Source organism: Lygodium microphyllum, chromosome 10 (genome assembly GCF_053477565.2).
Source record: "Lygodium microphyllum isolate KBCC chromosome 10, Lygodium_microphyllum_v1.1.10, whole genome shotgun sequence".
Lineage (NCBI taxonomy): Eukaryota > Viridiplantae > Streptophyta > Polypodiopsida > Schizaeales > Lygodiaceae > Lygodium > Lygodium microphyllum.
Window position 1 is genome coordinate 153,074,564 of NC_141144.1, and position 144,179 is coordinate 153,218,742.

The window sequence follows — 144,179 nt, forward strand, 5'->3', positions numbered from 1 at the left end:
GCTTTTGGTCTAAAGTGTTTGGGTTTGAGCTATCATCTTAGAAGTGTTCTTTGGCTTAAGCTATCATCTCTATCACAAGGTTGTAAGTCTAAAAGTGGTAGTAAGTTTGCATGCAAAGGGGAAAGACCGTCACAACCTTCGTGGAAATGGGTAAAGGGTGCCCAACTTAAGTGGGGAGCCCTAAAGTTAAACCCTATGTACAAAAAGTGGAAATTTTAATGGAAAGTTCATTCTAGTGTATACCAATTTATGCTCAAGCTATATCTTCCTCTTGGTTATTGTATTAAAATATGAGAATCCTAAAATATAAGCTCCAATTCTACATTTTTGTTTTACCAATTACTTTAAGTACCTAGATAATTCATTTCAAATTGCTTACTTGAGTTTTCACTTGTTTTACAGGTATTAGTTTACGGCGATGACCTTTATTTACATCGTCTTGGTAGCAAATGGATAAGTTTGGGCCAAATTCTACACTTGGCCATGAGTTACCCAAGCTTAATCTAGAATTTTTGAAATTTAATTATACAAAGTATTCAATGGGCTAACCTTATACTACATGTGTATTTAGGCTTTTTCCACATGCCTCTAAATAGGGACAAAGTTATGATGGTCAAAAAGCATGTTGCAAAGACGATTTTTGGCTATGCTCTAGGATGCAAAGGTTCAAGGTGGATACTTTTTATGCAATACGTGCTTATGCCTTAGTTGTTAATCCAAAGAAGAAATCCTATTGTAAGGCTACAAGAGGCAAAGATATCTTATGCACAATAGATGGAATGCTCGTTGGCTTGAAGGGAAAATGAAAGATAAGGAAGCAAAGAGAACAAAAATAGAAGGCTATGTTATTGACTTCTCACAATAATAATTTAAATAAAAACATGTGTATTGTAAAAAGTTATCATACTCAAATAGAGAAGGTCAGCTGATTGACTTCTCTACAAAGTAATGTAATTAAAATCACATGTATTGGATAAACTCCCACTATACAAATTGAGAATCTTCACATCAAATATTAAGATATTTTGTGTTTTCTTCAATTTGTTATGGATTGTTTTGACGATGTTATATGCCAAAGTTGTCTTTTGTAGAAAGTGTTGAACATCTTGTAAAGAGTGTTGCTTTTGTTAGCCCGCCATCATATCTTGTGAAAGTAAAGTATTATTGCTTGGTAGTGGGATTTGCCCATGCCTTGAGTGTTCCATATTGACAATAGTCTATTATTCTGAACAAAGTAGGTTCCTTTGCTTAATTAAAATGCTACATAAAAAATCAAGGCTATAAGAAAACATAAAACTTATAAGCTCAAGGAGAAAGGTAAATTACTTATTAAATAAATGTGGTATTTTTTAACCCAAGCTTTTACCATTGTTTTTGTTCAACTTTTTATTCCCCCATTATAGTCTAAAGATTAGCTTATATTGTTCTTTGTCTACCTCAAGAGTTATATAAATCGATCAAGTTCTGTACAAACCATACATTCATTTGCTACCATGGGATCACTAGCCACATTGGTTGTATATTCACAACATTCTTTTCAACATTTCCAAATCGCATTAGGTTGAACATTATCGAAGTTGGAGAAAAATTCTTAGTCCCTTGCCCCTCCCATCAATATAGTGCTTAAGAAGTCACCTAATTTTTCAAATAATTGTATATCCTCCTAAAGTTGCACAAGGTCCCCATCAAATTCCACTTTTTAAAGCTCTTTGCATTTCCTAATACATATATTTGAAAGTGATACAGGCTTGATAGAGCAACATAATCCAAATGTAAATATATGAATTTATCAACACTTGGTATCTCTTCATGCAATGATAAATTTGCACTCTTTCCCTCGGAATTAGCAAGATGGACTTCCAATTTGGATCAGGTAATCCTTAGGATGTATCTCTTTGCATTTGCTTTCCTCCACTAGTTCCGTTTGTTGTCCTACTTATCAACACTTGGTATCTCTTCATGCAATGATAAATTTGCACTCTTTCCCTCGGAATTAGCAAGATGGACTTCCAATTTGGATCAGGTAATCCTTAGGATGTATCTCTTTGCATTTGCTTTCCTCCACTAGTTCCGTTTGTTGTCCTACATCAATTTGTTCCTTGATGGAAACTGCACCTACGCTTCTTGTGTCAAACCAACCTAAGGAGGTCATGCCACCCATACAATACAAGCATGCATTTGCCATTCTTGCTCCCCCATTATTTAGGGCATCAAGTTAGCACTCGAATGCCATTCTACTTCGAATGACCCAATGCAATCTTATACTTACCTCCCATAATTTGGTTACTTGTTGTCCATAGTTTACATCACAAGCAAATTGGTTTTGATCAGCATTTGCCTTGTGGGATAGACGAGAGTTTAATTTAGTATGTCTCAAGAGGCACTATGATATCTAGAGGATCATATACACCCAATAAGGTAGCCTAAGGTCTAAATGCCCACTCAATATGCAAGGAAAAGCTTCATTTAAGGTTCAAAATCTTATTTCTTGATAGGCAAGATGGTGATGCAATTAGTAAATGCAAGCTTTTCTCATCACCCATGCATCCATATGGAATTTACCCAAGGAGTATGAACTTATATTGAGCTTTTTGCGTGTTTCTATTTGGGATGAAAATCTACTCTAACGTAAGGCATATGCTTTTTTTAAAACACCTCTAGTTACCAATATATTTTGAAATTGTGGCCTAGTTCCTCTAGGGTTTATAAAATTACTATCAAACAGGTTGGGAAGAAAGGGAGGTCTTACTATCATGATTCTAACCGTGTTTGCAAGCATTTATTATGAGACACTGCTCTAGTAAAATTAACGGATAACCCCAAGTTCTAATCCAAATGGCCTAACCCAATCCTCCATGTTGATGTGGAGCCAAGTCTTGAAGACTACTACTGGCATCCAGAGGCATCTAAAGAGGGTGTTGTAACCTTGGAGACTACATTGTTGCCTGTGTAAGTTTTGACATATAGTTTGCATGTTACTCAACCACATGCACTCACACTCGGCTCTTCCAGCCTTTCTTGCAAAAGAAAGCCATGAATCCAACGTTGTGCCTTCCACTGAAAAGAGATGCACGAGTGCCTCAGAAGAGCGCCACTCTCTCTGGACTCTAGAGCACACCCTTGTAACTTACGCTCACTGCTTCTACCATTTCGTATAAAAGGGTGGGTGGGTCATGATATAAGGAAGGGAGATACTTTTTTGTAAAATGGATGCAACGTCAGACATTCGATGCTCTTATGGAGGTTTCTTTTCATGTTTTTGTGCAAATCACCTTGTTTGGGTGCTTTAGGACGTCCCCGGAGCTAGAGTTTCCACAAATGAACTTCAGTCTGCACTCTGCTTTGTTCCTTAACAGACAATCAACCAGCCTATCTATTCTTATTATGCTGCATATATCAGGCAGCCTTAACAACATTAACAGAATGTAGCGCTATTTTTATTCATTCCATTGTAAACTTTCCATTGTCAAGATAGCTTATATAGTTGATATCCAACTTTGGCAAACATATTGATGTCTCCAGTTGTTTCATGATCAGCAGACTAGTCCTTTGACATGTTCCGTATGTCCCATGTATATTAGTCGCTTTCATGTCATTCTGTTTCCAACTTCGGCAAACATATTGATGTTTCCACTTGTTTCATAATCGGCAACATACTTCTCTTAACATGTTCCATAATGTCACATGTGTACGGTTCGATTAGTGTGGTTTGCATCCCAAGCTCGAATCATATGCAGCATAATAGTTTTATGTAATTTCAAATGGTAGGGATAAAGTCTTGGCTGCACCAATTATAGCTCAGATTTTGGGGCTACAAAACTCTTGTAACAAAAATCCAAGTCCCATCTTCTTTTAATTAAACATTTTTCTCCCCAAAAACAACAAGCTCTCAGATCTAAATTTCACCAAGTCTGATTGCCCCATATAACGTGCTCATGACATGCAAAGTATCATCCAATAAATGATGCGAATACGATACCAATTATGATCAAAAGTAAATGTTTACATTGGAATCTGGTGAGCTCGCTAGTCCGATGGTCCTAAAACCTGCATAATACATGGCATTGGAAACTGCTGCAGCTGTAAAGAATCAACTGCTTCAACAAACCAACTGCGTTTGAGAATACAATATAGTTCAATATTTATTTCTTCCTAGGGTGGGAAACAAAAGCTATACAGCAATAAAACAATTTTTGAGCGCCCAATGCACGAGACTACAAAAACCCAGCAGCATTCAGCTCACATATTCCGGTACAGGCTCAGCATCGACAGTTGTGCTGCTGGTTAGTTTATATAACACCTCTGGAGTTCCTGACTCATCCCTGGCAACCTGCAAGGATAGTTGAGCTTTCAAAAAAAATTCAATAGGATGGTTTGAAATGATATCATAACAGAAAGTGCTTGAGCCTTACCAGAATTTCATCATCAAGATAAGAAATCAGAATCTGCCTCTCAAAGCTTCCAGCTGTTTATCAAAACATAAAGGAAATCAACCATCAGACTTCAAAATCAGTCATATAAGCTTCATAACAGTTTTCACTCAAAACTAAAAATGTTCAAGCAGTGGAAATTTGCTCTTGATTTTTTGTAAATGTTGATGGGTTGACGAATAATCAGATATGCAAGAGGCGAGGCGCCCCCCCCCCCCCCCCATCCTTTGAAGCTTGTTCCCAGTAGGCAAGATGAGGCTCATCCTCAGGCCTGCCATCATGCAAATCCTTATTCCCATTTCACCTAATAGGCACACCAGGAGATACGTATCACTGCTGAGACAAAAGCTTGAGGCTCATGCACTTGCTATGCATTTCAACCTCGGGATTTACACAATGCTGTGATACCTCAAGATTGTGATGACATTCAGATTTGAAGTGGACCAGCTGACCACATCTAAAGCAGTGCCTGGCAAACATCCCCTATTTCAACTCGTAAACCAAGGCATGCAAGCCAAAAGCTTCAAAACGTATTTTAATGGGATGAGGTTTGCTTGTATCCCACAGCAAACAAGCTCTATTTCTATTACCCAGTAGGGTTGCACAGGGAAGTTTACAACTTCCACCCAAATGGGGCATGCCCGCCTTAGAGCATCTTGAAATTCCTCCATGGGCTGCCATAGGACAACATGAACTAACTGATCATGAGACATACACGGGCCAAAACCCATGGTGTGCATAAGCTCTACAATAAAAGACCGGTCCGAGTAGTCAAAGGCCTTTTCCAGATCCAACTGAACTAGTAGGTTGGAAAATGCAGCAGCTATGGAGGAGAGAGAGAAAAAAGAGTGAGAGTAGACACTGGAATAGACACTGTGAGCTGAAATGATAGTGTACTTCCTGAACTAAAAGTGACAGAATGAAAGTACAACCCTTAGGTCTAAGGTAGACCAAACCGCTAACTCAACTGAAGTCAATTAACTCTAAATGTGGTGACACAACTTATTAACTTTGTTGTGTTCACACTCCAAACTAATTGACTAAAACATTGGGAACTGCCCATAGAATTGGCAAATTCTAACAGTATCACCTCCTCATTAGAGTGCTTTGCACTATCAATACCTTTTTTTCCCAAGAAAAGAGAATTCTATTAATAACACCTCAGAGAAAGCCCCCTAAGGTAAATACAAAGTACAAGACACTCTGTGAAGAGTAACTAAGTACATCAAAGATACAATGGTTGTGTAAACAACCAATCTGGTGCGCTAAAGTGCCAGACCATCTAAGGGGTAGTATGAAAGGTGTCTGAATCCCAAATCCGCAAGAAAGCCTCTCTTTTCTTTCTCATCGTCTCAGAGCTGCCCTGCAACCTCTCCCATCTCCCATGGAGAGTGTGGACTATCTCTGTCCAAATCCTCGATAAAGACTCCCCAGTGGGTATAACCTAAAGATCAATGACTTGGCTACATCTCGCAGTCCATACGTACCAAGCTATAATCCTGGAAATCAGCTCCCATCTGTGACAATGTCCTTGGGTCCACTGTGTCTGTGAGTAGTCTGGGGTAGGGATCTTGCTCAAATGTTGTCCAGTGATGGGAAAAGAAATGCTCCCCTGAGTGTCCTCATAGCCGCATGCTTGGATCTCTGTCAGTGACCCAAGCTACATCCCCCAATGTCGCTACCATGGACTCTGTTGTACCATGGAATACTATCCTAAGAGCTCTCCTCCAAATCTCTTGGACTCTCGGATAGTCCCATAGGCAATGTCTCTATGTCTCACCACATCACGTGCATGCCACTGGGTCCCTGCCATATCCAAGCCAAGTGCCAACTGCCAACTGCTAAATTCCTATGGGCTAGAAGCCATAGAGAGAGATATCTTCTTTGGCTTGAAGCTGTCATGTAGCCGCCTCCAAAAGTCATATAAGAACTCATTTGAGACTCCCTCTCTATGCCAATGAGGGGTGGCTGTAGGCTGTGCTCTAATCTTGCTCATTTGTATCCTCTGTCCCAATCTAGTAGTGTAGCCAAAGAAGGGGATGTCGAATGGCCTATCAAGGAAGGGATCCCTCTACACGCACTCTCCTGGATCCCATTGAAGTCTCTCTAGGGGCCTCCTCTGGTATGCCCAATATCTCCATCCATCTATAAGACAAGCAGTTGGGTTTGGGTCTGTGCCATTTCCTTTCAAAGTGTGCCACTACTCTGATTCTCTGCCTGGAGCAGCCATCGAGTCCTGTAAGGTCAAGGTCCTCTCGCTGGAGGTGGCCATCCTCATCAACTGTGAAAGTGAATGTCCTGTCTCTGCTGGATGCAATGATTGCTAGAAGGATATCCCCTTTAGAGAAAAGACCAATCCAAGTCTAAGAGGAAGTTGTTTCAGTTTGCCAATCTGGAGCCCCTTCCATCACGGCCTCAATCATAGCCTTGGCTCCCCTAAGACCATGTAATCTCTGCCTTTGGGTCTCGTGCAGTAACTCCTAAAATGCAAACCATTCCCCCACTGGTGTAGCGACCTATAAAGAGAATCTCCCGCATGATAGGTGTGTCAGCTGCCCAATGGTGTGGCCTAATTCTCATCTCAGATAATGATTAAAGAGAAGAGGTTGTCTCCTCTTCTCTTCAATAGTAGTCGGAGGGAGTTGGTGAGGCCTAGAGATACACATCTCCAAGCTCTAATAATGGCCGCCGCAAATATGACCTCGAAGCTCCTCCCTAAATCTCTAGTATTGATCTCCTGAAAAATCCAGTGAATGTTGGGTTGCCATGGCCCTCCATGTATAGGTATCAAGTCCTCTAGCCTCCCCATCAGAAGTTTCTTCTAGGGCTCCTCACTTGGAAGCTGACCCCTAACAATGAGCTTGACCAATAAGGCTTTGCTCTGACTATCTAGGTCTATGATCCCCAATCCTCCTCTGGATCTAGGCTGTATAATGACATCCCAAGCCACCCTTGCTCTGGCTGGACTCCCATCTCTTCCTAACCAAATGAAGTTCATGATAAGGCGTTTCACCTGGCCGATACATGACCTAGAGAATGCCCAACAAGAAGTGATGTACCACATGGCCACTAAAAGAACTTGGTTGGCAACCGCTACTCTTCCTACCAATGAGAGTCGCTGAGCTCCAATACAAAAGCTTTTGTCTGATGCTCAAAAGGAGGGATACCTATCTACACATTCAATACATTACGTAGAATGTTTCTGCCCTATACAAATCCATACTAAAGGGGATGCACAATGCAAGGGAGATGCTTGTGGAGATGATTAGCCATCACTTTCGAGAAAGATTTATACATCGCCCCCATCAAAGAGATTGGTCTCCAATATTTCAACATTGAGGGAGAGGCTACTTTTGGAATCAATTTGATAACTCCTACCTTCCATAATGTAGCCATAATCCTCATCTCCCAAACCTGTTGACACAAGGATGTCAAAGGGTTTTATCAAACAAGTAGCATAAGCCTCAAAGAATTCATTAGTGAGGCCATCCCAACCAACACTTATATCCATGGGCAAGTGCAACAAGACATCCATGACCTCATCCTCACAAATGTTAGCCTCCAAGGCAACATAAATGTCAGGTGAAACTTGATCCTTGACCAAGGCATAAAAAGCTGAACAGGCATGGGAAATCTACTCAAAAGAAGGCTCTATAGAACCAAGAAGTTCCAGAAAATAACTTCTGCACATATGCACAATGGTATGTGCATTTGTAACCATTCGACCCGCTACATGCTGAAGTCTAACCATGTTCTCTCGAGCAAGAGATACATGCAAACCCCGAAAGAATTTATGATTCTAGTAGAAAATGCCTTTAACAATTCTCAATCAAAGTTTTCAGTTTAGCCTGCTGATAAGATCTGAATTGAAACTGTTGAATAAGATCAACCAACCTCACAACCAATGGAAGCAAAAATCCATCATCCGGGGATTCAAGCAAGAAGGAATGAACCACAGCCAACACTTTATCTGCAGCATGCCAACCCTGCCTGCAAAGGGAGGCATAATGAATGCCGAGCAACCCTCTACACATTATAGGTCAATTGCTCAAAAGAGTGACTGCTCTCAGATGGCAAGAATCTATCAAGCAACTACCCCATATAACCATTAAAAAGTGGATGTTTCAAGTAGATGAATTGAACCATAAGGGGAGCCTACTCAGAAATTGTGATACTCTATGTACCTTAGTTACAAGCACTTTTGATGGTGTTTTGACCTTGAGTTAGTGGAAGTGCTCAAATGATCAAACGCATGAAAGAGAACTCAATATGGAAGTGCTCAAATGATGAAACTCAATATGAATGGATAATGTAATCCATTAGATGGAGGATGACACATGCAACACAATACTAGTAGGGCATCCAAAACCACAATGACGACAAACAGTAGTGCCTCTAAACTCTCTCTTCCAAGGATGAAAGATGATGTGATACAACAACTAAGAGAAGAGTGGAGTATATATAGAAGCCTCAAGATGAGACACGAGACTAGTGAAGAATGAGGTTCAGTCAACAACATATCATCCACATAAAGAATGAGAATCAAAAGGTTATCCCCATCTTTGTGCACATAAAGTGTGCTTTCGATGTGTTAATTACTAAGGCCAAGAGCAATCATATATGCATGTATCTTATTATGTCACGCCCTATTTGCCTGCTTTAAACCATAGAGAGCCTTATATAACCAACACAATTTGCTTTTTGAACCTTTCTGAACAAAAGCCACGAGCTTGTGTGACGTAAACCTCCTCATGAGGATCCCCATTCAGAAACACAATCTTCACATCCAACTAATGCACATGCCAAATAAAACGAGCAGCCAAAGCAATGACATTGCAAATGGTGGTCACATATGAAGTGGGTGCAAACATCTCATAATAGTCAATACCATGTTGTTGAACATATCCTTTGGCAACAAGACGTGCCTTGTAGCGATCAACCATCAGATATGCATTTTAATTTGAAAGCCCACTTTGTATCTATAATATACTTGCCAACAAACAAGCCCTATAACTCCCATGTGCCATTTTTGTGAATAGAGTCCATTTCTGATTGCATAGCTACCATCCAATGCTCATCCTGTAAAGCATCATGTAAAGAGGTAGCGTTCTCATTGCATGCAATAGCTATGAGTGCTTGTGCAACTAAGTTACCCTAATGTATGGTGAGTGGCTGCTATAGTTCTACCAGGAAGAGGAATAGACTATTTACTGTCTCACAATGTATCTAACAATGATCTAAGAACTCTTTTAGCTTCCTGAATAGTAACCCTCTAATTGGCCACTTTATCATCAGCAGTGCCATGATCAACGGGCTGCAAATCAGGCTACTATTCAACATGAGTTTGCTATTGATTTTGCTACTGTAAACCCTCATTAGGTTGCTGAAATGGAACAAAATCAGATGCACTTTCCTAAAACAATGGCAATAAACAGTCAAACATGTCTATACCTCACATTGGGCTGATTTTTGTAGTCCATAAAGGGCTAATCAGCATGTTCAGCGAATACCACATCTCTACTAACAAAAATCTTGCTCATGGAGGGTTGGTACAAGCAGTAACCCTTACTTTCTAAAATTGTAACCAATAAAATGCATTTCACAGCCTTGTCTTGCAATTTATGTCTTCGTGCCTATGGCACCAAACCATATGCCAAATAACCAAAGACACAAATGTGTGACACCATTGGTTTCCAGCCATTCCAAGCCTCATAAAGCATACATTCAGCCATTGCTTTAGTGGGGCTATGATTCAGCACATACGCTACACATGTAGTGGACTATGATTCAGCACATACACTACATATGTAACGGCATCAAGCCAAAACTTTTGAGGGCAGCTCATTGTGTGAAAGCATACAACATGCTATCTCCATCAAAGTGCAATTCTTCCTTTCAGCCACACCATTTTGTTGAAGTGTGTAAGGCTTAGTACATTGATGTGTAAATTGTAATGCCCCCTTCAACCAAAAAAGCGATCAATGCTACCATCAAATCTGCATTTTAATTTGTAAACCCACTTTGTATCTATAACATGCTTGCCAACAGACAAGCCACATAACTCCCATATGTCATTTTTATGAATAGAGTCCATTTCTGATTCCATAGCTACCATCCAATGCTCATCGTGTAAAGCATCATGTAAACAGGTAGCTTTCTCATTGCATGCAATAGCTATGAGTGCTTGTGCAACCAAGTTACCCTAATGTATGGTGAGTGGCTGCTCTAGTTCTACAAGGAAGAGGAACAGACTAATTACTGTCTCGCAATGTATCTAACAGGATCTAACGACTGTTTTAGCTTCCTAAATAGTAATCCTTCCATTGGCTACTTCATCCTCACCAATGGCTTGATCAATGGGCTGCAAATCAGGCTACTATTCAACATGAGTTTGCTACTTATTTTGCTGCTGTAAACCCTCATTAGGTTCCCGAAATTGACCAAAATCAGATGCGCTTTCCTGAAACAGTGGCAATAAACTCTCAAACATGTCTATACCTTACATTGGGTTGATTTTTGCAGTCCATGAGGGGCTAACCAGCATGTTCAGCGAATAACACAGAACTCTCAAACATGTCTATACCTTACATTGGGTTGATTTTTGCAGTCCATGAGGGGCTAACCAGCATGTTCAGCGAATAACACGTGTTATTCGCTGAACATGCTGGTTAGCCCCTCATGGACTGCAAAAATCAACCCAATGTAAGGTATAGACATGTTTGAGAGTTTATTGCCATTGTTCCAGGAAAGCGCATCTGATTTAGACTTGTTATTCGCTGAACATGCTGGTTAGCCCCTCATGGACTGCAAAAATCAACCCAATGTGAGGTATAGACATCTTTGAGAGTTTATTGCCACTGTTTCAGGAAAGCGCATCTGATTTTGGTCAATTTCGGGAAACTAATGAGGGTTTACAGCAGCAAAATCAGTAGCAAACTCATGTTGAATAGTAGCCTGATTTGCAGCCCATTGATCAAGGCATTGGTGATGATCAAGTGGCCAATGAAAGGGTTACTATTCAGGAAGCTAAAACAGTCCTTAGATCGCTATTAGATACATTGCGAGACATTAAATAGTTTGTTCCTCTTCCTGGTAGAACTACAGCAGCCACTCAACATACATTAGGGTAACTTGGTTGCACAAGCACTCATAGCTATTGCATGCAATGAGAAAGCTACCTCTTTACATGATGCTTTACAGGATGAGCATTGGATGGTAACTATGCAATCAGAAATGGACTGTATTCATAAAAATGGCACATGGGAGTTCTGTGGCTATTGCATAAAAATCAGCCCAATGTGAGGTATAGACATGTTTGACAGTTTACTGCCATTGTTTCAGGAAAGTGCATCTAATTTTGAATTTTGGCAACCTAATGAGGGTTTACAGCATCAAAATCAGTAGCAAACTCATGTTGAATAGTAGCTTGATTTGCAGCCAATTGGTCAAGGCATTGCTAATGATGAAGTGGCCAATGAGAGGGATACTATTCAAGAAGCTAAAACAGTCCTTAGATCACTGTTAGATACATTGCGAGACAGTAAATAGTTGGTTCCTCTTCCCGGTAGAACTAGAGCAGCCACTCACCATACATTAGGGTAACTTTGTTGCACAAGCGCTCATAGCTATGGCGTGCAATGAGAAAGCTACCGATTTACATGATGCTTTACAGGATGAGCATTGGATTGCACGCCATAGCTATGAGTGCTTATGCAACAAAGTTACCCTAATGTATGGTGAGTGGCTGCTCTAGTTCTACCGGGAAGAGGAACAAACTATTTACTGTCTCGCAATGTATCTAACAGTGATCTAAGGACTGTTTTAGCTTCCTGAATAGTATCCCTCTCATTGGCCACTTCATCATCGGCAATGCCTTGACCAATGGGGTGCAAATCAAGCTACTATTCAACATGAGTTTGCTACTGATTTTGATGTTGTAAACCCTCATTAGGATGCCGAAATTCATCAAAATCAGATGCACTTTCCTGAAACAATGGCAATAAACTGTCAAACATGTCTATACCTCACATCGGGCTGATTTCTGCAGTCCATGAAGGGTTAAGCAGCATGTTCAGCGAATACCACATCTCTACTAACAAAAATCTTCCTCATGGAGGGTTGGTACAAGCAGTACCCCTTACTTTCCACATTGTAACCAATAAAATGCATTTGATAGCCTGATCTTGGAATTTCTGTCTTCTTGCCTATGGCACCAAAGCATATGCCAAATAACCAAAGACACAAATTTCTGAAACCATTGCTTTTTGGCCATTCCAAGCCTCATAAGGCATACATTCAGCCATTGCTTTAGTGGGGCTATGATTCAGCACATACACTACACATGTAATGGGCTATGATTCAGCACATACACTACATATCTAATGGCATCAAGCCAAAAATTTCGAGGGCAGCTCATTGTGTGAAAGCATACAACATGCCATCTCCATCAAACTGCAATTCTTTCTTTCACCCACACCGTTTTGTTGATGTATGTAAGGCGTAGTACATTGATGTGTAAATTGTAATGCCATTTTCAACCAAAAATGCCATCAATGCTACCATCAGATCTGCATTTTAATAGGTAAACCCACTTTGTATCTATAACATGCTTGCCAACAGACAAGCCACATAACTCCCATGTTGCAATTTTTATGAATAGAGTCCATTTCTGATTGTATAACTACCATCCAATGCTCATCCTGTAAAGCATCATGTAAAGAGGTAGCTTTCTCATTGCATGCAATAGCTATGAGTGCTTGTGCAACCAAGTTACCCTAATGTATGTTGAGTGGCTGCTCTAGTTCTACCAGGAAGAGGAACAAACTATTTAGTGTCTCGCAATGTATCTAATAGCGATCTAAGGACTGTTTTAGCTTCCTGAATAGTAACCCTTTCATTGGCCACTTGATCATTACCAATGCCTTGATCAATGGGCTTCAAATCAGGCTACTATTCAACACGAGTTTGCTACTGATTTTGATGCTGTAAACCCTCATTAGGTTCCCGACATTGACCAAAATCAAATGCACTTTCCTGAAACAATGGCAATAAACGGTCAAACATGTCTATACGTCACATTGGGTTGATTTTTGCAGTCCATGAGAGGCTAACCAGCATGTTCAGCGAATACCAAGTCTCTACTAACAAAAATATTGCTCATGGAGGGTTGGTACAAGTAGTAACCCTTACTTTCTACATTGTAACCAATAAAATGCATTTGACAACCTTGTCTTGCAATTTATGTCTTCGTGGCTACGGTACCAAAGCATATGTGAAATAACCAAAGACACAAATGTACGACACCATTGGTTTCGGGCCATTCCAAGCCTCATAAGGGATACATTCAGCCATTGCTTTAGTGGGGCTATGATTCAACACATACACTACAAATATAACTGGCTATGATTCTGCACATACACTACATATGTAATGGCATCAAGCCAAATCTTTGGAGGGCAGGTCATTGTGTGAAAGCATACAACATGCCATCTCTATCAAAGTGCAATTCTCTCTTTCAGCCACACCGTTTTGTTGAGGTGTGTAAGGAGTAGTACATTGATGTGTAAATTGTAATGCCCCTTTCAACCAAAAAAGCGATCAATGCTTCCTGAATAGTAACCCTTTCATTGGCCACTTCATCATCAGTAATGCCTTGATCAATGGGCTGCAAATCAGGCTACTATTCAACATGAGTTTGCTACTGATTTTGCAGCTGTAAACTCTCATTAGGTTGCTGAAACTGAACAAAATCAAATGCACTTTCCTGAAGCAATAGCAATAAACAGTCAAACATGTCTATACCTTAGATTGGGCTGATTTTTGTAGTCCATTAAGGGCTAACCAGCATGGTCAGCGAAATCCACATCTCTACTAACAAAAATCTTGCTCATGGAGGGTTGGTACAAGCAGTAACCCTTACTTTCTACATTGTAACCAATAAAATCCATTTGACAGCCTTGTCTTGCAACTTCTGTCTTCGTGCCTATGGCACCAAAGCATCAGGCATACATTCAGCCATTGCTTTAGTGGGGCTATGATTCAGAACATAAACTACACATGTAATGTGCTATGATTCAGCACATACACTACATATGTAATGGCATCTAGCCAAAACTTTCGAGGTCAACTCATTGTGTGAAAGCATACAACATGCCATCCCTATCAAAGTGCAATTCTTTATTTCAGCCACACCATTTTGCTGAGGTGTGTAAGGCATAGTACATTGATGTGTAAATTGTAATGCCCCTTTCAACCAAAAAAGCGATCAATGCTACCATCAGATCTACATTTTAATTTGTAAACCCACTTTGTATCTATAACATGCTTGCCAAATTTGGGTGCCCCAAAGTTTCTATAAATAGGCATGCAATCCAACACTCTCCCTTAATCTCATTTTTGCAAGTTTAAGGAGCCGTATCTCTGCTGCCCACACCCCATTCGCGAGAATATCGCAGTTAGAGCTACCACCAACCACTTGCTACCATCTCACGCCTGATTCTAGCCTTCCTCGCATGTTTACAATTGTCACTAGGTTCTAGGAGCTATCACCTACAGTTGGGCGCTGTCACCATCACCTAGCAACTATCGCCATGATCTTCTCTCACCACTGTCTGCTGTGTTTGCACCTAACAGCTGTCGTACAAATTTTCTATCATCAAGTACCTACGTTTTAAGTCTTTCTCTCTCCTATCAAAGCATTTGCCATCTACTCCTGCTCGTTGCGTCGCCTACTACCCCACCCCCGACCGTTTCCTCACGACCGCCCCTGCTCGTCGCCATTGCCTGTGGTCCCCCCTCCCCTGCATGTGGCCCGTCGCCCCCGCCCCCTGCCCATCACCCCCCGCTTGCAGCCTAATGGCGCCAACCCTACCTGTCGCTCCCACCCCCTGGCCATCGCCCCCACCGTTGCCCCCATCTAGTGACACCTGCCCTGTGCGTTGCCCTGCTTGCGGCCCAGTGGCACGTCCACCCTACCAACTCCCCCCCCTTTGGCGTGCCGCTCTGCTATTTCCCCCCCCCTCCCCCCTCCAATTGCTCCCTCCCCCTGCAGCAACTCCCCCCCTCCAATAGCACAACAGCATGATAGGTAGATTCTTAGCAAGGACGCACAATAGAAACCTCTAGTCAGACGCTGGCACATTCTGCGAGTGCCCCCCAGTCAAGCACCTTGCGCATCATCCTCTTTGAGGAACGGCTCTTAGCCGTCCCTGCCACAGAGCTGGAGTTGAAAGAAACATCGATCTTTGGTTAGGTCGTTGGACATTCCCCATCGAGGGCCGAGCTGCGAGATTGGCTCCACTCCACACTGCGCATTGGCACAACGCAGATCACGGAGGTAGTCCTCATGGGCCAAGGGATCTTCATGGTTCGACTCACCTGTGCGGACGCAGCTCATGAGTTAGTGGAGAGCGCACCCACGAAGGGGGTCATTTACATGGTTCGCTGGTATAGCAGCTTCACAGTGGAGACATTTGTGCTCCATAACAGATTTCTCAGACATCCAATCACCTTACTTTTTCCCGGACTGGTGGTAGAGTACCACCAGTTAGTGGAGGACTTTGGACGACTCTTTGGCACATTTCTCCCTGCCTCCTTCGCGGATGCAGTGACAGCTGCAGGAGTCCCAAAGATACGTGTGGCCATGAAAGACACAGAGTATACCAAAGTTCCTGGAGATTGAGGCAAGAGGTCACTCCTTTAGGCAGCAAGTCATTGTGATTGGGCAACCAAGGCAGTGCCTGCACTGCCACGACTTTGGGTATCACGCAACAAATTGCACATGTTTTGGAGCCAAGGCAGCTCCGCCGACAGGCTCGCAGGTGGATGCTGACGGCTTCACATGGGTCCAGAGATGACAGAGAGGGAGACGGCAGGGAGGGCCACAGCCAGCTCCTCTCAGACACAGCCTCGACAACAAGGAGCAAGAGTATAAGTGACGCCCGCTCGGCAAAGAACTCCGCAACCCCCCCTCCCTTGCCAGCTCCACTCCACAGGACCACAATCCCCCACATCCATCACCTGCGCCACAGACTACCTCGCCTAAGATCCCATGGCCCCCACACCCACCCCCCACCTCCCATGGCCCCCCCACTGACCCTAGCCCACAGCCCCCCCCCTTCCAGGGCCACCACCCCCCCACACACCTGCCACGTACCTCCGACCATCCCTCGATCCTCTTCCCCCCCCCACCACCTCCTCTGCGGAGCATACCCCCTGATCCGCACCCGGTTCAAGTGATCCCCCCCCAGACCACCCCCCCTCCTCCCACAGGAGGTGATGAGCCATAACGCCTACATTCTCCTCGCACCAACAATCTTCCCCCTCCCACACAGCCACCAGCTCATCTACCCCTCCCGCCCGTCACACTTTCCGGAGACAACGATAGTTGTTACCACAAGAGTTCTTCCGCAATGACACGTGGTCCTACCTAAGAGTTGCGGAGCGCGGAGAGTTCCCACTACCTCTAGAGGTGGGAATCTTCGTGGTTCGTAAGTCAAAAAGGAGCAAGGTTCATCTACTAGCACCACCTGATGGACCAAACTACACTTTTTTCCTTCAGTCCTCTCACTCAAGGGATTGGACGACGACACAGATAGAGAAGGAGGTGAAGAGTCAGGTGGCGGACCACATCTCCCAGTGGATGGGAGAAGAAGGACTAGCACTGTTTACACAACAGTGGCCTGGTTGCATGATGTGGATATTAACTGGTGGGCTGGTGCCGAGATCCCACGCTTGAGCATTATCTTTCGAGCCCCTCCACAGTGGAGAGCTCCGAGGGATGTGATCGAGTGGCCCTTGGCACAGGCGGCCCTTTTCTACCAGTGTACCTCAGCGTGGCTGATAGATGCATTGGTAGTACCATCTAGAGCATCTATCATCCCTATGGTCCACCCGAGAGGCACCATGGGGGACTGGAGTTCGCCGTCCAAGCTTGCAGCAAAGCGTACTTACATGCCCCATAGGTTTTCCTCCTCATCAGCAACTTCCACACCAAACAGATGCCTATTCAAACAGTCACAGGTTTTCCCATGAGTTTACACCTTGCATCCTGGAATGTGAATAGTCTCCACTATAGTGGGACACATGGTTCCACGAAGTTGATTGTTCAGAAGGAGTTACAGCCGGCCCTTACGGGACGGTTAGACATCCTACTTCTGCAAGAGCACAAGCTCACCCCCGCCCAGGCCCATTGGGTAGGGAAGGTTCTCCCAAGCAGGTCACACACCTACTAGGAGTACGCCATCAGTGCCCATGGCAGGAGTGGAGGCGTAAGCACCTCTATTGGCCCAAGTTGTACCACCTGCATATGGAATCATGGGGCGATTGTGGCAGGGAGAGTTCTATGGGTCAAGTGTGATATTGGGGACTCGTGCCTCGAAGTCCTCAATGTCTATGCCCCCACTGAGGTCAAGGCACGCAGCAGGTTCTAGGTGGAGATTGTAGCAAGACTCCCAGACGTAGACTCCTGGATTGTTGGAGAAGACTTCAACAACCTAGCGGCCTTAGAAGACCAGCAAGGTAGAGGCAGAAACTACCAAGGCATGGCTGGGGAGGAGCAAGAGGCATGGGAGATCTTCCTACTGGCAATAGGAGCTCGCGATGCTTGGAGAGACCCAACTTTTCACAGGAGGGAAAGGTCATTGGACTTCTCGTGGGAATACACGCGGCTAGGCGGAGTCTTGCTACAGTGGTTGGACAAGTTCCATGAATGAGAGTGGGGATGCTCTCGCAGAGGCCAGATAGGGCACTTGGCTAGCACCAGTCTATCCGATCACTGCCCGGTCCTCCTGACACTTGATCCCCCTACATCTTCCCTAGGTACACGATCATGTCAGATCCCTGACTTGATCTACAAGAGAGAGGAGGTGAAGAGACTGAGCAGATTTGGACTAGGGAGTGGAGCAAGAGGGACCGGATGGCAGAGGACGTTGCAAAGGTCCTAGCCAAGTCGAGCAGTATCTGCCAAGAGGCAACCCTACAGACTGGGCAACAGTGCTAGGAGGAGGAGAGAGTACTTCGGCGGGACCTAGCAGCCACGCAAATATTATTACAAGAGACACCAGGGGATCCCATCCTCCACGCACAGGAGGTGCGTACACGAGCAGCCATCGCCGGCCTAGAGGACAGGCACTCGGAGTTCGCATTCCGCACCTCACCAACCTTTTGGGCGTGAAAGGGAGACACAATGTGCAAGGTGTTCTTTCAGGCACACCAGCCCCGCACCTCAGGAGAGCAGATATACAGCCTTCGGGATCAATATGGGAGGATTCGCTCTAGCCCAGACGAGGTGATGGAGATTGCCACTAACTACTACAAACGCCTTTTCCAACAAGAGACAGCCTCAGCCAGAGGACAGCGTTGCATACAGCAGGTCTGGGATCACATCCCATCCCTCATCACAGAGGAGATGGGACGCTCTCTCCTAGCCCCCTTCACAAAGAAGGAATTAGAGGAGGCTTTCCACACACAGGACGGGGAAGAAATGCCCGAGAGAGAATGGCCTCTCTAAGGCCGCCTTCATCAGCTTCTAGGAGGTAGTGAAGGACCCCTTATTGCTAGCTTCCCACAAGATTTTCAGTTCAAGTCAGATGCCAGGGAGTTTATCAGCAGGTCTTATCAATCTCCTCCCCAAAGGGGGAGACCGGTTGGAGCTATCCCAGTGGAGACCGATCACCCTGTTGCTAGTTGCCTATAAGACACTGGCAAAGATGATTGGTAGGTGACTCCGCCCTGTGCTTCCAAACATCATTCATGACACACAGACAAGCTTTGTTTAGAATAGGAGCATCCCTGACAATGTCTTAATATTACTCCTGGATTTTGAGAAAGCCTATGACAGGGTAGACCGGGACTTCTTGGAGGGCACCATGGAGAGGTTGGGCTTCCCCCAGGCATGGATCTATGGGGTCTCTACACTCTACAGATCGGCCACGAGCATGGTTCTCATAGGTGGCAAGAGAGGGCAGGAGTTTTTGCTAAAGAGATCCATACGGCAAGGCTGCCCACTGGCCCCATATTTGTTCCTACTCTTTGCAGAGACAATGTCTCACTTCCTCAAATCATGTGTGAGTGGGTTACACGGCCTTTGACTTCCAATGAGAGAGAAGAAGGAGCCGTCAGACTTAGAATATGCAGATGATACAGCACTTTACATAGAGAACGATGAGTTGATGTCAGAGAGGGTGAGACTAGCTCTCGACGTGTTCTGTACTGCAACAGGAGCGAAAATCAACTGGCACAAGTCGGTTGGTTTCCTTATAGACCCGGACTCCAATACAGAGTGGGGCGTCCACTTGGGATTTAGATGGGTGTGCAGAGGGGAGACTGTCCACTACCTAGGGTTCCAGATGGGACTTGACATCACCCCCACCCAGTAATTTCTCCCAATCCTTGGCTCTATTCGGAGGAAGCTAACATACTGAAGTACTGCTTGCCTCTCCCTTGCAGACCGAGCTCTGGTGGTCAACCAAGTCCTCCTAGCGACGGCTTGGTACATCGCCTCATGTTGGTGCTTCTCCTCGTCCTTTGTTGCTCAACTTCACTGCCTAGTGCGGAATTTCCTCAGGGTCGGGTCAACGGTTCCAGGGACTCTCCGGCCATGGTGGCGTGGGCGACCATCATCCGACATCGGTCAGAGGGAGGGCTTGGGATCATTGACCCAGAGTATCAAAGTATGGCCCTTTCGGGCAAGCTTATAGTCCGCGGTCTCACACCAGGAGGGCAGACCTGGAAGGTCCTACTGCAAGAGGGCCTCCAAGAGTGCAGACCGAGGCTTAGCACGGATTGGAGACCGTCCTTGAGATGGATCTTCACGACGGCCCAGATCACCCCCCTAGATCCCCCTTCCTGCGTAGCTTACTTCGTGTGTAGCAGGGCCTTCATAAGGCCCTAATTCAAAGCCCCCCAGGTTGCCAGGACGAGATAGACTGTCAACCGGTAATCTGGAACCCCCAGGTCAAAGATCAGGAGGGGGTACAGATCGACGAGCGCCCTCACGTCCAGTGGGCTGGTTGGGAGACCGGCCCAGCTCGCACCATCAGGACCTGGCGCGAGATGTACAAGTTGGTGGACGAGGAGTTGTTGCAGCAGGCATCAGGTTGCTAGAGAGGAGTCGAGTTGAGGAGAAGGGAGATTAACGCAGCAATACCTCAGGAGTGGCTTGGCCCCCTGACACGAGAGCCAGTAGAGCTCGGGGAGATATGGGCTACTAAGTTTTCACTGACAGGTATCCCCCTACAGGTGGCAGGCAGAGTGGGCGACGCCCCGTAGTGGACTTTCTTCACCGTTCAAGAGGAGGGGGCGTCTGGCCCTTGATAGAGAGCGATAGGATGAGGGGATAGCTGCCCTTTCGTGGAGGAGGATTCGGGTGGTGGGCCTTCAGGGGAAGTCATGGCAACTAGACCCCTATGTTTTCTAGAAGAAGCTCAGGGAGTCACGCCTTTGGATCTGGGAGGGCAGACCACTTGATGAGCTGGAGTGGGATCCAAGAGAGTAGCTATGGCCGGCCGTTGCGGTCGCCAAGAAGCCACCGAGGTTCCTAAAGTACAGAGCCAGCATTGATAGATACGTGCTGATGTAGGACATGGACTAGGCGCCGTCATGTAGCAAATACTAGGCGGAGCACAGCATCACAAATGCTTTCCAACTGGACTTTCTGGCGCCACCTATGGGAGAGCTGGAGGCCGAGGAGGGTATCGTATTTCGTATGGCTGGTGGCACATGGAGGCCTGACGGTAGGGAGTTGGTTAGCCCAGATACAGAAGGATGAAGGATGTAAACACTACACACAGCAACTTCCGGAAACTCCAAAGCATAGCCTCTAGTCGTGTGAGACGACGTAGCTAGTGTAGAGAGGAGCATGCCGCATCCTCTGCCACATAGCACCCAGTCTTGGATGTATCTCATGGGAAGCTTTCTGCTGGCAGGCAGTCAGTCAGGGTCGTCACCTTCTTTATGAGGCTGGGATATAGGACACGATCTTCCTTATTGAGGCTGGGTCGTGCCCAGTAGCCGGCTTAGAGGCTCTACCCATCTGCCAGGTACTAGAGCCCATAGCAGACCACTCTGCGGTATGAAAGATCGTAGGGAGTCTCACTGGATGGCATATCTGGAAGGCGCGGTGTCAGGAGTTTTTTTGGAGGAGAGAGACTTTCTGTACACGCAACTTTAGCAAAGCTCTGGACCTCCATAATCCACTCCCTTTGTGGCTGATGGGACTTCGGGCTGTCTTGACTTGTTTTTGGTGATGCAGGCAAGCAACCCCAAATGATGATACACCCCCCTCCCCCCATGGCTTCTTGCCCCCATTCCCCCTAGACGACCCTAAGAGGCCTATATATTTGATATTTCTGTGACTTTGTATCAGCTCTAACTAGACTGTTGAGCAGGAGCACTTCTTTGTATTCAGGGTTTTTCTGAATTAATATAATTAGCCACACTTTATTTGCAAAAAAAAAAAAGTATTTCTCTCTCCTATACTGTGGTTTGTATGTGATCCAGCCTTCCTTAATTGCATTTTCTGGTTTTCGATTCTCAGAGGCTGCCTTTGTTGTGATTCGGGATCCGTGTAGAGTAGGACATACTCTACAACTCATAACCTTAGCCTTGATCCCAAAGATACGAGAGGTTCAATATTCACTGCATAGTGTGTTTGCTGCATGAGCACTATATATTCATTATTCATTCACTTTAATATTCATTGTGTTCACTCTCTCTGTGTTACCCTATGAGTTTATCAATCTGTGTGCTTTGTGGTACGATTGGATTTATGTTTTTTGCATTTAGAGCATTTCTTCACATGGTATTAGAGCTAGGTATTCTCTGAGAAACCTTGACCTTTGATCGAAAAGCTCATTCGTGAAAGCAAGAACAAAAGGGTCAAATACCTTCGAACATATTCACGACACTGCTCTAATCTCCACAACCAAACATGGAAAAAAACGATCAGGAGTAGGCCTCTCAACTTGCTACTGCTCGATCTGACATGGGCGGAGAACCATCGGACTACCATGGAGTCCATAGACCATATCAAATTTCTGCCCCTAAGTATAATCTCATCTTTATGCATAGGGCTAAGCAAGAGGTTGAAGTTAAGCTTGAGTTTTCTCCTTTAGATTCGGTGCATAGAACTGATGATCTTGCAGAACCTTCGGAATCTCCACTACAGACCAGCCATCTGCAAACCTGGCTCAGATTACATATCACTTCCACACTACTACTCTCCAATGCCAGGTACGAACCCTATAATTTCAGATTCTATGCCAATTGATTCTGTACTTTCTGTTGGATTAGGAGATGCTCATCAAGAAGAAACTCTTCAAAAGAAGCTTTGGTTTGTGAGTAATGAGGAACACAAAAATTTCTTCATGAACTCAAAACTAGGTAAGAAGCTAAAAGAAGAACTTGTAAGTATTCCTACTCTTCCTTTTCCTTCAAATGATTTTATTTTTTATGGTCAATATGGAGTAGGTGCATCTTCATTTAATGCATTTAATAAACAAAAGGAACCTACAATATTTCCCACAACAACATCCATTACAAATCCTTTCCACCCATCCCTCCCTCATCTTCTGTTGCACCTTCCTTTCTGGTTCCATTAAGTGCACCATCTTATCCACCACACACCACACCAAGGGGTTCTGCACATTTAGGCATAGCGGTAAGGACCACTACATACCCGTTTCCAGGTGGCGTACCTGTGACGGAGGCTCGGCCTCCCACACACACACTTTCGAGCTATCCCTCTGGGAGTGTATCCCAAACATACTCAAGTATGGATCATTTGGTATCGCAATTTGTCTCTATGGCATTACCTATTGGACCATCCAATCATTCTCTAGTGCCCTAGCTGACATTTGGACAAGACTATCGTAACCCAATGCCTCCATCTACACCTACAGTATCACTTTATTATTCATTGTGTTCACTGTCTCTGTGTTACCCTAACGCTAACCCTAATTGTGTTCTGAGTTTATCAGTCTGTGCTTTGTCGTACGATTAGTTTTATGTTTTTTGTGTTAAGATCATTTATTCACAAGTGAAATGGAAAGAAGAGGAGGTAAACGAAGAGGAAATAGAAATACAACTACACATAGGGGATCAGACATGAGGAAGAGAAGGATGTAGAGATAGAGAGAAGTGGATCGAGGAGATCCAAGAGAGAAGAGTAGAGGAGCTTGTAAGAGAAAGGTAGAAGAAGAGGAGGTGGTAAATGAGGTACAGGTAGAGGTCATTGAGGATAAAGAGAAAAAGATTAAAGCAAAAAACCACTTTTCTTTTAACATCAACTTTTCCATTTTATTTATTTTATTTTCAGAGAGGACAAAAAGTGGACGAATCGTACACGTCCAACTAAACTGACCGGATCGTACTATGTGGATCAGTCCATAGATGAAATGCAACCATGGTGAACACCTTATGCATCACCCAAGATTTGGTAAATGTCATAGGTTTGGGTGTATACGTAGGCCTATATACTGAGACCCTAGCCTTGATACTTTCACATCAATCTATTCAATAGATTCTTCTATTTAGGTTTGCCTCATATTCTCTCTCTCTCTCTCTCTCTCTCTCTCTCTCTCTCTCTCTCTCTCTCTCTCGGCAGACACCTCTCTGGCGCGAGGCAAACCTGTTGTTTTGATGCAGGCATACTATATGCAGTAATGTACTGACACAGCAATGTACTGACACAGACCCAGATGCCAATGTACTGAGATTGCAGATGTAATAAGATTGATATGACACGAATGTACTCAGAATGACATGAATGTAGACCTAGGTGAATGTATTGATGCACTCGTTTGTGGACTAGGCAATGATGCATTGACTTTGATTTTCATTGTGTCCTGGAGTATGCAGTAATGCATTGACTGGGGCTGCAATTTGTATTTCTGCAGTGAGTGTAAACAGTGTGAAGGCATTTGGGCTCGTAAAAGATTACTCAGCTTGCAAAAATTTAGTGAGGGATTAGGGAAACCTTGGAAATTTGCATGAATCACAGAAATTGCTCTGATTTGATAGTACAAAGTACAAGCTGAGTGGCTTTACACAGTGTGTGAGAGATGGATAATGTAGATAAATGCAAGCATCAAACCGTGAAAAATGAATATCTGGGAGACGAATCTAATCAAGAACTAACACAACCGTCTATGGAAGCAATGTTCAACACCCCTTCTAAAAACACACGGTACAAGACGTATGGCCGTAGGGTCCGTGATTGGACCATCTCCCTAGCATTTGACAGGCATGGAAAGACCTCAAGCACCATGAATGAGAAGAAATACGAAGAAATTAATCTCATGATTCGCTCTGAACTACGAATTATGAGACAAGAATTGGAAAAAGAAATACGAGAGCAAGTCAAAGCCGAACTCAGAGGGCAGAAATGCAAGACATGCAGATAAAGATTAAGAATGACTTACAGGCACAAATGCTGTCCAAAATGCACATGCTGAAAACTGAAATGCTGAAAGTGGTAGATGCCTACAAATCTGAAATCTTAGAACTGAGGGAAGAATTGAATACATTTAAGAAAAAAGAAATGAACGTGCAAGAAGAACTACAAAAAGAGAAAGAAGCTTTGAAGGCATGTGAAAGGGAGGTTCACTCATGGGGAGAAGTGGCAAAGACAACACAAAAGCAGATAGAATAAGCCAGCCCATGGATTGAGGTAGTAAAAAAGAATAAGGGAACATGAGTGAACAAGACTGAAATAATGAATGCTACCTTGGAAGAAGAGGCTAGGAGACGGACTAGAGCTTTACATGTATGGGTAGTAGGATGGGAGGAGAAGAGTAGCCCACAGGAAGATGCTAAGACACTTGCTGACAAAATTGGGGCTTCAGACGTACCTATCGTCAGTGCTTGGAGAGTGGGGAAAGAAGACTCTAAGTCCAAGGGTCTAATTCTTTGCTTTGGGGACATAGAGAAAAAAAAGGCCTTCCTCTCCAAGAGGAGAGCCCTCAAGGGTAAGAAGATTTATTTGGATGAGGACCTTACCGGAGCACAAATAACGCATCACAAAGAACACATGCCCAAGGTATTGGAGGCTCGCAAAGAGGGAAAGTGAGCTGTTTATAGGGATGGACAAGTCATCATCACTGACAAAAGGACTTCATGATGGTACGAGGCCTATGAGACACTTCGGATGTCAATATGGAATTGTAATAGAGCCCTATGCTTGGATATTGGTTACTTTGAAGATAGCTTCCGAAACATAGATATAGCAATGTACACGGAAACACATCAATGTAAAGATAGCCGACTACCAGATGTACAAGGAATTCTACCTATGCCGCATCAGATGGACCTCGCTTTGATATACTTTATGAGGATTTCATGAGATATGCTAGCATTGGGGACATATTATTAGTAGGAGATTTCAATCCACGCACTAGAGATAGACAGAGTAACTTTTATATGCATGATAATGCCATGTTCAAAGAGATCAACATAGATGAAATAGGCCTACGCAGGAGAGCCCAGGATAAAGAAGTGAGTACCTATGGGACACAGCTATTGACTTTGAGAAGTGCACATAGACTAGCCATCTTTAATGGTCTGCCACAATGGCCACGATCTGACAATTTGACATGTTGGAATCACAAAGGAGGGGCAAGTACTATGGACTACTTGATAGACTCACCAGCATTGATACCAGACATCCAAAACTTTAAGATATCTAAGAGACCAATTGGCATAGCAGCAATTCATGGTATTTTGGCATTCATGCTCTCTTGTGTACATATGAAACATGAAACACCATGCCTTCCTAAACATCCCAAATACTACTTTACAGAAGACACCTCACACATCTACAGTGGTTCTCTGCAGACCAGTTTACATACATTGCACTCCAGTAGATCGTTGGATGAATGTACAACGGATTTAGCAAAGGCCATACATGAATCAGCCATGTATGCATTCCCACACACCTTGCCCTAATGTAGACCCACACAATCTACTGCTCCCCAAAATAGCTCGTATGATGATGAGTGTAGAGTCACCCGAGCTCGCTTATAGAGAGATGGAGCTAGGCACTCAAACACGTCGCCAAGAAAAGACGTTCTTCAAACGCCTTGTGCGGAAGAAGAAACGAGACTACTTAGCGAAAACAGAAGCAAAGATATATCGGCTATTTTTGGGGCGGGATAGCAAGAGCGCATTGGAAGATGTTTCATGAAAGACAACCCCCCATACAGATTACATCACCAGATGCTTGGCTTGACTATGGGAGACAGCTGTACAACCTACCAGAGACAGTTGTACGACCTACCAGGACAGCCTCCTATGCAACCCCCACAAGCTTGTAGGCCAACACAGTGGTCTTTCTTCACGTGAAAAATGTCATAGATTACAAAATGGAAAGGCACCTGATGAGGATGCACTAGTAGCAGAACATTTCTCACATGCTTGTGACATATTAGTACCCATATTAGCACATATGTTCAATAGAATAGTATGTGAAGGTTTCCCTATGAGTTGGTCAAACAATACTATAATTCCGCTATTTAAAAGTGGTGATCCCCTAATTCCTAGCAACTACAGGACCATCATGATCCGTCATACTTTGGCCAAGATATATGGATCTATATTGAAGCATGATCTCAGTGAGTGGGCTGAAATGCAAGGCAAGAGACCACAAGGACAGGCAAGTTTCAAACAAGGATATACCACGTTGGACCATATTCTCACACGAGTCACTATTGAGGAGCCCGAAACAAGAGGATCTATTGTTGCTTTGTAGACTTTCGCAAAGCTTTTGATACAGTGCCTCGTACATGCATCATGCAAAGATTGCAGGACATTGGAGTACCAAAGGGTATACGATGGGGTATCTATGCATTATATGAGACAGTGACACATCATGTACGAGCACCTGGGGGGACTATCAGAGAGGATTGACAGTACTATAGGAGTGAAACAAGGATGTCCACTTTCACCCACATTGTTTGGTCTATACATAGATGAAGTGTCTGATTACATAGACCCAAGAGAAGGAGCTGGAACCAGCCTGGCAGGGGTACTGATACCAACATTACTATATGCAGATGATAGTGTTCTCATTTCAGATTCACCGGAGGGATTGCAATGCCATCTAGATGCTTTGCACTTCTTTTGTAGAGATAAAGACCTCACAGTGAACCTTGGAAAGACCAAAACCATGGTTTTCAATACTTCAGCAGCATGGGTGACTAGATCTATGTACCAATTCACATTCGGGGGAGACATACTGGAGCATGTGAGGGAATATGTCTATTTGGGAGTCACTTTCTCTGGCCCACGTTTTTCGTTGAGAGGGGCGTCAGAGGCACGTTTGGCACGTGGATACGCAGCACTAGGGGCACTTGAGAGTCAATGTGCTCACATATAGTTCTAGGAGCCCCGTAGCAAACTTTGGTTGTTTGACACCCTAGTCACACCTACATTACTATAAGGAGCAGAGGTATGGGGTTGCAACTTGTACCATAGGCGCCTTAGCCCACTCACTGATCAAATTGGAGTAGAGAGGGATTATTATGATGGCTGGGATAGCATGGAAAGGCCATTGATCATGATGATAGCACGCACGATTAGGAGTAAACCCTCCACCCCACACCCGATTGTCAAAGCAGAGCTAGGGGCAACACCCATAGTCATGGAGGCACTCTTCAGGGCAGTGACCTTTTGGCACAGACTATGGGAACTTCCATACCATAGATACTCTAGATAGGCACTAACCTCATCTAGACAACTAGCAACAGGAGGCAATAAGAACTGTTGGTTTTCACAGATGGCTATTTGGATCAGCCTACATGGTTTGGATATTGACAGTCTTCCACCTTTGGATTATAGCCTTGACTGCCCTACACTTTCTCTTAGTTGAACCAGGTGATCAGAGCTGATATCTTGAGGATTGAGACGGCAAGGACATGGATCCACCCACCACTCCCTCTAGGATCGAGGATGGAGTTCTACAGGAGTCATTTCTTGTGCCTCTCTAATGATGGTTTCACTATTCGGCCAGCATACATGGACACCCATCTCTCCCATAGCGTACGGGTTGCTATCGGACAAATTCGCACCTCCTCACATAGGCTTCAGATGGAGATGAAAAAATGGACAAATACCCTAGCAGAGGATAGGACTTGCCAGCTTTGTGGTCGAGAGCCTGAAACGGAGGAGCACTGCATATGTAGATGCACAGTATACTATGACATACGAGGACGGTACCACTGCCTCTTCCATGATGGATTTAGACCCCTTCATCACGTCATGGAGTACGAGGACGTGAGATGCCTAGGTCTTTTCCTCCTAGAGCTTGAGAGGCGCTGAACTGCACTACTGTGAGATCGGAGGCCAGCGCATCCAAAGGGACACACAGAGAGCAGTGATAGACTTCTTCTACAAAGTCGACCCTACTAACACTACCAGCCTAGCAGAGACAGAGCCACCCTGCCAAACACCTTACAGGCCACGCCGTGGAGTCACATTGGATAGAGCCATTTTCCTTCGTCGAGCACGACGACCCCATCTACTAGGACCACGTCCGAGGAGGCCACACCACAGTCGGATTAGAGCCATTATCACGAGACACCGAAGACTCACCACCAAGCATATCAGTGAAGCAGCTCGAGACTGCATCATAGCTGAGATGATGTGCAAATCTTGAGATCAGCTATAGCCCATAGTCTCCACCACACTTTTGTACATGGTTTTATCAGATCTGGTTCTCCTTTCCTTTCCTTTCCTTTTCTATCGATGGAACAACACTACACATGGTTCAACCCTAGTATAGTCCCATCGTATAGTTATTTTCAGTATTGTTCCATAGGCCACCCACTTATTTGTAATGTTATCTTTACCTTACTGATGAGATGACATTAGACATGGATGTATTCTGGATTTTGTCTCATAGGCCACATTGGCCTTATGTAGACGTTAATATATCTTTCTTCTTTCTTTCTTTCTTGCTTTCTTTCTAGCTTTATTGGGACCTCGAAAGTTTCCCAAACATTTTGTATATAACGTTTTGGTCTCATAGGTGGCCTTTCGTAGACATTAATATAACTCTCTCTCTCTCTCTCTCTCTCTCTCTCTCTCTCTCTCTCTCTCTCTCACATTAATAAGTGAATAAGTGTATTAATTAATGGAAATATTTACATCAAGTCTCCATGCCAACCGAGCAAAAATAGAAACAACTATAATGAAGTCATCAAGCTATCAGAACAACCTATTACATGAGCAAAAACTCTCTCTTTCTCTCAGGTCTTCTAGGCAGCCATGAAAATCCTACGAATCACAAGCTAAGCCAAAAGGCTACCAAAACATAGCATGCAAATATCATACAAACACTACTCCTACCTTCTCAGGTTTAAGCCTCAACTCCTCCATTTGTAGTGCATAAAATTCCTTAATCCCCAAAGCTTGGGGTCTCACTTGAGTGTTTAGGGCACTTACTAATCCATCAAACTTTGGTGGACAAATCCGAAGACACCTCCAAGCTATCTCCTTACTAGTCTTTTGTATCCCAACACCAGCCATTTGGTCGCATAGATTCTTGATCCGAGTGATGAATGCTTCAGCTATCTCTCCTTCAGCAAGCTTCTCTGCTACTAGTTGGTTCTCCAAGTTCTGAATCCTTGTTTGATTTTGCGAGATTTTGGGGGCTAGATGGCTAGCCCAATTATAGGAAACTTCTGGTTAAGCACGCAGTGGTGTTGAAAATGCAATCCACACTTGCTAAAGAAAACTAGCTCACTATCGGTGCAGTGGCAATGAGTTGAGACTAGGTTTGAATCCTAGGCCAAATGGAGGAAGATTTTCATAATTGGAGAGACCGGAGGTCAGCTATCACCTTAAGGTTTTGGGGGCTAGATAGCTAGCCCAATTATGGAAAACTTCCGGCTAAGCGCACAATGGCATGAACAATATTAGGATAGGTGACCTCCCAGGAAGGGGAGGTTCAAGAGCCCCCACCCAGTTTCTAACTACACATTATTAAATTTGACTGGTTTTCAACCACCCATTATCGGCACTACATTTGGTATTCCATTGTTGCAAAAAATGTTTACAAGGAGAATCACACATTCAGGCCTTTCACATTTATCACACATTAAAGGCATTGGTATTAAATTTACAGTGGCTATATGCAGAATCAATCTTTAGAATGCCAATCTTAACAACAGTCATAAGTTGCAACATGCTAAACTCCTTAAATTTACAAGCATCTTGGAAATGGAATTAGGTAATTAAAGGTGGAGATTGTTCCCGACGCGTTTGGGGTTGACCATAGTACTCCATACCTAGAGAAATCTTCACACCATTTGAAAGTGTTTCCTTTGCAGCTTCAGGAAGCCTTTGAACTGCATTCAAGACTTGGTCATACGCATTCTGCACCTGTGCTGGAATAGCCCCTTCCTGAATAGCTGGAGTGGATAACAAGCCTTCCAAATACTCTTCTTTTAGCCGTAAGGGTCCCTCCACAGTTAATTTACTGGTCAAGACTACACTAGTTATAATCTGCAGCAAAATTCAACAGCAGGATTGGTATTAGTGAACGACAATTTTGCAAATAGACTTGTTATTATCCACAGTATTGAAAATACTTTGACTGAAGGCCTGACTTGACAAAGAAATAAGAAACAAGACAGTAGCTAAAACTTATTTCTCGTAACTATTGACGTTAAACAAAAATGGAAAGAACAACAAACAAACCTCCCTCCCTCTTTTCATATGACAAAGGTTGAATTAATGAAATAAGATATTTACAACACGCCTTCTGGCCAAACAAGCACAATCAAAGACAGGCAGCAAGCACTTATGGAGCCAAAAGGCTACAAAAATACAAGGCTACAAGAAAAGAAGAAGGGGATCACAAAGCACGCACAACAGGGGTGGTGTGAATGATATCCAGCTCTCTTGTCTTTTTTCATGAAGAAGTTTGAATTAATGAATGAGGTATTTAGAACATGCCTTCTGACCAAACAAGCACAACCAAAGACAGGCAGTAAGCACTCATGGAGCCAAAAGGCTACAAAAATACAAGGCCACAATAATAGAAGCAAGGGATCACCAAATAGGCACAACAAGGGTGGTGTGAATGATATCCAGCTCTCTTCTTTTTTTGCGTGAAGAAGTTTCAATTAATGAAATCAAATATTTACAACAGGCCATCTGGCCAACCTAGCATAACCAAACAACATGCGTCAAACACTCATGGAGCCAAAAGGCTACAAAAATACACAGCTACAATAACCAACAAGGCAATCATGAAGTGGGCACAAGGGGGTATTAGGTTTGGATTCAACAACACGCATGCACTCACAATGAACAGCAAAAGAGAAGAGTGCTAGTTGGTCACATCCACTAAGTGAGAATAATGGAAAGTACAATCCCTAAGCTACTAACTACCACACCCACTATCGGGTGGGTGTTCACACAGGGAAAAAACCTTCTCTAGCCAGAAGGTAAAAGTGCCTATGAGATAAGGGAGCATTTACACCAAAACATAGGAGAAACATGATAAGTGTAACAAACCCCCTTGAGTGAATGATGTGAACATAAACACAAAATAGGCAAATCAATCCCCAAACGGTATCAAGCCGAGGGGCTTGCGAAAGACTTTTAACTTCTCTCTAGAGAAAGCTTTTCTAAACACATCTGCCAGGTCGTCCTGTGTAGGGACATTTTGCAAAATCATGCCCCCCTAAACTGCAATAAACTCTATGCCAACATAGCAATGCACGCGGCCAAAATCTCTCACATCAAAACCATGCTGCAATTCAGCTTTCAAAGCTGAAATATGTGCCTCATGAGGTCCGGTCAACAGCATATCATCCACATAAAGAATGAGAATCAAGAGGCTATCTCCATCTTGGCGGACATAAAGTGTGCTCTTAATGTGTGAATTACTGAAGCCAAGAGCAATCAAGTATGCAGGTATCTCCTCATACCATGCCCTAGGTGCCTACTTTACCACATGTCGAAGATTATGAGAGCCACACCGTTCATCATCATCATCAATAGTGTTAGGCATTCTCAGTTCCTGAACTCACGGCTCTTCTGCCCATTATGCCGTGTTGAGAAACACAGATCTAGAGCTAGGCTAGCTATGGAGGACGTAGATTATAGATATGGAACTAGATATGGAACATGGTAGAGGTGAAAGATTATAACTCAAGTAAATTAGGTTCCAAGATGGATTAGCTTGGACTCATAAACACAATCTTGAGTGACACAAAAATGAAAGTACCATTACATTGAAATGAGTGTCAAGTACATGCTTATATAGCTTTTCTGGATAGTACCACTCTTCCTCTCTGTGCTAATGGGTTTTGGACATCTCTTCTGGAGCATACAACTTTTGTCATCTCTCTTATACAAAGCCTCTTCTAGGCATACATCATTTGATTTCTCAACACCCCCCCTCAAATGATGAGTCTCTACCCTTGCTGGCTTTTGCCCCCCTTGCATGTAAACATGGACCAGGAGACTAGCTCTTTGGCAGCCTAGTCAAGTTAAGGCTTGAAACTTTACATCTTTGGTAGGGTTTTTACAATATCCACTATGGGAACAAATTCCTTAAAATAGTTTGTCATAGTTGTTGATGGTAGCAGAAGTATCTTTTTCTTCTTCTTCATTCATGAATTGATTTTGGTGGTGGTTATTCTGCATCTGCTGTGCTCTTTTTTTGTGAAAGCATTCACTGACAATATGGCCAGTTTTACCACAATAATGACATGTCATCCGATTCCTGTCGTCGGTGTTGAATCCTCGACCTCTTCCCTTGGGTCCAGTAGCTCCTCTAGTGTATAAGAGGTTTTCCCTTGAGCTGGTCTCTTTTACATCTTTGCTTCTAAATTTGCTTTCTCCATCAAGCAGTGAGTGCTCAATATCTTTGAGTGAGAGACTTGGAACATTACTTAGAGTAGACACAAGATTTTCATATGGATCCTTGTTTACACTTGCAAGCAGTACGGCTATTGCTTCATCTTCATCAATATTCTTTTTAAGAGTTGCAAGCTGAGTTTTTAAACTCTTAAACTTATTAATGTGTATGGTCATAGAAGCACTGTCTTTGATATCTAGTTTATAAAACTGCATGAGAAGTTTGCTTGGGTACCAAACATTCTATCAAGTTCCTCCCAGGCGGTTCTAGCATTTCTAATGCCAGATATATGATGTAGTACATCATCACTTAGTGTAACCGGCCTGTTTACTAGAAAGGGAGGTAGTGTACAACCAAAATACATAAATGCTTTCACCCAATTTACAGTCGTCCACTTTACCTGAACTTAAAGACACAGAAGCAAGAAGAAATACAGGAAGCTAGAATGCTCCTGTTGCTACACAGACACCCTGTTGGCCCCTAAGTTAGGCGCCCCTTGCGGTATTTCTTTATTCATTAACAAAGGGATAATCCCACAATAACCTGCCTACAAGCTGTCCCTATACAAAGTGGAGAAGGAAACACAGTTCCAAGCCGATTTCGATACCATAACGGCAGTACAACTTGACCTGGTCATTATCCCACTCAATTGGTGCCTCCATACACCTAAACACACTCAATGAAGTGCCTGGTAAGAAATTCAGCACGCTGCATTTTCTGGTTTTTGACTTCAAACTGCTCCAAAATACATGTACAATGTCCCTGGAGCTTCCTTGAAGCTTCTGGAGCAAATAGACACCAAAAATGTCCAAAAACCCAAACCTGCAAAAATATACAGCAGGCTGTAATTTCCTGTTTTGGGCCCCGTTTTACCTGCCAATCACTTATGTGCATAGCCAGCGGGCTCCCGCACCTTATGGGCCACTTGCCCTTTGAATCCTGCGAGATTTCACGCCAGAAATCTCAGGAAAACAGCGTTTTCCACACAAGTATCTGCTTGGGAATGCAATTAGCAAACCCTGTACCTATTCAAGAGGCTCTTGCCTCGGCAATTATGCATAACAGTACAATTATTGACCCAAAACAAGTTGACCAAGAGGGGAAACTCTGCCCAAGTCTGAAACTTCTAGTCGGAGTGCAGAATTGACCATTTCAGCCTGCTGAAATTACTGGTTCAGACCTGCAACTCTGCTGTAATCACTGGTTCAGACCTGCAATTCTGCTGTAATTACTGGTTCAGACCTGTTCTGAAACCTATTTTCAGCTCATATTATTCCCTACACTGTCCTGCATCATCTGGGCCAAATGCCCCTTGATTCTGGCATCAATTGGGCTCTGAAATAGCCTCTGAATAGTCCAAAAACAGTACTGTTTCAGACACTTACTTGGTGGGGTTACCACCCTCACCTGTCCCTGCTGGGACAGCATACAACTGCTCCTGTTCATGGAGAAAAGAGGCTCTTGCCTCATGCAAAACAGCATATTCCACATAGCTGTACCTGAATCAGAAGAAAGGCCCTTGATTCTGCAACATAACCATACTCAGGAGGTGATGAGCCACACACACCTACCTCCTCTGCACACCAACAGTCCCCCCTCGTCCACACAGCCACCAGCTCATCTGCCCCTGCCACCCGCCATACTTTCCCGAGACAGGCACAGTTGCTGCCACAAGAGTTTTTCCGCAATGGCCCATGGTTCTACCTACGAGTTGCGGAGCACGGAGAGTTCCCACTACCTCTAGAGGTGGGGATCTTCGTGGTTCGTAAGTCAAGGAGAGGCAAGGTCCACCTAGCACCACTGGATGGACCAAACTATGCCTTCTTTTTTTAGTCATCTTACTTAGAGGAGTGGACGACTATATAGATTGAGGAGGAGTTGAAGAGTCAGGTGGCGGATCACATCTCCCAATGGATGGGAGATGAAGGATTAGCATTGTTCGCACAACAGTGGCCAGGTTGCATGATGGGCATTAACTAGTGGGTTGGCGCTGATGTCCCACATCTGAGCATTATCTTTCGAGCCCCCCCATAGTGGAGAGCGCCGAGGGACGTGATCGAGTGACCCCCGGCACTGGTGGCCTGCTTCTACCAGTATACAGAGTCGCATTTTTCAGCATGGCTAATAGATGCATTGATAGTACCACTTGGAGCATCTATCACCCCTATGGTCCGGCCGAGGGCCACCATGGGGGACTGGAGCTCACCATCCAAACCGGCGGCAAAACGCACCTGCATGCCTCACAGTCTCTCTTCCTCATCTGCAGCATCCACACCGAACAGATGCCTGTTCGGTCAGCCACACGTTTCCCCACGAGCCTACATCTTGCATCCTGGAATGTGAATAGTCTCCACTACAGTGGGGCACGTGGCTCGAGGAAGCTGATTGTCCGGCAGGAGTTGCAGCCTGCCCTTGCCGGATGGATAGACATCTTGCTTCTGCAAGAGCACAAGCTCACCCTCGTCTAGGCTCAACGGGTTGGGAAGGTACTTCCGGGCAGCTCGCATACTTACTCGGAGCAAGCCATAGGTGCACACAGCAGGAGCGGAGGCGTATGCATCTCTATTGGCCCGAGTCTCACCACTTGTGTACGAGACCACGGGACGATAGTGGCAGGAAGGGTGCTATGGATCAGATTGGATATTGGGGACTCGTGTATTGGAGTCCTCAATGTCTATGCCCCTACGGAGATTAGGGCACGTAGCAGGTTCTGGGTGGAGATTGTAGCTGGACTCCCAGAGGTCGACTCTTGGATTGTTGGAGGAGATTTCAACAACCTGGAGGCTTTGGAGGACCAGCAGGGCAGAGGAAGAAACTACCAAGGCATGGATGGGGAGGAGCAGGAGGCATGGGAGGCCTTTTTGCTTGCAGTCGGAGCACGGGATGCCTGGAAAGACCCTGCCTTCCACAGGAGGGAGAGGTCGTTGGACTTTTCCTGGGGATACAAACGGCTAGGTGGAGCCTTGCTGGAGCGGTTGGACAGGTTTTATGTGGGAGAGTGGGGAGGTTCTCGTGGAGGCCAGATTAAGCAATTGGCAGGCACCACATTATCCGATCACTACCCGGTTCTCCTGGCACTTGATCCCCCAGCATCCGCCCTAGATACACGATCCTGTCGGATCCCTGACTTGATCTATAGGAAGGAGGAGGTGTCGAGACAGACAGAGCAGATTTGGACCAAAGAGTGGGTCAGGTGGGACAGGATAGCAGAGGAGATTGCAAAGGTCCTAGCCGACTCAAGCAGAATTTGCTAAGAGGCAGCCCTACAGGCCAGGCAGCAGTGCTAGGAGGAGGAGAGAGCACTCCGGTGGGACCTGGCAGCTACGCAGAGATTATTGCAGGAGGCACCAACGGACCCCACCCTCCACGCACAGGAGGTGCGCACGCGTGCAGCCATTGTTGGCCTAGAGGACAGGCGCTCGGAGTTCTCTTTCTGCACTTCAACAGCCTTTTGGGCGCGGAAGGGAGACACGATGTGCAAGGAGTTCTTCCAAGCACACCAGCCCCGCACCGCGGGAGAGTAGATACGCAGCCTTAGGGATCAGTATGGGAGGACCCGTTCTAGCCCTGATGAGGTGATGGAGATTGCCACCGACTATTACACGCGGCTCTTCCAATAGGAGACAGCTTCAATTAGAGGACAGAGATGCAAACAGCAGGTATGGGATCACACCCCGTCCCTTGTCACGAGGAGATAGGACACGCCCTCCTAGCCCCCTTCACAGAGAAGAAACTAGAGGAGACTTTCCATACACAGGATGGGCAAAAATGCCCGGGGAGGATGGCCTCTCTAAGGCTTTCTTCACTACCTACTAGAAGGTGGTGAAGGACCCCCTACTGAGGGCTTTCCAAGATATCTTCACCTCAGGACAAATGCTTGGGAGGCTCTCGGCAGGCCTTATCAATCTTCTCCCCAAAGGGGAGACCGGTTGGAGCTATCCCAGTGGAGACCGATCACCTTATTGTCAGTGGTCTATAAGGCTCTGGCAAAGATGATTGGTAGACGATTACGCCATGTGCTTCCAGATATCATTCATGACACACAAACAGGCTTTGTCCAGGATAGAAGCATCCTAGACAATGTATTTACATTCTTTGAGGCGACAAAGTGGGCTCAGCACAGTGGGCAGAGACAAGCAGTACTACTCTTGGACTTCGAGAAAGCCTATGACAGGGTGGACTGGGATTTCCTAGAGGGTACCACGGTGAAGTTGGGATTTCCCCACGCTTGGATTCGCGGGGTCTCCGGCCTGTAAAGATCAGCCATCAGCAGGGTTCTCATAGGCGGAAGGCGAGGAGAGGAGTTCCGGCTAGAGAGATCGGTCCAACAGGGCTGTCCCCTGGCCCCATACCTGTTCCTACTCTTCGCAGAGGCCATGTCTCATTTCCTCAGGTCACATGTGAGCGGACTACACGGCCTCCGACTTCCAGTGAGAGAGGAGACTGAGTTGTTAGACTCAGAGTGCGCAGAAGACACAAGCCTCTACATAGAGGACGATGAGGTGATGTTGGAAAGAAAGAGGCTAACTCTTGATGTGTTCTGCGCTGCAGCGGGTGCGAAAATCAACTGGCGAAAGTCGGTTGGTTTCCTCACAGCCCCGGACTCCAGCACGGAGTGGGGCGTCCACTTGGGATTTAGATGGGTGAGGAGAGGGCAAACCGTCCGATACCTAGGGTTCCAGGTGGGACTTGATATCACTCCTGCCCAGTAGTTTCTTCCTGTTCTAGATTCTATTAGGAGGAAATTGACCTACTGGAGCACGGTTCGCCTCTCACTAGCTGGTCAAGCCTTGGTGGTCAACCAGGTCCTCCTAGCACGGCCTGGTACATCACCTCGTGTTGGTGTTTCTCCTCATCGTGCGTAGGGCAGCTTCGCCGCCTAGTGCGGAATTTCCTTTGGTCAGGGTCTGATGGCTCCAGAGACTCCAAGGCCAAGGTGGCGTGGGCGGCCATCATATGACATCGATCAGAGGGAAAGCTTGGGATCATAGACCTAGAGTATCAGAGTATGGTCCTCTTGGGCAAGCTAGTTGTCCACGGTCTCACACCAGGCGGGCAGACCTGGAAGGTCTTACTGCAGGAGGGCCTTCAGGACTGTAAACCGAGGCTTGGCGGTGAGTGGAGGCCATCTCTGAGATGGATCTTCACTTCAGCCCAGATCACCCCCCCCCATATCACCTTTCCTGCGGAGCCTACTCCGCGTGTGGCAGGGCCTCTATAAGGCCCTAATCCAGAGCCCCCCAGGTTGCAGGAGGAAATAGACCGTCAGCCGGTGATCTGGAACCTCCAGGTCAAAGATAGGGAAGGGGCACAGATAGGTGAGCGCCCCCACATCCAGTGGGCTGGGTGGGAGGCCGGCCCGGCTCGCTCCATCAGGACACGGCGGGAGGTGTACAGGATGGCAAACGAGGAGGTGCTACAACGAGTATCAGGGTGCACGAGAGGAGTGGAGTTGCGGAGAAGAGAGATAGACGCAACAATACCTCCAGAGTGGCTTGCCCCTCCGATACGAGAACCGATAGAGGCCGGGGAGGTATGGGCAGCCAGGTTCTCTCCAGCAGGCATCCCTCTTCAGGTGGCAGGTAGAGTGGGCGGCGCCCCCCACGGAACCTTTTTCGCCGTTCAAGAGGGGGGACGTCTGGCCCTTGACAGAGGGCAACAGGATGAGGGGATTGCCACCCTTTCATGGAGGAGGAGGAGGATGGTGGGTCTTCAGGGGAAGACTTGGCGACTGGACCCCTATGTTGTCTAGATGGAGCTCAAGGAGTGGCGCCTTTGGATCTGGGAGGGTAGACCTCTTGATGAGCTGGAGTGGGATCCAGGAGAGTGGCTATGGCCGGCCTCTGCAGTTGCCAAAAAGCCACCCAGGTTCCTAGAGTATACTGCCAGGATTGGCAGACATGTACTGATGCAGGAGGATATGGACTGGGCGCCATCACGCAGCAGGCACTAGGCGGAGCACAGCATCACGGAGCCCTTCCGACGGACCTTCTGGCGCCGCTTATGGGATAGCTGGAGGCCGAGGAGGGTGTCATATTTTATATGGCTGGTGGCACATGGAGGTTTGGCAGTGGGAAGCTGGCTTGGTCTTGTGAGGAGGCACAGCTTGTGTGGAGAGGAGCATACCGTATCCTTCGACGTATAGCCCCCAGCCTTGGGTGTATTTCATGGGGAGCTTTCTGTTGGCAGGTAGTTAACCAGGGCCGTCACCTTTTGTATGAGGCCGGGATGCAGGACACGATATTCATGATCGAGGCAGGGTCATGCGCAGTGGTTGGTCTGGAGGCTTTACCCATCCGCCAAGTACTGGAGCCCACAGCAGACCGCTCGGAGATATGGGAGATCATAGGGAGTCTTACTGGATGGCATATCTGGAAGGCGCGATTCCAGGTGGCTTTCGGCGGAGAGAGACTTTCAGCACTTGCGACCTTAGCAGAGCTATGGACCTCCATCATTCACTCCCTCCACGGCCGATGGGATCAGGTGCAGGGCGAGTCCAGGGCTCGTCAAGAGCTCCGTGGTCACTTCATGCGTACCTGGGGTGGCCAGGGCCTATTCTTTGTGATGCAGGCAGACAGTCCCGTCTGGTGATATACCCCCCCCCCCCCCCCCATGGCTTCTTGCCCCCATCCCCCCTAGACCACCTTGAGAGGCTTGTATACATGATGTAGTGGTGACTTTGCATCAGCTCCAGTTAATCTGTTGAGCATGAGCATTCTGTTGTAATCAGTTTTTTTGAGTAATATAATCAGCCACATTTTACTTGCAAAAAAAAAAATGAGAGCCACACCAACCTCCAACATAAAGGACCCAAGGATCTGGCACTCCAATGCAAAGAGGTTATATGATGTACCACATCAACCACCGATTCCACATCCTGAAAAGCCTCACCTACCACATCCACTTTCTTCACATAGGATGTGGTGAGGAAGGCCATGGAGCATAACAAAGGGGACCACACGACACTTGTAGACTGCCCCACAATAAGGAAGGTCTAGAGGGTAAAGTTCTCAAACTGATTTTCCAAGGCCCTAAAGGACAGCTGATAATTACTTGGGGAGTAATGACCTGCACTACAAATAAAGCACCAACAGCAAATTAAAAACTCCACATCTCACGTCACCAAATGACAGTCATGCACACTTCGAACCTTCAGCCAACCAGAGGGGGCCTCACAACACACTCAGACTGCCCCACAACAAGGGACATCTGGAGGGTAAAGTTCTCAAACTGATATTCCAAGGCCCTCAAGGAGAGCTGATAATGACTTGGGGACTAATGACCTGGACTACAAGTAAAGCACCAACATGCAAATGAAAATTTTCACATCTCACACAACCAAATGATAGTCACTCACACTTTGAACCTTCAGCCAAACAGAGGGGACCCCACGACACTCACAGATGGGAGCTCATTTCTAATATCATTGCTTGGTAAATGTGTGAAGAATGAGATGCTGTGAGGCTATAGACCAGCAGTACATATCCATTTCTTTATTCGTACCTAGACAAAGGCCATTCATACTCTTAAATGTAGACAGGAGATAATGCAGGATGATTCAAATGCGTGATGAGGAAGGGAGAGGCCTCCGCACCTTTTTTAACATGAAGGAATTTCTCATACACTCCAGACTGCTGGACTGATTATTTCATTAGCCTTTGTGTTGGACTTTGTCACTTGACAGCGGCCAGCTGAGAGATGTCTATTACATTCGCATATGTTTATTTCATGAGCTTGGGATCTTCTACTCTGTTTTTTATCTTGCTGACAATTATCATTCAGGGCATATCTAAGAGTTTGGATGATCTTTCTTTTTAAAGACATTACATACAGCTTTATGTAATTTATATGGTTGTCTATTCAAGAGCACCGCACCATATCTCTATAAATAACTGGATCATTTTGGGAGTACATACAGAGATCTATAAAAATAATACATTCCTATGAGTGACTAACCATCTGCAATGCGGTTGAGGATTTCAATCAAAATAATTTGAACACTGCTAAATGGCGGAAGCTTAATATCCCAGATTTATCTCATCGCACTAAAGCTCCAAAAGATAGGACTCACCAGTTCCAATCCGATAAGAGAAGTGCATAAAAAGCATTTCACTATGAGAGGAAAGTCATGTTCCAACACATAAAGTCAGCTTTACCCATATCAAAGATAGCTGATCCTCAGGAAAGAACTGGAACGAAAAGAGAATTCACAAACACAGGAAGACATTCACATCATTCTTCACAAACAATACTTGCTTATTTCACTATGAGAGGAAAGTCATGTTCCAACACATAAAGTCAGCTTTACCCATATCAAAGATAGCTGATCCTCAGGAAAGAACTGGAACGAAAAGAGAATTCACAAACACAGGAAGACATTCACATCATTCTTCACAAACAATACTTGCTTACTATCCCTCCTCACTAGGTTTTGCTGCCTTCTTAGCCAAACATAAAACAGTCCAAATAAACCACACATCATTGCCATTGTCTTGGACCATAAACCTCTTGCCTATCTAGTAAGGCAAAGCCCCATTTCTTAAAACACTCTTAAAACCATCAAAACCTGTGCCACACATAATGTACATATACATAGATTTATTACTTCCAAGCTACTACCAATCTGTCGTATGTGAGTAATCATGTGACTCCAAGCTTTCGTATGTAGAAAGCATTAACTACAATCGCCCTTCAGAAATCATCCTTGTGTTGAAACTTTGTTTCATTCAAAACACAATTTGCGTGTTTAATGGCAAGTTACAATCTTTTTTGGCAAACAAGTCAAGAATTTATGCTTACTGTATTTAAAATTTTCACAGTTGCTGTGGCCTTCGCGGACCCATCCAGAATCAGAAGATTCAATTCTGATAGTGTCGCTACTGAAGATGGAAACCTCCTGAACAACAAAACTTAATGTATTAAAAGATTCTATAAAGCCTCAGCCAAAACAGTTTTATTTGTATCACCCAAAGCATCAAATAAACGGCATGGCCAAGATGCACAGGGTGATGTAAATTGAGACAGTAATGGCACAGCACCCAAACACTCCATAGACATACCAATGGTTTTACCTGACATGGATTTTAAACAGCCATTCTCCTCCCATTTGTTCTCAGACTGACAATGTAGTTCTCTCTCTCTTTCCCAATCTCTACAATAATTTGAAGATATTTCCTTTGGTTTTCTAGGTCAGCTCATCATACAACAAGACTAAATATGAACTTTACATGTACCCTTAATTTTCCACTACCTAAATATACCACATGCAATAAAATAAAATTACATGATCTCCACAGGTCTATGGTCCATGCTTGTTGTGCAAACTACTCTGAGAGGTAGAAGTGGAACGTTCTTGGAAATTTGGAAAGATTTGGATTGGTACCAGTAACCATTCATCCATACTTCAAATGTATGGGTCTAGATGCTTTGCTGTTCCCTGGCAGGGACTGCAAGAAGGATCTCAAGTCAAGAGGAACCTAGAAGACGATGGACATGCAACTTCTCAAACTGACAGCCCCAATACCTTGCATCTTTTTCCATGTCCTTAACTCTAGCCTAGTAAGGCTAGAATCTCGATAATATGCAAGGATTTTTGGTAGGTCGAAGCCATTCATAATGAGCCTAAATGAGGACATTGATGCAAGCTTTATTAATACATGAGGGTGCTTGGAGCAAGGGAACCTTCAAGGCAGAAGCAAGGTGAAAGCCCTATGGCCCGATGATAATAGCCCTGTAAGTGATGCAAGTAATAACCTAGCATGCAGCTTATAATAATCCATCCAAGCAAGTTTTGGGACACCTATGACCTGTTTGTAATGAGCTAGCCATGTGTGCTATAGGCATTTGGGCCACATGGACATGTCTGGACAGTTGAGAAGTGCCAACAGTCTCACTGGTTTAGGTATACTAGACACACCTAGAAATTGATTGGCCAAGGTTAGATGATGCTGTGAGCCACCAAGCACAGCTTCAGCTAGCCTAGCCTCAAGGAGTTGAGACATCTCCCCGTTGTGAAGATGCACTAGGGTCTACAAAGAAAACATTGTGTATGAACATGACTAAAACAAAGTGAACCTCAAACAAGAACGCAAAAGCAAAAAGGAAGAACTTGATGATGAATGAATTGTTGGGTTTGACTCACGCCTACGCTCATAGAGGAGTGTCGATGATCCAGAGTAGGACGCAAGAGCACTTTTTACTCTCCTTACGAGAGAATTTTTCCCCCATTTACATTATTTTCTATTTTGCATGTTATGTCACACCATTCGGTCACTTACCGTGCTTTGCACCTTTCAGGTGAGAATGCACCATAACAACCCTAAGGTCTAAGGGTTGTACTTTGTACTTTCACTTCACACTTGGAAATTGCATCGAGTATCGTACTATGTCTTCACTCCCACTCACTCTACTATCAACAATGTACTGTCAGCTGAGAGCTTCCATCTCCATTCTCACATTTGGTATCAAAGCTCAGGCTCAGCAAGGTTCAGCTTTCCACTCCAGGCTCGTCAACCTCTGCCTCCAGCTCGTCCAGCTGCCACCAGCAGCTCTGCAATCGTCACAAGCCTGCCACCCTGTAGGCCTGCCCGCCTGCAGCCCTTGGTCCAGTCGTGGCCCCCCTCACCAATGCCACCTCACCTTGGTTTGTCCAACGCAGCCCGCCAGTCACAGTACCGCCCCAAGGTCCACTTGCGTCGCCGTCTCGCCAGTCTCCGGTGCCATCACCACCTGCAACGCTGCTTGCCTCCTGCTCCACCACTCAATGGCTGCTCTGCCAGCCTTCTCCCACTCTACCATGCAGTCAGCATCCTCCTGCCCCACCAAGCTGCCAGCATTGAAGGTAAAAGAGACTTTTTTTTTTTTCAGATATCTGAATCACAGATTGGGGCTTTTGCCCGAGGATTGCATCTCTGTTCCTGGACGCACTTTCGGGCACACACATTGCAGGAATTCATTGGGAAGCAGGTCAAAAATTTTGGGGCTTTTGGATGTCTAGAGGACATTGGCACATGTATTGAAGATTCAATCTGAAATAGACTGAATTTATGCATTTGTTGTGCTGCTGAGCACTGTTCATGTATTGGACAGTGTGTACATTGGGCAGTTGTAATCAAGTGTGACACAGTTTTGCTAATTACAACTTGGTGTATCCTGTAATTTCTGGAAATTTGCAAATTTCCAGGTTGTTCCAGCTTTGGTTCATGCTCTTGTGTCCTTTGAAATAGTGACATTTATCATGGCCAATCAAGGACAAAGTGATGTATTACATATGTATCCAAAAAGGATAGATTGGACGGCAATAACTATTCTCTATGGTCCTTCATGATGAAGAATGTGCTGATTGTAAAAAATCTTTGGGATTATGTTAGTGGTGAAGAAGTCCATCTCAGAGTTGTGGCTCCTACAACACCTCCCCCAAGAGGACGTGGTCAAAGGCCAGCTCCAACTCAGCCACTTCCCCAAAGATCAGCAACACAAAAGGCCTGGGACACACGGGATACTCAAGCATTGTCACTAATTGCATTAGTAGTTCAGCGGTCCATACTCCCACATATACGGTCTGTTGCTTCTTCACGAGAAGCATGGCCCACACTTGAGAAAATGTTTGCTGAAAAAAATGAGACACCCATCTCTTTCTTGAAAAAGGAGCTTGAGAATGTGAAGATGGATGAAGGTGATGCCATGCAAGATCATCTTAACAAAATTCAGGACTTGCGTGAGCAGTTAATGAATGTAGATAAGTATTATTCTAATGCACAGCTGATCTCTACTACTATGAATTTCTTGCCATCCTCTTATTTGGCCTTTCACACGGCCTTAAATCTCACCATGAGAATTTCTCCACATCCACTTATCTTTCTTCAATTGGTTAGTTTGCTCCTAAAAGAAGGGCAAACAAGAAAAAACAGTGGGGTGGATGTTGTAGCCTCTGAACAAGCCTTTATAGCGAGACAAAAGGGCAAGGGTAGCCAATCTAAAAATGCTCCCCAGAGTTCTAAAATTTTAGGTACTTCACAGAGCAGCAAGAAATAGGGGGCACACAAGCCAAGAAGGGCAAGTGTCATTATTGTAAGAAGCTAGGTCACTACATCACGGAATGTAAGAAGCGCATTGTTATAGACCGTGACTACTTGTTTTTACACTTGCAGCTATGATTCTTCTTGGGCTGATAGAGCATTTAACTCTACTAAGGATGCTAGCACTTGGTTCTTTTACTGCAGTGCATCTAAGCACATCACATCTCGCACGGATTTGTTTTCCTCTTTTATTGCAACTCCTGTTGGCAAATCTATACAATGTGCCAACAATGCATCTTATCCTATTAGAGGTGTTGGGGAGATCGTCCTACAAGCCATTGATGGCTCTACTCTCCGTTTACAAGATGCATTATATGTGCCATCGATAAAGAAGAATTTTTTGTTCGTTTCTTCCTTAGCAAGGTGTGGTATGTAGGTCACATTTGATGATAACAAATGCATGGTCAGGAATAAGGAATTCTTGACTTTGGTATTGACTGACGCATTATGTCATGGACTCTATGAGTTAGATGCTTATTCAATTGATCAGTTAATCTATTTGGCATCTACTCTTACTCTTGCTATGTCATAGGTAGAGTTATGGCATGCTCACATGGGGCATGTTAACTATGGCAATTTAATGCTTATGCAACGTATTCAGATGTTGATTGCTTACCTCTCTTGGAGAGACCTCATGAGCATATTTGTGAGGGATGCATTTTGGAAAAAATGCATCGATTCTCTTTTTCTCGTGATGTCACTTTTAAGGCAGCAACCAGGTTACAAATTGTACATTCGGATGTATGTGGACCTATGCAGACAAAGTCATTGGGTGGATGTTATTACTTTGTCCTATCCTGCATTTCCTGCATCTTGCCTACATTTTTTCTGTCATTGCCTTCCCCTAAGTTTCCACATGTCTACTTTGGTGTTTGTAGAACTATATCACATGCTATAAAATGAACAAAAGATAACGAACGAATCTGAGAACAGTATATCAACATTTTTTCATAAAGATAATTGAAGTAGTAAATATATACATCAGACCATCAGGTCAACATAGAAATAGCAGACATAAAGGAAAGTCTACAAAGACTAACACAGAAAAGTCACACAAAAAGAACAGCTGGCGTGGAGCAAAGAGAGCAGCGATGTCAAGAAGAACCAAATCAATAGACACCATAGAAGAGATCTGCCACAACACTAAACCACGAATACGGGCCACATGACCATGAATGCCCGAAACTGAATCAAAAACGAAGGCATTCCGAGTACGCCAAATATACCACATTATCTCTCTCTCTCTTTTTTTCGTAAAAGGTAATTGTATTAATTACGAAAAAAAGGTACAAGTTTACATGATTACAAGATACACGATGGCTCTAAGCCATCAAGTTACAAAAGTCATGGCAAAGACGTAGAGGAATTTGCCATATGCCAGGGAAGTAAATTCTCCCGAGGGAGTAAGTTAGAGTGCCGAATGAGATCTAACTGCCAATGCAGGAGACCTCTAAGCTTCGCAATATGTCCCGGAACATTAGAGGCCGAATTAAAAAGAAAGGCATTCCGAGTGGTCCAATTGTGCCAGCAACCCCAATATCTAAGAAAGTGAAACAAGATCTTCATATGCGACTGTGCCGGTGTGGGGTATTTGGGCCGTACAAAAACCCAATCAAAAGGGCTTAGCGAGAAACCAACCACTGCTCGCCAAACCGCTGACAAGAGTGACCAGTTATTCTTAGCGAGAGGGCAAGAAATAAATCGATGGCGGGCTGATTCCACACAGAGATTCGACGGTTGGAAAGGGTGGAAGCAAGAGGAAGACCCCCAATCATCACCCTCCAAAGAAAGACCTTGCATTTGAAAGGTGCCTTGTTCAACCAGCCCTCCATCACAGTTGCCTTCCACCAGGACTAAGATTTACGCAATCCCCATACAGTATTAGCTTTAGTAACCAGCCATTGATGATCTTTAATCAGAAGATGATACACCTGGTTAGCTGAGGCCTTTTTCAAATTCAACCGACCTGCAAGGTCCCAGTCTTGCCAAGGACGATCCAAAGCAAGGGCAGGAAACGGTTGTCTGCTCTGGAGCACTAGCAACAGCTGTTCCCATAAATCACGGTATCCACGAGGGATTCTGAAAAGCCTCCTGGCTGTACGAAACGATATCAACACATTGCGACTGGCAAGGGTGGCATCTGCAACTGAAGTCAAGCCCAAACGTGCCATGCGGTTAAATTTTGGTCTGAGCTCATGTTTGCCTTCCCAAGAAAGTAATCGCGAGGCTGCCAACAATTCCAATTGAAAAGAGTTAGTATGTAAGCGGTCCTCCGCTGGATGCCACCGAGCCTTCTGGAGGACCAATTTCCAGGAGCATACCAAATGAGCAAGAAGGATGAGGAAGGACTAGAAAACCGAGAGTCTGCATTAAGAACATGCCACCAGGAGCTCCGAATTTGGGTATTACCATGCACAAGCCCGTGATCCTCAAGAAAATAACGAGCTATAACGACCCACGGGTGATGATCCAAGCACATGGCACGAAAAAGAGACCAACAAAGAGCCAGCATATGAGTTTCGGCATCCAAAATAGCCCCACCACCCATGCGTTTGGGAGTACATGCATGCGACCAAGAAATCCATGAAATGCCTGCATGCAAGGAGTCCTTCCATAACATGAAACAGATGTACTGAGTAAGAGCATTCAAAGTAGTGGTAGTCCAAGGCAACAATGGCAAGAAATATGTGAGCATTGGCAACATAATTGTCTGAGCCACTTTGAGGCGAACATGGAAGGGCCAAGCCTGCGACTTCCAATACAGAAACTTGGCTGCCAGTTTCTGTGAAATCCACTCTAGTAGTTGCTTTGGCCGAACATCAACACCCAAAGGGTACCCAAGATGCTTGACAATGGAACCACAGGGAACAACCAGTCCCTGCCAGCCCAATGACTGTAAATCTGACTCCGTCCAACTGAGAATGACTGATTTGAAAGCATTGATATGAAGACCAGACGCCTGACCAAAGAGCGTCCAAACATCTAATGCTTTGCGAAGATTATCCTTGTCCGCACACAAAATCATAAAGCTATCATCAGCCAAAGATTAACTAATGAAGTGCTGTCCAAAAGGAAGCGACAATCCAACCAACTGAGTCGAAGCTGCCATAGAAGATAACATCGAAAGAATTGGATGAGTCGCAAGGGCAAAGAAGAGAGGACTCAAAAGGGCAACCTTGTCTTACAGAGAGTGCAAGGACAAATGGCTCGGTAACACCGCCATTTAGCATAACTCGCGAAGAAGCCGCAACACTAATCGTGTAGATCAAGCGGGACATCCGAGTACCAAAGCCCATAGTAGACATAAGTTCTGCAATGAAAGACCAGTCTAAATAATCAAAAGCCTTTTCCAGGTCCAATTGAATCAATACCACTTCCTGATTAGAGTGCCTTGCATAGTCAATAGCCATTTTCACATTTAAGATATTATGCAAAATGTTTCGGCCCTTAATGAAACCATATTGAAGAGGATGCACAATGGCCGGAAGATGCTTGTGGAGCCGATTCACCATCACTTTGGAAAAGATTTTATACATCGAACCCATCAAAGAAATTGGTCTCCAATGTTTCAACATTGATGGCGAAGGAACTTTTGGAAGCAGTTTGATAGGCCTTCTTTCCATGAGGAAGGCATGAACCCCGTTTCCCAAACCTGCTAAAACATAGTCATCAATGGTTTCACCAGTTGAGTAGCAAAAACCTCAAAGAATTCATTGGTGAGACCTCCCAACCAGGACTTTTATCCTTGGGCAAGTGTAACAAAACATCCATAACCTCCGCCTCACAAATATTTGTCTCCAAAGTAGGCTGATATTTCTCATATACAATCATAAGCATACCAGAATAATGCATGGCATGTGTCCCTGCATAAAACAAGCGAAACCCATGGCAATCCACAACTTTTCCTGCTTCACTGTGACTCTTGTGCTCAACAGCACACAAGACATCCCACTGATTCTCATGCAATACAGTCCACATGGCATGTTGCTTATGACGAGAACAAATGCCTCGCACATTCCACGTGGCTATCTTCATGTGTATTCAAAAAAGAAAATCACGTACGAGGCACAGCTTGCCTTGATTTAACCTTTTCTGCTAGAATGTCAAGGACTCCCTCATCCAACAAATCAGCTAACACGGCAAAAGAGTTCCGACGGCCAGATTTGGAGGTAGACGGTATATCCACTGTCTTGGGGATGGAACGGTGATAACGACGATCCCATGGGGTAATCACGTTACCTCTAGTATCAAAAGCCAACTTAGCAGGTGGACCCTTTGGACCGTCCGTATATACTTTCCTAGTAGGCTGATTACGGGGAGCAGAAGAAACCATAGCATGAGCAGTGTGCTCTGAAGACAACATTTCTTTCCTGCACATATGAGTGCACATGGAATCTTGTGAAGCAGTAGGCACAGTATCCACCATGCCAGCATCAAACCTTTTACCTTTTTTTGCATGTACATCTACCCAGCCATTGCCACGGGAATCCAAATCCGAAACATGTTGTTTACCTTTATCCAAAACTTTAGGTGGCTGGGTTGCATCCTACGACGGAGCATCAAGCACCATATCTTCCATGGGCAGAACAACATGCTCAGCATCTGAAGTCGATTGCTTCTCTGGGCATTTGGCCATAAAATGCCCCAATTTTCCACACGAAAAGCAATGCCCTGCAAAGTTACCCCATTTCAAACGAAAGTGCAAAGGATGCATACCAGAGCAATTAAGACGTAACCAAGCAAGCCTTTTCCTAGCAGTGTCCCATAACATACACAAACGGTTACGATTCATGGCCCTGAGGCTCGGGAGGACCAGAACAATGCCCACCACGGCCATGGCATCCTTTAACAGTGGCCAATAGACAACCGGACAATTTTCCACTTCAACCCACACCGGGCATTCACGTTGAAGCAGGCGTTGAAAATCTGCCATTGGGTGCCATGGCACAACATGGACCAAACGGCGATCAAAGAACAATGGCAGTTTAAACAGGAGATCAGCACGATGCTTCTCAGATTTCAACAGCACCTCATAAAAGCCTCGGGGCCCAACAAAAATCTCTTCAACACACTCCCCTTGTAGCAAACTGTGCAGCCACTGGCGAATACGGGAAAGCACTGGGATCCTACCAATGAAGAAGAGTATAACAACACGTTCATAAAACAATGAAAATGAGCGCAAGACATTTTTCGAGTCCACAATGGCTTCCAGAACATCTTCAATTCCAGAGTCAGAAAACGCTTCATGATTATGCTGAACATAATCGCCAAGTAGAGTGTTGGCAAACTCCAGCAAATGCTCCCAGTCAACATCCTGAGAATCCACAGAATCAGAGGCAACCTGAGCATAAGAACGTTCCTGATGATCCATTGTCTCTTCCGAAGTATGCTTGGTGCGTTTGCCCGCAGGCTGGAAGTCAGGACCAAGGGGCATCTTCTCTGTGCAAGGAATCATATCCTCTGGTTCCTCTGTATACGAATCCGGACCAAGAGCTGCTACCGTTTGGTCTATTAAAGCCATATCCAGACCAGCCATGTTGTATCACTACTTGTGCCGGTCAGATGCCAAGCCAGGAGCTCACGGGAGGCAGAAACGGCGCAGCCCTCTCTCTCTCTCTCTCGAGCAGAACGGACCCTGCACTGGATTGGCTCGCTGGGCAGGGAAGGCACGTCCATAGGCAGGGAACACGACGCCTCTTTCCCTTGCTCGCTCACTCTCTCTCTCTCGCTGTGTGGCAACCTGCAGAAACGGGGCAGGATAGCGCAAGCGCAGTCTCTCTCTCTCTCTCTCTCTCTCTCTCTCTCTCTCTTTGAGAGGAACAGAGTCATCAGACAGGAGATATGGCATATTTATATACAGAGGACATGGGTCAGCCCTGCACAGCCACTGCCATCGAAGATGGCACATTATTATACACAGTTCTTGAGTATATCAGAGCAGGAATTCATAGAGATTCCGAGATATATGCAGATCTATATGCCACATCGATTGAGAGTTCTTATTGGACAGCTCAGGGTATCATCACATCAGCTTATGATTGAGAGTGGCAGAGCCAGTGGCATCCCACGGGAGGAGAGGATATGCCCCCTTTGCAGATCAGAGGTGGAGAGTGAGGAGCATTTTGTTCTCAGATGCCCAGCATACTCAGAGTTGAGATCTAGATACACATTGAGCAGCTCACTTCAGGGATGTATGACTGATATGGATCAGAGATCATTTGGCCGTTTTTTGGGAGAGGCATGGCACATCAGAGAGCAGAGCACACAGCGGGTCCCAGTCAGAGAGGGGCCCACCCAGACGACTATTACACAGTTCTTTCAGACAGACAAAGTGAGAGCTACTGTACCAGCCTCCAGCCAGACCTCCGGGCTCACACTACAGCAGGCTGAGGACCAGCGTACTCGACGCCGCACGAGGATCCGTGGGTTTCGGACCCCACAGCCACACCGACAGGAGATCCAGAGGATTCTTGATCTACATCGACAGCAGACTGAGATCCGACGACCCTAGACACATTGGATCTCAGATCTCCAGTTTGCTCTTTCTCCACCGCCGATGTACCACATCCTGCATCCAGGAGGGATCACCTGCTATTTGCGACTTCGACGACTGCTACTACATCCCAGGATAGTATATCCCCCTGCATCTGTTACATATACACATCGCACCACTTTATCACAGCCGACAGTTGTTCCCCTATCACAACCGACATTTGTTCCCCTTTTGTAGCCATTATCTGGAGTACCAGAGCTACATACGCACATACACATACACGACACTTATCACACTCACAGCACCGTATTTTCAGTTTCCAGTTTTTAGCTTTTCATTCAGCACTTTTATTTTGGATAGCTGGACCTCATCAGTTGTATCACAGTTTGTCTCGTAGGCCAGTTTTGGTCTTTAGAAGACGTTAATATAACTCTCTCTCTCTCTCTCTCTCTCTCTCTCTCTCTCTCTCTCTCTCTCTCTCTCTCTCTCTCTCTCTCTCTCTCTCTCTCTCTCTCTCTCTCTCTCTCTCTCACACACAAGACAGTGGACTCTCGGTTAGGCTTGCTGTGACCTTAATGTCACATTAAATATCACTTTAATGTGACATTAATGTGACATTAATGTGACATTAATGTGATATTTAATGTGACATTAAGGTCACACTTGCCAAGGCCAGCATTATGGTGTTTTATACACATTGCAGTGGGTTACGAGATTAGCACTAAGCTCTCTCTCTCTCTCTCTCGCACAAGACAGTGGACTCTTAGTTAAGCTCGGCAAGGCCAGCGTTATGGTGTTTTATACTACATTGCAGTGGGTTACGAGATTAGCACCAAGCTTTGCCTATCAACAACAATTGGTGGAGAATGTTGATTCTTATACATATTTGGGGGTCTTAATTTACATGTCCCACTTTCTCTATAAGAGAGGCAGTAGAGACCAAACTTACATGAGGATATACAACATTGGGAGGGCTAGAGAGGATGTGCTCACACATACAGTTCCAAGAGCCATACACTACGTTATGGCTTTTGATACTCTAGTAACATCCACACTCTTCTATGGAGTACAAATTTGGGGGGGCCAACCTTGACCACCACAACAAATCAAGCCATACATTTGATGGATGGAGACTAATGGAGAGGCCACTAGTATCCATGATTTCCAAAATGATCAAAGATGTAAGGCGTCAGTCCCACTTGAGATTGTTAGAGCTGAACTGGGAGCTCCTCCAATTGTGAGAGAGGCTCTTACTAGATCAGTTTCATTCATACACAGCTTATGGGAGCACCTCTGACACAAAGATGCACAATTGGCATCAGACAATATTCTACTCAACTAGAGACCAGCAGGACAAGGCTGATACCAGTACATGAGATGGGGGCAAAGGTGGCTTTCTATTGAGATTATTTTCTCCACACCGCTGAGGATGGCTTTATTATATGCCAAGATACATGGATACCCACATATCACATGTGATTAGACGTGTTATGGCCAAATACGCACCTCCTCACACCAATTAGAGATTGAGACTGGTAGATATACATCGATACCCCCCAAAGGAACGTATATGTTGGATTTGTCAGCAAGAGCCAGAGATGAAGGAGCACCACATCTATTGGTACCTGGCATACTATGAGATCCAAAGCTGCTTCCATAGTCTATTCAAGGATGGATTTGAGCCACGGCTACATTGACCAGAGATGCATTGGTCTTTATCTCCTAGAGATATGAGGATTGAGAGAGACCATCCTCGGAGGCAAAGCACTAGTTTGTCAAGGGCCTACCCATAGGTAACACATATTTCTTCACGGGGAGCCAAACAATATCATACCAGACTCGGTCTACATTGAGAGGAGTACCAAGGACCCCCCTATAGGCTATACAGCATCAACTTACATCTATCCAAGGGACATTGATTGATAATACAGTCCAACTTGGCCGATCGATGCATCCTACAGCCCAGCACATATGTCAACGACATATGTATAGGAGGATACATCAAATCATTGCTCAAGCCAAAGCCAAATCACCTAGGGTCTTCTCTAAATGTGAGGAGATTGAAACTGCTCAAGAAACTGATCAAGGATTTTCTGAGATGATGTGCACCCTCATACTACCAACTAGTTTCTTTTTCTATCAGCATTTACATTTAGATTTCTTTTATTGTATTGTTTATCTCCAAACACTTGTATTATTCTACAGATAGATTTTGTAACTTATGGTCTCACGGGTCATTTTAGCCTCTTCCAAACGTTAATAGATCATTTCACCTCTTTCCTCATTTTCATTTACTATTCTTTCCACACAATTGTACCATCATACAAATGATTGTAACTCATGGTCTCTTTTGGCCTCTTTGCAAACACTAATATATCATTTCATTTCATTCACTCTCTCTCTCTCTATCTTTGTTTGGATTTAGTATGAGAGACAAGCGTGATGACGGGATGCTTCTGGCGTGACGATGGGATGTTTAGTGGGGGTCAAGGCGAGCTTGCAACAGCGTGACGACGGGAAGCTTCTGGTGTAACGGCGCGTGACGGCTCTCTCTCTCTCTGACGTGACGGATGCTGGCATGACAGATCTCTAACGGATGCTGGCGTGACGGTTCTCTAAAGGCTGCTGGCGTGACGACTCTCTCCGACTACTGGCGTTACATTCATTGGTCGTGGTAAGCAGTCGTGGCGTGAGGGACCTAGGGTAAGGTGATGTACCAAGCGTGATGGAATGCAATCATGAGCAGGTCTCACTCACTCAGTCGTGAGCAATCGTGATCAGAGAATGCAGTCGTTCTCTCGCGCAAGCTGGCTTGAATGAATGAATGCAGTCCTGAGCAAGGTTTCTCACATGCTAGTTAGCAAGGAATGCAGTCGTGTGAGCAGTCTCGCACACTAGTTTGAATGAATGCAGTCGTGAGCAGGGAATGCAGACGTGAGCAGTTGTGACCAGAGAATGCAGTCGTGAGCAGTAACTGAAAACAGTGTGAACGCATTTGCGCTCCTAAAAGATTACTGGGCTTGCAAAAATTTAGTGAGGGGTTGGGGAAACCCTAGAAATTTGCAGGAATTTGCAAGAAATCGCAGAAATTGCTCTAATCTGACAATACAAAGTACAAGTTGAGTGCCTTTGCACACGGTGTATGAGAGATGGATAATGTAGACAAATGCAAGCATCAAACCGTGGAAAATGAATATCTGGGAGACAAATCTGATCAAGAACTAACACAACCGTCCATGGAAGCAATGTTCAACACCCCTTCTAAGAACACACGGTACGTATGGCCGTAGGGTCCGCGATTGGACCGTCTCCCCAATATCTGACAGGCATGTAATGACTTCACGCACCATGAATGAAAAGAAATATGAAGAAATTCATCTCATCATTCGCTCTGAACTACGAATTATGAGCCAAGAATTAGAGAAAGAAATATGAGAGCAAGTCAAAGCCGAACTGATAGTAAATCAAAGAGCAAAAATGCAAGACATGCAGATAAAGACCTACAAGCACAAATGTTGTCCGAAATGCGCACGCTGAAAACTGAAATGCTGAAAGTTGTAGATGCCTACAAAGCTGAAATATTAGAACTGGGGGAAGAATTGAACACATTTAAGAAAAAAGATTTGAACGTGCAAGAAGAACTACAAAAAGAGAAAGAGGTTTTGAAGGCATGTGAAAGGGAGGTTCACTCATGGGCAGAAGTGGCAAAGACAACACAGAAGTAGATAGAAGAAGCCAGCCCATGGATTGAGGCAATAAAAAAGAATAAGGGAACATCCATGAACAAGACTGAAGTAATGAATGCTACCTTGGAAGAAGAGGCTAGGAGACGGACTAGGTTTTTACATGTACGGGTAGTAGGATGGGAGGAGAAGAGCAGCCTACAGGAAGATGCTAAGACACTTGCTGACAAAATTGGGGCTTTAGACGTACCTATCGTTAGTGCTTGGAGAGTGGGGAAAGAGGACTCTAAGTCCAAGGCTCTAATTCTTCGCTTTGGAGACAAATAAAAAAAAGGCCTTCCTCTCCAAGAGGAGAGCCCTCAAGGGTGAGAAGATTTATTTGGATGAGGACCTTACCCCAGCACAGATAGCGCATCGCAGAGAACACATGCCCAAGGTATTGGAGGCTCGCAAAGAATAAAAGTGAGCTGTTTCTAGGGATGGACAAGTCATCATCACTGACAAAAGGGCTTCATGACGGTACGAGGTCTATGAGACACTTCAGATGTCAATATGGAATTGTAATGGAGCCCTGCGCTTGGATGCTGGTTACTTTGAAGATAACTTCCAAAACATAGATATAGCAATGTACACAGAAACACACCAATGTAAAGGTAGCCGACTACCAGACGTGCGGGGATACAGGTGGGAAAGTGCATTTCGTCCAGCAACTAGAAAACCAGGAAGCACTAGGGGTTTTGGACGTGTGGCCATACTATACCGGAAAGACCTCAAAGGGATAGTGCAAGTAATGAAAAGAGATGATGATGCACGATATTTATGGATTAGGATACATGCACGAAGACCACGGGATATATTCATTGCAATATACTACTTTCCTCCTGCAAATTCTACCTATGCCACATGAGATGGATCTCCCATTGATGTACTCTATGAGGATATCATGAGATATGCTAGCATTGGGGACATATTATTAGTAGGAGATTTCAATGCACGCACTAGAGATAGACAAAGTGACTTTTATATGCATGACAGTACCATGTTCAAAGAGATCGACATAGATGAAATAGACCTACGTAGGAGAGCCCAGGATAAGGATGTGAGTACCTATGGGACACACCTATTGACTTTGGGAAGTGCACATGGACTAGCCATCTTTAATGGTCTACCATCAGCCATGTATGCATTCCCACACACCTTGCCTCAATGTAGACCCACACGATCTACTGCTCCCCAAAATAGCTGGTATGATGATGCGTGTAGAGTCACCCGAGCTTGCTTACAAAGGGAAGTGGAGCTAGGCACTCAAACACATCACCAAGCAAAGGCGTTCTTCAAAGGCCTTGTGTGGAAGAAGAAAAGAGACTACCTAACGAAAGCAGAAGTAGAGATATATCAGCTATTTTTGGGGAGGGACAGCAAGAGCACATGGAAGATGTTTCATGAAAGACAAGCCCCCCATACAGATTACATCACTAGATGCTTGGCTTGACTATGGGAGACAATTGTATGACCTGCCACGACAGCCACCTATGCAGCCCCCACAATCTTGTAGGCCAACACAGTGGTCTTTCTTCACATGGAAAATGGTTAGGGATGCAATCTATAGATTACAAAATGGGAGGGCATAGGATGAGGATGGACTAGTAGCAGAACATTTCTCACATGCTAGTGGCATATTAGCACCCATATTAGAACATATTTCAATAGAGCAGTATGTGAAGGTTTCCCTATGAGCTGGTCAAACAATACTAAAATTCCGCTATTTAAAAGTGGTGATCCCCTAATTCCTAGCAACTACAAGACTATCATGATCAGTCATTCTTTGGCCAAGATATATGGATCTATATTGGAGTATGAACTCAGTGAGTGGGCTGAAATGCAAGGCAACAGAGCACAAGGACAAGCAGGTTTCAGATGAGGATATACCACACTGGACCATATTCTCACACTTAGAGCCATTATTGAGAAGGGTCGAGCCCGAGACAAGAGGATCTATTGTTGCTTTGTAGACTTTCACAAAGCTTTTGATACAATGCCTCATACACGTGTCATGCAGAGATTGCAGGACATTGGAGTACCAAAGGGTATACGATGGGGTGTCTATGCATTAAATGAGGCAATGACAGGTCATGTACGAGCACCTGGGGGGCTATCAAAGAGGATTGACAGTACTATAGGAGTGAAACAAGGATGTCCACTTTCACCCACATTGTTTGGTCTATACATAGATGAAGTGTCTGATTACATAGACCGAGGGGGAGAAGCTAGAGCCAACCTGACAGGGGTGCTGATACCGATATTACTGTATGCAGATGATATTGTTCTCATTTCAGATTCACCGAAGGGTTTACAGTGCCATCTAGATGCTTTGCACATCTTTTGTAGAGATAAAGACCTCACAGTGAACCTTGGGAAGACCAAAACCATGGTTTTCAATACTTCAGCACCATGGGTGACTAGATCTATGTACCAATTCACATTTGGGGGAGACATACCGGAGCATGTGAGGGAATATGTCTATTTGGGAGCCACTTTCTCTGGCCCACTTTTTTCGTTGAGAGGGGCGTTAGAGGCACGTCTGGCATGTGGATACGCAGCACTAGGGGCACTTGAGAGTCAATGTGCTCACATATAGTTCCAGGAGCCCCGCACCAAACTTTGGTTGTTTGACACCCTAGTCACATCTACATTAGTATATGGAGCAGAGGTATGGGGTGGTTGCAACTTGTACCATAGGCGCCTTAGCCCACTCACTGATCAAATTGGAGTAGAGAGGGATTATTATGATGGCTGGGATAGCATGGAAGGGCCATTGACCATGATGATAGCACGCACAATTAGGAGTAAGCCCTCCACCCCACACCCGATTGTCAGAGCAGAGCTAGAGGCAACACCCATAGTCATGGAGGCACTCTTCAAGGCAATGACCTTTTGGCACAGACTATGGAAACTTCCACACCATAGATACTCTAGATTGGCACTAACCTCATCTAGACAACTAGCAACAGGAGGCGAGAAGAACTGTTGGTTTTCACAGATGGCTATTTGGATGAGCCTACATGGTTTGGATATTGACCGTCTTCCACCTTTGGATTATAGCCTTGACTGCCCTACACTTTCTCTCAGCGGATCAGAGTTGAACAAGGTGATCAGAGCTGATATCTTGAGGATTGAGATGGCAAGGACATGGATCCACCCACAACTCCCTCTAGGATCGAGGATGGAGTTCTACAGGAGTCATTTCTTGTGCCTCTCTGATGATGGTTTCACTATTCGGCCAGCATATATGGACACCCATCTCTCCCATAGTGTACGGGTTGCTATCGGACAGATTCACACCTCCTCACATAGGCTACAGATGGAGACAGGCAGATGGACAAATACCCTAGCAGAGGATAGGACTTGCCAGCTTTGTGGTCGAGAGCCTAAGACGGAGGAACAGTACATATGCAAATGCACAGTATACTATGACATACGAGGACGGTACCACTGCCACTTCCGGGATGGATTTGGACCCCTTCGTCGCGTCATGGAGTACGAGGACCAGAGATGCCTAGGTCTCTTCCTCCTGGAGCGCAAGAGGCACCGAATCGCACTACTACGAAACAGGAGGCTAGCTCACCCAAAGGGACACACACAGAGAGCAGTGACAGACTTCTTCTACAGAGCCGACCCTACTGACACTACCAACCTAGCAGAGATAGAACCACCCTGCCAGACACCTTACAGGCCACACTGTGGAGTCACATTGGATAGAGCCATTTCCCTTCGTCGAGCACGACGACCCCGTCTATCAGGACCACGTCCGAGGAGGCCACACCACAGTCGGATTAGAGCCATTATCACGAGACACCGCAAAGTCACCACCAAGCATATCAGTGAAGCAGCTGGGGACCGCATCATAGCTGAGATCATGTGCAGATCTTGAGACCAACTATAGCCCATAGTCTCCACCACACTTTTGTACATGGCTAAATCAGATCTGGTTCTCCTTTCCTTTCCTTTTCTTTTCTATCGATGGAACAACACTACACATGGTTCAACCCTAGTATAGCCCCATCGTATAGTTATTTTCAGTATTGTTTCATAGGCCACCCACTTACTTGTAATGTTATCTTTACCTTACTGATGAGATGACCTTAGACATGGATGTAATCTGGATTTTGTCTCATAGGCCACATTGGCCTTATGTAGACATTAATATCTCTCTCTCTCTCTCTCTCTCTCTCTCTCTCTCTCTCTCTCTCTCTCTCTCTCAAAGATAGACAGGAGGAGCACTATGCTTGCCAATGCCTAGCATACTACAAGATTCAATCTGTTTCCACACTCTATTTAGGGACAGGTTTGGGCCACTATCTAGAGCCATGGTTTTCACTAACCAAATTTCAGGCTCTCTACTCTCTCCTCTACTCTCAAATTGAAAGCCCAAAGGAGCAGACCTCTTTTGTTACCCACCTGTTCATTCACACTTGTGCATGTTGGGAGAAGAAGTGTACCATACCCTAACATTCCTAATAACATTTAGCTTTAGACCTTGCAAATTTGGTCTTTGAAGTAAATGCTTAAAATGCATTGTTTTCTTGTAAGGAACATCAAGTATAGCCTACAGGCCTTAAATTTGTATAATTTTACTAATCAAACATAAGTTCAAAATTTTTTTGTCTAATTAGTATTGTACTAACATTGGACTATTTAGTACCATACTAACATTGGACTATACTAATCAGACGCCATTGGACATGGCAACCATGTGCCATGTGTAGTCATGCTATAGATGTATTGGACATATCCATTATGCAAACTCTGTCCAAGACTTGGACAAAAATTATCCACACTTTCCACGGATACAGGAGAGGATACAATACAGTTCAGAAACTATAAGGAGGAGGACGAGGAGGACGAGGAGAGATGCTTTTCTCCAGACCTAGAATTCTTGCACTTTCTTTCTCTATCAGCCACACATGGTTAGGTACTAAAGACTTTCCTGTGTTGTATATATTTTTGAAAGTCCCTTACAAGGCTATTTTTATACTTGTCGTGGGATATATTGTCTCAAGGAGATCTATAAATAGAATTATTCTGTCCTCTTTGGGGGGGGGAGGAACTTGGCTGCCACCAATGCATATCACATGTGTAAAACGTTAATGCAGAATGGACAAATATTTCAATTCACATATAAATGTGTGCAGCACTTTTTAAAAACTTTTGTTGCTCCTGTATAGTTACATGCAGACTTGGCCATCCAGTGAAGACAAATGACATGTTAGCATTCATTCATTTTCTTATTAGAGCCAGTTAGTTGTAGTGGCAATTCAAAAGGTTTTCCAACATAAGAAAAGAAAAAAGCAACGTTTTGTGCACATACTGTAAAAGAACTCTTGCAGCAAGTTGCCCTGGACTTCCCGCTCCAATCCACTTGAACATCCAAAGACCCTCCAGTAATGGTGACCTAAAAGTCAGCAAAACAATTTATAAACATCCTAGAGTACATTGATATCTGAGCCAGCATAACAATAACTTACAGTAAATTTGGAAAGATACTATTTCAAGGACTCAATCTGAAGACATGTCTGTGTGACATGCATTTAAGACAAGCAGCAATACCCTGCTGTATTTTGCTTGGAAAATGGTTATTTTCATCACGTCGTTATCGTCCTTTTTTCTTCACCATAACAGCATACTTTCTTTTTTTTTGCAAGTAAAATGTGGCTGATTATATTACTCAAAAAACTGATTACAACAGAGTGCTCATGCTCAACAGACTAGCTGGAGCTGATGAAAGTCACAAATACATCATGTATACAAGCCTCTCAAGGCGGTTTGGGGGGGATGGGGGCAAGAAGCCATGGAGGGGGGGTGTATCACCATCTAGGACTGCCTGCATGCATCACAAAAAACAGGTCCTGGCCGCCCCAAGTGCGCATGAAATGACATTGGAGCTCCTGACAAGCCCTAGTCTCGCCCTGCACCTGATCCCATCGACCGCGGAGGGAGTGGATGATGGAGGTCTAGAGCTCTGCTAAGGTCGCCTATACTAAAAGTCTCTCCGCCAAAAGCCTCCTCACACCACGCCTTCCAAATATGCCAACCAGTAAGACTCCCTATGATCTCCCATACCTCAGAGCGGTCTGCTATGGGCTCCAGTACCTAGCGGATGGGTAGAGCCTCCAAACCGACCACTGCGCATGACCCTGCCTCGATAATGAATATCGTGTCTTGCATCCCGGCCTCATACAAAAGGTGAGGGCCCTGGCTGACTGCCTGCCAGCACAAAGCTTCCCATGAGATACATCCAAGGCTAGGTGCTATACGGCAAAGGATGCAGCATACTCCTCTCCATACGAGCTGTGCCGCCTCACACGATCAAAGGCAGTGCTTTGGGGTTTCTAGAGGCTGCTGTGTGCAGCACTAACAACCTCCCTCCTTCTACATCTGGGCAAGCCAACTTCCCACCGCCAAGCCTCCATGTGCCACCAGCCATAAGAAATACGATACCCTCCTCTGCCTCCAGCTATCCCATAGGCAATGCCAAAAGGCCCGCCAGAAAGGCTCCATGATGTTGTGCTCCACCCAGTGCCTGCTATGTGACAGCGCCCAATCCATATCCTCCTGCATCAGTACGTGTCTGCCAATCCTAGCAGTGTACTCTAGGAACCTTCGCGGCTTCTTGGTGACTGCAGTTGCCGGCCATAGCCACTCTCCCGGATCCCACTCCAGCTCATCAAGTAGCCTGCCCTCCCAGATCCAAAGGTGCCACTCCCTGAGCTCCTTCCAGAAGACAAAAGGCTCTAGCCGCCATGTCTTCCCTTGAAGGCCAATCACCCGGATCCTCCTCCATGAAAGGACAGCTATCCCCTCATCCTGCTGCCCTCTGTCAAGAGCCAGACGCCCACCCTCCTGTACGGTGAAGAAAGTCCCAAGTGGAGCACTGCCCACTCTACCTGCCATCTCTAGGGGGATGCCTACGGGTGAAAACCTAGCGGCCCATACCTCCCTGGGCTCTATCGGCTCTCATATCAAGGGAGCAAGTCACTCCTAAGGTACTGTTGCATCTATCTCTTTTCTCCTCAACTCCACTCCTCTCTGGAAGCCTGATACTCGTTGCAGCACCTCCTCATCCATCATCCTGTACACCTCCCGCCGTGTCCTAATGTACGAGCCAGGCCAGCCTCCCAACCAGCCCACTCGATGGGAGGGCGCTCGCCAATCTGTGCCCCTTCCCGATCTCTGACCTAGGGATTCCAGATCACCGGCTGACGGTCTATCTCCTCCTAGCAGCCTTGGGGGCTCTAGATTAGGGCCTTACGCAGGCCCTTCCACACACAGAGCAAGCTATGAAGGAAAGGTGATTTAGGAGAGGTGATTTGGACTGACGTGAAGATCCATCTCAGGGACGGACTCCACTCACCGCCAAGCCTCAGTCTACAATCCTGAAGACCCTCCTACAATAGGACCTTCCAGATCTGCTCTCCTGGTGTGAGGCCGCGGACAACTAGCTTGCCCAAGAGGGCCATACTCTGATACTCCAGGTCTATGATCCCAAGCCCTCCATCTGACCGATGCCGTATGATGGTCACCCACACCACCTTGGCCCTGGAATCCCTGGCAGCCGGACCAAAGGAAGTTCTGCACTAGGCAGCGAAGCTGCACTACGCAAGATGAGGAAAAGCACCAATACGAGGCGATATACCAAGCGATCGCTAGGAGGACCTAGTTAACCACCAGCGTTTGGCCTGCTAGTGAGAGGCAAGCCATGCTCCAATAGGTCAGCTTCCTCCGAATAGAATCGAGGTCTAGAAGAAATTGCTGGGCGGGAGTGAGGTCAAGTCCCACTTGAAACCCTAGGTAACAGACGGTCTGCCCTCTAGTCACCCATCTAAATCCCAAGTGGACGCCCCACTCCGTGCTAGAGTCCGGGTCTGTGAGGAAACCAACCGATTTTCGCCAGTCGATTTTCACACCCACTGCAGAACAGAACACCTCAAGAGCCAGCCTCACTCTCTCCAGCATCAACTCATCGTCCGCTATGTAGAGTGTTGTATCATCTACATACTCTGAGTCTAACAACTCAGTCTCCTCTCTCATTGGAAGTCGGAGGCCACATAATCCGCTCACATGTGACCTAAGGAAGTGTGACATCACCTCTGCAAAGAGTATGAACAAGTACGGGGCCAAGTGGCAGCCCTGCTGGACCGATCTCTCCAGCCGAAACTCCTCCCTTCGCCTACCACCTATGAGAACCCTGTTGGTGGCTGATCTGTAAAGTGCGGAGACCATGCAAATCCAAGCCTGGGAAAAACCCAACCTCACCATGGTGCCCTCTAGAAAATCCCAGTCCACCCTATCATAAGCTTTCTCGAAATCCAAGAGTAGTACAGCCAGTCTCTGCCCACTGTGCTGAACCCACTCTGTCGCCTCAAAGAAGATGAATACATTGTCTAGGATGCTCCTATCCTAGACAAAGCCTGTCTGTGTGTCATGAATGATCTCTGGAAGCACGGGGTGTAGTCGCCTACCAATCATCTTTGCCAGTGCCTTATAGGTCACTGACAATAAGGTGATCGATCTCCACTGGGAAAGCTCCAACCGATCTTTCCCTTTGGAGAGAAGACTGATAAGGCCTGCCGAAAGACTCCCTGGCATCTGTCCTAAAGTGAAAATCTCTTGGAAGGCCATTAGTAGGGGGTCCTTCACCACCTCCCAGTAGGTAGTGAAGAAGGCCTTAGAGAGGCCATCCTCTCCCGAGCATTTCTGCCCATCTTGTGTATGGAAAGCATCCTCTAGTTCCTTCTTTGTGAAGGGGGCTAGGAGGGAGTGTTCCATCTCCTCTGTGACGAGGAACGCGATGTGATCCCAGACCTGCTGTCTACATCGTTATCCTCTAGTTGAGGCTGTCTCTTGCTGGAAAAGGCGTCTGTAGTAGTCGATGGCAATCTCCACCACCTCGTCAGGGCTAGAACGAGTTCTCTCATACTGATCTCGAAGGCTGCATATCTGCTCTCCTGAGGTACGAGGTTGGTGCATCTGGAAAAACTCCCTACATATTGTGTTCCCCTTCCTCACCCAGAAGGCTGCTGAGGTGCGGAAAGAGAACTCTGAGCGCCTATCCCCTAGGCCAGCAATGGCTGCTCGCGCACACATCTCCTGTGCATGGAGGGTGGGATCCCCTGGTGCCTCCTGTAATAATCTCTGTGTGGCTGCAAGGTCCCACCGGAGTGCTCTCTCCTCCTCCTAGCTCTACTGCCTGGCATGTATGGCTGCCTCTTGGCAGATACTGCTCGACTCGACTGGGACCTCTGCAACCTCCTCTGCGATCTGGTCCCTTCTGCCCCGCTCCTTGGTCCAAATCTGCTCAATCTGTCTCGTCACCTCCTCCCTCCTATAGATCGAGTCAAGGATCCGACAGGATCGTGTGTCTAGGGCAGATGCTAGGGGATCAAGTGTTAGGAGAACCGAGCAATGATTGAACAACGTGATGCCCACCAACTGCCTAATATGGCCTCCACGAGAGCATCCCCACTCTCCCACATAAAACCTATCCAACTGCTCCAGCACGACTCCACCTAACCACCTGTATCCCCAAGAGAAGTCTAGCGACCATCATACGGCATAGTCTCTCCAGGCATCACATGCTCCTACTGCCAGTAGAAAGACCTCCCATGCCTCCTACTCCTCCCCAACCATGCCCTGGTAGTTTCTGCCTCTACACTACTGGTCCTCTAAAGCCTCCAGGTTGTTGAAGTTTCCTCAACGATCCAAGAGTCCACCTCTGGGAGTCCATCCGCGATCTCCACCCAAAACCTGTTGTGTGCCCTAGCCTCCGTAGGGGCATAGACATTGAGGACTCCAAGGCACGAGTCCCCAATATCCAATTTAATCCACAGTACCCTCCCTGCCACTATCGTCCCATGGTCTCATACACAGGCGGTGAGACTCGGGCCAATAGAGATGCATACGCCTCCACTCTTGCCGTGGGCACCGATGGCGAGATCCCAGTAAGTATGTGAGCTGCCCAAGAGTACCTTCCCTACCTGCTAGGCCTAGCTGAGAGTGAGCTTGTGCTCCTGTAGAAGTAAGATGTCGATCCATCTGACAAGGGCAAGCTACAGCTCCTGCCAAACAATCAACTTCCTGGAACCACGTGCCCCACTATAGTGGAGGCTATTCACATTCCAAGATGCAAGATATAAACTCATAGGGAGACCTGTGACTAATCGAACAAGCATCTGTTCGGTGTGGAAGCTGCTGATGAAGAAGAGGAACTATGAGGCATACATATACGCTTCGCTGCCGGCCTAGATGGTAAACTCCATTCCCCCAAGGTAGCCCTCGGGTGGACCATGGGGGTGATGGATGCGCCTAGTGGTACCACTAGGGCATCTATCAACCAGGCTGAGATGCAAGACTCTGTACACTGGTAGAAACGGGCCGCTTGTGCCAAGGGCCACTCAATCACATCCATCGGCGCTCTCCATTGGAGGGGCTCGAAAGATAATGCTTAGATGAGGGACCTTGGCCCCAGCCCACCGATTGATGTCCATCATGCAACCCGGCCACTGCTAGGAGAAAAATGCTAGTCCACCTTCTCCCATCCACTAGGAGATATGGTTTGCCACCTGGCTCTTCACCTCCTTCTCTATCTGAGTCATCGTCCAGTCTCCTGTGGCCTGAAGAAAGAAGGCATAGTTTGGTCCATCCGGTGGTGCTAGTAGATGGACCTTGCCGCTCCTAGACTTGCATACCACGAAGATTCCACCTCCAAGGGTAGTGGAAACACTCCGCGCTCCGCAACTCTCAAGTAAGACCACAGCCCACTATGAGAAAACTGCTATGATAGCAACTATGCCCATCTCGAGAAAGTGTGGCGGGCAGCATGGATGAAAGAACTGGTGGCTATGTGAGAGGGGGTGGCTAGACTACCGGTGGGTGGAGGATGTCAGTGTTTGGGGGTCCTCACCTCCTGTGGGAGGCGGGGGGGCTGGGTGGGGAAATGGTCACCTGTACTGGGTGGGGATCAAGGGGGGCTGATGGTGGGGAGGGGGAGAATCGAGGGACGATAGGGTGGTCGGAGGCACCCGGCAGGTGTTTGGGGTTTTTTTTTTGGGGGGGGGGGGGGGGGGGGGTTTGGGCTGTGGGCACCTTGGGTGATACAGCCTATGACACCTCTGTAGGGGGTGGATGTGTAGACCTGTGGACCTGTCGGGTAGGGCGAGGACGGGGGGCAGCACGGTGCTTTGCTGAGGGGGCGACGCTCGCCCTCCTGCTCCCTGCCGTGGCTGTGGAGCTGCATGTGGCCCCCCTTGCCGCCTCCCTCTCTGTCGTCTTTGTACTTGTGTAAAACCATCTGCATCCACCTATAGGCCTGTCGGCGAAGCCGTCCTAGCTCCGAAGCGCATGCAAAACCCTAATTTTGCAATTTTTGGGTCAGATTGTCCTATTCTACATCACGGTTCCCAAATCCCGAAAAAGTCCCAAATTTTTAAGCCAAGATGGCACACTATGCTTGAGCCTGTGAACACCCAATAGGGGGAGGAGAAAAAGAATTGCAAGATATTAAAACAAAAGAAAATCATGCCTGTCAAGACATTGACCAAGCCCCCCGTCACCCGCTGAACCTACACACCTGTCACTTGTGCCACATCTAGTCGGCGCCCACCTGATTTGTCACATGCTGACTATTGAATCACATCGCCAGCTCACCCGCATGATTCGTCACGTGCTGACCTACCCGACTTGCTCGTCTATTCACTGTCTTGGGACTCTTGCACTCCTGAGCTGCCTCTTGCCTCCTTTGATACCAGTTTGATGTCAATGTGCAAGGATCAAGATAGAGTGCAAATCAATTTCAATGCAGAGTTCAAAGTAGGAAGAGTGAGCAAAACAGAGTGAGAGCACGACACACAAATTGTTTGGTACAATAACAAGATGTATCACTTAAGGTTTTGATAATATATATAAAGTACAAGTGTAAGGGTGCGTGCATATCCGAACACCATAAAAGGCACGATGAGCCTTTATTCCCAACATCAAGAACCCCCTCAAGCCCTACATCATGAAGAGTGTCACAAGCCCAACGAGGAGGAGACTAGGGATCTCGCCTCGTCGCTCACCATCTGCTGAAGTTTCAGGAAGGTCCACCGACCACTGGGACACAACCGATGAGTCCAAGGGCTGAGAGCTAAGTTCCTCATCTGAAGAAGAGTCTTCAAGAGGCACATGCTCCAAAGGAACAATCACGTGTGCCCAGCTAGCACTGAGATCTCCAAGAACAAGGTGTTCCTCACCCCCTCTGAGGCTGGAACTTCCACGAACCAAACATCACGGCTCGTGTAGACATCCTGCTTAACGGGATCATACAATCGGTAACCTTGAAACTGCTAGCTATAGCCCACAAACACCTATCTTTTGGAAGCTGCTTCAAATTTATCACGCTGTGTTTTCGGGGTGCGAACATAGGCGTCACACCCAAAAACCCTGAAATACGAAACATCTAGCTTAGACCCAAAATATGCCTCATAAGGGGTCATACCAACAACAACGGAAGTAGGGGATCGATTAAGAATGTGGATTGCAGTAGCCACAACCTCAGCCCATAGACACTGAGATGTCTGTCGATGCTCCATCATGGTGCGGGCCATCTCGATCACACTGCGATTCTTCCACTCCAATATGCCATTCTCCTGAGGGGTGTTTGTGTTGCCAAACTCCTGGTGGATACCACGATCTACACAAAAACGAGCAAAGCTCATTAGAAACAAATTCTCCTCCCTTATCCAATCGTAAGATCTTCAATTTCCGGCCCGATCGATTCTTCTCAAAAGCAACCAATCTGTAAAGTTGGAGAAAGCCTCGAACTTCAGCTTCAAGAAATAAGCCCATGTCATCCTACTATAATCATTCACAATTAGCATGGAATACAAGCTCCCTCTAAGGGACTCCGTCCTCATCGAACCGCAAAGATCAGTAGAAACAAGCTCCAAGGATATTGAAGATCAAAGCCTTGCTGGGAATCACATCACGAGTTTGCTTCCCGCGGATGCAGGATATACAAGGTTGTTGGCTCACCACAATATCCGACAAATCTCAAACAAGTTGTCCCATAGACACCTTCCAAAGGTAATCATAGTTGAGGTGGCCCTCAGACTGAGTTTGAGAGGTAAGAAGGAAAGAAGTCAAGGCAGAAGAAGACTGCAACTCATAGACTCCATTCTCCTCATAATCTAAACCAGTCTTGATCCATGATCAAGAATCCAAAAAGAATCCACATCAAATTTGACCAAGAGGCCGAGAGCACAAATCTTGTGCACAGAAAGTAGATGGTATCCCAAGGCCGGCACATAAAGCACCTCGGAAGTATAGACACCACCTTGCCCATCTGGAATAAGATGCATGTCACCCGGTCCCTGAATAGGAATACAAAAACTATCACCAATGAGAATCTCGCCTTACGAAGGCCATCAATGATCAGCACCTGCTGAAGGAGTTATGTGCCGGGAGGCACCACTTTCAACAATCCATTCTCAAGTGTATGGGGCCGTCAACGCAGCATCAGAAACCTTTAGGGTTGATGCCTCAACCACCTCCAAGTGGAGGAAAGTAGCTCATGAGGAAGCAGCCACTGCTCCGAAATCCTTTGAAGACTTCTCATTTTCTTTCTTCTCCTTGTTGTCGAGGCAATCCTTTCTTCCAGCAATCTATCTTGCCACAGATGTCACAAGTGGACTCCTTTTCCTTGTCCTTCTTTGATTTGTCCTCCTTCTTTTGGTCCTTCCCCTTGATCCAAGAGGACTAACCAACCAAGGCCTCAAATTTAGAAGCATTGGTCCCTTTCAACTGCTCCTCTTGGTCCAAGACCATAGGAACCAGCTCCTCCCACCAAAGAATCTCAGACCTCCCTGAAACAATCAAGGCGAAATAAAAGCCACTAAAATGGGGTGGTAACTATAAACGAAGAGTTATCGCCATGTCTTCAGAAGTGATCACCTTCCCTACATTTTGTACCTTTATCTGAAGCTGCCTCTGCTTGTTAATATGCTCCCACATAGAAGATGACTTATTGGCACTCATGGTCCTTATCTACACTTCCAAAGAAACTCATTTCATGACGGTCATACGATTATATATCTGATCAAGCTCCAACCATATCTCCCGAGCCATCGTCAAATGCTCAATATGAGAGAGAACAGCTATAGTGCATGAGAGAAATAAAAACGAGCGAATGCAAGCATTGAGTTTGTCTCAATGTGCCTAAGCCTTTGCCAACTCAAACTTATCACTTGAAGAGAGTCTGGACTCGTCTCACAAAGAAGGACAATGAATAGCCTCCGTAACAAGCTCCGCCAAATCATAGGACTCCAAAATGGCAAGCATCGTAACCCGCCAAATGCGGTAGTTCTCGCCATCGAGCTTTTGATCTGATGGAAGAGCCAGTAACATGGGCACCTTCTGGTCAATGATCACTTGAAACTCTGTCTCAGCCTCAAAAGTCACCTGCAATGCCTGCAGAAATCACAAAAAGCAGCCCCTCTAATTGTGTGAATGTAGCTTGTGAGGCTCTTCGCCGCTCATTCCGCTCCTTCACCTGCTAGATGCGATGAAAAGGTAAAATCTTTGATTGAAGTTAGTAACCTTAAGGGTTTGTATAAAATAGAAACAGCCTCCACTCCATCTTGGTATACTGTAATAACACATTATCTATCCACAAGAGAAACTAGAGCCTCTTTGTCTAAGGCTAAGAAAAGGAAAATTAAATAGCAAGCCTTGACGTTTGCCTTAACTATAGGAACTCTATATCAGCAAGAGTAAATGATGTTTATCATCCATGCGTTATGCTTGATGAGGTTCAATTTATCTTGGAAGAGTGTTATGACTCTGCCTGTGGGTGGAGGCCACTTTGGTGGACAATTGACTACACAAAAAGCCTTAAGAGGTGGATATTGGTGACCGTTAATCTTCCAAAATGCATTGTGTAGGAGAAGCTCCAACTTAAGTATGAAGCTCCGTGGACCATGAGGGTTGGTAGCTTGTACGGTAAGTTATAGAATATCACGTTCAAGGCAACTAATACATTCAATCATTTATTCTCCAAGTGACACAAATCCACGATTAGCTTCACATGTAGCTCACCCTTCCCAAAGCCCATCTACTGGGGATTATTTTCTACAAACTACCTCCAAAGTTTGATAGTGTGTGGAGATATGCTAGGGTTTACAAAAGAAAGCACTGAGTGTACAACCACAATTGAAACACAAAGAACTCAAACACAAACCCAAGAATGCAAAAAATGGCCTACTGCAGATGTTGATGGTGTCAACAAGCTAGGGCAAAACATAACCTATAGGAGTCGTCAGGCTTAAGGGCAATAGCTGGAAATAACCACAACAGCAAGCTGAATGAGGTGCTTGATGGATGGAGGCTAGGAAAAACTAGGGTAACCTGCAAAATAAGGGATGAATTGAGTGGCCAAGCAACCTCCTATTTATAGATGTCCTCCAAAGTTTGGGTGTTTGATTATGGGACACAAAAACTTTGGTAAAATTTAAGTTTTAGCACTCTTTTAACAAGCTAATGAAGATTTAATGTGTAATGCATCTTTTTAGCTTACAACCCCTCTCATGCCCAAAATTGGAACCAAAAAGGGACTACAAGCTTAGTTTGGCCCATAATACCCCAAGGCCTCCTGCTTGAAAGCAGTCAAGGTATCACACCAAGGGTGCATGTTGGCTGCCCAAGGACCTACCAAGACTACAAAGACGATGGTAACCTTACCTTGGGAGCCCAAAGGGTCACCCCAAAGAGGCTGAGGTATTGAACAATGGGTGCTCGCATCAATTGCCCAATGGTCTACCATGATCTCCAAAGGCAATGGAACCACTTTGAACTTTGTTTCTTTTTTTTATTTGGAGTAATTATGCCCATGGGGGAAATAAAGGAATGGTTAGATCCAACGTCACAAGACAAGAGACTATCCCAACCACCCATCCACGGTGTTGGTGACAAGGTAAAGGGGTGAAGAAATATGAAAATGTGGTGATAATAGAGCCACTAGTGAAACAACTCAAAATCCGCTAAAGGCATAGAAACAGGGAACGGCCGTTCCGGCCTGTAGGAACGGCCTAACGCGTTCCAAACCCTCCAGGAGGTGAAACAGCCAGGGAACGTTCCCTGCCGTTCCCTACCGTTCCCTGCCGTTCCCTGTTTGGAACGGCCATTCCAGGCCTGTTTACTGAAAATTGACGTTTTTTCTTGTTTTTTTTTTTTAAACTTGGGTCATAGTCCTTCTACCACATATTCACCCATCTCCATTGTTTAATGTGCACACACTAATCTCTCTCTCTCTCTCTCTCTCTCTCTCTCTCTCTCTCTCGGGTTGAAGATTCAAAGTGTCAAGACAACCCACAATCTAATTAGGAGTCCATGCAAAGTTCAAATTTGATGCATTATCAACTCTTGCAAATCAGAATCAAATTTCAGCCGATCCTCAATTCCAAGGTATTCATCCATTTATATTGTCTAATTTCAAGGGAAATTGGGATAATTGGGGCAATTCAAGGCAATTTGGAGCTATGGGGGTAATCAATCAATGTTGGGACATTTGGGTCAATTTCATGCATTGACGGGTATTGGGGCAATTAGAGGGACATTCTTTGGGGCAGTTTGGGTCATGCAGGGCATATTTGGGGCACTTAAGACATGTGCCGTTCCCCCCGTTCCCGTTCCTCGACCTTGGACGTTCCCCCCGTTCCAGGGGGTCCCGTTCCCGTTCCCGTTCCCCGTTCCAGGTAACTATGAGTTATACAGCAAGCTATACCTGCAAAACAGCAAGCTGTTAATGCAGATTTACAGGCTGAACAGCCAGCAAATATTAACCACTGGGGTCTGTAGGTTGACCAAAGTGCAAAAACAGCCAAACTGATTTGTTCCTGAAGTAAACTATGTGGTTGATTATGTCATGTTAACAGATTGTGATGAGCCATCATGCTTCCAAGAAGCAATGGACAAACAGGATAGTAAAAAATGGCGAAAAGCAATGCTATCAGAGATGGAATCTCTCATGAAGAATGGCACTTGGGATTTAATACATTTGCAAAATGAAAGTCACTTCTGGTTCTTTGCCTAAGTACAAGGCACGCTTGGTTGTTAAAGGGTACAAGCAAGAACATGGAATTGATTTTGATGAAATCTTTTCTCCTGTAGTCAAAATAACTACTTTGCGAACCATCTTGGGCTTGGTTGCATCTGAGGACATGGAACTCATACAAATGGATGTAAAAACCGTCTTCTTACATGGAGATCTACATGAGGAGATCTATATACAGCAACCTAATGGTTTTGTTGCAAAGGGAAAAGAACACATGGTATGTAAACTCGACAAAAGTTTGTATGGGCTGAAGCAAACACCACGCGAATGGTATCACAAATTTGATACATTCATGCAATCTCACGGATTTCATCGTTCTCAAGTTGATCACTGCTTATATACCAAGAAGGCAGCAGATGACAACCTTATTCTCTTGGTATTGTATGTGGATGGCATGCTAATTGTAGGCAAGGATGTTCATGCCTTGGACTCCTTGAAGCAGAGTCTACACAATAGCTTTGATATGAAAGAACTTGGTGAGGCAAATCACATTCTTGGCATGCGTATACTCAAAGACGGATCAAAGGATCTTCTTTATCTATCATAGCAAGAGTATATTATGAAAGTTTTGCAATGTTTCCATATGGAGGGGGGGAAAGCTATCAGTATACCATTGCCTCCATATGTGAAACTTAGTGCAAATGACAGCCCTACATCAGATGATGGTAAGGTTGAAATGGTCAAGATACCTTATGCTTCAGTTGTTGGTAGCTTGATGTATGCTATGGTTGCTACACGTCCTGACATTGCATTTGCGGTGGAAGTGGTTAGCAGATACATGGCATATCCTAGCAAAAAGCATTGGGAAGCAATGAGCCGTATCATGAGATACCTTAAGGGCACACAGGATTTGTGTATCTGCTTTGGTAAGCAAAAGTCATATGTTGTTGGTTTCACGGATGCAGACTATGCTGGCCATCCCGACTACAGGAAGTCTACTTCACGATATGTGTTTATGTTCACAGGAGGAGCAGTCTGTTGGATAACTAGGCTACAAAAATGTGTTGCACTATCTACTACAGAGACAGAATATATGGCTGCCACAAAGGTATGCAAAGAAGCTTTATGGCTTTCACGTCTGGTGAGAGAGCTTGGGATTACAGAGGTTCCTATCCTCCACTATGATAGTCAGAGTACTATCATACTAGCACGAAATCCTATCTTTCACGCACATACAAAGCACATACAAGCGAAGTATCACTTTATCAGGGATGTACTTGACAGCAAAGGCATTGAGCTTGTCAAGGTACATACAGATGATAATCTTGTAGACCTTACGAAGGGTCTTTCAACTGAGCGGTTTGCTCATTGCTGCCAGATGATGGGGATTGGATAGTATATGTGTCTTTCAGCTTTGTACATACATAGACTTAGTTGATTATTTCCTCTACCTTCAAGCACGTTGCCTATAGGTGGGAGGTTGTTGGGAATAAAGGCTCACCATGCCTTTTACCGTGTTCGGGTGTGAACGCACCCTTTCACTTTTATACTTTGTATATATTCAAAACCTAAAATGTGGTATATAAGTCTTTGTACAAACATCAAGTGTCGTGTTCACTCTCTCACTCTATTGCTCTCAACTCTCTACACCTTCACTCTTAGCTCAGCTCACGTACAGCCTTCTCAACAAGTCACTAGTTGCATGGGCACTAGCACCACCTCCCTCTCTCTAACAAGGCTTGCACTGGAATCTGCAATTGATGACTGAATGATTGTGGAGGAGGGATCCCGAATATATAGCACAAAAATATATCATAATATGATCAGGTCGGCTAGCATTAAATGCCAAGCAAACAATGCCTCGTTGTAGCATACATGACCATCCTATCAACAATGCCTTTGAGGATACATGACCATCCTCGCTGTGGCATACATGGCCATCCTATCAACAATGCCTTTGAGCATATGTGACCATGGATTCCCTGCCAGACCGCCAAAGTGTCCCCACACATGAGCTTGGACTAGGAGCCAATCCCACTCTCTATCAAGGAACAGCCCGTCATGAATCTAGATGTCAATCCCAACTCTAAGATTTCAAAATCTACTAGAGTTCAATCGATACATCAAGGAAGTCCCTCTTTGAAACTTGTGCACTTGGGTCCTGTGTACCTGTATAGAGGACACTCACCTACCCGATCTCACCACCCACTCACACTCCCTCTCTGGCACTGGAGAATCATGAGGAATGACAACATCACATATACTAGAACGTAGCAAAAGGAGGGGCTGCCAAGCCCTTCCCTCAATCCAAAGAAGATGACCCTTTCTGCACCTTGGCCGACGCCTTGGCTGGAGGATCCAAATTGGAGTGGGAGTCGGAGGAGGATTCGGCAAAGGAGTCCATATCCAGCTTCTTCTACTTCCCCTTCTTCTTCTTCTTGAAGCCACTAATTCTTTACAATCCTTGCGCAAATGTACCTTCTTACCACAATGAGAACACTCGGGCCTCAGCCTTTGACTTCTTCCTGTCACCCCTCTTTGAAGTTGCAAATACTTCATTGGAGCCACCATACTGAGATGGAAGCTTCCCCTAAAACCACAAAGACGCCTCATGGTCAAGCAACATAGATAACATATGCATAAAGCTCACTGGCGATGATGATGTCTAGGCCAAAAGGGAGCTTGTAGAGCACAATCCCCACAAGATTAGCCTTTGGAAGGGCAAATTGCATATAACGAAGCTAATCCTATACTTATGTAACACGAAGTAAGAATGACTTAATAATATCCTTTGGTTCAAACGTCATTTATTGAAGCTGTTCATAGAGGGTAACTACACGCATGCTCGAGGGAGCCTCATACAACATCCAATGCTTTGCCCATATCGCTGAAGTTGTCCTACAAGAGGTGACCACTGGAAGAGCCTCTTTAGAGATACAACGAAGAAGAGAAGAATATGCACAAGCATCATCAAAATCCCATGTAAGCACAGCTTCCTCGTGGTTTACCTGGTCCCAATCGTCAGGGAGAGGAGTGGAAAGCCAAGGACACTCAATTGCTCCAAAAACCACATATTACAATTGCTTTTGCACAAACCATGCTTTCATAACAGCACTCCATGTTATATAATCAAGGCCCTGAAGTTTGTCATCAGTGGAACAACAAGGAGGAGCCATCTAGAGAAGATAAGAGAAGAAGATAAAGAATAGAGAGGGAGAGAGAGAGAGAGCGAGAGAACAGCCAAGCACAACATAGACTACACGAAGTACAAGTTCACACAGTGTCAAGGGAAGTTGATCACAAAACATCTACAAAGTGCAAAATCCGAGATAATTAGGATGAGAACAGTCAAAAGGTTGAAATCACTATCGCCCAGCCTGCACAAAATGCAGCTGCTGCAGATCAAACCGCAGACAAACAAACATTAAATGCAGGGCGTAAGCATTAAGATATTGCAGAAGAGCAGAAAACACAGACAGCTGATTGAAAACGCAGGCTGCAGGGGGCAGAAAATCAGGCCATTTGCAGCAGGGATTGGTCGCCTAGGCTGCAGCAGACAGTAAACAGCTGATCAGCAACCAAATAGTGAGAGGGCAGACTGTCCACGCAGAAAACAGCGCCCGAAGCCTGAACACAGGCGTCTAACACCATGTCAAAATGGAAGCGTAGAAGATTGCTGTAAGAAGACTGCTGTAGTAGGCTGCACAACACGAGAGAAGCAAAAACAAAAGAAAACAAAGAACACTACAAAGAGAGAACTCAGAGATATGCTCGAGAAATGGAATCCACATACCAAGCATGACACAATCGCGTACAACAGTGAGTCACTGGCTGCACGGGCACTAGCATCAGCTCCCTCTCTCCAACAGGGCTTGCACTCGAATCTACAAGTGATGAATGAATGACTATGGAGGAGGGAGACCGATTATATAGCACAAAAATATGCCATAAATATGATCAGGTTGGCCAGCAATAAATGCCAAAATCTCCATAAATGACACATTGAAAATGCCTAAAGTCACTACAATGCTTGGCCCACTAAACCACATGCCCAAACTCACTCATGAGCTGACAAAACTGCTAACACCTTGTGTGATACACTACTTAGCTCTAGAGAAGGTTCTTGCATATCCACTGTCCTGTTCTTCTCACTGCACTCTCGTTGGTGTTGATCCTTTCTCTATGTGCTTTCTTTACTACTTGAACTCTTGATACTGTTGTGAGTCTATTTTGATGGCTCATCTCTATCCCTCAAGATCCCTTGCCTCTACTCAGCTTCTTTGTGTCTCTCTCATCATGGCTCCTTCGACTTCTCGTATTGAAGCTCAACTTGCAGACCTTGGTTACTCACTCTACCAATGTTATGTTAGAGACTCGTTGTGTTCAAACCCAAGTTTCAGTGAGAATGCTCTCTTGGTGCTCCATATGTTCCAATTTCAGAGAGGGGGTGACCGACGAAAGAAGCAGCAATCTCAGTACTGTTATTGTGGCAAGAAGGGACATCTCCAAAAGGACTGCACGGCATTAGCAGCTTTGTGGAAGGAGAAGGAGCAGACAATGATGAAATGTAACAAGACTCTCACGGCGAGTCTTCATCATCTACAAGTCCAAGTTTAGGCTCCATCCATGCAACTCTAGCACAAGCTACAAGGGCCTCCCTTCTAGCTTGCTAGTACAAGTGATATAGGTCATCCATCAACTCTTCGAAGCCAAAGAGGGAGTGTGAGAGGGTGGTGAGTTGGGGTGGTTCAAACTCATCTATAGTCTTATACAAGTTCCCATGATCCAAAGAGGGGTTTCCCTAACACATCAACTAAAATCTGGCAGGTTTTGAAATCTTGGAGCTGGGATTGATATCCACGTTCATGATGAGCTGTTTGACAAAGAGCAGGATTGGCTTCTAGTCCAAGTTTACATGAGGGGACACTTTGGCATTCTGGCCAAAGGCGAAATCCATGGTCATTTATGCATTGTGGCATTGGTAACAGGATGGTCACATGTGCTATTTCAAAAGCATTGTTGACAAACATAGAGAGCTGCTATGATTCTTCTCTATTTTCAACAACTGGTAAGATCAACATCAACATCGAGCTCTATCCAAGGCACCTCGGTAGTGGCTTGTGCACCCACTGCTTGGATATCCATGGTCCTATCTAATGGTCATCGTTGTATGTACTATGATGGCTCATTATCATTGTATATTGTAATGTGCAAGATCACCCATGATCTGAGAGAGGGTGTTAGAAGATATAATGGCCCCTACTATGGTTGAGTATCCATGTTTCCAAGAAATGAGATTATAATAGAGCTTCACACTTGCAACCTCTTGTTAGGACAATGTTGAGCAATATGTCTAGGTCCTCCACAATACAAACATAATCCTTAAGAGCGTCGTTGTTGCTTTTCTTAAGCTGGCAATGACTTGAATTGGACCTAATCAATCTTCACAAGCTTGATATTGTTTTCTTGGGAGATCATTGTTATCATAGCATCTAGACTTAATGAAACCCCATTGCACTTCTTTTGACATCTCTCGAATGGCCGATTATCACATTCTATTGCTTAAGAAATGAAATCACTTAATGTATGAACCTTTGGCATTGTCAACAAAATAGTATCTAGACTTAATGAAACCCCATTGCACTTCTTTTGACATCTCTCAAGTGGCCAATTATCATATTCTATTGCTTAAGAAATGAAGTCACTTAATGTATGAACCTTTGGCATTGTCAACAAGAGATCTTTGACATCATCATTCAATCTCCAACTAAATTGGCTAAGAAAATAATCCTTGTGCCAAGTCAAATCGCAAGTGAGTTATCGGAATTCAGATGCATAAACTGATGCCGCTCTAGACCCTTGACATAGACTTATTATCTTGGTCTCAGCAACTCTAGCTTTATCAATGTCTCTGAAGATAGGTGAGAATTCTCAAACCAAAGCTTTGAAATCATAAAGTAGAGGAGATTTTGTCTCAAGGGTGTGAACCAAAAGAGGGATGTACCTCAGAGAAGTATGCCGACAAGTCCCAGTTAAGAAGCATCATCAAGATAGTGCTCAGGTTGCATGTGAATGAGCAACCACACTAGCTACAAAAAGCCTCCTAACCTTTGGCTCCTTCCTATGACTAACTACAAAAAAGCCTTCTTGATGTAAACTTGTCTCTTGGAGTTCTCAGAGTTGATTTTGAATATCATGGATAGCCAACCCCAAAGTTTGGGATTACTCCACTTATAATCGAGTATTACCCTCACCAAGTTCTTGAATTTATTCTTAACTATTTTGTAGAGTGGTAATGACACTTTCCATCATCATATCCATCACAACTAGGCAAGATCAAGTAGAAGATAAGAAATTACAACAATATACTTCTTGATACAAGATTGATATAATGGTATTTACAACAAGACTAGATCCTCAATATAAGACAAGACCTCAATACAAGACTAGAGTGAATACAGGATAACACAAGACAAGACAAGAGCCTCATGAGTCTCAACTTGTATGTTGGAAAATGACAGCCAGCTATGGAGGAGAGAAAAGAGAGACAATGAGAGTGTGTTGAAGCAAAACAGTAGAGTGTACTTGCTGAACTGAAAAAATGAGAATGAAAGGTACAAGATAGGTCTAAGATAGGCCTAGCTCTAACTCAACTAAAGTTAACTGACTTTAACTCTAGCTCTAAGAGTGGTGACAACTTATAACTTTAGTTGTGTTCACACTAAGAACTGAAAAAGAATTAAAGACTAAAACATTGGGTACTGCCCACAGAATGGGCATATTCTAACACCCCCCTGTAGTGCCAATGCGGTAAAGTACAAAAATGATCAATCACCAAAGGATAGCAAGTTCAAGGACCTGCAAAAAGCCTCAAACTTCTCACAAGGTAGTGCCTTGGTGAAAATGTTTGCAACATTTTTCTATGTAGGAACATACATCAAGCCGATCTTCTTGCATAGCGTCTCTCTCTAACATAATGGTCATGCACCTTAACATGTTTGTATATTAAACCTATGTAATAGCTTATCCATATACTCTAACTGTGACATGATAATACCATGCTGATTTTTGGTGAATTGAATCCCCAAATAATAGTCTAGACATCCCATATTTGACATAGCATTTCAATTCAGCCTTGAAATCCGCAATTTTTGCTTCTTAAGGTCCAATGAGCAATGTCATCTATATAAAGAATGATAATCAACGAGTCCCCCCCTTCATTCTTAATGTATAGAGTAGGAGCAATTGGACTGTTTTGAACCCTTTGCTAGCCAAATATGCATCAATTTTAGAGTACCATGCACAAGGAGCCTGTTTGAGACCATAAAGAGCTTTGTTTAGCTTGCATACCATGTGCTCTTTCCCCTTAACCACAAACCCTGGAGATTGTGATAAATAAACATCCTCATGCAAATCCCCATTCAAGAATGTTGTCTTAATGTCCAACTGCCATAATTTGCAGCCATAGCAACTACACATCTCACCATACTCATACAGGATGTAGGAGCAAAAGTCTCTTCATAGTCTATGCCCTTCTTCTATACATAGCCTTTTGCTATCAACCATGTTTTGTACCTGCTTATGGTACCATCAGCCTTGCGTTTGAGTTTAAAAATCCATTTTGTGCCAATGGCCTTCTTGCCAAGTGATAAATCCACAAGATCCCATGTAGAGTTAGTGGCAATAGAGTCTAACTCATCCTGCACGGCCTGTATCCAATGTACATCTTGTTGAGCTTCATCCAAGGAAGTAAGCTCATCATCATCCAACAGTGAGCTCATAAATACATGCTCATCACAATCACCTGCCTCCATAAAATCAGCCAAATGGTGGCAATAGAGTCTAACTCATCCTAAACGGCCTGTATCCAATGTACATCTTGTTGAGCTTCATCCAAGGAAGTAGGCTCATCATCATCCAACAATGGGCTCATAAATACATGCTCGTCACAATCATCTGCCTCCATAAAATCAGCCAAATGGGCTCCCCCTGCATCATGTATTGCATATCTAGTAGCCCTTCTAGTGCATTGAGCTAAAGGAGCATCCATTTTACTCTCCTAAAGAGTTTGTAATAGCCATCTCGGGACTGTTTTTGCTGCATTCACAGAAACCCTTTCATGTTGTTCTGCATGTGGCAAACCATCATCAATACCTTGTTGTTCAGGCATATATGGTGCAACAACAGCTTGATGTATTATGTCTGTCCAGCCATTTATTGTAGGCACAAACTCCAAAGAAAGTGGCGAGAGACCCTCAAAGACATCACTAATGTCATGGGTGGCTGACATTTGAAACTAATCATGTGAAAATGCGGTATTTTTAGCAAATATGACATCTCGCTATAGAGGAGAAAAAGAGAGACAATGAGAGTGTGCTAAAGCAAAAGAGAGTAGTGTACTTGCTGAACTAAAAAAATGAGAATGAAAGGCACAAGATAGGTCTAAGATAGACCTAGCTCTAACTCAACTAGAGTTAACTGACTCTAACCCTAACTTTAAGAGTGGTGACACAACTTATAACTTTAGTTGCGTTCACACTAAGAACTAAAAAAGAACTAAACACTAAAACATTAGGCACTACCCAAAGAATTGGCAAATTCTAATGTCGTATTGGCAAGACTGAAAGGCTTGTAGCCCAAGACCCCTACTTATCCAAGAGTTGAAGAGGTTAAGGGAAAGCTTCTAGATGACGATATCATTGATGACAATAAGCATCGTTGACATAAGCAATGACATAATCAATGCCCGGTATAAGCATTGATGTGAACGCACTTCTAGAACCTTCCAAAGAATTTTCTGAAACTTTCTTAGAATTTTCTAGGACCTTTAAGAAGTTTCCACAAAATACTAGGTTTTGTAGTGGCCATAACACAAGGATCTTCACTCAATGCACCTAATATCATATAGCCTCAATTTGGTGAGACGATAGCAAAAGAATGCTCTTGCTCTTGAGATATGGAAATCCAAAAATTGACATAAAGGTAAATTGCATCATTACCTAATGTAGATCAACCATATTGATTAATATTGGTGCCACATAACTTATATAAGCTATTATATTTTCACAAGAATTGTAGTATGTAGAGCTTTTACACATGAGCTAGTTGAGAATTTCTAAAATGCAATGAGAGTCAATTTCTAATTTTCCATATCTCCAAAGCAAGAATATTATCTTATTTTGTTGTACAATATGAAGCAATAAGACCTCCTCTTGTTTACTAAGTGAAAAAACTGCACAAATCATCTATGTTGTTTGCACATACACATACACTTGAGCATCTCTATGAAATAGCTATACTACAATTAGTTGGGCTTTCTAGAACACCTCCTCAAATCCTTTACCAAGGACAATATATTTGCAAATCTAGGAGTATACTTTACACACTTGATTAGATGAAAGCAAACACCAAAGGGATTGCGCTTTGTTATTTTCCCACCTCTACATTCATCTCAATTTCACAAACAATGGACACCTCAACTTGTATCTTGGGTACTAGTGATCTATTGAAGGTCAAGGGGTGATAAACATGCACCTTATCCACAAATGCAATGAATAATATTGCCAATTGGGAAGATATGTGACCATCTGCCACTTCAAGAGAGTCCATGAGTCACTTGTAACAATCTAGCCTCTTTGTATTATATCCTCCCAAATGATTCAAGACCCCACAAGTCTTGTTGGAGATAAAGGTTTCAATAATGTTAATATGATGATAGCACTCCTTCATGGATTTTCCAAGAGATGAGTCTTTTACCCCGTATGGATATCACTAAATAGACATGACTAAACAATGGAAATATGGCCACAACTCCATATAGACATAAAGTCATCGAGGTTATAATGACACAACTAACTCTTGCACATCATATGGACTGGATAATCCCAACTGAAACTAGTAGAATATTTTGCAAGAACCACATTTACTCTGTTTTGGAGCATCTACTCTGTGTTATGTGAAGTAATTGTAAGAAAATCGTCTTAGCTGCAGTACTATAGTGCTGGAAAGGAAAAACCAACACTCACGTTGTAGGTCGTGGAGTGGGGTTGAGGCGCTCTAAACTCACAATTCTCTCATTCACGTCAATCCGAGCAGAGGTACTTGCACTGACAGCGGTCACTGCATTCTCCCCCCCGGCATCTTTGATCTGCACAAAAGAATAAATCGCATTTAGAATTGCCACTGCGCGGTGCAAGCCGGTGATCAAATGAGGCATTAAATAAGAGGAGACGAAGTAAAGAGAGCTACACATGCTAAGTTTGGAAATTTAGAAGCTCCATCGCTTTTGTTTTAATGAGAGGGTTTTCCATCAAAGCAGATGGTATGGCCGATAGGAAAACGATCATGCAAGCTCATCGATGACAATGAAGCATGGCAAGTTCATCCAAGCAACTTGCAATGAGCACGACTCAAAAATAAATCTGCATCAGATCGGACAGATTTATAAAATGGACAGCGTAAGGGGACTTACAGCAAGCAAAAGAGCTTCCTTTGCCGCAATACGTTCCATTTCCTTGGCATACATCATAGAAGAGGGAGACGAAGGGGAAGAAGCAACGGCACGCACGGCCTGCAGGCACGTGCGACGACATTGTCGCAAGCGCAGCCGGCATCGAGGAAGGAACGGTACGGAGAGTAAGGAAGAAGAAACCGACGATAAGGATGATGGTTGTGACGATGTAGATGACGATGCTGAAGAAGATGATGACGATGAACCTGAAAGAGACTCCGAATGCATATACGAGGAGAGCGAGTTTGCTGTTGCTGCGGCCATCGCCATCCCGTGTCTCTCTAGCTCTCTCTCTGTCCTGTTGCTCCCTGAATAATATCACTTTTCAGATTTCAGATATACGAGAAGCAGGCTAATTGCAAACCAGTCCCACGACCGGTTGCCATGACTTTGTTACTTGGTGAGCTCGACACGAAATTGAAAAAAACCCGTGTCGGCCCTTGGACCACATGGCAAGATCGAGGCCATTGATCTTGTCATGATTGCTACCATTCAGGTACAAAAGAGAAAAGCCACGCTTGTCAAGAGTATGCACTTAGCCACCACAGGCAGGTTAATCAGAGTCATGGTTAAGCACGTGTGGCTGCATGCCTGGAGGCTGGACTTAAGGACCGATTTGGGACTCAGCGAAGTGCGTTAGACTCCAGAGCACCACCAAAAATAGAGGGTTCAAGCCCTTGGAAGAGAGTGGACCAAGAACCTACAACGGCATTCAAACTGTCCGTCAAAACACTAGACATTGTTCTCCTCTAGCATAGTCCCATGGTATAGCTAGCTATTCTTAGCAGTGTTTCATCCACCCACTTATTATAATGTTACCTTCACCTTACTCATGAGATGACACTAGACATGGACGTACTCTAGATTGTCTCATAGGCCACATTGGCCTTATGTAGATCTCTCTCTCTCTCAACAATGTATTTTTCTATTCTTTGTGTTAGCAATGTATTTATTTTGTCACAATAACTACTTGGTATAATGCACTGCACAACCTTGGGTTTCGCCTGTGTTGTGCACGCAACCCTTGGTTTAGGGTTTGGTCTACAAATTGTGGATGCTTTGTACTAACAACAATTTGAAGGAGTTAAATTGGTTTGTCTATTTTCATTTTGCTTTCTCTAATCCGTGCATCTTTGCCAATATTCTTCTACCGTCATCTACTTTCCACATGTAATGTTTATCGAATACAATAGATAATGGGGACGAAAACAAGCATCAACATGCATGTTGTCATTCGAATGTCAACAACAAGAAAAGCAATCTTTTGTGCCTATCAAAAGTTTTGGGATTCTCTATGAAGTTCTGTAGTTCAAATGTACTACACATCATGTGTTTAGCCCAAATTCTTCCTCCATTTGCATGTTCTAATGTGAGAGACTCCACTAGTGTGGTTTCCCCAATCTCTTTCTCAATTTGCATGCTCCAATTTGAAGGAGAGTAAATTGTAGCATTTGCATGCATCATATTTTCCTTTCTTGTTCAACATCAACTCACTTTCTCTTGTCCTAGTTCGTGTTTGTCTTTGAATTCAAATTGCATGTGTCTTTTTTAACTTAGTTGTCTACACTTCCTTTGTGTTTTTTATTTTCTACGTGGAGTTGTTGTTATTAATAGAGTGAGGTAGAGTGGAGAGAGACCATTTGTATGACAATGAATGTATTTGGCAAATTTCAATTCAAAGGCCATTGTTAAGTCTAGCAAAGGGGGGGCGAGGAAGGAGAACCGACATATTCAGTTGAGAGCATGATTGCACAAAATGAAGCCTACATAGAGAGAGAGGGGGGGGTGGGGGGCTTTGTAAGGGCTTTGTAGCTATACCATGCCGTTGCTACCGATTGCACCTATATAGGGAGTAGTAGTGACTCAAAGCCCTGCCTTGTTTCCACTCTACGTGTGATTCCCTATACCCAGTGGTGAACCCTCTTATGTGCAGCGTCACGAGGGTGTAGTCCTAGGATGTGTCTATGTTGTCCCACTTTTTGGATTGAATAATACAAGAGTATACCTTGAGCTCATATATCGTGTTAACTTTATGTGCCGTGTTGAGTACGTAATGAGTGCATGTTTATCACGGGGGGGGGGGGGGGGGGGGGGGGGGGTGTGTAGGATAGTGATGGTTGCACCATGGTAAAGCAAGCAAGAAGCAACACAACAAAGTGATGTTTGGTTGGATAGGTTTCTAATTCAGCAACTAGTTTAGCTACCTTGCATTGAGCTTATTTTGTTAAGCTTCTAGGTGAGAATAGTGAGCTTTTGTGTAGTCCCATGTTTGATAAAGTGCTTTTCATGCACCTCCATATAGTTGAAGTGCTAAATGTCATGGTATTAAACTATGGATTGTCAATCCATTTCATGCAATACTGAACAAGACCAATGAAAACCACATTGCAAGAATATCAATTTATTCATTAATCACTACATTTACTATATATGTTTGAGTTAGTCATTGTATTCCAAACAAACAAAATAAGGTGACCAAGATCCATAAAACTCATAATGATTGTATTTGATGTGAATGTATAATATGTGCACTTTCTATCCAAAATCTTCTCTGTCCTTCAACTTCTCCTAAAAAGTGGCTATCAAGTGCAATCTAAATCATCAGCGATGTGACAATTGCCATATTGCTACCCACAATTCCAAGTTTGCTGGTGTAATGCATGTAGTCAAATGGAAAATGTGAGGTCTTGGCAAGGTATGGGAGAAGCATAGCCGGCCCATTGAAATCACCCTAGATCGTTAGCTATGGCAGCCCCGCATGTATCATACACACAACAAATCATCCATCTCCTGTATAAAGCTGAGGAGGATGAGGAAGACATAGATGAGGTAGAGGAGAATATTATCACCCCCCAAATAAACAATATTTCTTTTGTATGCAAGAAGGCCAGTGGAGATCCGAGTGTATTGAAGCCTAGAATATGATGCTTAGAAGCAATAAAGTCAAGACCAAACTCCATCGCCATCTATCAATATATGAAAATCAAGAACTACCTGAACTAGAAGTCAATATAGTTACCCAATCATGTAAGAAGCTAAAAGGCAAAGAGGAGAATCCCACAGGAATTTCCAAGGATGAATATGAGAAAGTCTACCACTAGGTGGCTACATGACGGCAAAAGAATCGACAGGACTGAGAGATCCGCAACCATTGCCTACATAGGAGTCACGGCACGTAGGTGCAGAAGGGATCGCAGAGACATCTACAACGGATTCCAAATTCAAATCAATCATCTTTCAGAACAAATGAGTCTGAGGTGACGCCCGCAACCGACTCTTCGTACGGCACAACCCGCGAAGGTGGAAGGGAATCAACCTACTATCCAAGTTGAGCCTTCGTTCTCTACACAAGTGGTTCCAACCAAAGTGGATACCCAATACCCAAACTTCGTGGGGTCCTATCTCCATTACCATTCCCTCGGGAAACCCGTTGAATTTGGTCCCAACATTCAAGGACCACTTACTCAAGATGATCCAGAACCCCAAATCACAGCCTTGATTGCATTTGCATTGGAGAAGAAAGTTCGAAAGGTGTAGCAGGAGCCAATTCTATTAGGACCATTGTCCAACCCTACCATTCCGGTCATCTTCCTTCAGTTCTGAAATTAGGTAATCAACAATGTTCTATTGGACAATGGGTTCAAAGTCAACATCATCACTATATCCACTTGCAAAAACTTTGGGCTAATGAGCTAAGAGCTAGTGGTTCGAATGGCTAACTAGCAAAGAGTGCGGCCACTTGGCATCATTCAATCACTTCTCATGGAGGTTGCCAGGTTGTGGCAAGCACAGGTCAATCACAATTGGGATTGTGACTGTTAACTATTTGTTGAGGTCACCATAAAATGTGAATCTTTTTAAACAAAAATACACCTCCATTAGTAGCATGTAGACCGGTAGTCTCGTAGAAATAGTCAACATGGTGGATGGCCTAGATGATGAACGAGGAAGCTACATTCCTAGTAGCTAATCCCCACTCAAAACCCTTTTGTCTAGTGGAAGTGCTATAGATTAGCTCTTAGATGGATTCAATAGCTACAACTAGATTTAGCTTGCTCTTGAGGGAGGATCAAGCTAAAACCGCTTTTATCATGGCTTGGGGTGTGTTTATGTGTACAATAATGTGGTTTGGTCTGAAGAATACCCTAGCTTCTTTCTAATGGGATACACATGAAATATTTGGACCCTATTTGACAGACTTAATGTGGGTCTTCTTGAATGACTTCAATGTGTTTAGCACAACATGCTTCACTTGCATCATCTTTGGCTTGCTGAGAAGTTAGTCTTAATTTGGACCCCATGAAAAGCGTTTTTGTGATGAAAGGTGGTGTTGTGCTAGGTCACATTATTTCCAATGATGGCATTGTCATGGATCCCAACAAGTCCATTTGACATGGATGGCATTTGCACCTCCTAGCCCATGCATCTATCCCTCTCAATTAGCTAGCCCACACCCCAAAACAACATTCACTTGGAATGAGGCGGCAAACATGGCATTCGAATATCTCTAACTACTATTGTCCAAGGCCCCAATCTTGGTCCCATTAGATTGGACAAAGCCTTTTCATGTCTTTCTAGATGTCTCAGATATGGCAATAGATAGTGTACTTATGCAATAGGATACCAATTGTTGATTTTGACCAATATTCTATACCAATAGATTACTCTTCACTCTATTGAGAAAATTTACTTTATAATAGAAAGAGAATACATTGGAATGATCTATTCTATGAAGAAATTCTACAATTATTTACTTAGCCATTCCTTTATTTTTCACATGGATCAGTCTACTTTGGTGTATTTGATCAAATAACATAATATCATATGAAGACTAACTCAATGGATTCTCTTCCTTCAGGAATTTGATTTCAAGGTCATGCACAAACTTGGAGCACAACGTGTGACTGCAAACTTTTTGTCCCAGCTTGATTTTGGAGAATCTTCGATCGGAGTGGATGATGAGTTCCTACATGTCCAACAGTTTCATGTAGCAATTGATAGTCCAAAACTTGACTCACCCAATCCTCTCTAAACATGGTATGAGGGATTGCTAGTCTTTCTAGACTCAAGATAATTCTCAAATCACATCCCAATGGACGAGCGCAAAGGACTTGCTCTTTGGAGCTAATGTTTTGAATTCATCCTAGGCTAGCTCTACCATAGAACACCATCCAGAGTGCTATAATGTGTCATTCTTCCTATGGGGAGAAGGATGCGGTCATGGAAGAAGCTCATTAGGGTATTACTGGAGCCCACTTTGCAGCAGATATTACAATCTAAAAAATCCAATAAGTTCGACCATGGTGGCCTACTATGCATGGAGAAGTCTACAGATTTGTCAAGAAGTGTGATTCTTGCTATCAGCTTGGGAGCCTCTATCCTAGGATCAATTGCCTCTTTACCCAATCTTGTTGTCGGAGCCCTTTTAGAAATGGAGACTAGACTTTGTTGGTTCTATCACACATGTGGCATTCTACACCAAAACCAAGTATATTCTGATGGCAACGAACTACTGCACCAAGTTTGTCAAAGCATGGGAACTACCAAATAATTTAGCATAGGCACTGGCAAACTGCCTCTTCAAATACATCTTCACCTGGTATGGTTGTTCGATTGAATTGGTTAGTGATGATTGAGGGAGTCATTTTGTAAGTAAGGGCATCAAAAGGATACGTATTTTTTCCTTCATGGTAATTCACAAGAAATCTATTTCGTATTACCCATAAGCCAATGGCATAGGCGAATCCACCAAAAAGACCCTGTGAAAAATACTTACAAAATTAGTCAAGCACCACAAGAAAGATTAGGATACTAAGCTTCTAGCAGCACTTTGGGCTTTTTACACTTTGTTCAAAGTAGCGACGTGCCTCACTCTCTATAAGCTTGCCTTCGACATCAAGGCAATTATACCTCTACAATTTATAGTCCCTAGGCTCTGAATTACTATCAAAGATCGCCTTCTTTCTCAAGAATACCGCTCCTTTTAGATGGAGAATTTGGTAGAATTAGGCAAAGACCATATTTAGAGTTCCTATCTCCTGTCTGAAGCCTAGTTTAGGTAGAAATACCAAGCAAATCGCCTCTCTAAGAAGTGACTCTTTGAGCACAAACAAGCCGTCTTAGTCTACTATACTTGGATGGGCAAGCTTCCAAGAAAATTGAAGATAAGGTAGGGTAGCCGATTTTTTATCTTCCACACAACTACCACTAATTCTTTTTACCTTACTCATTTATGGGGAAATCTTTTTTCTCAACTTGTTAATGGATTTTGATTGTACACTACTATGCAAATAGATTGGTATTCCCATCCTCACTCACTTCAGAGTGCCCAAAGTCCAACTGAAAATTGATTCTAATACTGCTATTTATAGTGATGTGGCCCTTATTAATTATCTTGGGTGACCCATATGGCATTACGTGTAGAGAAGGGACAACATCAAGCGATGTGGAGGCCCTTAAGCCCAGGGAGAAGGATCCCTTACTCTGTGGTGGCACACATACGATGTTGAGTGCACAGAAGGGTCAAAACCAAGCAATGTGGGAGGTCTTATGCCTAGGGAGAAGTCTCCTTCACCCTGTGGTGACCCATACTATGTTCAAGTGCACATGAAGGTCAACACCAAGCGATGTGGGTGTTCTTAAGCCTAGGGAAAAGGCTCCCTCACTTTGTGGTGACCCATATGACATTCAATATACACAAGGGTCAACACCAAACAAGTGATGCGGGTACTTGTAAGCCCAGGGAGAAGGCTCCCTCACTCTATGGTAACCCATACGGTGTTTAATGCACAAAAGAGTCAAAACCAAGGGACGTGAGAGCTCATAACCTTAAGAAGAAGCCTTCCTTGCTCAATGGTGACCCATATGGCATTCAAGTGCACACGAGGGTCAACACCAAAAGCAATGTGGAAGGCCTTACACTCGGAGAGAAGCCTTCTTTGCTCAATGGTTACCCATATTGTGTTCAAGTGCACGCGAGGGACAACATCAAGTGATATAGATGTCCTTAAGGCCAGGGAGGCTCCCTCGCTCTATGGTGACCCATACAATGTATAGTGCATACGAGGTTCAACACCAAACATTGTGGGATCTGTAAGCCTAGGGAGAAGGCTTCTTTGCTCTATGGTGTCCCATATGGTGTTCAATGTACACGAGGGTCAAAACTAAGTGATGTGGGAGCTCTTAATCCTAGGGAGAAGCCTCCCTTACTCGGTGGTGACCCATATAACATTCAATACATACGAAGGGTCAAAACCAAGTGATGTGGGATGTCTTACACGTAGGGAGAAGCCTCCTTCGCTTGATGGTGATCCGTACCACATTCAAGTGCACATGAGGGGTCAAAACCAAGCAATATGGAAGCTCTTAAGCCTAGGGAGAAGCCTCCCTTGGTCGGTGATGACCCATGTGAAGTATATGGCATTCAAGACCACATGAGGGTCAACACCAATAAGTGATGTGGAGCTCTTAAGCTTAGGGAGAAGCCTCCATCACTTGGTGGTGATCCATGTGACCCATATAGCATTCAATGCACACGAGGGTCAAAACCAAGTGATGTGGGAGCTCTTAAGCCTAGGAAGAAGCCTCCTTCATTTGGTAGTAACCCATACTACATTCAAGTGCACACAAAGGTTAACACCAAGCGATTCTCTTTACTCACTACCCCAGTGAGGGGCCTCCCTTACTACATTTAAGTAGGAATGATGTCACAACCAAGTGATGTGGAAGCTCTTAGCCTAGGGAGAAGCCTCCCTTGCTTGGTGGTGACCCACACTATGTACAAGTGCATTCAAGGCCTATAGGGATTTCATAGCTAGTAGAGGACGATAAGATGACTCACCACTTTGTGGAGGCCCTTCTCACTTATCACTCATAGAATTAGAAATAGCACAAAGTTAGAAGTGGCCCACAGCTATTGCGTTGTCGAATGGCACCTTATGCGAAGAGCTGACATCCATCACTAGATGGGTTGGTTCCTTGATCTACCATGTTGAGGGAGCAAGGGTGATTGAGCATGCCTGAAGTAGGAGTGAGATGTGAGAAAATGCACTAGATGAAAGAGAGCATGTGTGATTGAGGGAGGTCAAGAAGCACGAGTGTAAGACACACCCTAAACCATAAACTCTTTGCATGTATATGCTCAATGGTACCTCTTTAAACAATAGACCCATAATGACAAGGGCACCTCTTTTTCGAATTCTAATTTCTATCTCCCTTTTTCCTCATAATGACAGTGGGCCACAACACTATCTCCCATGAGGATCAATAGTCCAAATCGATCAACAAAGAGTGGGAATCAACAGCACAAATATACATGTCTGTTCTTAGCCAACATTACTTTATTGTTACTTTTTATTGAACCCCTAGAAATAAGCATGTGTCCCAATGGCACCTTGCATCATGTCTTGATAGGGACCCATCCAAAATAAAGCTTAAAAATATAGCATGTTAATGAAAAAGCACTCCGTACTTAATGTTCACATCCTTAACAGGTTAATGCAAAATACTCGATCCTCACACCATAAACCAGTTACTGCAATAACTTTTCCAAATTGGGCTCTATACGCATTTTGTAAATTTCTTACTCTCACCTTCACCTAGTTCTTTCCCTACCTCTCAGCCAACCAACTATCTACTTAGCCTTTGTATTGAACCCACCCCCAAAAGGAACATATCTTTGACTTGTCTGCATCGAGAATCCACCGGTAAACAAAGATTTTGTGAGTGCCAATTTTGTTGTGACCTATTTGTCGGTAAGGCCATGCTTTGTTTCCAATAAACATCCTTGAGCATTGCATATTTGAGATTCCCCCCCCCCCCCCCCCCCCCCAGCATGGCGATGGTCCTCACACCAGGGTTTTACTTTGATGGATGGTCTTTTAGGGTCACCATAGAGTGATCTGTGGCAACCCGTTTGCCACAAGCTACCTCCCTTGCTCAGTGGTGGCCCTTGTCCCTTGTTTTTGACTTCGACGGTCCCCACCAAGCAATGCATGGCTAGCCATTACCAATGGAAGCCTTGCAACCAATGGCCACAAGAAGCCTTCCTCACTCAATGGTGGCCCACGTTCCATGTCTTTGAGGTTGCTGCCAAGCTTTGCATTGCCACCCTTAATGAGGGGAAGCCTCTATGGCTTGGTGATGGCCCTTGTCTAGTGTAATTATCTCCGAGGGACAACACTAAGAGTTGCATAGCTACCCATTGCCAACGAAAGCCTCCATCGCTCTTGGTGGGTGACCCTCATCCCGTGTCATTATCTTTGAGGGTCACCACCAATTTTTGAGATCCCCCCCCCATGGTAGTGGTCCTTGCACCAGAATTTTGCTTTGGTGGATGGTCTTTCAGGATCACCACTGAGCGATTTGTGGGCAACCCATTTGCCACAAGCTATTTCCCTCACTCGCATGGGGTGGTCCTCGTCCCTTATTTTTGACTCCAATTGTCTCCACCAAGTGGTGTGTGGCCAACCATTGCCAATAAAGGCCTCGCAACCCATGGCCAGGAGAAGCCTCCCTCACTCGATGGTGGCTTGCATTTCGTATCTTGCCACCAAGCTGTGTGTAGCCACCCTCGGTGAGGGGAAGCCTCTATGGCTTGTCGGTAGCCCTCGTCCATTGTAATTCTCTTTGAGGGTCACAACCAAGTTGTGTGTGGCTACCCATTGCCAGGTGACCCTTGTCTCATGTTATTGTCTTTGAGGGTCATCATCAAGCAATGTATGGCTATCCATTGCTAGGGGAAGCCTACATGGCTTGGTGATTGTCATTGTCCCATGTTAGTGTCTTGGAGAGTCAACACTCAGCGGTGTGTAGTTTGTAAGTGTCGCTTGGTAGTGACTCTCTTTGGTCTTTGGTTTAGGCCTGATGCTTCCATCTTGCTCAAGGCACATAAGATACCAAGCTCATCGAGTAGTGCTTGGAGAGTTATGTGGGATAGAAAATCTCATGCATCCTGCAATACCATGCTTGCACTTTCAAATGTTGGTTCACAAAATTTGTGAGGAATGGGACATGGATATAAGATGGAGCATGTATGCAATTCTATCTCTTCAAGAGATTACAAAGGACTTCCACATGGAGTCTTTAAAGGATGCATATTTTCTTGCACCTCATGCTCATAGGGTGACAGTGATGGCCAAAGATTTTGATAGCTTGTGCCACTTGTGGCTATGGTATGATCGGCTACTAAATCTTGTTGATATCTCAGACTAGCACATGCAAGAAATTCTTGCCATCCCACCTCTTCACCGTCAATGAACTAGGTTGAGATCCCTCGTCCCACATGACAGGGACACATGCTGGATAGAGAGCATGAGCAATGGCCTCGTAGTAGGTGACTGAGATCCAAATGTAGTTGCATCAACCCAAGTGTCTCCAAGTTTTGATGCACCACCCCAAATCCCATCACTCTGAGCACCTTTGAGACGAGTGCCTTGAGGCTCTCTATGACCCCAAGCCCCTCAAGGCCCTCCAAGACAAGCCCCACCGTTTTGAGCCCCTCTAGGTCTTGCCCCTTGAGGCCCTCCAAGACAAGCCCCTCCAAGAGAAGCCCCTCAAGGACGAGCCCCATCACATTGAGCCCCTCCAAGCCTACAAGCCCCAACCCCTAACCATCTCGAGTCCCTCAATGCCCTTCAAGATGAGCCCCTCCAAGAGGATTCCCTCAAGGATGAGCATCTCCATGCCGAGCCCCTCAAGGATGAGCCCCTTCAGGCTAATGAGCCCCCCAAGGACAAATCCCTTCACCTCATCCCCTCTAAGATGAGCCTCTAGGAGGAGCCTTTCAAGGATGAGCTCATCCAGGCCAAGCCCCTCCAGATCGAGCCCCTCCTCCTAGAATCATTGTCAATGAGTGCAGGATCCCAAATTACAAGAGTCCCCCTCATCTTCTTGTGCCTCTGCCTCCACCTCAGCTCCTCAACATCCACCAATTTTGACAAATCATGAGCTTGCCCTTGTTAACAAGCTCAATCTCATCCTCAATGAGTGTGCTGGGTGATGGGGGAGGTAGTGGCCCCCACCTAGCACGTATACCCTTGAGAGGGGAGTGACAGGTTGTGGAGTTGGACGACGTTAACATTGGAGTGCTTGCTCACCCTAATGGTAAGGAGTTAATCTACTCCATCCTTCTTGCCCTCCAATAGTAAGTTTTCATTGTTTGTTTTTTGAGCATCTCAATCCTTGATCTCATTGGTATATTGCCTTAATAATATTTTTCATTTCCCTAGCTATGTAATATCACTATTTCCATCAGAGGTGGGTCCTCTACAAGACAACGATGTCTCATGGACGGATGCTTTGAAGCAATGGGGTTACATATATGTTGATGATGTGTGAGTTGTTTTCATTTCATACCATCAAAGTAAGTGCTTGATTAAATAGCACCACTTGTTTGTGTACACCTAGCTCCTTTATCTTTATTTTGGTGATTTATCTTGTTTGATGATTGAATAGGTCCCATTGGAGTTAGATATTGCATGACATGCATCAAAACATTTGTTATTTTACACATATTGTTGGTAGAGTCTACAATAGAAGAGCCCAATAGTAAGTACCTATGCCTCTCTTTGAGATTTAGCTCCTGCTCTTTGAAGGTGTCATCCCTAAGCTAACTTCACTTGTGTCTTTGGTGCTAGGCACAAACGTGGCCTGCATGGAGGGCATTGTTTTTGTAACAATCCTTCTATGCAACCTAACTACTACAAAGATTGTGTGGGCCTAGCATGGCCCTCGAGACATTAGCTATGGATGGAGGATGTGCCTCAACACATTTCTTCTTTTGAAGATTATATACAGTCTTCCAGATGTGAGTGGTTTTTATGATGCAAGCCTATTTTTCCAGTTAGAGCTTGCACTTTGTAAATTTTTTTTGGCATATGATATTGATATAATGAGCTGCTCAAAGTTTGAAGTCAAGAAAGCTCAAATTCAGTGCCATTCTCAACAACAATTAGCTCTAATGTGACTTGCTCATGGCCCAAAGTAGACCAGTACACATTGATATGAGAGATTACTCAAATGAAGCACAAGGAACTTGCATTTATAAAGCTATTTATGGTATAGAATGCAAATGCCATAGAAAGGTACTATGGGACTATTGAATCTGGTACTCAGAAGTACCAAGATAACCAAAAATGGTATAGTGAGACTAACAATAATGGTACTAAGAAAGTACCAAAAACTACCAATATTGGTACCCTGGGACAGAGAAAACTACCAGTAAACATAATCCTAGATAGAAGTATGGAATGGTTTTAGAATATTAAATAAGTATTGAGAGCTAGGGAATGCACTATCCAAATGCTAATTATGATGCTTAAACTTTAGCCTATTCTACTTTATGTCTATACAACTTCTGTTCTATTTTTGAGTTCTCGCTCTATGTCTCTATCTATCTTTGTCACTATTGTTGCAAAACCTATATCTCTTTATTGGAGTGAGGCTAGCTTCATTTTGTGAATGTTGAGTGTAGATGGACTTCTTAGGTGATGGTGATATGTATCTTTCCATAGTCCAAGCCTTGATTTTCGATGTATCTCCTTGAATCTTGCAACTAGGTGCATGTTGTTTGTAATTGTGTAGTCCTCAAAGGTAGCTTTGTCAGGCTGCTAATGGCAATGTAGATGCACAACATTGTTTGTTATCTCTTTAAACATGAAACTCTTTTCTTTTCTTATTAGGACCCGATAGATGTTAAGTGAGTAGATAGAGATAATGTGATGTAAACAATTCCTTTGATCATGTGAATGTAAGGCAAGATAAATAATGCAAATAGCAATGCACCAATTTAGTATCAAAATAGAAGCTAAACGAAGTAGGAAGTTGGATGTCTTCATTGTGCAAGTCCGTCCTCAATTGTCATAATGTGCACATTAATCCTACCTTCATAATGATCAAAAGTTCACTGTCTGGCCAAACATCAATATCTTATAATGAATTCTTGAAAAACTCCCTCATTTCTTGGTCTACTAGCACCAATTCCCCACAAACATGGTTCCATCTTCTATACAAAGATATCATGATGAAGTTTTGAGTGGCAATCATATACTTGCAAACAACAGAATCTAGTTGCACCTTGTAGGTGATTCCATCTTATGCTTTTGTATCCTAGCTTGCATCCACAAACTCTAGGATATTGTTTGTATCTAGATGCTTCACTAGGAATATGGTTCTTGAGGTTTGGACATTTGTGCTAGAGAAAAATTCCACGAAAATGGTTATATGAATAAAAGTGGATATTTTTATTTGCCTACTTGAAATGTTGGGCTTTAGGCATTTCTGCACCTCGTGAATGATTTTGCACTTGTGAGAGACCTCGTGAAAGATTTTACACTTGTATCTCTCACTTATTCTAGAGTCTGGTAATGGCCACTCTCTTTACTCTTAAAGTTTGGAAGGGAAAGGCTAGACAAGGCTCCCCATTGTGCACTAGATGGAGGTGGCATGTAAAAAAGGTATGTAAAAGAATATGCTCCTCTCAACTGGTGCTACCTTGGTCCTCCCCTTGTAAAGCTCTTCACAATAGAGCCGTGGTGGATGATATATAGAACATCTACCACACATTCTACTGGTTGCCACTCTTGGAAGCTTAACATCAAATGGTCTTGTTAATTACAAGGTGAATAAGAAACACAATTGGGTCTATGGAGAGGGAGATTATAGGTAGTGGGCTCAAGGTGAAGCTCCTTATGTATGAAAACATAATGCATACGCATTTCTTTGATTGTCTTGTTGGAGCCACCAAGCCTTAAATCCATTACCCTTGCCCTTCCAGCATAATAAAAAAGGGTTGACCGTCAAATATATCTTTTGCTTTCTTTGCTACATAATTATCCAACTTTCCTTCGTCATGGTCAAGGAAACCCACTTGTCCTGCTCATCGAGCATATTGAAAGTGACTAGGACTTGATGGAAGCACTAGGTCTTATGCATCGAGAAGATGCCTCCATGGAGTCGGAAGATTGAGGGTTGAAGTGTGCGGCTAAGTGGAGAGAAAACAAATAAAAACTCAAAAGGGTGCAAAGTGGACACAGAGAGAACGAGCATTGAGTAATCAAAGATTTTGAACAAGGAGAGACTTTTGCAACCTTTTTTTCCCTCCGTAAGAAATGGTTGAAATATAATGGCAGAATATTAGTATTGAAAAATGGCAGTCACTCTACTTTACTAACTGAAAAGTGAAAACTACTCTACTCATTTCAATAAAACTAACAAGGTAAAAAAATGTTAAATTCATTTTTTGAGCTTTCAAAAATGATTTTTCAAAAAAAAAAATCATCACAAAAGCCTTCTCCTGATTGGTGGAGTGCACTCTCTCTCTACATGCTAAAAGGCCAAAAAATGAAATAGCTTGTAACCTTCCAATGTTATTTTACCCCAATGGAAAGGCTCACATTACACAAGATCCTAAAAAGTGTGGCAGCCATGCTTTTATAATCATGCAAATGCTAATTTGACCACATTTGATGAGTTGTTTAATAGCCTCACTTGGTAATACACCAACCTACACCAAGTCCTATTTGACTTCCATAATAGCCTCTTTGCCTTATTGATGAAGGAACAAGGCATATATGCTAAGGATGTGAGTGACTTTAAGGATAACAAATCAGTTCAAGATGACAATGATTTCGATTTTGATTTGATTGATTATGACGCAGATGGTCATGCCATTGGGCAAAAATTATATGGACCCCAAACCCTCTTAGATTGAGAGCTTGCTCATTGATGTGGATACCATGCAACTAAACTTAGAGTTAGAATGGCTCAAATACCTTAAGGTCCTAGACTATGAAGAATGGGGCACTAGCACAATGATCGCTATCTAGATCCTGAAGTATTCATAGTCGAAGACAATCTAGTAAAAGTCCTTGAGAATCCCACCATGATTTTTGACTTTGACATAGATGGAAGTAGTGACTTTGACCTAGAAATTTCCCATCCAATCTAATTTGTGAAGTCTAAGACCAAACTTCTAGTACACTCAAGGACAAAACACCTAAAACACAATGCTCATAGTAGAGAGTTAGAGAGTTGTATAAAAAAACCTTAAGACCTACCACCAAAATTCATAAAGAGTAATCATCAAGTAGTTGTCTTACTGGATGTGAAGTGCAAAGGCACATCTAGCAAACCCATTAAGGGATTGGCAAAGGTCAAATAAGTAAATGTTGTAGTGCATGGGGAATCCCCTCCGCTAGTTTACATTATTGAGGACCTTAGCATAGAGGATGAAGAATAATTAGTTAACTTGCTGAAGGAATAATTGGACATTTTGTCCCGAAACTATTCTAATCTTAAGGGTATTTCTGTGCTAGTTCTCACCCACATGATTCCTCTAAAGGATGGTGCAAGCCTATCAAGTAGCCACCCTATCTAATGAATCCTCGATATATTGATCATGTGTAGGGTGGAGATTGACAAGTTACTAAAGGTGGGATTCATCTACAAAATTGCGCATATAGATTGGGTATCACCGATCATCATGGTACTCAAGAAAGCCAAAACAAATTATGCATAAATCAATTACAAGAAATTGAATATTGCAACAAAGAAAGATCACACTAACTATCTACTACTATACATTGATCATATGATCAACAAGTAGTAGGGAAGGAAGCTTACTACTTCTTAGACAAGTTTTTAGGATATAATCATGTGCAACTTCACCCAAACATTGACCAAAGAATACATTTGCCACCAAATGGGGGGTATTTACTTATATTGTTATGCCTTTTGGGTTGGATAAGGCAGTAGTAACCTTCTAGAGGCTCATGTCCACTATCTTCAAGGACATGTCTTTTGGGCTGACTAATGCACTGGCAACCTTCTAGAGGCTCATGTGCACTATCTTCAAGGACACACTATGGAAATGGCTTGACATGTTTTTCAATGGCTTGACTCTAACTAGGAAAAACATCTTGACAAGCTTAACCTAGTCTCTAAAAGATGCAAGCAGTATAATCTCTCCTTAAATCTCTTCAAGTATCAATTGGGTTAAGCATGGTATAATCTTGGGCCATTTTGTCTCTAAAAACGGGATTGCAATTGACATTGCTAAAATTAAGGTCATAACAAATCTCTCTCCACCTTCGATCCAAAGTGACATAGTGCTTCCTTAGCCATGCCTGGTATAATTGGTGCTTTGTGCCCAATTACACTGCCATCCCACGACCACTTTACAAGCTACTGATTGCTTGGGCCTAGACAAAGGAATGCCAAGCTTCCTACAAAGTGTTGCTCTCATGATGGTCATTTGTTTCATGTTAACTAAAAAGCTCAAAATTTTTAGGCCAATCTCATACCTTATTGGGATGATGACATTGTGTGTATTCTAGAGCAAGGCTTATTAGAACAACTAATCAAATAAGCTTTATTGATACACCTCTCTCGATTAAGACCTAACTCTACTAATTGATCGTAGGTCAGTTGTATCACTTAGGGTAGGATGGTCTTCTAAGGTAGTGCATTTGCGAGTATGAAATTGAGGATGCACTACAAGAGGCCCACGATGGTATAGTTTGAGGACACTACGATGCAAATACAACAACCCAAAGAGCATTTCAAGCTCAATTACGGTGGCCCACTCTCTTTGAGGATGCATCCACATTTGTCAAACATGATGATGAGTGCGAATGCACAAAGTTGCCTATTTGAAAGGATAAAGTGGAAATTGCACTGGTCATTGCCTACCAACATTTTGAAAAATGGAGATATAGATTCCATGGGACCCATTAGCCTAGCCGCACAATACTCGCTGGCTTGATATATCATCATCACCATAGATTAGATGACTAAATGGGCTAGGCTAGGGCATGCACAAATCACTACACAATTTCTTTATATCATCATCCCTATTGATTAAATAACTAAGTGGATTGAGGCCAAGGAAACCCAAAAGCTTGATGCACAAATCACTATACAGTTTCTTTGGGAGCAAGTCATCTCATGCTTTGGTTGCCCCATTGAAATCATCAGTGAACAATGAGCACACTTGCTCAATCATTAGGAGAAATATGGACTCTCTTTTTTGCCCCTTAAGGAGTGAATAAACAAATATAGGCCTAACCAATGAGAGAGCTAGGATTCCATATTCATGTAACATGAATCTTCTAGCCATATCTTGGCCCAAAATTTTCCTCAATAATAAAATAAGGGAAAATGTGGGGAATGCAATACTGTCACTTCCTGGAAGTTTATGACTCGAATTTTCATTTTCTTATTTTTTAATGTTTGACTTTTTATTTCTCCCCTTTTTTGTTTCCCCTTCTTTCTTAGGCAGAACTCAAATTTATCATATATCTTTCCCTGCTTATTCTTTCTTGACGAAATTTTATAGCCTCATTGTTGCTTGCCTTATCTGTAACCCTGTGAAATTTCATTTCGTCTATACAAGCATAAAGTGAGTTTCACATGTTTTATGAGAGCAGAGCTTGTTCTACCAAAGCCCTAAGATTTTCTTCACAAAACTTTACATGTATATTTTTCTCTTCTATGGATATTCTATGGTAAAGTTTTATCTCATTTGGACAAAACTTGTGCAAGTTATGTGCATTCTCTGACATGTAATTTCTTTTGATTTGGTACTCTAGGAGTCTCTTACAGTCAAGAATAATGATCTTTTGAACACTCAACTTCTTCTTCAACATCTTATGGTTTCTCTGTAAACAAAGTTACAGGTATGTTGTCTTGTTTTTTTGCTGCTCCATAGTTAAATTTTATCTCGTTTGGACAAAATGTATGCAAGTTATATGCATACTGAGCTTTCCTTTGTTTCTTTACTCCAAGAGTCTCCGAGGGTGGAGAACAATGATTTTCTAAAAACTTAACTTCTTCAACATCTTTGGGCTTCTTTGCAAAGAGAACCACAAGTATATTGTCATTTTTTTCTGTTGCTCCATGGTTAAGTTTCAACTCATTTGGACAAAGCCTATGTAAGTTATATGTATGCTTTGACCCAAGATTTCTTTTGTTTTTGTACTCTAGAAATTTGTCAGTGAAGGAACAATGGTCTTGTTATAAGTCAATATCTCTGGGCTTCTTTGTGAAAAGAATTACATGTACATTTTTTTAAAAAAATTGCTCCATTTAAATTTCATTTTATTTGAAGAGAACATTTGTAAATTATACATATGATGATAGGCAACTTGTCTATTTGGTTAGTATAGATGTCTTCACAGAGGATAAACATCAGTAACATACTTGCAGTGGAGACCTTTAATAGGAAAGATAGTGGTGGTAATTGGATTTGTGATAAGTACTATAAGTTGGATTAGATTTTGATGCATCCAAGTACTCGAGGGAGTTTCAAGGTCAAGCGTAAGGATGTTGCAAACCCCAACAAACATTGGAAATGTAGAATTTTAGAGTTCAGAAAAGTGTTTAATGGAATAAGTACAATAATAGAAGTGTTGATCCAACATGTTTATACGCACAAATAAATCTCTGTACACGAGGAGAACTACATTGCAAATTATAAACAAAACAATAAGTTTTTTAAATTTTATCATTGTTTATTCTTTTGCATCAGAGTTGTTTTTAAAAATCTTTGCAGTGTTCTAATTCAATTTTGTTTTACTAACAGCTCTATATCCATCAACTTTGCATGAATGGTAGAATGTGGAATGTTTGAGCATCAAGATACATGTTTGGCATAAAGATATAAATCTTTGATCTATGATAATAACTTTGCAAGTCAACTTGCAACTCAAAATATATTTTTTTATAATTCATTGTATGTAGTAGAAAGCCAAAGATTGCAGCATATCCCATTGTCGCTACTAGCTAGTGGTGAATGGTTGATTGGTAGCTTGGAGTTGTCAGAAGCATGTAACTCCAAGATAAAATATAACATACTAGAGGATAAGATTGATGATCTCTCAAACATAAGTATGCCAGTCTCTCTCAAGGGAGCCGAGGCACCACAAACAGGGCCGCCTAGACAAAGTCTAAATGCTTCGGGCTAGCAAACCAATCAAGACCATTGGCCAAGAACCACAAAAATAGGAGAAAGGCAAGCGGATAGCAACCTCCTTAATACATTGGTGACCACCATTGTAACTCTAAGCTTAGGTGACCTACTTAGGTAGCATTCAATGCTATGGTAGGAGCTGAAATAGTGGATCGAGGAATCAGATGAGCCAGTCACCACTGACTTGCTTGAGCACAACGCATAAATGCAAATACCGAGTCTGATGCTGCACTCCATGTCTAAATCATTGCACGTCAATGATTTTTGGGAAGGCAAGGAGATGCATTCAGTCTTACTAGTCCTAGCTCTAGGGGATGTCACAAGAAAGGGAATCATTGACACGGGGACATGAGTGAGTGTGCTAAGCCATGCAGTACTCCAAACTTGGGGTAACCCACCAGTTGAGTTTACTAGGTTCAGCATCACACTCGCTAATGAAATGAAGGTAAAACTATTCGGAGTATTGAAAAATTGACCAGTGAAGACCTCCGGAATCCAATTCTTTGTTGACTTTATAGTCATGAAGGGAGTGGACTACAACATCTTGCTAGGCAGACCTTGGATGCGCAATGTGAGAGTCATAGAAGATTAGGGCAATGGTCTCATTTTCTTAGGCAATTGAACAGAGGCTATAAGAGTAGAGGTGGACACTTGGAAAACTAGGCTAGTTGACCTAGATGCCATCTCCACTATGCTAAAGGGTGAGAGCCAAATTAGGAGATCCTATGGGGCACTTACCAAGTATATCCCATGCCCTGAGGACGAACAAGACTGGATGTATGGTCTTGCTACCATCGACTTGCCGTTCTCAGACATAGAGGAGTATGAACAAGCCATCAAGGTAAATGGCGAGCCTAAGGACACACCCTCAGTGCTAGTTTGCATGATGACTAGAAGCCTACATGAAAGACCCAATCCTATTACATTCTGAGTCCCGAACAATAGACGAGAGCTCATGGAGATTCTAGGGTACTTGTCCGACCAGTTGGCTGGCATTCCATCAACAAATCTTAAGCCACTCCAATATCTCTTAGATGAGCCTGAATGGCGATGGTCCAAGGTACACGATTTAAACTCAAGGTACAATTGGGCTTTAATTCTAGACCCGGAAGAAGAGATATACTAGAACTTGGAGAATGATGCGCAACTGGACATAGACAACTCTAATGACAAATACGAGGACTGATGTTTCTTGAGTGATAAGAGTGAAAGGGAAATCGATACTATAGAATACAACACTGGGGGACATATGATTGAATAAATACAAGTGGACCTCAGGCCACACAAGCAGAGCACCCTTAGAGTAGAGAAAGGAGTCATGCACAAGGACTACGATCAAACTTGGTTGGTGGAGCACACATGCGCAATCGACTACAAGCAGGCATGCCTAACCCAACTGAGTGATATTCCACTGTTGCGAATGGACTCACCTTCTGACCTACGACCACTTGGAGAGAGCCCCTCTTCTAGCGAAAGACGAAGAGTTGGATTCTGAGTCGGAAGTCATCTCAATAACTGATCCTAAAATCCCTCTACCTCCCAAAACTAGACGCACTAAGGGGGACCTATCCATCCACCTATGATGACGATGGTTAAGAGAGGAACAATGCACGCTGCACAAAGAAACACAGATAGAAGAACAACGAAAACCGCAAGACCTACCTAAGTAATTCACGAAGTTAAAAAAGGGAGATAGGGTGGTGATCTTGTTGGGAGCCAAACGACATGGGCAAGCAAGCGAACCAATTGAGGGATCCGCCAAGGTCAAAGAGGTCAATTTAGCCAAGGAAGGGGACACCCCATGACGTGTCTTTATAGCCGATGACTTGGTAGAGCAAGATGAAGCAAGTCCAGGAGGAAACCAAAACAACTCTAGGGATTTGGAACAAAGTTTGAACCCTTTCTATGTTGCCAAAATCCATTCAATCCACAAAGATTGCAAAAATCTTAGAGAAAATTAGAAAAATATCTTCCAACACCACAAAATATACAAACACACCATTATTCACAACAAACTGAAAGTCTTCCTGACAAGACTTATCAAAACAAGAAACCTCTCCATAACATTTATCCAAATAACAAGACTTTATCTCTTCATGCAAACAAAACTCCAACTCTTCAATTCCACAAACACAATGATCAACCTTTTCCATATTTTTCTCACAAGCAATGTGAGACAAAATCTGACAAGAAACTTCAATAAAATCAAGCAATGCATTTGAGTCATTGTTCTCATCCAAATACACATTTGTCCAATCCTCTTCAACTTCAATTTCACAATCTTTTTCAAACTCTCTACCCTTAGTGTTAGATCTCTCTTTCCTCAAAATTTCAATTCTTTCCAAAGCCTTGCTCAGACTTTCTCTCACATCCTCATCAATGTCACTCTCAAGGTCCTCACAGCCCCAATCCATGTCATTACAAATATAATCAAAAACTCTAGGAGAACTCAAAGAAACCACAAGACTATTAGATAAAGTTTTCTCTTCATCATTGTTGCCTAAATCAACCAAACAATCATCCACACAACTATCAAGAAGCACGAGGTTAGGTCTACTCAAAACAACATTAGCAACATCACAAAAAAAAGCCTCTCCAAGGCTACTCAAACCATCACCAACCAACTCACAAGACTCATCAGAGTCACAAACAACACCAACAATGTCACAACATGAGTCAGAACCCATAACCTTAAAACTCTCTTGATCAACAAACTCACTACCAAACTCACAAAAAATCTCAATAAACTCATCAGGCAACAATTCCAAGCCCTCAACTTCATCTATTAATCCTACAATTTCAAAGCCCTCCCCCTCATGGCCTTCTAACAGACTCAAAAAATCCTCCTCAATTCTCTATTCTTCTTCTTTCAAGTCTAACTAACTCAACTGAAATAGATGACACTTCCCAATCATAATCATTCTCTGAACTCTCATCTTCCTCAGAAGAGCTATCACTCTCTTCATCATCTTCTTCTTCACTATCATCCTCATTCACTAGTTCTTTTCTCAAAGACATGTCAAATTTCTTTGGTACTCCCCTTTGGCCATAAATTATTATGATATAGTTCCCCTATTCTTGAATTTCTCTTGCTTTTTGAGGGCTGAAATAATGAACGGGTTGCCTCTTACCCATCCAACCTCCAATCCTCACTAAGAGAACTAAAGAGGGGCACCACCTAGCCAAAGGGAGGATGGGCTAGGACATCCCTATTCTCAAAGAGAATCAAGAGAGCCAAGACACAAATTTACAAGAGAGAATATATGTGCTAGACACCACATTGGAATATAAGAGAGAGAGATGAGAGGAGAGGGAGACAAGAGGAGAAGAGGTAGAAGAAGCTTGCCATTATGCTACATAATAAAAGAACTTACTCATAGCTTACCTCAAAGAGATGAGGATATTGTAGAGTGCTCTCATGGACTTGTCATTGTCCTCCCTTCACCTCCCTTCTTCATTCTCCATGGGCTCTTTATATAGCCTCCATGAGGGATTAGATTAAGCTAATCTTCTTGATTAACATAATCCTAGATGATGTATGGCATCTTTGAAAATATGGAGCATAGTAGATGGGACAAGTCCCCACCTTGGTCATCATGCAAGAAGCCAAGGGTGGTGGTAGACAACATAGAGAAATGGAGCTAGATTACAAGAGGTGGGTGCCCAAAGCACATTATTATAATATATTTACAAGAAGGACAGAGTGGAAAGTTGGTGTGATGAAAGAGAGAAGAAAATTGTATGTAGCCAGCAGTCTGCGCCTTCGTAACTCCAAATCCGTGAGGAATTTGAAAAAAGTTTCTTATGCACCTTTGTAGACCAGGTCAAAACCGATCGGGCTTCGTGGGAATTTTCTTGAAATTCGCTTTTTCTTGGGAGTTATTGAGATTATAAAAAATGGATTTCAAAAGCTGCTTTGACTTTAGTCCCCCATATGTATATAAATACATATAAGCATGTGACAAAAGGGGTCCATGCTTGTAAGCTTTTGTGTAAGATCCAAATGACACCATGATGTGGATATTGACTTGTGTGCTAGGGTGAGGTGTCCTCTAATGATGGTGATAGATTCCAAATCTTAGTGATGCAGACGGAGCCCACATATAGTTGGAGGCTAGTCCTTTGAAAAATCTATGCATTCACTCAACTCCTAGGTGTAATCCATTTTCATCTTCACTAAGATAACCATCCCTACCCTTTACATTGACATGCCTTCTAAGAACTTGTTCCCCCCATTTGCTAGAGTTATCATAATCGAGAAGCAATGTAGCATACCTAGTGCTTGAAGAGTAAACCCAAAGTGATATGGTAAGCTCTTGATAGGGGCTTTGGCCAAAATTTTGTGGTAATAATCCGGGTTGTAAAAAACCCGGATCACTTTCCTAAGCCAAGGTCTACCCAATATAAGTGGAAAAGCTCCCAACCCTGTTGGCATGACATGACAATCAATTTTCATAGACACACCATAAACCTTCACATCCAAATTATGAACGATACCTAAGCACCTCACTTTAGCATGATTAACAAGCCTAATTCGAAACTTAGACCCTTCAATAATTTGAAGTTCAAACTGCTCAACACAAGCTCGAGTAATCACACTAATTTGTGCTCCTCCATCAATCTATGCTTCACCTATGTTTTGATTCTTATGCGAAGCATTAACAATAGGACATATATTAGGTAACTCTTCAATACTTAAAACTCTCACAATTCCTTTCTTTTTATCCTTATACTTTGGATTCACTAATTTCTTCTACTGTCCTCTTATCTTAGGGCAGAACTCCATCAGCTGGGCAAAGTATATATCAGCTTTCGTACCCATCATCATCTCTCCTTCTCCCAATGGAATATCAACATCATGAGGAAAGCAGGGGTATGTGGATTGTTGTGGATGATGATATATTTTGTATTGATAGTGTGAGTTCTTTTGAGAAATTTGGATTTGAAAAATTTGAGGACTTTAAAGAGAAATTTGTGGATGCCTTTTGTGTGTAAATTGAGGAGTTGTTTGAGAATGATATGTCATTGATTTTTTTGATTTTTAAGTTTGAAGAACTCAGGGATGGAGTATTGGATTCGATTTTTAATTGGCTCATAAATGTTGCATCGTTTTATGAAAACAACTATTGCACATGAATGTTAGTAAACTAGCGGGAGGTCTAAATATGTCAAGCATTTTTGCAAAAATTGAAAACCTCGAGAAAATTCTGGATAAGTTTGATATTTATTAGCTTAGTTGTTTGCATGGTTGCTTGTTTTGTAGTTTTGTAGTTGGCTTTTCTTCTGTGTTTGTCTAGCTTAGGATTTGATTTTGTCATTTTGATTGGATTTATGAGTGTGGAAAATTGATAGCCTTGGTTGAGTTTGGTATTTTTTTTGGATAGGTTGGAGCTAGAGTTTGCTAGTGACAGGCAATTACATGAAACATGTATGTTTTCTTGTCAAGACTCTTGCATATCACATGGGATTATGGGTTCATGAGCACCTCACATTGCACTTGTTGGATGCACTACACTCATGGGTCATCTTCTCTTGATTTTTTCAAATACTTTCATGCCATGGATTGGATTGATGCACTTTTTGCACCATCATTTAGTACTAACATGGCACGAGTCCTAATACAGCTATATGCAGTAAATCTTAGTTGCACACGCACTTGAGAGAGCATCTTCAATGAGCATGCACTATTTCTTGCATGCACGAGGGTTGGCATTTTCAGCACCAAGTTAGGAATCTTCAGTTTTAAGTGTATAGTGGTAGTAACTACCTTTGCTAAAAAATGTTGCAGTAAGCCTGCTTGACTAAGTATACTATAGACTCTTTCCTAAATGGTCCTAATCATATGCTTTGCAGTACCATTCTAGGATGGGATGTATGGGGTAGTCAATTGACACTGCTTAATACCCCTCTCATTATAAAACTACTCAAATTCTTTAGAAACATACTCATCCCCATTTTTGAACATTAGGTATTTTAGCCTATACCTAGAGTGGTTCTCAACAAGAGCAAGCCAACACTAAATGATAGCCAATACATCTGATTTCTACTTTATGGGATATGCCTAGATCTTATGCAAATAATCATAAATAAAATTCATAAAATAATTTATGCTAACTAGTGACTGATAGGGTATGGGACCATATACATTAGAATGAATAAAAGCTAGAGGCTCACCCATGCATGTAATGCCAGATTTCTTATGAGAACTGTATGTTTTCCTGCCATAAAGACAATGATCACATGAATTAAAATATTTGTAGTTAAGATATGGGTGATACTACAAATAAGAAAGCATTTTCATTTCTTTTAAGGACATGTGCCCAATGCGACAATGTCATAAAGATACATATTGTATATTAGCCATAACCAAAACATGGTCAAGGGATATAGATACAAATAAAGGATAGAGGTTGCCAACCTTGGTATCTCAAGAAAAATCAAGATTCCTATAAGTAATCTTCCATGTAGAATCACCAAGAGATACATAATAGCTTGTATCATCCAACTATCCAACATATAGAAGGCTTTTAATCAAAGCTAGTATATGACGTACATTATGCAAAGTCAAAGAGCTACCTAAGGGAAGTTGCAACCGTACATCCCCAATGCCAATAATATCCAATGCCAAGTCATTTCCAAGTCTCACAGATTTTTTCATGTTGTGATAGGAATGCAACCAATCCCTATGTGGCGTAATATGAAAAGAAGCCCTTGAATTAAGCAGCCAACACTAAGGAAAAATGGATAAGGCATCAGTCAACTAGCTAGCATTAAGAGAAGAAGGTACCAAGATGTAATAATTATTTGAATCAGACTTCACTACATTTATCTCTTCAATCTTTACACTAGACTTAGTGGGGACAATGCTGTAATCATCAGAATTTTCTTGCACTTTGTCTTTGCCTTTCTCTTTGTGCTTTTTATCATCACGCATCTTATGGCACTACGGCCCAATATGATATTGCTTCCCATAGCAATGACATGTTAGAGAAGGCTTACGACTACAGGACTCACTACAATATTGCCCACGCGACATAGAAATCTGTGAGTCTCTACCATGGTGATCATTATCACTCTTACCATCATGTCTGTCCCTACTAACAGTCAATACGTGAGAAGTACATGCTGCATCTACATTCTTTCTATTTATCTCCTTTGTGAGTAAGACACCCTCAACATCTTGGAGTTTCAAACCATCCTTAGGCATATTAGTACACATGGTAGTATGAAAAGTGTCCATGACTCAAAAAGTGTCACAAGAAAGAACAAGGGAGAGAGATTATCCTTGAACTCAATGCCTTGTGAAGTTAGCTAGCTGAAAATCAAACGAAACTCATTCAAATGCATAGACACACTAATTTCTTTTTTCTTGCAAAGGTCCATGAGCTATTTCAAGCAATATATTTGTGAAGTAGGACTTTTCTTGTCATAAAGATTACATATATTTTTTCATAATTACCAAGCATTATCCTCAGGTGCCACAACATTGAAATAAATGTGTTTTGACAATGACAAAATAAGAGTGGATTTACATAGCTCATCTAGCTCATTCCAAGTATCCTAATCAATGCTTTTAGGCTTTACACCCTTGGTTTTCAAAAGTTGAACGTGCTTCTTTTGAACTAGTACCTACCATATGTGTGCCTTCCAATAGGTGAAATTTGTACCATCAAGCATTTCAAAATTGAAAATAGCATTATCATTCAAAGAACCAATCATAATGACAATATACTAATGAAAAATCCAAGAGAATAGGTTGCTATAAATGATTTCAAGTCAGCCCTCAAAACTTAGCGAAAACAAGGGCAAAATAAGAGGAAATACCAAAGTATAGAGTTGTTCACAAACTATGCCAAAGTATATCATTTGCTCCCTAAGACAATGCTAAAAACTATAATTATAACAATGCTGAAATAAAGACATCAATATATGTCAATCCAAATATGGGAAAATAGCCAAGAAAGAAAGCCCTTATTGTCATGGATATTTGAATAGCAATCGGGATATAAAGAATGTAACTAGTAGTGAATAAGGATAGACCACCACTACAAAAAACTATCACGAATTCAAAGTGTCAGTAAACCATATCTCTCATACATCATTGATAAACTATTGACAAAGGTAAGTGCCAATGTCGAAGGCATACAGACTCAAATTAGCCTAGCAGTGGAGATGACTATATCCAATAGCATACAAGAGACCATATACATGATCTAAGAGTCCCACTATCTCAAAGAGCCAAGCTCTACTAAGTAAGTACAAGCATCTCTCATTGAAAGTGAATCCAGAATGCAAAGTGAGATATATATCAAAGCATCTAGGTAGCCCAAGCGCATCACAAATATATTTAGGAGTATAAGTGTCCAATGAAGCTTTAGTACCTGTAAGTAAGTAAGCATAGAAGCTCAAAGAAATTGATGAAAGACTAAGTACATCAAACGTAGCTCAAATCCAAGTACCAAAGCATGTCATAACCATGTCAAGGCTCATACATCAATGGTAGACATCATCGTAGACATGTAGCATATTCAAAATACCATGTATACACAATAGGCATTCAAAGCATGAGACTCACTATTATATGCCTATTGTCCAAACTGTTATGATAGCAATAAACCTCTAAAAAATTGAGCTAGTCAAGCTTAACAATCCAAGTAGCATCCCAAAGTATAATCATACCATCTAGGCATCCAAATACCATCGAAAAGTATAATCATACCATCTAGGCACCTAAATAGCGTACTCAAAGTATTAAACATGTATTATGGAATTTACTGTTTGTTTTTAAACCAAACTTGTTATGTTCTATGTGAAGCAAAGATATCAAAACTACACAAAATTAACTCTATGACTACTCAAATCTATATCTCTTATTGCATTCTTAATTTCTAGCTATAGAACATCTAAATTTGATGTCATATATAAAAGTTATGGCCAAAATATGAAAGTATTGTCAAGTTGCCATAGCTATCCATAACTTTTATAGCATGCTTTGTATCTAGTCAAAATGGATAGAGTGTTGCTTCTTAGCTCAATAAGCACTTAACAAGGCTCAACTAAGCCATGGGAAGCTCTTTGATAAGTCGGGAGCAAGCTGGAATGAGTTGAGAGAAGGAAGGACTCAATGCATCTCTCAGAAGGAAAAAATAATGGTTGCCATGAAACCCTAAGTTGAAGCTTTGAATGTAGGATGAAGGAAAGAATGAAGAAGTTCCTCGAATGCTTGTTTTGATACTAGTTGAAAGGTAAAGCCTAAGTGGAAGCACACAAGGAGAAGTGAGAGCTATGGTAGATGGAGCAAGGGAGCAAGAGAGAGAGAGATATTGTATGTGGAAACTCCAATAGTCACGATGTGTGATCGACCTTCCCTTATTCAATAGTCATTGAAAGAATAAAGAATAAACTGACAGTGATGGGCACCTAGCACCTGTAGTATACATGTGTGTGGTCATGGTGTGTGAAGCAAATACAAGGCAGTATAGGCACAAGTGTCTTTACTTCCAACAAGTAGGCTAAGATAAAGCAAATATAGATCTAAATGAGAGATGTCATAGAAGCATTAGTGAATACATGATCAATACCTCGTATGCAAGCTTGCACATATACACCAGCTTGTCAGGGGCCATGAGCATGGTAGAACATGACACTCATATAGTGAAATTAAGCATAGAGTCCATGTAGAGGCTTGCAAACTGGTCATGGTGGTAAAGTAATAGGAGCTATTTAAGGAAGTGAACAATGCTGACACTCATATTGGCATATTCGACACACTTAGAGCCGTAGGCTAACCAACAGATCCCATTTGACTTTGATCAAGTTGAACGATGTAGCATAGATCCTAGAGACCAGAGAAAGCGGCCAAAAAATTGAGCATAAATCCCTCTTCGATCAAAAAATTAGACTGGAATGCAAAAGTTTCACTTATTATCCTATGTTCGCACCCATATTGTTTTTTACACTTGAAGTGCACTTGGAAAAACTAAAAGCCTGACTTCGCATGGTGCACTTAAGACAACACGCAAACACACTGAGTGAGTGTAAGTTGAGGACTATTTGTAAATAATAAGTAACTCACTTAGACTTAACAATCAAAATGAATCCACTAGTAGGAGAAGACCCTAAAATGTAGTCGAGTGATCGAGAACTCCAAGTATAGGACCAAGCAACATAGATGTGACATAGGAGTTAGACGCAACAAGGACCGTTACCATTGGAGGAGTGGGTCTACTCGACTTGATCAACCTCATCAACACCCTAGTGGAACACGAGACCACGGATATGGTAGAGACAAGCATTGGACCACAGACATAGTGAAGAGCTTGATCTAGGGGATTTCTTGACGGAAATCTAGCAACAGTCCCTCGAACATGAGAGGAGGGTAAGGGCGTTAGCTTGCAGGCACAATGAAAGCTTGGAAGAAATGAAAAAAAAAGCAGATGAATGGGTGGATAGGAATGAAGAAAAAGTGAGCAACTTAGCATGCCAGCTAGCCCTTGTAGAGGGTGATAGGGTGTTAGCAGAGAGTAGGGTAGAGGCCACATAGGTGACTTTGGAAGCCCAACAACATGCCTTCCTCCACACTCTCTTGGATGCCACACAATGTAAGGAAGAGGAGGCTATTGAGCCCTTAAGGAAAAAGTTGGAGATCACCCATTGGGCTCTAAGGCATGGGCTACACGTCCGACTGCAAAATGCAGAGCCCAAAGAAGTAGAGCCACTAGAGCATAGGGGAGAAGAGAGGCAAAGGCTGACAAAAGACACTTGGCCAAGTTTTGAAAGGGGGTAGCGAGCCCTAGTTCCCTAGTGGAAGGTTTTTAAGACAAGACCCTACTTCACAAGAATGCCTCCCCCCACCACCACTCTTTTTTACCTCAACGCCGGCAAAGATATCAGTGCAATGGCTAGGAAAAATGTGTGGCTTAAAAAGAAAAATGCACGTAGGTCACAATCATTGCACCTAGGGATCCTCAAGTTAGAAACTTCCGATGGCCTTTGTTGACCAGCCCCATCCCTAACCCCCTAGCCCATTTTGATACCCCACTTTATGCTTAGGGCACCTCAAGGGTAGGACTTCCAAACCTATCTCCCTAAGAAGCTGTGCAAAGCACCTATAATGATGTACAAACTGGGTTCTGAAGTGTGGGATAACACCAAGGCTCGACCCAACTCCTAGTTTCACTACCACAAGCACAATGCACCACACGGTAAGGTAGACCCACCCCCACATAGTGCACCTTCTTTTCTTTTCATGTAAATACAAATGTTGCAACCCACCAACTTTAGAGTCCCCATCATCCAGTCAATTCACTCTTGGCCCCCACCACCTCAATTGGTTGATCAATTTCTCCCCAAGACCAATCTCCACGAATCCCCATCATAATCAACTTGCACGACTGCCGTTGCACAACATGTCACCATGAAACCAAAGCGAACTGAGGAAGGACCAAATCCAAGTCAAAACGTGATTGAAGAAGCTCACTCTGCCCAAGTAGGAAAAGTGGAGGAGAACGCAAGGTGCTCTCAAGGACAAAGGAAGGCACCAAAGATTCTAGCAAGGTGCTCAGAAAGAATGTGGGGAAGCATCAAATATTCTAGCAAAGCTCTCTTAAGGATGAGGAAGAACCTTAGAGGGATCTCGCAAGGAAAGTGCGAGACACAATGTAATTCATTTTATAAGAAATGCCAGATTTTCTCCTCTACAAGTGGCAAAGTCTAAATGGACAAAGGTGAAGGGATAAGGTAAATTTAAGGGAATAAGGAAAAGCCATGGGGGAGGGTGAGAGGAGGGATCCCCGTCCAACACCATCATTAATTTCAAGACAGATCCGCCCACCCGCCATTTTCCAAGAGAGATCCGTCCAACACCATTTGCAATTTCAAAGGAGGACTGATCCACCCACCATCAACGTCAAGGAGGGACCAACCCTAACACGATCTTCAATTTCAAGGGCCGATCCATCCAACACCATCCCCTGCAAGGGCTTGTATACAAACTCAAAAAGCCATCTGGCTACATCCACCCCGCTTTCCAACTACTACCCATCAGTTCCATGGGATTGGCACTAGGCTAGGAGGGGGTAATGTTAATCTTAGCACAAGAAAAAGTGAAAAAAGTGAAAAAGTGCAATTCAGGAGATGAAAGAGGCGGCCTAGAAGGAAATTAGATACAATGGAAGAAGCAAGAAGGGAAACGATTGAAAGCGCAAGGATAACGTCCCAAGTCAAAGGAAAAATCTCATTTTTAAATGCAAGGCACCCCTAAAACTTTTGTAAAAGAGTGCCAGGCGCCCTCCTATGCAAATTGTAAGGGTAGACAGGCGGTAGAAAGGAAGCTAAGAAGATAGGAGGACAATGGAAAAGGGGGCCTTCGGCCATGTAAAAAAGGGGTTGACTACCCAAAAGGAATTAGGGTTTTTGTATATAAACTCAAAAAGTGAATGAGAAGCTCATTCTTTGGTGTGTGGCAAAGTGGACTCGTCTTCTTCTCTTCTTCTCTTCTTTTCTTGCTTGCTTGTGTGTGCCTGAGAGAGAAAGAGTGAGAGTGTGTGTGAGTGAGTGTGTGAGGGTGAGGGATCTTGGAGGTGAATCTCTCCATCATCTCCTCTCTTCTTCTCTTCTCTTGTCTCATACACGACTATGGAAGATGGAGCTTGGATGTGGAGGCTTGAGGATGCTTGAGCTCACATCTCCAATCATGAAGCTATCAGTGTGCTTGAGAGAGAAGGCAACTCATTTGGGCATCGAGGTAAGCTCACTACACCCTAGTAGGATCGAAGGTGCATTGGCTAGGTGAGAGATAGCCATAGGTGTTCGCTTGAAATGCTTGAACAATAAGTGGTCTGTGGGTCTTGGTGGTTGAGAGTGTACCTCTATATCCACATAGTTCAACCAATATTTCTATGAAAATTTTCCTTAAGTAAAAATTGACTTTCATTAGTATTTCTTGCTTTTTACAAGTTGGTTCAAGGTTCAAGTTGTCTCTACTTTTTTGCCTACTTTTTTGCCTTACCCACCTCCCCCACTGGGAGTGATGAGAATCCTTCCTAGGATTGGGGTATGAAGGGTTAAGGGTGTTAAGTGCATGCTTGCTATGCTTCTTTCGTCATGAGCTAATCATAGAAGTTTGGATTATACTCCAAGTGGGTGTGATGGTTTATGTTATGAGGTGTAATGCCTACATGTGTAATGTAGGTCAGGACATTAGTAAAGGAAGTCACCAAAGTTTATTCTACTAGCAATATGCAGGCCATGACATATTCCTTTAAAGGCTATTTGCGTGTGATCAAGACTCTGAATGAGGTAGGAGCCACATAGCATTTTCACAGAAAGGAAGAGTCTCGGCTAGCTTTGTTAGCTCTTCTAACTCATGGCTTGTTGCAGAGACTTTGCTCCTATGTAATACGGTGTGATCAGCCCTTGTGTGCACGCTTGCTCTCAAGAGATCTCACTGTCAATCCATTCCTTGGCTACCTCAAAAATCTTGATGAATACGAACTCATAGTCCTCCCATATGCATGGCAAGGAGTGCATTTCCATTGCTAATGTCTCGTCGAGGAGGCCTAAGTCCATAGCTGTTCATAGTTTTTGGCTAGCATGGTGAATGTGGCATCCAAGCATTTGATACAGGTGACTAAATCGTCCCCCATTTTCACAGCTAGATGCATGGTCAACATAAGGATGGATCTTCGCTTATAGGAGGGTCTGAGGCCTGTGGGAGGTTAGGGTTTGGTTGAGCTGGATAGCTTAACTACTGATGCTTGTCTTCTGAGCTATTCAATGGGGTGTTTATTAGCCATTTGCTCGATGGATTGGTCTTACAACTCAATTGATGTGCTGCTCTCGGCATGTGGAACAGTTGGGACACTGAAAGTATTAGGTTGACTTGGGCTAGGGCTAGCTAGTTACGGCTTTGGTCGATAGACTTGTTGAGGTTCTATGGATTTGGTGCTTTTTGAGTTAATAGATTTCTCATTCCTAGTTGGCGCACCGCTTTGTGGAGATGGGTTGGAGGGTCTAGATTGAGGGATCACACATCCTTCTCCTAGTCTTGGGTAACCAAATCTAGTTGTTGCCTTTGTAGTAGCCTTCAGTGCACAATAGGTCTTTGGGTACCCATCGTGGCTTGATTATTTGTCTACTTCGGTAGTGCCAGGCTTGCCTCCTAAGCCTAGGATGTGATGTTTTGTGGTCACGGGTTTGTGAGGGTTGGCTTGGCTTCTAGGTGGCTATAGTTGTCGTTTGGGTACCCATTTGAGCTATTGCTTAGTGGTCTTGGATGCGTCTCCTTTAGGTTGTTGTGATTGATTTGTCTTAGCAAGGTGGAACAAGTTGTGACCCCCCTCCTTACCTTGCATTAGGTCCCTCTACTAGTGGCACTGTAGGCTTTGATGGATTTGTGCTGCCCTTGTTGAAAGCCGTCAATATTTGAATATTGCCAATGATGAGGTGAATGCACTACGAGTCATACTTGACATTGCGGTGTGCTTGTTTCTTGAATGCGTGTCCTAGTACCAATTCCTTACCAGTAGCCTTGGAGTTAGATGCATCATATGTAGGCTTTTAGTCTCGATAGAGACTGCTATTTTGCACTTTCCTAGTTGTGAGTAGGACTCTCTCCCAAATGGGTTAAGTTTATCATTGGTAGGCTGTAGTTTGGGGCTGACCAATGAGGGTCCAATGATCATGCGTAAGGATATTACAGTCAGTGCCCTCGTCAATGAGTGCATAAAAGATACATGTATTTGGGGCAGTCATCATATGCCTAGGTAGGTAGGTTCTACCATTTCCTCATCCTCTTCCTTAATCTCAGTGATGGTGGCTACTTTTACGTTTACAAGTAGGTCCAATATTGGAGGCTCGTGTGATAGGTCGGTTGGTATTGTTGAGTTAGCTATAATGGAGCTTATGTGTAGAGATGTAGGTTGAGAGAGAAAAGAGATAGAGACACAATTTTGTGGTATTGAAGAGTGTACCTCAATAATATTTTAGATAGATATATGTATTATGTACAGTCTGGCCCTTATGAGAGGACATGGGCATTACCCTTTATCCCAACAACCTGCCCCCTAAAGGCAATGTGCCCAAAGGTATAAGAAAAGAATCAGCTAAGTCTAAGTAAGTACAAAGCTGAAGAGACTATACCTATCCAATACCCATCATCTACCGACAATGGGCAAACCTCTCTGTTGGAAGACCTTTTGTGAGAAGGTCTGTAGGGTTATCATCAGTGTGTTCACCTTGACCAGCTCAATGCTCTTGTCGTAAAGTATCTCTCTGATGAAATGATACTCCACCTATATGTGTTTTGTCTTTGGATGAAAGACACGGTTCCGTGCTAACATGATAGCACTCTGACTATCATAGTGGAGAAGAGGAACCTCAGTAATCCCAAGCTCAGCAACCAAAAATGACAACCATAAGGCCTCTTTGCATGCCTACGTGATAGCCGCATGCTCTACCTCCATAGTAGATAGTGCAAAACACTTCTGCAACTTGGATATCCAAGAGACAGATCCCCCTATGAAGTTAAACACATACCTTGTAGTGGACTTCATGTAGTCCGCATGTCCAGCATAGTCTACATCCGTAACGCCAACCACATATGTCTTCTGCTTACCAAAGTAGATGCACAAATCCTTTGTGCCCTTGAGGTATGTTGGGGTAAAAGGACCTTGGGCCTGCCCGTGTACAGTGACCGCCCATATTCTTTATTCATATATATATATGAAAGTGCAATAAGGCTGTCATAACATTGTTGACAACACCTACATTGTGTGTGCTCTTCTCTCCCGCGTCAGAAGATATGAGAGCTTGCTTCTCACTCAGTTCTCAGCCATTCTTTGACATAAACAACAGGGTTTCATGAAGAGGCAGCCATAGCTTCCATCATTGAAGCTTGTTCTCTTCACCTCTTGCTTGGACTTGTCCTAGGCTTGTGTAGGCCTATTGTAGGCCTTCATTGGGCTCTTGCTTAGCCCCTACCCACCCTAATTTGGCCCCTCAAGTATAGCAGCATGCTCACGTTTTATTTGTGCATGTTTGCAAAAATGGCTCAAAAATCACTCTTTTTGTCATATCTTGGGCATTTGGAACTTGATTCAAGCAAGGTAAGAGTGTAAATTGGGGTTTTGGCATGCTCCAAACACGATGGTGATATTGGATTTGCCAAATTATGATGACAGAATATTTTGCAATAGATTTCAAGTCTAAGACAACATGTATTTGTACGCCTATGGCTTATGTGATGCTTCTACTGATGTCTATTGATATCGGATCAGGATGTTTTGCCTCTTATGTGGGATGCATTTGGAGCTGATTTAGCTTAGCCATTGACTGTTTTGAATAGTCCTAGATCTGTTCAAAATAGGGCAGCCACCTGTTACTTCAATTTTATGCTTATAGGTCTTGGCATTTGATGCTCGATTATGCACGGTTGGTGCTTATATATACGGGAATGTATGCCTATGGTTTGCCTATGGATTTGAGCTTGGATTGAGTACTGATTTGCTCAGTTTACAAAGGTTATTTACTGCTAGAAACTTCAAGGCTAAAGCTATTTATGCTACAATTGGGTTATGCCTATTGGTCACGGGGTGCTCCCGGCTACTCGGTATGATGTCATGATGTATTTGGACTATGCCACATGTCTTGTTTATGATCTGGAATGCTTTTGAGCTGAGATTAGAGCTTGATTTGGGTTTGACTGTCACTTCTTTGCAACTAGTATTTCATCTATGACATGGTTTATGCCTAGGCTACTCAGTACGGGTTATGATGCCTTGGTGAATGCTTTATGCTCTGGCTGTGGATGGTAGTTTTTTGAGCTCGTCTCGACATTCATTTGAGTATTCCCTTGAGAAGCTGGACATTGAATTGAATTTTTCCGTTATGACTTGGATTTTTCCGTTACGACCTTGGATGCTATATGGGATTTGATGCTCTGATTATGGATCTTGGATATTTCTTGGATGCACTTACAAGTATTGAGCAGTAAATTGCTCCTTTGTTTTGGCAGTTGCCTATTGAGCTGTGATTGCTCGTTTGCATTTGATATGCGGGATACTTACTGATCAGTGGACTTGGATAGTGCTTGGGATTTACAGCTATGGTCGTCTTGCTTCTCTGTTGTTGTATGGCATCTATGCTATTTGGGCTGCTATTGCTTGTGTATATCAGGGAGCAGTTGATCTTTATGGCCACCCGTGTATGCACATGGTCTGCTGCTATGTATTTTACAGAGCCTCTTACTTGGATGCTTTCACACAGATATTTGGGCTTTTATTGGAGCTTGATTCTTGCAAGCTTATTTGCCAGCTGCCGTTCTTGGTTGGACATGTATGTCAGTACATGGTATGAGATACTGCAAAGTTATGTATACTCCTATGTTTCGGGGATGCTTATGCATTTATGGCTTCGAGGCATGCTTATGCTTTTATGGCTGTGAGCTATAGTGGTTGGAAATGTTATGCTTTTGTCTGCTAGGCTTGTCCGTGTGGGAGCTTTTGCATCCGTGGTTGATGCCTTTGTGTTCTCCTCTCTGGTTTGGATGAGTCCCCTTTTTGTAGTATGCTATGACGACTTCCAGCTCTTCTAGTCATGCAAATAGTCCTCTTGATGAGCTTGTTCTCTCTGATAAGAGTTCCCCTGATTCTTTGAGCTCCTTGGATGTATTGGACAACCCTAATCATGCTATTACAAAGCAGTTGTCCTCTTCTACAGGCTTTACAGGTTCTATTTACTTTCATTGTGGAAAGACAAGGCATGTGAAGCACAAATGCTTCAAATGGATTAGAGAATAGAAAAGATTGCGCCGCACTAGACATGAGAGTAGAGTCAGTGATATAGTAGGTGAGACCACTGTTGATAGTGGTATGATACATGTAGTTACCCATTATGATGCAGCTGAGCCTAGACTCCTGGCATCGTGTTATCCTGCAGATTACTTGCTCAATGATATGGCCTATACCTTTGATTGGATTTTAGACAGTATGGCACCTTGTCATGTTACTCTGCATAGAGCTTGGTTCTCTTCTTACAGGGATGTTGACGGATGTATTTCTTTGAGCCTTAAGCAAGATTGTCATGTTATTGGTACAGGGGATATACACTTGGCTTTGCCAAATGGGTCTTCTCTTATGCTCTGTGATGTCTTGCAAATACCTACGCTCAGTAAGAGCCTGATCTTTGTCAGTCAATTGCATGGTGCAAGATATTATGTCTCTCTTGGGGATACTTCATGGAAAATTCATCGTGGTTGTTGGTATTGGCCAGAGGTGCTAGATATGGCAGTGATTATGTAGTGCATGTCTCTCATGTGGGAGATTCTATGGTTGCAGTTACGCAGATACCACATGCATTGTTATGGAATTGTCGCCTAGGCCATGTATGACACATTGAGATGGATGCTTTATGTGATATGGGCTTATTGCATGCTCTTCCCCATGTTACTTGCCCTCATTGTACTCATGGTCCGTGTAGAGCCTCTTTGGCTTATGGCGACCGTGTGAGGCATGCTCCTCTAGATCTAGTCCATGTTGCAGTACATGGACCTATGCCTTCCCAGTCCCTTAGTGGAGTGTCATATTTTGTGACCTTCATGGATCATGCTACCCACCGTGTCTGGGCTTACCCTTTGGTATGGATTGAGGATGTTGTTACTATGCTTGACAGGTTTATGGATTTTGCTGGTAGCAGGCCTAGGTGCTTGCAGATGGATTATGAGAGCTATGCTATCTCTCCCAGCTTATGGATCTCTTGTCAGCAGTATGGCATTGATTTCTTATGCCCCCAGTATTATGGCGTTGCTCATGGCATGTGCCTAACCTCATAGGTGAAGGTTGCTGCTATGCTTACCACAGCTGGATTGTCTTATGGCTTTTGGGCTGAGGCCTTATGACAGCAGTCTACTTGGTTAACATGACGTCATGCTTGCGGTATTACACCGCATGAGGCATGGAGTGGTATGAGACCCTCCTATGATCACTTGAGGATATTTGGCTGCCAGGCCATTGTCAGTATGCCACATGAGCCTATGTCACGCAAATGTCTTCTCCTTGGTTATGGAGATGGTGACTTTATGGCTTACAGGTTTTGGGATTTGGATGCCCAGTAGGTTCTATGCAACTGTCATGCTGTCTTTTATGAGACGCAGACACCTCTCAGGCCTCTTGATGCATGTTATGGCTGATTCTATAGCTGTATGTTAGTCTTCCGCTTCGCTGAGTCTGCATACTGTCTTGAGACCTTGTCAGACTTGTGTTCGGGATGCTGGCCCTCTTTCAGTGATTGACTTTGGAGAGTTTGGATGCTCTCCGCTGTCTTGTATGCGCCACGCTGACGCTATGCGCTACTCTGATGTGATGATGATGTACAACCTTGAACTTATGAGTTGTGCTAGATTGCTTCATTGTATGGAGCTGCGGGATCACTTGCCTCCTGGATGTCTTGGACTTGAAGATTCCCAACACTTCTTGCACAGCTTGCTTTTCGATTGGGCGTTGGGTGAGATGTCATGATTCCTCACCCTATCTCTTTTCTTTTCTTTTGTTTTTTCACTCCCTAGCCCATTGGCCTTTTAGTGGGAGGCTGTTGGGGTAAAAGGCCCTGTCTGTGTACAGTGACTACCCATATTCTTTATTCATATATATATATATATATATATATATATATATATATATATATATATATATATATATATATGAAAGTGCAATAAGGCTATCATAACATTGTTGACAGCACCAACATTGTGTGTGCTCTTCTCTCTCACGTCTCGTGCATCCCTTTCAAGGTATCTTATAATACCTTTCACTGCTTCCCAATGCTTCTTGCTAGGGTTTGCCACGTACCTGCTAGCCACTCCCACTACAAAGGCAATGTCTAGATGTGTAGCAACTATAGCATACATAAAATTGCTAATGGTGGGGGCTGAAGTATATGGAATGTTGGCCATTTCAGTCTTTTCATCATTAGATGTACGACTGTCATCTGCACTGAGTTTCACATATGGAGGCAATAGAACTCCGATTGCTTTCCCCCCTCCATATTGAAACGTTGCAAAATCTTGAATGCATACTCTTACTGAGATAGATAGAGTAACCCCTTCGATCTATCTCTGAGTATCCGCATCCCAAGAATGTGATTGGCATCACCAAGATCCTTCATGTCAAAGCTGCCATGAAGGCTTTGCTTCAATGAATCTAAGGCATGAGTATGCCTGCCAGCAATCAACATGTCATCAACACATAGAACCAAGATAATCAAGCTGCCATTTTGCTGCTGCCTTGTTAGTGTACAAGTAGTGATCAGCTTGGCTTCTCTGAAAGCCCTGAGACTGCATAAAAGTATCAAACTTATAATACCATTCCCTTGGTGCTTGTTTTAGCCCATACAAACTCCGTTTAGTTTATAGACCATCGTCTCTTTGCCTTGAGCAACAAAACCTTCAGGCTGTTGCATATATATGTCCTCATGCAGATCACCATGTAAGAATGTAGCCTTTATATGAGCTCCATATCTTTAGCTACAACCAAGCCCAAAATGGTTCTTAGATTAGTCATCTTGACTACGGGAGAGAAGATCTCGTCAAAGTCAATTCCATGTTCCTAGTTGTACCCCTTTGCAAATAATCGTGCTTTGTACTTTGGCAAAGAACCAAAAGTGACCTTCATCTTGTAAACCCACTTGCATGGAAGAGTTTTCTGCCCTTTAGGTAGCTGTACCAAGTCCCAAGTACCATTCTTATTAAGTGATTCCATTTTCGATAGCATGGCCTCGAACCACTTCTTGCTATCTTGTCTAGTCATTACTTCCTTGAAGCATGACGGCTTACCACCACAATTAGTAACCATGATACAATTTTCAAAATACTACGCACCAGGAACAAACCTATTTGGTTGGCTTGAAGGTCGGGTTGACCTACATAGTGAAGGTTCTACATTTGTTGGCTCCTGGACCTGTCAATATGCATTTACAAGTTGTTGTCTTGAAATTCAAGCATGTTGTCTTGATAGTTTAGGTTGTCTTAATTGCATGTTTTCAGGCTAAAATTGTGGTGTATCATGGGCAATATCTTGCTGGTCATTTCCAACACCATTTTCTACATTTTCAAGAGTATTTACAACAGGTATACATTGATGTCCACTGGGCACAAATGATTGCCTAAAAGGTATATCCTCCCTAAAAACAACCCTCTTGACTTCCTCAGTCTTCTCGGGTTGCTTATGCATGTGATCTTCACGGAAGATGACATCATTGCTGTGTCCTATCTTTCTTTTTTCAGGATCCCAAAGTCTATGCCCCATCTCACCCTCATCGTCGTATCCTAGGAATATGCATTTATAGGACTTTGGTTCCAGTTTGTTGTGTTGTTCTTTCTGTATAATGTGCACAAAAGCCTTGCAACAGCTAAACACTCGCAAATGAGCATAAGAAGGTGGCTTGCCTAACCACTCTTTCTGAGGGACTCTCCTCCCCAAAGACCTGTTCAGTGACGTGTTAATTAGATGAATGGCTGACGTAACAGTCTCTACCCAAAAGCCATGGGGTAATGCAGCATGAGATAGCATCGTACAGACCTTATCCTGTATGGTCTGATTCATGCACTCTGAAATTTCATTTTGGGTGGATTATGAGGGGTAATGTGAGCTTCCTCTTTATCCCCTTGTTGTCACAAAATGCGTGAAAGGTTTTGGACACATACTCCCCATTGTTGTCAGAGCGAAGACACTTAAGTGTCTTATCAGTCTGGTTCTTGATGATGCTACTTGGAAGGTATGGGTTTATCCAATTCGTAGCAAGGACGAAGTGCTTGAAAAGTTTCAAAAATTCTTATGAAAAAGTATTTATTTCCTCCTAGAGATAACCCTGGCATCTGACATACATCGGAATGCACTAACTCTAGAGGCAAAGATTTCACTGAAAAAGACTTTTTATGAGATGTTTGTGCATGCTTACCATAAACACAATGATCACAGTGCTCAAAATCAGCATAATGAAGACAAGGCAAGTAATCCAAACAAGAAAGTACTTTCATTCCTATTTGACTCATGTGTCCCAACTGGCCATGCTACAAGGAAACACTTGGCTTCTTGATCATGGCAACAACAAGGTCACACACACTAGATACATGGAGAGAATACAAAGTATTGCTCTTTGAGTGAAGATAGATCCATATTAAATTCCAATTGCACACTGCCAATGCTTGCAATATCACATGCATAATTGTCCCCCCAAGATGGACAACACCATATCGACCTCCTATATAGTCTATAAACCACTCACGGTGAGGGGTGACATGAAAAGGGGCACCTAAATCCAAAATCCAAGTGTGCATGTCATCATTTGTATCGGCTATCAAAACATGTGCATTGAAACATGAAGAGACAAAGAGTACATCATTCCCACTGTCACTCTCATGGCTGAGTACATTCACCTCTTCAATCTTTACACTGCTCTTCTTGGCAGACTGACTCTCTTTCTTCTCTTCTTTGCTGTCATCCGTCTTCTTGCCCTTCCCTTTCTCTTTCTACCATTTATAGTAGTCATGTTTGAAGTGACCCTTCTTGCCACAGTGATGGCATTAAACATCCTTACCACGTGATTTATTTCATCCGTCGCTATTAGATTTTCCTTTCTGATGTGATCTATCTCTAGTATACAAAGCACTGGAAGACTTATTGGATGCATTGTTCTACCAATTCATTTCTTCCATGAGTAAAGCACTCTCTACATCAACATACAAAAGCATAGCATTAAAATTGCTCATAGCAGTCTTGAATGTATCCCAGCTCTTTGGTAGAGTGCAAAGCAAGAACGTAGCTTTGAACTCATCATCAATATTGAACTTCAAAGCAGCAAGCTGGCTGATCCATGAGTTTCTTTAGCCAATAGACTTTGCTTGCAACACTCTTCTGGGCATATAATTCTTCCAATTGCTTCCAAATGTCATAAGAATCCAACCCTTCAATGTTAAACAACAAGGCATTAGAAATCGATAGCTCAATGGTCGAGCGTGCAAGCTCATTCAGCTCATCCTAGTCATTCTACTCTACAACTTTAATTGGCTTTGCTTGGTTCTTTTGCAACAAGATATTATAGCATTGCTTTTTCCAAATTGCAAAGTTGTGTGCTCCTTCAAGCTTCTTGGTATGCATAAGATGATTGTCATTGCTGTTAGCCATGATTCACAGCCAAATATCTATATAACAGTAAATGATAGCTAATGCCAAGCAATGGAAGATCCAAAATCCAGTCAAGAGTATGTTAGGAATATCCCCAAGTATGTAGTAACAAGAACATACATCAGTTCATTGCCCAAAATGCCTCAAAAGCATTCAATGACAGTAAACATACCAATTTCCTGACAAAAATAGAGCGCAGTCCTAAAATTCCTTACAATATAGGTGGTTGTCTTGCAATGTAGGAGTGCATTCCTAAAATTTCTGACAATATAGGTGGCTTTCTGCAATTCAGGAGTGTAGTCTTGAAATTCTTGACAATACAGGTGGCTGTCCTTCAATTCAAGAGTGCAGTCTTGTCAAGATTGTGGGAGAGAAGGAAGGAGTCTCACTTGTAGCTTTCTTGCTTGCACAATGGGGGAATACACTCAAGGGTGGAGGCTGAAAACAGTTTTCCTCTTCTTAGTTGTGTAAGCCAAAAAGAACTCAAGTACAAAAGAAATAGAAGAACCCTATATATGGGTTTCAAACCAAACTCAACTAACTAAGGTGGCATACTAACTTAGCCACGAATTAGAGTAGATAATGATAGCTGTCATCTAGCTATTATTCATGAGCGGTGTACCAACCGCATCTGTAACTGACAAGTCGGTGACATAAATGCACAACGGTCACCCTGGCATATCACGAGTGGAGCTCGATATCTCAACACTCCCCCTCGAGCTCAATCCCAATTCCTACACACCAAGCAGGTCTCTGAACTTGCGCAGCTTCTCTGCGCCCAATGCCTTCGTGAATATGTCAGCTACCTGATCCTCTGTGCTGACATAAACTAGATCAATAAGACCTAGTAAAACCCTCTCCCGCACATAGTGATAATGCACCTCAATGTGCTTTGTTCTAGCATGATAGACTGGGTTATTTGCCAAGTGTATACTATTCATGTTGTCACAATAAATGACAACTGGTCCATCTATAGACTGATGCATATCATAAAGTAGCTTATGCAACCAAGCTACCTCACATGCAGCCATTGCTGCACCCCTGTACTCAGCCTCTGTGCTCGACAAGGCAACTGTAGGTTGCTACTCCAAGTGACTGCAGCACTCCCAAAAGAGAACACATATCCACTGGTAGATCGTCTATCAGAAATACTACCAGCCCAATCAGCATCAGTGTATCCATACAACTGTATCTAAACCCCAGTCTCATAAAACAGTCCATACTGCAATGTGGACTTCACATACCTGAGTATGCGTCTAGCCGCATCCAAATGCGGTTTCCTTGGAGCCTACATAAACTGACTTACCAATCCAACAGCATAGCTCAAATCTGGCCTGGTAATAGTCATATAAATCAAACTTCCTACTATGCGTGTGTACATAGTAGGGTCTTCCAGAAGTTCACCTGCATCTGCGCTCAGCTTCACATTCTGCTCCAAAGGAACTGAAATAGGCTTACAGCCTGTCATCCCATATTTGGACAGCATGTCCAATCCATACTGCCTCTGCAAGAGCTGTATCCCGCTTGGTGATCTAATCACCTCAATGCCCAAGAAATAACGCAGCTCTCCCAAATCCTTCATCTCAAACTTCTACTTCAATAGCATTTTCACATAAAGGATATCTTCATCACTGTCACCTATCATAATCAAATCATCAACATAAATGACAAGTAGCATAATACCTTTCTCTGTTTTTCTCACATAAAGTGAGAAATCTGCCTTGGAAATCTGAAAACCAATAGTGACAAGATACTGTCCTATCTTGTCAGACCATGCTCCAGGTGCTTGCTTCAAGCCATATAATGCTTTCTTCAACCTACAAACAAACTCAGGATGAACAGCATATACATAACCTGGTGGCTGCTCCATATATACCTCTTCTTGCAAATCGCCATGCAAGAAGGCATTCTTTACATCCATCTGATGTAAAGACCATTCCTTTGATGCAGCCATAGCAATGACTGCTCTTACGGTTGCCATCCTTGCAACCGGACTGAATGTTTCTTCATAATCAATGCCATATGTTTGTGCATACCCCTTGACTACTAATCTTGCCTTATATCTATTCACAGAACCATCTGCATTGTGTTTCACCTTATAAACCCACTTACAACCAATTGCATTCTTATCTTTAGGCAAAGGTACCAATTCCCATGTAGCATTTGCTTCCAAGGCATCCATTTCTTCATCCATGGCTTTCTCCCATTTTTCTTTTCCCATGGCTTGCTCAAAGGAAGTGGGTTCTGCTTCCTGTATCACTTTGACCATATATGCATAGTGAATGGTTGTAAATCCATCATATTTCAGCCTATCCATAGGATACCTAGCTCTGGTAGACCTGCGCAAAGTAGGTTCACTCCAAGATGCTCTCAAAACATCCGTGGTCTTCCTTACTCCAGGTGTAACAATAGAAGGAATACCCAACTCATCATCAATGCTCTGTTCTGAGCCACTGGATTCACCATCCACATAAGAGTGACCTGCATTCACATCAAACACGGGCTGATCTACCTTCTCTTTTCCTTTTCGTGATACCTGCATACCACTATTTTCACTGCCTTGAGAAGATTCTCCTGATCTCAATCTGCCTGTCCATGGCGAAGAATGTGAACCACTGCTAGAGGACGCTCCAGGTCCACTAATATCTTGTGACTGCTGTTGAGAATTCTGTGCAACATTACCATTTTGTGCATCTACATTATCAATCACATTTACTGGTTTATACCAGCTACTCATCTCATCAAAAACAACATCTCTGCTCACTGTAAACTTACGAGTAGAAGGGTTATAGCATCTATATCCTTTTTGCTGCAGAGAATAACCAATAAAGATACACTTCTCAGCTTTTGGATCCAACTTGGATCTCAACTCATCTGGCACATGAACATAGGCAATGCAGCCAAAAATTTTCAAATGAGAAATATCTGGTTTCCTACCAGTATACCTCTTCTCTGGAGTCATGCCATGTATTGCTGCAGTGGAAGTCCTGTTCATTATGTAGACTGCTGTAGCAACTGCCTCAGCCCAATAAAAATCTGGCAAGTATTTTTCGTTGAGCATGGCACGAGATACCTCTCCAATATGCCTATTTTTTCTTTCTGCAATTCCATTTTGTTGTGGGGTATGACTGCATGAATATTGCTGCTTTATGCCATGCTCCTGCAGGAACCTTGCAAACTCATTTGAGAGGTACTCTCCCCCTCCATCTGACCTTAGGCATTTTATCTGCAGGCATGTTTCTTTTTCAACCATAGCTTTAAGAGTTTTGAAATGCCCAAAAACTTCACTTTTCTTTTTCATAAAATACACCCAAACTTTTCTGTTATAGTCATCAATAAAAGTGACAAAATAATGACAGCCTCCAAGAGATGCAGCTTTAGTAGTCTACACATCAGAGTGGATTAATTCCAATGGCTTCTTACTCTCTTGAACATGTCTAGGAAATGGTTTCCTTGCCTGTTTTCCAAACTGACAGGCTTCACATACCTTATGCATTTCTGCAACCTTGAATTTAGGCAATCCTGCAACAATATTTTGGGCTTGCATTGATTTAAGTCGTTGTACATTAACATGACCAATGCATTTATGCCAGATATCAATATTTGCAACTACACCGATCCCATGTGCAAACATTACTGCACTCAATTCAGGCATGTCTGCATCCAACGTAAACATTCTGCCCTTCTTCTTTCCTTTTGCTATCAAGCGACCTTTATTTTTCATATCCTCAACAAAGCATCCATGAGGATTAAATCTGACCTGCAAGCCCTACTCAACCATTTGACCAACAGAAACCAGATTCTTGGTGATATTCGGGACATGAAATACATCTGACAGGTATTTCTTTTTCCCATCCTGCATAGGCAAAGGAATTTTTCCAATCTGCACAATAGGATGTGGAGTATCATCACCAGTCTCCACAAATCCTGGTTTTTTCATTTTCCTTGCATCCTCCATCCATTCTGCATGACCTGTCATGTGGTTTGATGCACCTGAGTCAACATACCATACATCGTTGCTTTCTTCTGCACTTGTTACAGAATTGTTCATGTGCTGCACCATAAACAAATGCTCATTTCTGTCATCACCCTGTCTACTAGAAGATGCATAATTTCCTTGTTGCAATTTTCCATTCATGATGTCATTCTGCTTTTTATAACAGTCTTTAGCCATATGACCCATTTTACCACAGTAGTAGCATTCAACATTACTGTTTGCATTTTGGCCTCTTTGCCATCCACCACGACCTCTTTGGCTCTCCCTGCCTCTAGAGTTACCACGTCCTCCTCCATAGGACTGGTTTTCTTGAGTTTGCTACATATTCTGATTTCTACCATGGCCTCCAGATCGGCCTCCTCTACCTCTGCCTCTACCTCTTCCAGCATTTGAGTAGAAGACAACTTCTTTTGAAGTTCCTCCTGACGAAGATGCACCACCATTTCTTTGCTCCTCAGAAATTAGAAGAGCAATCAACTCCTCAAAATCAGGAAATCTTTCACGGACGGAAATGGATGTTCGGGACTGTGCATAATCCTTTCCTAGACCATTCAAGGTCACAGAAACTAAATCATCATCTTCCATTGGCGACCCAATGGAAGCAAGTGCATCTGCAATCTTCTTCACCTTCATGTGGTAGTCATTGATGCTCATACTTTCTCTTTGCACATTATGCAACTCTTGCTTGAGCTGCATTTTCCTGGCTTGCGTATTTGTGCTATACATTTTTGACAAAGTATCCCATGCCTCCTTTGGCGTACTTGCATCCTGAATATGCACAATCATAGAGTCTGAAATACTGATAGACAGCCAATACATAACTTTCCTGGCTCTCTCATGCCATGCTTTAAATGCCTGCATTTGCTGTTGATTGGGAACATCAGGAAGAACTGGTTCTTCTTCATTTCCTGCAACGAATTCCCAATATCCTTTTCCCATAAGGAAATTCGTCATTCTGAACTTCCATGCTTGGAAGTTGTTCTTATCAAGCTTTTCAGTGACAATCTGTGAAAGAGAGTCAGACGCCATTACAGAACACTGCAAAAATTTCTGTCACTGCAAAAAGCACAGTTTCACCCTCACAAGGGCAAATCTGCAAAACTGGGGAAAGTGGTATTTGACCACACAGTCACTTCCTAGTGACGATTTTGCATAAACAGGAGCCAAGGATGATTCTGTAACTCCCAATGCCTCTGCACACAAGCATACGATGCAATTTCTGTGGTAACTTTTCACCGATCTGTAGAACAGTGGTCGCACAGCATAAAACAAGGCCTTTTCCTGAGTACGTGCAGAAAACTTCCGCCTCCAAAACAGGCCTCGAAATGGCCTCAAATAAAAAAAACAGGGTCACCAAGGGCTAAAGCCCTTGCCCGCAGTATATACTGCCCTCTTGCTTCACCGCGAAGGGCGTCTCAACCTGAGACAATGCACTCTTGCACTTTCCGGCTGTGCTACCTGCAGAGACTTGCTCCCAAATAGAAAAATGAAAGCAACACTGGTCCTCTTACCAGAACGCCGCGAGCTTGGCTCGATTTCTTGAGCTCCTTACCACGAACAAGGCTCTGATACCATGTCAAGATTGTGGGAGAGAAGGAAGGAGTCTCACTTGTAGCTTTCTTGCTTGCACAATGGGGGAATAGACACAAGGGTGGAGGCTAAAAATAGTTTTCCTCTTCTTAGTTGTGTAAGCCAAAAAGAACTCAAGTACAAAAGAAATAGAAGAACCCTATATATGGGTTTCAAACCAAACTCAACTAACTGTAACTGAGCCACGAACTAGAGTAGATAAGGATAGCTGTCATCTAGCTATTATTCATGAGCGGTGTACCAACCGCATCTGCAATTGACAAGTCAGTGACATAAATGCACAACGGTCACCCTGGCATATCACGAGTGGAGCTCGATATCTCAACAGTCTTGACATTCAAGAAAAATATGCCTTGAAAATTCAAAACTGAAATAACCTCTCAGATTAACTGAGATTGAGCTCTAAAGATCATGGAAAGCTACTCAAAACATCACCATAATGTTCTTGCATAGAACATATTAAATTTCCTGACAATGAGGTATGTTGTCCTGAATGTATAGAAATAGACATATAGGTAAAGCTGATCTATAATTGAGCTTTAATCACTGCTCAAATGCATTTTGGAATTAAATCCAAGCATGTAACATCAACCATAAGCATGAATACTTAGTTTAGAATGCTCGAGACCAAGTCTAGAAGCAAGAGATAATGAATACGTAGTCAAAATATCATTCATCCCTGTTATTCCAACAACAAATCAAAACCAAGAAAAATGATGACTCTAGTCATCCCAAAATGATATCTAATCATGGACATAACATCTCCGAGTCATGTAGCACCCAATGGGCATCAAATAGTCATCACATAAGTGAATCATAAGCATTATTCACTCAAGAAATAGTTGCTGCCCTATATATTACATATCTAAATACTGTGTATTTGAGACCTGAAGCTAAATGTATATAAGCCCCAAGTGTAAAACTACACTTCAATGCTCAATGCTAAGCATTAGATGTAAAGTCTGGAGCATAACCATGATGCTAAATGAAGAGGAGTAGATGTTGTAGGTCCTAAGCATGCTGAAAACCAGATCTACATACCCACCTTGATGACGCCTTCAACCATGAAGAGATTGGAATGCTAGTCCAAGTGTTGGAGATGATGGGGAGGTTTCCCAAGTGGCCAATGATGGCTCTGCCAATAAGCTCAAATGAAGAGGGAAGCTTCAAGCTTCAAGAAGAAGCTTCAAATCTTGTTGCCCTGCCTGCAGACAGTTCATAGTGAACTCTTCTTCAACTTCAAGCTCTTACACCTGAAGAAATGCCAAGCTTCTTATTGCCCGAACCAAGCTTTGATACCACATTGTTGAGTTAGTTGTAATGGAGCTTCTGTGTAGAGATGCAGGTTGAGAGAGAGAAGAGATAGAGATACACGATTTTGTGGTACATAAGAGTGTATCTCAATAATGTTTTAGATAGGTATATGTATTATGTATATCCTGGCCCTTATGGGTGGACACAGGCATTGCCCTTTATCCCAATAGGTATTTGTCAATTACTAGAGCTCATGGCCATCATGTAGAGTGGTACTAACTGTGGGATCCTACTCTTCAACAAAACATGAGATGATGTGACTTTTTGGGACTCACTAGTTGCCCTAGCAGCTTGTTTATAATCCTCCTCTTTATCTGAGAATGCCAGATTGAGATTTGAGGCTTATATGGCTTCTCTTATCCCTATTGAGGTTGCATCATGGTTGTTGGGTCGTGGTAATGAAATAGGGACATGCTTTGTCTGTGCTTAGGTCATGACATTCAATGGAATTGGTGTGGCTTCGTCATCAAGTGTTTCAACTCTGAACATTCCCAATGGTATAGATGGCACGATAGTCGAACTAGTGGAAGGTTTCTGCCTAGGATACTCAAGGTACAAGTATGTAATCCCACACTCAAGGCATCTCAAGTCAGTCTTTTCTCGATTGGCTTGCTTCCTTTTGGGGCATTGAGATGAGATGTGTCCTAGTGGGTGACCACAAGTCCAACATGCGATGGGTTCCTAGTTTTGGCCTCCTAAACCTCTACCTCTTCCCCTGCCCAATACCATCATTGGCATTGGTCTGAAATCCATCAAGATGGGATTGTCCTCTTCGTCATACGAGACGTAAGGGTTTACATATTGTTCATCCTCATTCGACTCCTCTACATAATGTATTGGAGCATCACTTGGTGAATGGGTCATGATGGGTCTAGGTATCCTTATGGGGTTGATGTCCATCATAGGGACAGCTGGCTTTGAATCATTAGGTGCTGGGAGAGCTAGTGGGGCTCCCCTTTCATAATGTGGCAGTCTATTCTCTAGGTAGCAAGGCTGATTGTATGGCTATGGGTATGACGACTGCCTCGGTAATTGGCAATGCATTGCATCATGGCCAAACCTATTGCAATTGGCATAGGATCTAGATCTAGGATCCGTGCATTCGGTCGGAAGTTGGTTTCCTCTGCAATGCATGCATTGTACGTGAGGTCATGCGAGCCTTCTCATCATCTCTTGAAGCCTAGCCAACTTTAGCTTCACGTCCACCAACTCTTGCCTTTGACACTCTTTCCCTTGTCTTGGGTGCTCTAGTAGTTGCTAGGGCTGCTCTGTTCTGCTCCGCAACTGTATTGTCAAAGAGTCACTTCATGAGAAGATCACTTAGTGCAAGATCAACCTCTAAGGCTCTCTCCCTCTTAGCATTTGGTCCCATCATGTTTCTATTGGCAAGAGCTAAGACACATTAGACCTCCTGTATTTCTATGTCTTGTCTCAGCTTTTGAGCTCGTTGCTCTCGGCTGTAGGCAGCCATGCTTTGTAGCACTTTCCTTGCCAATCTTCTCTCCTCCTCTAGATCGGCTAATATTTCCTAGACTAGTCTACCATGATGCTCCATTTTGTTTTGTAGGTTATACCAGGTCATCAGTTTGCTGTGTGTCACCCTAGGGATTCTCCCAAGTCAAGCTCGTCATTTTTTAGGTTGGTGCTGGCTCATGACATATTGCTGACTTCTTGAGCAACTAGGAAGTTGATCAGATTGATCAAGTGGAGTAGAGCTACATCCCTAATCGTGCCTCAAGTCTCTCAGTATTTGGTGATTGGGGTCCTTGGCTGCTATTCAATGTCTAGGGGTCTCCTCTTATTAGTGGGTTCATTCAGCTTATCTTATCTTAGGTGAATTTCTTGTTATTAAAATAGTTCTCAATGTTATGAGCACTCAAATGCTAGTGGTGTGCTCCTTAAGTGCGCCATGCAAAATCAGGCTATCAGCTTTTTTGTGCGTGTCAAATGTTTAATTACTCCAGTGTGTGAATCTAATGAAAATAATGTAGTACAACATATACTTTTCCTGATTCTTTTGTGTGTTTAACAACCACTCTAGTTGGTTTGTTCTGGTCTCTACAGCATCCTAGATGTGTGGTTTGAGGGGGGTAGTAGAGACATGTGGTTTGAGGGGTAGCAGACTTGGTCAACTAGTCCGAGTCTCCATCCAGACAACATGGGACTGAGGGTCAGTGCCACAGTCGTTTTCTGGGCCGTTAGATCATGATTTGTGAGTTTGGTGGTGCGACCATATGAGCTGTTCTACGTGTTTGGTGGTGCGACCATATGAGTTGTTCTACGTGTTTGGAGGCCTACGAGGGTGTTTTCTAGATTGGGCTTAGCCTTTGCATGCCTTGGGGCAGGTCCAATTTGCTAGAATCTGGGTTTTGCATACCTCGTCTGAGTGATAGTATCCAAGGTGTAGCGTTCGAATTTCAGGCTTAGATGTCCGAGTTTGAGCGTGTTGTTCGAGTTTGAATGAACCATCCAAGAAAAAGTGGGAACTCAGTTATCTGAGGCTGAATATGTGAGCGTTTGAGTGGATGATTTTAGGACGTCAGAATTTGGCTGTTCGAGGCCAAATTAAGTCTAGGGTTCGAGTGATATTGTTCCAGTTTGAGTGTGAGACTCGGATGGTTTTTGGTTGTCCCATCGGACTTGTGACTCGGACTATCCGAGTGGTAGGGGACTGGGACGACTCTGGAATCTGTCTGGCGTGGCTGGGGGTCTAGAACGACGAAAATTTTACCAAATCTCACACGGCCTAGATCAATCTTCCAACTATGATATTGGAAGCAATTAATCAATACAAAGGCACACTCAGAGCTTACCTGTTGTGGGGCTCAAAGGTGTGGTGGTGAAGATTGCCAAGCACGAAATGGTTTCTAGCCTTGTAGCTCTCTCTCTCTCTCTCTCTCTCTCTCTCTCTCTCTCTCTCTCTCTCTCTCTCTCTCTCTCTCTCTCTCTCTCTCTCTCTCTCTCTCTCTCTCTCTCTCTCTCTCTCTCTCTCTCTATCAAGCTCTCTCCCTCAACTCAGAAATGACAAATGAGCTCTCTCTTTACTCTCTTGGCTTCTTAAACTCTTTCTCTCTTGCTGTTTTGCTTCCCCTTCTCTCTCTTTGTTGTTCTAATGCCTTGAAGCCCTCTTTTCCCTATTTTTTTCCAATTTTGGGCATACTATCACAATAGACACCCTACTATGTATTTCTCTTGTTTTTTTTTTCCCTTACCTAAATGCATTCAAATCACAAGCAACCACTTACACTAATCTAATCTACTCACCTAAATCCAAAAATTAGAAAAATTTACTTGCAAAGGAGATCGAACACCTCTTCAACTCCCTCATTTCTTACCTATCTCAAGCATAGATTCAGGGAAAACCCTACTTTAATGCTCGATTCGGAGCACGCAAGCACTCAAAGCTTGAATTTTTTGGTCCCGACAATGGAACCAAAATGTGGGAGCTTCTTGCTCGACTGCCAAGACCCATGGACCACTTATTGTTTCAAGCGTTTCAAGCCAAATGCAATGGCTACCTTTCACATAGCCGTAATGTGCTCTCACACTTACAAGTGTGGTGAGATTACCTCCATACTTGATTGAGTTTTCTTCTCCCTCAATCACTTCAGTAGCTCCACAATCTAAGGTGCAAGCTCAAGCAAGCTAGATCCTCAAGCTCTAAGCTCCATGCTCCATTGCCCTATGCGAGACAAGAGAAGAGAAGAGAAGAAGAAGAAGAGAGGAGAATATGGAAATCTTCTCCACCATGGTCCCTCACCCTCACACACTCACTCTCTCACACTCCCTTTCTCAAGCACAAGCTCAAGCAAGCAAGAAGAAGAAAAAGAAGAGAAGAGGAGAGCTAGTTTTGGCCACACATAAGAATGATCTTCTTCATTCACTTGTTGCCTTTTAAACAACACCCTAACCCTAATCCCCTTTGGGCACCCATCTCTTTTTTACATGCCCGACCATTTTAGCCTAGGTCCTCTTTTCCTATTCCCTTTCTATTTGCATTGTGCCTTCACCCATGTCCATCTACATTTACAAATCACAGAGGAGGGAGCCTCGCGCTCTTTTACAAGGATTTAGACTGCACCTTTATATTTAAAATGTGCCTTTCATCTTTTGTGCTTGCCCTGAAATTCTAAGGTTGTCCTTGTGCTTTTGCCATTTGGCATTTTTTCCTCCTATTTCTTTAGTTGGTCCACCTTTTTCCACTTTGCCCTGCGTCTTTTTACTTTTCTTTTTGCTTTCTTTGCACTGGGGTCAACATTTAGCAAGTTTATCAAAAGCTGATGTGTATTATTTGATGCCATTTGATGTAGAGGTGGGCCATGATATTTATATGGCCTTTTTATAGTAGGTGGTTATTTTTTATTTGAGTGTTTTAGGCCATTTGACATAGTGGTGGGTCATGACCTTTGTATGACCTTTTTGTGGTGGTTTTTGATTGAAGTGTTTTGGGCTTGTCTTTATACACAAAGAAGAAGTGATTGATACTAAAAGCATTTTGACCAAGGGGTAGGTGTTGCTGTTAAAGTGAGTTCAAATTCATTCCCATGTATTTAGCTCATGAAGTGTGGAATAAACTAAAAAAATCACTCCACTTCCAAAAACAACGACATTAATGATTCCTTAGCTGATGTTTTGATCACTAATACCAAGTCAAGGCAAGGGGGCACCATAAAGGATCTTATGAATTAGTCATAATAAACTAAATTTTGAGAAGGGATCTTTTATACCCCTAGTTGCTCTTCACAAACTCATAAGGAACTAGACGAAGATAGTATTGTCGTATTACTTTATAGACCTTGAAAATCAATGAGTTAATGAAGCCACACAATTCAAAGTGTTTGGTTTGCATTTCCAATCAAATGTGCAAAAAAGCATGGTGGTTTTTTAAATCTTATGTAAAATGAAACAAGCAAATGTTTCTACTTTTTGGCTTCTATTGCAAGTAAGAAAGTCTTATATATAAGGAGGGTGGATAGTGAAACCACTTGTCATGTAAGCAAGGAGAGCAACTATTTTTCTCTATTGTACAAGGAGTGTACAAGATGCAATGACATTCCTCTCTTGAGTATACAAAATAACTTTTTTAAAACTAGAAATTATACTTTTCACTTAATATATTTACTTTTCTTTGGAACACTTTTCACAATAATGACACCATAAGTCTTTTTAACAGTGATGGCTCCCAATAACTCTACATATATCCATATTTAGGTATAACTTTAAATGGAGATATATTTCTTTATGAATATCACCTTATTTATGCTTTTTATCTAAACAGGATTGCATCAATCACCAATAGCGCACTTCATGAGTTAGATAGTACACCTCAACAATTTTGAAATAGCATCCTCATGGGCACAATTTTAAAAGCATGATTTATACTACACCCTTGTGCCACACTATTTTTGAGTGAGAAACAATCAATATGTTTCAATCAATTTATCAATTAATGTTGACAATATTGACAAATTTGGTCTTGAGTAAAAGACATCATTTCCATTCTACATAAATATGTTGTTTAAGATAAAGGCTAGCCTCACTCCAGCTTGAGAAATCCTCTTAATGACAATGGGAAGCCGTGATTCAAAGTAATCATCTATAAAGGAACACCAAAATAATCATGAATATTTGTTTGAAACCATATTTAAAGCTCACTTAGTAGAAAATGTGTTACCCACTTAAGTAGGAACTTGAGAGGCATCATTATGTGTTTGAAACCCTATTAAAAGCTTACTTAGTGGAAAATGTGTTACCTGCTAAGTAGGAACCTGATGAGGCATCGTTATAAGCCCATGGGCATGCATCATATATACTCTCTTTTGCATATCTGTTAATTAGCAACACAAGAACACAAACTATATACTTTATATTGAATCGGTGTGTTATGCATTGGATTAATTTAAGGCCAATGGAATCATGTCTTCATATTAGACTTTTGTTTTACATGAGTGCATCTCCATGCATCTCTAAATATTTAGGTTTTGATTTTCATTACATATAAACAAGTTTTGATCTTACCATACCAACATGATTTCGAAATTTAATTGGGAATATTGTTAAGAACTTACACATTAGGGCAAGCAATAGAATTTCTTGAATCACAAGTATCCCATTGCATGATATCATCATCCTGTCAAACGACAAACATTAAGTTTCATTTGTGCATAATCTACACATGCATACATCCATAAATTTGACCTTACACCCTTACATTCACACATCTAATGTATATATAAGCTTACCTACATGAACACTCAATATATGCAAATATAGATGCATATGTACATACCTACATACGTATGAACGTACCTGTACCTAAAGACTCACATCCATCCTTGCATATCTACAAAACTACCTACATGCATAGATGCACATATGGGGACATAGATGTCTACATGCATAAAAACGAACATACACCCACACATAGATATCTGCATACACGAGTATGAACTAACATATGCACATGCATGTATATGTTTATATATACATCCATGCACATGTATGTGTGCACATGTGTACGTGTTCAATACATGTATATATGATTGGATGCACACATGCACTCACGCGTGCGTGCACACACACACACACACACACACACACACACTCTCTCTCTCTCTCTCTCTCCATTGTTGACTAACATTTTACAATAAGATTTGGATGACATTGTCCTATAGTACCGTGATGTTTTGACTTATTGTGAGTAGAAAGTCTTGTATATTTGAGTCATAAATCGTGTCCAAAGCCTTCAAAATGATCTCATCATCCCAAACCTACAATTGCACCGCAATGATGGATATCTCTTAAAGAGAGGCTTATATGAAATATACTTTTTTAAGGTCCTTATATTTGCCAAGAATTTCTAATAGTAAGCATACATTTCCTCAAATTAAAAGAAGATTTATACATGATGAAGGTTCTCTTTTCGAGTGTACCAATGGATGAGGATCGTATTTCCACCCTTGTCAGTTGTAAAGCCCACATGCAAAGGCTACATTCAAGGAGTGTGCACGTGAACATAAGTATATACATGCCATAGAAATATCCTAATTACATGTTAATTCACATATGATCAAATGTGAGACATCTAATATGTCTGGAGAAAACTATGTACAAGTCACAAAAATGTCATGATTGCATGGTAAGATTTACATATGAGAACCTATCTAAGACCCCTAAAGCATCTAAAGAAATTAAAAGCATATGCAAAGTAGATGTAAGGGTTCATATCATATGTACCTGGTGAATGTCTCCAACAATATGTGCCAAAAAGAGTAATGCTTCAGTCAAATTGTCTAAGAAAATTTGAGATAGATTGGTTGTGAGCTACAAAAATAAAGTAGATTTGCATACAGATCAAGGTAGTCAAAGTGATTATAGGGGATTTACATTGTGTGGAAATGGAATTATACGCGGTAAGTTGTGATGTATAGTTGTTGATAGCACCGGCTGCACACATGTCTTGAACATCTTCCTCATTATGGCAATCCCCTACACCATTCTTCACAATGTATATTGTATGGAACTCTCAATTCACTCCTTTCAAAGGCCACAAAATTTTATGGCCATCAACATAAGGGCTTCAACAAGATGATTGGTTCCCATTGCTAGTATTTATTGTCACAACAACATGCAATTACAACTATGGAATTTAGTAACATGGAGCAAGTTAATACTATCAACACATTTAAATTTGGATTGTGCCATGAATGCATACTAGGCTTGATTAGTTTACATGTCGACAATGAACTTTGGTTGTATCATGAAAAACCATGTTTCTACAAAGTTTTGTTCCTGATAAGGTGTCCTATTTGCTAGCCAACTCAAATGATGAAGCTTGCCATATTTCTAGGCTATTAATGCACAATAGTACATTCCCATCTGTTGAGATACCTAGTACTCTGAAAGTCATTAGAATTCAACTATGTTGAGATAACTAACAGGTAATCATATATAAATTAAATGGTCATAATGTGAAACCATGGTGAGATTGCTTGGACTTCTCAATGCACATAGTTGAGGAGTTGAAGTTTGATAAACAAACAAAGCTCGTGACTTTAAGAAAGCAAACTTAAACTATTTCATAAAGATTTTCAAGCGTATGTTACTTCATCTCACTTTTGTAGTTGTAATTGCAAAGGTTATCAGGAGTGTCGATATAGTGAAGAGGGCTACTCCAACGATACTTGAGTTTGACATTGTCTGCCCATGAGCACAAGTTTGATAGCTCCCCTCCTGCATATTTGGGGAGTAAAAGTTGGACTGCACTGAGGGTAGACTGGTGAAACATAGACTGCAAAAAATTAACAAATGCGTATGCTATTTAGTATTAATACTTTGTTACTTGGGGTGCTTATGAAGATAGCATCAATCTATAACATGGATTTTGAAGTTTGACTCTTGTCTTGTTTTCTTATATGCAGCTACATAAAATCTTCTACAATTTTGAAAATAAAATTTGCAGCATGTATCTATGGGTTGTAGAAGCCGGTGAAATATGGAGATAGTATGTCAAATAAATGATACAAAAGTTTGGCTTAACTTATCATTAATGTAGAATGTAGAAATCAAAAGTCCAAAATACACTCAAAAGTCATGCTTGCCATTACAAAATGACCATGATATAAATTCTAGCATTTTTTACGCACAATATAATCCCAAGTTGTGAAAGTTGAAAATACACTCATAAGTTGTACTCAAACTTATAAAATGGTGTTACAAGCTCTAGCATTTGATTATACATTATTATATAATCTCATATAAAAAATTTAGCAACTTGCCTCTAGAAATAGATGGATGAGGCTGAACCATTACTGTACAAGCTACTTTGTCAACCCCCATGTATAGATGTTCCCAATGCAACCCCACTTTGATTCTAGGAAGATGTTGCTCGTTTCTAGCTAAACAATGAGATGATAGAAAACCACAAAAATATCTCATTATTGTTTTTCAACGTGAATGCTTGTATGTTTTTATGGAAACAGAAAATATGTACTAGTTTCAAAACTTGATTGGGATAAGTCAGAGCTCACTCAATGCTCGGGTTAATCAAATCTCATTCTTGCTAGTTTTTCATAATGCTAGAGTTTTATTAGGGTGCCAAGACTCCCATATGGGTGAGGGAGATGGGGACAGAGCCGTCCCTAGGGATTGAACCTAGCTCGAGTACACATGCACATACTACTAGCATAAACTAACTAGCCCTTCATCTCTAGTTAAATACGAGTGTTATGTTAATTATATTGGGAAAAACACGCACACACACTCGCTCACATACACACACACACACACTCACACACACACACACTCTCTCTCTCTCTCTCTCTCGCCTGTGCAATAGAGCATACGAGGAAATGGCCATGAGTTCCCCAACTCTCAACGTCCACAACAAGAGCGCCACCAGAAATCATCACCGCGGCCATCAGCATCACCAGCTGAGGATAACGCTGGTATCGTCCACACCCGTACCCAATAGTCTGTCCCATTGGCGAGGTTTCGTAATCGAGGAAAGAATTAGCAGAGAAAGCCAGGATCCTCTCTTCTTCTTCTTCTCCAGCTAGCTAGCTGACTCTCTTATATATCCCCTCCTGCACTAGTGCAACTCTGCGTGCCTACGTAAGTACACCGATGAGAGAGAGAGAGGGAAAAGGCTCGAAGGGTATATGCTTTTGTCCTACGATTCATTCCTGTTCCTCAAGCGAGAAGCACACTCCCTTCCTCTCTCTCTCTCTCGTTTTGCAGGTTTAAACCTTTTAGGTTGGAATCCTGCGGGTCCGAGTGTGAACTTGCTGACTTTACAAACAGACAACGATAGGTTCTCTTTTAATAGAGAGAGAGAGAGAGAGAGAGAGAGAGAGGCGCTCTATCATCCATGCAGTATGCGCTGCCTCGCTCTTGTATTTTAGCATATGGGCAATTCACTACCGTATACTAGTTTTCTTGCATTCACATTACACACAAGATCGGGTGAGCTAAGATATAGGGAAGGTTGCCAGACAGGCTTGCCCAAGGTGGGGGCGAGGGCGAAATTCTAAGTGTAGCCAAAGTTAAATTGCAAACAATAACAGCATAGCAATTGTACATCTTTAACACGGCTAAAATTTCAATGGGCCCAATATTGTGAATTTTAAGAAACATATAATAACCTGGTGTAGAGCTTTAAATTATCAAGGCATCAAGTTTTTTCTAGCAAATATTAAAGTTTCCTTATAGCTTAACACCTTTTAAAGTTGTTGAAGTTAGCTATATTTAATAGTATATTGTTTGGCCAAGTCTTTAGACTTGTACTCTATGAGTTCCATGCATATCCACTAGACAAATAATGATGATGCCATAAGTCTCCACAATTAAGCTCTCTCAAACCAAGGCCTTATATTCTTTTACTAATACATTAACAAAGCCTCCAACAAGCTAGGATAGTAGCAATCCAAACTCTTGGAAAACTTGACATGATATACAAATATGGCCACAATAGTGCCCTAGTTGAGTTCATGTGGAGTTCATCTAAAAGCCACTCATTAGTTGTGCCCCTAACATTGTGTTATACGTGGAGTTTCCTTTTTGACATGGTTTATATGAGTCTTGTTTGTTGGTTGCATCTTGGCTTGATTTGTTTGAGCTAAAGTGTTTGTAGGCACAACACACTTCCTTTGCTTCTCTCTCCCCACCAAGCTAACATGCAAGTCATTTTCCTTTCTCATTTCACTTCATAATGATTGTGTTGGTATCCTTGTGATTCAAAGATGCAGTATCCTAACATATCTTATGGAGTTGTGGTTGAGTATTCTTGTGCACACCAATGCACACCAATGCTTTTCAATGAAGGTACTGGATTGCTTTAATCTTAGGAGGAATCTTTGCTTCCATCATGATGCAGCAAAGTGATGATCATGCACATGAAGGTGAAGATAAGGAATGGTGTGGCATAATGTCACATTCGCAAAGAAGAAAGATACAGAAGACATGTTGTTACTTCATGCGATACATGCCATGGTTGTGCTTGGCAGACCACGAGATCACATACATGTCTACATCATCTTAGTTTACTAGGGGCCTATTGATGGCTTGAGTAGACAATCTTCCTCAGCTCTAGTGATGTGCACACCCTCACATGCTCGTAGCCAAAAGGGGTAAGTGTGAGGGTGGAGGGAGGGCATGCTAATGCTTTTTCATTCTTGGTGGATTTGATATGTCATTGAGTTCACATATTTTGGTAAACCAAACCTTGGAGTAGTGTGTCTAGCATAGTTCATGCTAGGACAAGTGACATGATGTATTCGTGTTGTGGTCTCACATGAGGGGACACAAAAGGACATGCATATGCTCTAGTTGAGAGACCTTGGTATCACAACGAAATTGTCCATAGAGCTTGTCTAGCTACATGAGGTGTAAGTTGGCTAGCTCGACTACTTTACTTTTAGTGAGATGTTATGGCATTCAGACTTCTTCTTTAGGGTACTATCTTACCAAGGCATGTCTAGTGGAGTGCACACTACTAGAATATCCATGGTATATCATGGGTATTCTTGTTAATTTCTTGTTCACTTGTGCCCTGAGAGCTCTTTGAGAGGGAAGGTTCACTTATGCTCAGAAAGAGGGTATTAGAAGTAATCATATGATAGGTTTACAACTGTTAATGGCATAATTTATGGGCACCTTTTTATTCTTTATTTAGTAATTGACAAACCTATTTTGTGATAGGAACACTCCTTTATTTTCATCTATAAAAGAAGGAACTGTGCCTATAATCCATTATCCATTTATGTACTTGTTGCAGATTCTTGATGTGGAGAGAAAGAGAGCTTGTGGTGTGTGTATGTTGGTGCTCAACCATTGTACTCTTGTCATAGTGGATTCCTATTGTCGGTTACATCTGTGCATTGTCTCTTTCATCAATCTTGTATCTTTCATTATTTTGTTGCATGTTTTTCTCTTCTAATAGTTGTAGGTTGATGTTCTCCTCTGACATTTTACATTGATGTTCAAAACCACATT

General features: G+C 43.1%; 2 protein-coding genes across 2 annotated transcripts; both read right to left on the minus strand.

Moving 5' to 3' along the window:
• Nucleotides 1–3,948: 3,948 nt before the first annotated feature.
• LOC148030694 (putative plastid-lipid-associated protein 13, chloroplastic) lies at nucleotides 3,949–83,769 on the minus strand. The gene is made up of 7 exons (XM_087687042.1): nucleotides 83,105–83,769; nucleotides 82,659–82,780; nucleotides 60,919–61,002; nucleotides 42,097–42,193; nucleotides 30,713–30,929; nucleotides 4,413–4,465; nucleotides 3,949–4,330 (listed from the first exon to the last, which is right to left on the minus strand). The coding sequence occupies exons 1-7, from the start codon at nucleotides 83,411–83,413 to the stop codon at nucleotides 4,235–4,237; spliced, it is 978 nt and encodes a 325-aa protein (XP_087543168.1). The 5' UTR covers nucleotides 83,414–83,769; the 3' UTR covers nucleotides 3,949–4,234.
• Nucleotides 83,770–137,661: 53,892 nt separating this feature from the next.
• LOC148030695 (endonuclease 2-like) lies at nucleotides 137,662–141,872 on the minus strand. The gene is made up of 9 exons (XM_087687301.1): nucleotides 141,533–141,872; nucleotides 140,304–140,478; nucleotides 139,575–139,676; nucleotides 139,425–139,480; nucleotides 139,093–139,176; nucleotides 138,866–138,958; nucleotides 138,257–138,318; nucleotides 137,942–138,015; nucleotides 137,662–137,784 (listed from the first exon to the last, which is right to left on the minus strand). The coding sequence occupies exons 1-9, from the start codon at nucleotides 141,668–141,670 to the stop codon at nucleotides 137,690–137,692; spliced, it is 879 nt and encodes a 292-aa protein (XP_087543427.1). The 5' UTR covers nucleotides 141,671–141,872; the 3' UTR covers nucleotides 137,662–137,689.
• Between the last annotated feature and the right edge of the window lie 2,307 nt (nucleotides 141,873–144,179).

Coding starts and splice junctions, on each gene's coding strand:
- LOC148030694 (XM_087687042.1), bottom strand. CDS start 83,413: ATGGCGATGGCCGCAGCAACAGCAAACTCGCTCTCCTCGTATATGCAT. Junction 30,930..42,096: donor CTGTGAAAATTTTAAATACA/GTAAGCATAAAT, acceptor ATTTTGCTGCAG/ATTATAACTAGTGTAGTCTT. Junction 4,466..30,712: donor TGGTGTGAAGATTTCTCTAG/GTATGGAGTACT, acceptor TTTGATAAACAG/CTGGAAGCTTTGAGAGGCAG.
- LOC148030695 (XM_087687301.1), bottom strand. CDS start 141,670: ATGGGACAGACTATTGGGTACGGGTGTGGACGATACCAGCGTTATCCT. Junction 139,677..140,303: donor TTGCAATTACAACTACAAAA/GTGAGATGAAGT, acceptor AGAATGGTGTAG/GGGATTGCCATAATGAGGAA. Junction 138,959..139,092: donor GAAAAGAGAACCTTCATCAT/GTATAAATCTTC, acceptor GTGCAATTGTAG/GTTTGGGATGATGAGATCAT.